General features: G+C 36.4%; 12 protein-coding genes, 6 non-coding genes and 1 pseudogene across 26 annotated transcripts; 6 read left to right on the forward strand and 13 right to left on the reverse strand.

The window, feature by feature from the left end:
* Positions 1-8,512: 8,512 nt before the first annotated feature.
* TRNAV-CAC (transfer RNA valine (anticodon CAC)) lies at positions 8,513-8,586 on the reverse strand. Its single transcript has one exon. It is a non-coding gene; the product is annotated as a tRNA-Val (tRNA).
* Positions 8,587-9,548: 962 nt separating this feature from the next.
* On the reverse strand, positions 9,549-12,482 carry LOC101263775 (BEL1-like homeodomain protein 9). Of its 3 annotated transcripts, XM_010314061.4 has the most exons (6): positions 12,339-12,481; positions 12,027-12,083; positions 11,491-11,834; positions 10,114-10,412; positions 9,970-10,030; positions 9,549-9,900 (listed from the first exon to the last, which is right to left on the reverse strand). In XM_010314061.4, the coding sequence occupies exons 1-6, from the start codon at positions 12,367-12,369 to the stop codon at positions 9,655-9,657; spliced, it is 1,038 nt and encodes a 345-aa protein (XP_010312363.1). In that variant the 5' UTR covers positions 12,370-12,481; the 3' UTR covers positions 9,549-9,654. The 3 variants fall into 3 exon arrangements, with proteins under 3 accessions (XP_010312363.1, XP_010312362.1, XP_004249839.1); XM_010314060.4 differs by having other exon boundaries at positions 11,491-12,083; positions 12,339-12,482; XM_004249791.5 differs by lacking the exon at positions 12,339-12,481 and having other exon boundaries at positions 11,491-12,226.
* An 8,921-nt stretch (positions 12,483-21,403) lies between these two features.
* On the reverse strand, positions 21,404-23,531 carry LOC101268530 (aldehyde oxidase GLOX). Its single transcript, XM_004249596.5, has one exon. The coding sequence runs from the start codon at positions 23,241-23,243 to the stop codon at positions 21,537-21,539; it is 1,707 nt and encodes a 568-aa protein (XP_004249644.2). The 5' UTR covers positions 23,244-23,531; the 3' UTR covers positions 21,404-21,536.
* Positions 23,532-26,319: 2,788 nt separating this feature from the next.
* Positions 26,320-26,390, forward strand: TRNAG-GCC (transfer RNA glycine (anticodon GCC)). The gene has a single exon. It is a non-coding gene; the product is annotated as a tRNA-Gly (tRNA).
* A 3,173-nt stretch (positions 26,391-29,563) lies between these two features.
* Positions 29,564-29,635, reverse strand: TRNAP-AGG (transfer RNA proline (anticodon AGG)). The gene has a single exon. It is a non-coding gene; the product is annotated as a tRNA-Pro (tRNA).
* A 1,551-nt stretch (positions 29,636-31,186) lies between these two features.
* Positions 31,187-31,258, forward strand: TRNAP-AGG (transfer RNA proline (anticodon AGG)). The gene has a single exon. It is a non-coding gene; the product is annotated as a tRNA-Pro (tRNA).
* A 166-nt stretch (positions 31,259-31,424) lies between these two features.
* Positions 31,425-35,180, reverse strand: LOC101250066 (rop guanine nucleotide exchange factor 7). Of its 2 annotated transcripts, none has more exons than XM_004249533.4 (7): positions 34,228-35,180; positions 33,748-33,864; positions 33,491-33,645; positions 33,158-33,232; positions 32,778-33,068; positions 32,325-32,681; positions 31,425-32,199 (listed from the first exon to the last, which is right to left on the reverse strand). In XM_004249533.4, exons 1-7 carry the CDS (start codon positions 34,775-34,777, stop codon positions 31,705-31,707), a joined length of 2,040 nt encoding a protein of 679 aa, XP_004249581.1. In that variant the 5' UTR covers positions 34,778-35,180; the 3' UTR covers positions 31,425-31,704. The 2 variants fall into 2 exon arrangements, with proteins under 2 accessions (XP_004249581.1, XP_010312364.1); XM_010314062.3 differs by having other exon boundaries at positions 32,778-33,086; positions 34,228-35,087.
* Positions 35,181-39,836: 4,656 nt separating this feature from the next.
* LOC101264079 (universal stress protein PHOS32) lies at positions 39,837-41,415 on the reverse strand. The gene is made up of 4 exons (XM_004249792.5): positions 41,166-41,415; positions 40,602-40,714; positions 40,347-40,465; positions 39,837-40,074 (listed from the first exon to the last, which is right to left on the reverse strand). Exons 1-4 carry the CDS (start codon positions 41,341-41,343, stop codon positions 39,984-39,986), a joined length of 501 nt encoding a protein of 166 aa, XP_004249840.1. The 5' UTR covers positions 41,344-41,415; the 3' UTR covers positions 39,837-39,983.
* An 8,745-nt stretch (positions 41,416-50,160) lies between these two features.
* Positions 50,161-53,541, forward strand: LOC101257419 (phosphatidylinositol:ceramide inositolphosphotransferase 1). Of its 3 annotated transcripts, XM_004249557.5 has the most exons (11): positions 50,161-50,437; positions 50,521-50,610; positions 51,255-51,341; positions 51,445-51,513; positions 51,685-51,765; positions 52,028-52,099; positions 52,204-52,264; positions 52,350-52,452; positions 52,749-52,844; positions 52,942-52,988; positions 53,120-53,541. In XM_004249557.5, the coding sequence occupies exons 1-11, from the start codon at positions 50,405-50,407 to the stop codon at positions 53,260-53,262; spliced, it is 882 nt and encodes a 293-aa protein (XP_004249605.1). In that variant the 5' UTR covers positions 50,161-50,404; the 3' UTR covers positions 53,263-53,541. The 3 variants fall into 3 exon arrangements, with proteins under 3 accessions (XP_004249605.1, XP_019071711.1, XP_025883497.1); XM_019216166.3 differs by having other exon boundaries at positions 50,297-50,437; positions 50,521-50,596; positions 51,255-51,513; XM_026027712.2 differs by lacking the exon at positions 50,161-50,437 and having other exon boundaries at positions 50,575-50,714; positions 51,255-51,513.
* A 791-nt stretch (positions 53,542-54,332) lies between these two features.
* Positions 54,333-56,961, reverse strand: LOC101251531 (uncharacterized). The gene is made up of 2 exons (XM_004249625.5): positions 56,230-56,961; positions 54,333-54,901 (listed from the first exon to the last, which is right to left on the reverse strand). The coding sequence occupies exons 1-2, from the start codon at positions 56,601-56,603 to the stop codon at positions 54,664-54,666; spliced, it is 612 nt and encodes a 203-aa protein (XP_004249673.1). The 5' UTR covers positions 56,604-56,961; the 3' UTR covers positions 54,333-54,663.
* A 3,388-nt stretch (positions 56,962-60,349) lies between these two features.
* Positions 60,350-61,407, reverse strand: LOC101253546 (uncharacterized). The gene is made up of 3 exons (XM_004249632.4): positions 61,126-61,407; positions 60,721-61,047; positions 60,350-60,650 (listed from the first exon to the last, which is right to left on the reverse strand). The coding sequence occupies exons 1-3, from the start codon at positions 61,196-61,198 to the stop codon at positions 60,523-60,525; spliced, it is 528 nt and encodes a 175-aa protein (XP_004249680.1). The 5' UTR covers positions 61,199-61,407; the 3' UTR covers positions 60,350-60,522.
* Positions 61,408-65,996: 4,589 nt separating this feature from the next.
* On the forward strand, positions 65,997-67,669 carry LOC101264387 (fructose-1,6-bisphosphatase, chloroplastic-like; annotated as a pseudogene).
* Positions 67,670-68,257: 588 nt separating this feature from the next.
* LOC101264273 (fructose-1,6-bisphosphatase, chloroplastic) lies at positions 68,258-70,092 on the forward strand. The gene is made up of 4 exons (NM_001328673.1): positions 68,258-68,692; positions 68,788-69,012; positions 69,168-69,674; positions 69,812-70,092. Exons 1-4 carry the CDS (start codon positions 68,267-68,269, stop codon positions 69,881-69,883), a joined length of 1,230 nt encoding a protein of 409 aa, NP_001315602.1. The 5' UTR covers positions 68,258-68,266; the 3' UTR covers positions 69,884-70,092.
* Positions 69,847-73,528, reverse strand: LOC101264687 (uncharacterized). Its single transcript, XM_004249793.5, has 7 exons — positions 73,182-73,528; positions 72,882-73,095; positions 71,436-71,639; positions 70,644-71,349; positions 70,437-70,534; positions 70,284-70,343; positions 69,847-70,179 (listed from the first exon to the last, which is right to left on the reverse strand). The coding sequence occupies exons 1-7, from the start codon at positions 73,347-73,349 to the stop codon at positions 70,151-70,153; spliced, it is 1,479 nt and encodes a 492-aa protein (XP_004249841.1). The 5' UTR covers positions 73,350-73,528; the 3' UTR covers positions 69,847-70,150.
* An 843-nt stretch (positions 73,529-74,371) lies between these two features.
* On the reverse strand, positions 74,372-77,285 carry LOC101252240 (tubulin beta-2 chain). Of its 3 annotated transcripts, none has more exons than XM_069289757.1 (4): positions 76,659-77,285; positions 76,316-76,585; positions 75,488-76,209; positions 74,372-74,942 (listed from the first exon to the last, which is right to left on the reverse strand). In XM_069289757.1, exons 1-3 carry the CDS (start codon positions 77,050-77,052, stop codon positions 75,527-75,529), a joined length of 1,347 nt encoding a protein of 448 aa, XP_069145858.1. In that variant the 5' UTR covers positions 77,053-77,285; the 3' UTR covers positions 74,372-74,942; positions 75,488-75,526. The 3 variants fall into 3 exon arrangements, with proteins under 3 accessions (XP_069145858.1, XP_069145859.1, XP_004249588.1); XM_069289758.1 differs by lacking the exon at positions 74,372-74,942 and adding an exon at positions 75,181-75,264; XM_004249540.5 differs by lacking the exon at positions 74,372-74,942 and having other exon boundaries at positions 75,330-76,209.
* A 2,299-nt stretch (positions 77,286-79,584) lies between these two features.
* Positions 79,585-79,675, reverse strand: LOC112940233 (small nucleolar RNA snoR26). The gene has a single exon (XR_003244198.1). It is a non-coding gene; the product is annotated as a small nucleolar RNA snoR26 (small nucleolar RNA).
* A 35-nt stretch (positions 79,676-79,710) lies between these two features.
* On the reverse strand, positions 79,711-79,803 carry LOC112940234 (small nucleolar RNA snoR27). The gene has a single exon (XR_003244199.1). It is a non-coding gene; the product is annotated as a small nucleolar RNA snoR27 (small nucleolar RNA).
* A 4,107-nt stretch (positions 79,804-83,910) lies between these two features.
* Positions 83,911-92,117, reverse strand: LOC101258019 (ataxin-3 homolog). The gene is made up of 3 exons (XM_019215998.3): positions 91,772-92,117; positions 89,268-89,274; positions 83,911-84,645 (listed from the first exon to the last, which is right to left on the reverse strand). The coding sequence occupies exons 1-3, from the start codon at positions 91,933-91,935 to the stop codon at positions 84,064-84,066; spliced, it is 753 nt and encodes a 250-aa protein (XP_019071543.1). The 5' UTR covers positions 91,936-92,117; the 3' UTR covers positions 83,911-84,063.
* A 712-nt stretch (positions 92,118-92,829) lies between these two features.
* On the forward strand, positions 92,830-96,438 carry LOC101258320 (protein LATERAL BRANCHING OXIDOREDUCTASE 1). Of its 2 annotated transcripts, XM_069289738.1 has the most exons (5): positions 92,830-92,979; positions 93,648-93,867; positions 94,725-94,972; positions 95,049-95,376; positions 95,933-96,438. In XM_069289738.1, the coding sequence occupies exons 2-5, from the start codon at positions 93,652-93,654 to the stop codon at positions 96,182-96,184; spliced, it is 1,044 nt and encodes a 347-aa protein (XP_069145839.1). In that variant the 5' UTR covers positions 92,830-92,979; positions 93,648-93,651; the 3' UTR covers positions 96,185-96,438. The 2 variants fall into 2 exon arrangements, with proteins under 2 accessions (XP_069145839.1, XP_010312366.1); XM_010314064.2 differs by lacking the exon at positions 92,830-92,979 and having other exon boundaries at positions 93,209-93,867.
* Positions 96,439-142,916: the final 46,478 nt, after the last annotated feature.

Consider the following 142,916-nt stretch of genomic DNA (forward strand, 5'->3'; position numbering starts at 1 on the left):
ATTCATAGATTTTCCATTTGTTGAATATCAATTCATTCTTCATGGGTGATACTTCAACTGATGTGAATGCTAGTAACTCCTTAAAACGACCAGATTTTAACAGCCCTTTCTATCTGCATCCTTCTGAAAATGCTACTTCTACCTTGGTTCCTATGGTGTTTGATGGGACCAGTTACAGATCATGGAGAAGAGCAGCCCTTAGAGCATTGTCCGTTAAGAATAAAACTGGATTCATCAATGGTAAAATTGTGAAACCAAGCTTTACAGATCCATCATTCATGCAGTGGGAGAGGTGTGATGATATGGTGACATCTTGGGTTCTAAACTCCCTCTCCCCAGAGCTACGAGATAGTCTGCAATATGTGAACAATGCTAAGGAATTGTGGGAGGAATTGGAGGATAGATATGATCAGACTAATGGCTGTAAGCTATATCAGTTGCAGAAGGAGATAAATGATTTGATACAAGGCAGTCTAGACATCACAGGTTATTATACAAAGATGAAGAAATTGTGGGAGGAAATGAGTGCAATTGATGTGAATTCACAATGTAGTTGTGTGTGTACTTGTGGAGGAAAGGTAAAACTGTATAAAGCTGAACAGGACAGAAGACTTATACACTTCTTGATGGGCTTAAATGAGATGTACACTGCTGTGCGAGGGAACATCCTCATGATGGCTACTTTGCCTACAATGGCACAGGTATTTGCTATCCTGTCACAGGAAGAGAGGCAGAGAGAAATGAAGCCTTCAAATCATATGGTTTTGGAGTCCACTTCACTTAATGCATCTATGTTGTCTCAAAGTAATTCAACAAATTCTAGTTCTTATAAAGGAGGCATAGGTAGGGGAAATGGAAGTTACAACAACACTGGCAGTTTTAACAATAACAATGCTGGAAATTTCAACAACACTAATGCCTATAGGGGAAACTCTAATGCTGGTAACAGATCAAATATGTTTTGTGAGTATTGTAAACGAACTGGACATGTCAAAGATAGATGTTACAAACTTCATGGCTATCCAACCAACACAAAAAATTCAAGAGGAAGAGGAAGAGGAAGAGGATCTGCAGCAAATGTACATACCTCTGAGGGTGATAGTTACAAGTGTGAAGAGAGTTTTAAGCAGGGAAAACAAATGCCAGTGAATCTATCAAAGAGTCAATATGAGCAATTGCTCAACTTGCTTGGAAATGAGTCTGAATATTCAAACAATGTGTCAAGTGGAGCTGCAAGTCTAGCAGGTATACTTGCTTGTCATTCTTCTATAAGTAAGATAAGTGATGTGTCATGTAAATGTGAAAGATTAACTGCTGGCTCTTGGATCATTGACTCAGGAGCATCTCACCATATGACCTACACAAAACACAATCTCATAAACCTTAAGCCTCTACCTTATCCCTTCTTAATCACATTACCAAATGGATACAAGGTTAAAGTGACTGAAATTGGTGATGTGTGTTTGAATTCAACATTAACTCTGTATAAAGTATTGTATATACCTAGCTTCAAGTTCAATCTAATATCAGTCTATTGTTTAGCCAACCAACTCAGAGGAATAATCAGTTTTAACAATAGCTCTTGTTTACTACAGGGCCCTTCTCTGAAGAGCCCTCTGGCACTTGGTAAAGCAAAGAGTGGTTTGTATCTTTTTTGTTCAAAGTGTAACATTCCATCTGTAAATGATGATACTGGTTCCCAACAGAAGTTTCAATCTGTTTCCTTTATGAACTACTGCAAAGCACCATCACTACCTAATACAAAACATTCTCATACAATCAATAAAAAGGTTTGTTCCAATGATAAGATTTCTAACTCAGCTGCTCATTTTTCTTTCAATCAAGACAATGAGTTCTTATGGCATGCTAGGCTAGCACATGTACCATTTGTGAAAATGAAGAGCATATCTACCATACCTCTAATGTTTTCCAACAAACAACCTTTCACTTGTACAATTTGTCCAATGGCTAGACAAACTAGAATGCCATTTCCAGAAAGTGTTACTATGACCAGTTCAATATTTGAGTTGCTGCATGTTGATTTGTGGGGACCCTATAACGTACCAACACATGATGGATATCACTATTTCTTGACTATGGTAGATGATTACAGTAGAGCTACTTGGACACAACTTATTAGGTTTAAAAGCAATGCTCTTTGTACTATAAAAGCCTTCATATCCCTAATAGAAAATCAGTTCCACACTAGATTGAAAACTATCAGGTCTGATAATGGATTAGAATTTTCTAGTACTGAGGCAACATGTTTCTTCCAAGAAAAAGGCATAATACACCAGAAATCTTGTCCCTACACACCACAACAAAATGGGGTAGTAGAGAGGAAACACAAGTACCTTCTTAAGACAGCAAGGGCACTGTTATTTCAGTCAAAAATACCTATGAGGTATTGGGGAGAGTGTGTATTAACTGCCACTTATTTGGTTAATAGATTGCCCACTAAACTACTTCAAGGGAAGTCTCCATATGAACTGTTATATCAAAAGAAGCCTTTTTACTCACATCTTAAAAATTTTGGATGTCTTTGTTTTCCAACTACTTTAAAAACTCATAAGGATAAGTTTGAGCCTAGAACTGTACCTCATATTTTTGTTGGATATCCCTTTAACACAAAAGGGTACAAGGTCTTAAACTTGGCTACCAAGAGGATTCATGTGTCTAGAGATGTCTCTTTCTATGAAAATATTCTTCCTTTTGTCATTACTCCTGCTGTTTCTACTTTTGATTTCATATTGCAATGCCTTGTTCATCACTCTGATAAGTTGCCTTGTATGTCTAGTAAAACAAATACCTTTATTGATGATGAGATGTTGAGTCAACACACACTGAATGAAGTCACCTATGATCAAGTTTCCATACCTGAAAATATACCTGTAACAGAATCTACAGCACCTTCTACTGAGCCAAATATACCTGTCACAGCTCCTACTGGACCAAATGTATCTGTTCTTACACCTAGAAGGACAACTAGATCTTGTCATCCTCCAAACTACTTAAAAGACTATAGCTATTCATTACCTAAGCTACACTCCTCTTCACCTATAAATAATGTCACTGATTCTCAACATTCACTCACATCTTTCACAAATCATCCTGATCATATATGCTTCTCTACATTATGTCCTGAAAGTCAGCAGTTGATCCATAATGTTTCACATGATATTGAGCCTACATCTTATGAAGAGGCAAGCTTGAATCCAGCCTGGCAAGCAGCAATGAAACAAGAGTTTGATGCACTACACACTAATAATACTTGGGAACTAGTTAAGTTGCCAAAAGAAAAGAATGTTATTGGATGTAAATGGGTGTATAAGATTAAACATAAGGTAGATGGGAGCATAGAGAGGTTCAAAGCTAGACTGGTGGTAAAAGGATACACTCAACAAGCAGGAATAGACTATAATGAAACCTTCTCACCTGTGGTAAAGATGACTACAGTCAGAACACTAATCTCATTAGCAGTTAAGAAGGGCTGGGACTTGTATCAATTGGATGTAAATAATGCCTTCCTACATGGTGATTTGAATGAAGAAGTATACATGGCTTTACCTCCAGGACTGGTAGTGGACAGCAATGATATGGTATGCAAATTGAAGAAGTCCTTATATGGTCTGAAACAAGCTAGTAAACAGTGGTATGAGAAACTAGCTGATAGTCTTTGCTCAAAGGGTTATACTCATTCAGACAGTGATTACTCACTATTTTACAAGAAAAATGGTCACTCCTTAGTATTTGTGGCTGTATATGTTGATGACATTATCTTGACTGGTACTGATATGAAGGAGATTGAATCTTTGAAACTCTTCTTGCATGAGAAATTTAGAATAAAAGATTTAGGAAGGCTGCATTACTTTCTTGGATTGGAGATACTGTACAGACAGGATGGTGTCCTTGTTTCACAAAGGAAGTTTACTCTTGATCTCTTGAAGGAATTTGAGTCTATAAACTACAAGGCTACTACTTCACCATTAGATCCTACTGAGAAACTAAGACTTACAGAAGGGAAGTTACTACCAGATCCTACTTACTACAGAAAATTAGTAGGCAAGCTTAATTTTCTTGCTAATACAAGAATGGATATAGCATATAGTGTCCAACATCTCAGTCAATTCATGCAGTCTCCTAGAGAACCTCATTTAAAGGCAGCTTACCATGTACTCAGATACCTACAAAGTGATCCTACATTGGGAGTTTTTATCAGTAATAAACCTGATACCATCATCAGTGCATACTGTGACTCAGATTGGGCCTCTTTTCTTGATTCAAGGAAGTCAGTGAGTGGTTATTTGGTCCTCATGGGAGATAGCCCTATCAGTTGGAAGTCCAAGAAACAGCCTACAGTGTCATTATCTTCAGCAGAAGCAGAATACAGGGCCATAAGACAGGTAGTAGGAGAAGTAGTGTGGCTAGAAAGACTACTTGGTGAACTCTCAGTAACAATACCTTTGCCTATACAAGTATTTTGTGATAGCCAAGCAGCAGTACACATTGCCAAGAATCCAGTGTTTCATGAACGAACCAAACACATAGAAGTTGATTGCCATTTTGTCAGGACAAAGCTCCAAGAAGGACTGATTACACTCCAATATGTCTCAACAGAATCCCAGCTGGCTGATGTTTTCACTAAGGCATTGACTGGTGTTAAACATTCTCATCTGATGAACAAGTTGTCTGTGAATGGCTCACTTCCAACTTGAGGGGGGGTGATAAAACTAGCTTGTTTAGTGTGAGTTAGTTATCAATTTGTTAGTTAGTTAGTTAGTCAACTCAACTTTCAAGTAGTTAGTTATAGTTAGTTATAATTCACATGGGTAGTTAGTTATAGATCACATGTTTTGTATTTCTGTTTTTGTTGATTAGTTACTACTCATTGATGTGTATATATACACATCTAATGTACTGCTTTACGTATGCATTCAATACAGAAAATTCCCTCTTCTTCCTTCATGCTATCAGAAGCTCTAACTCCATTAATGGAGGAATGAGATTAGCTTCCAGCTTCCAGCTTGAATTGCTGGCTTCATCATCTTGTATTGATGATTTCATCATACTGTGAAAGTGGATCAAAATGGTGTATTTAGTGTGAATTTGGATTATTTCGTTGGGTGATAGGACCCCACAAAACTTAAGGTATCTATTTTAAAAAAAAGTATAAGTTCAATTAAATCACAAAAATTCATGGCTATTTACAAAGCACTCAACGGAGTAAATTCCTCAGTGTAAATACTTAAAATTTAATCATCTCTACAATAGATGAAAGAAACTGAATTTAAGAAAATGATACTTTATAATTATGGAATTATAAATTTAAAAGGGACAACATTTCATAATTGTAACAGACTAGAAAACATGAAAAATATCATATTTTATGACTGATGAAGAATAAAAAAGAAATTACAGAAGGGACCACATTTCATGATTGTAGAAGAATATAAATGTGAAGAGCTGAAGAGACTAACTGTTGAAGAATAAAGAAGATAAAAGTTAGCATATTTTCATACACAAATAAAATAATTTCTAAATTATTAAGAGATCACAAATCAAGAGTACTCATGTAAATAAATTTGACACCAAATCAAGACAGTAACCAACATAATATATATATATATATATAAACAGATTATTTCGAAGTTTAATCAATACCCAAACACCTAGGCTATATATGAAGCTTGAAGCAAGAAAAGAAATCATTATATCCAAAACCTTAGGCTCGAAAACTTAAATCATACCAAAGTTCTAGACTATGAAACTCCAAACAAGGAAAGAAATTATTTTTGAAAAAATAGACTGTAAAGCTTAAAGCATAAGTTTGAAGAAGAAAAGAAATCGTACCTTTGAAGCGAAAATCTTTGCTAAGTGGGGCGAATTGTAATATTTAGTCCATTAGTATAGATAAGATATATTCAGCCAGGAAATATAACTGAGATATATTTGAGTATATATTTTTAGCCCTTTGGCATTGATTTAAAAATGTGATTCAAGCTTGTCAACTTATTTGCAGAAAATAACGTCAATTCAAATTTATGCTCTTTGATTTCTGAATTATATTAATGATGTAAAGAGTTTTGTGTCTATTATTAATTGATTAGCACACCATTTAATTATCTTATACAAACTTTAATTTGTCACTTATATATGCATCCGATCCACTTTTCTTATACATGCTTTAATTTAGTACTTATTTTATTATATATACATATCTCTGAAAAATATAATTAAAAATGTAATAACTCGTACAAGCAATGTTTTTTCTACACTCTCTTCTTTCTTCTCCTTTTCCATTAAAAAGCACCAAGATCACAAGTTTGTCAATACAGTACATCATTTTAAAAACACAATAAACAAGTCAAAGTGTATCCCAATAATAATAAAGTCTTTTCTAGAAAAAAGACAGTAGCACTAAAACACCATTATATTAGTAGTGCAAGAAGAATATGGAGAGAAAAAACAAGGTGCTTAACTTTAAAGGGAATGTTTACGCTAAGCTAAACGTAAAATAAGAAAAATGAAACAATGCTCCAGTTGGATTTTAGCACTGGTCTCAGGGGTCGTTCCTCTACCTTATATATACCAATAGCAGAAAAACACTCATATTCTCCTCGTGAGTTGCACTGCTAATTATATTCGAATTTTTGCCAGTTTCTCATCTATCATATCTCTCTCTATATATATATAATTATGAAATTAATTTCTCATCTCTCATCTCTCTCTATATAGTTATGAGATTAACAATTGCACGTGCGCCTGCTCTCCTATCCTATATTAAAAGGAAGAGAAAATAAGAAAAGGAACTTAATGTTCCACGAAAAACTTACTACGTATATAAAAACAAATTGAATTCCATCTTTCTTAATTAATTAAAATAGGAACTGACAAATACATATCAAAAAGAAATTTACTATGAGAATTTTAAAAGGATTTATATTGAATGTGTCAAAACTCTATGGTCAGCTATTAAAAGAGCTCGAAACTTAAATTCTAAAAATCAATTTGCTATATGCTAATTTTGTGCCCTGAATTTTAATCTTAGTTTGTTGAAGTTCAATGTTATCGTGGAATTGTATCAACTATGTATTGAAGTTATCTTGTTATAATTGTATATTATATTGAATTCGTATGAAATTTTTTTTGTTAGCTTGCATGTATATATGTTTGTAGTTGTACTATCAAATTTTGTATGAAAGTTTGTCATATCCAAACAGTAACAATCTAACACAAGCAAAATACATTGGATACAATTTTCATACACAAAAATTGTGAACGAGATTCATATACAATAAAACTCTTGGTATGTACGTAGACGACGAAAATCTCCTAGTATATTTAATAAATATAAATATAAAATTGAGAATGGTAAGCCATTAACAGACCTCAAAATCCAGCATCACAAGTGCAAGAAGCACTGCCAGAACCTCCTTTGTCTCTTTTACCATGAGACCACATCTTCTTGTAGCTAAGGCAGCAACAAACTAGTCCTAACAATACCATGAATCCTGTTGCCATTGCTATACTCTCACCCCACTTCTTCGTATCCATTTTTTTTTAAAAATTTCTGTTGGAGATCGATCGATTATGGTTCCGCCTACTCAAAAATAACAAGGGATATCGTTAAACATATCAATAGTATATGTTTTCTACAAAAAGATCTATGTTACACAAAGTAAATTCGTATAGTTGGAGAGGAATATATGGAGAAAACAAATCATCATGTGGTCTAAATAGTAATTTTCAACTTTAAAAGGGTGTCTTTAATTTAGTACCAAGGAAAACACTTTTTTTTTACTATTTATTTTTTTAAATAAAGAAAAAGGTATGCAAGTATGCAGCCCCCTTCTCCTTTATTTTTTCCCCCATACTATGAGAATTTTCAAAGGATTTATATTGAAAAAAATGTGTCAAAATTCCATTGTCGGTCATTAAAGGAGTTCCAAGCTTATTAATATAATATATGCTTGCAAGAAAAGTGCGCGTTTGGTGTCATAGAATTCGATTGCATTACATATAAAATAATTGTACTAATTACTTTATGGAGTTATTACTTTAAAGAGCAAAAAAAATCATCTGATTGAACATTTGAAGGTGATTTTCTGTCTGATTTTATTCTAGAAGGGGTATTTCTATAATGTACTAAACAAACAGTTTTATTAATATATGAAATAAATTTTGAATTTGACAGAAATTATTAATTTTATTCTCTAAGTATTGATAGTCTTTAAAATGCCACTCTACTTAATTAACTAAATTTAGATTCATCGTGATATGTCATATGATGTAGGAAGTGGTCTAGAATTCTTGTATGAGCATGAGATTCTTAATAAAAAAATCGAGACAAGTATTGAAAATACTTTAAAATTTGGCGGAGCATATTCACACATATAGCTAGATCGGGGATGTATTTAGGTTCAATTAATTAAGATGATTAAAGAGTGCTTGAGTTTAGGAACAATAATGATGCAATCCGGTTTACGAATTTAGAATTAAAATAAAACAAAAATGTCTGAGCCCGGGTTCGAACCGGGGACCTCTAGTGTGTGAGACTAGCGTGATAACCGACTACACCACCCAGACTGAAATGCTAGATCATGTCATACGATTTAACTAAACATTCTGTCAAATAAATGAGGAAACAATCTAGTACTCTACGCACAGAAAACAAAAAGTATAACTACAGTCAAAAGATTATATTTGTCACAAACGCTAGAACTAAGAAAAAGAAAAACAAGAGCTTGAATTAAAAATGTAAATTCAGAACAAGAATACAACTTCACTTGATGTGTTTATCTCAAGTCAACCATATGCTTGTTATGTGTTTGAATACAAAATTTATTTATTTAATCAAATACATAATTTTAAACAAAATTATTATATTATGATTTTGATATAAATTAAGAATAAGAAAATTATATAAAGTTATAAACTAAGAAAAAGAAAAGTATATAAAGCTAAAATATATTTTTGGGACACAATCCAACATGACATATTCTCCTAAAAAGGGTGAACATAGCTTATATGATACATAAACATAAACTTTTTGACAACTTCGTGTCTTATACATGCCTACTTGCTTTTACTTGAAAAATTAGGAGCGGAGGGTTATATTATTTTAAAATTTTAGCAAGGAGTGGGGGGTGAGAACGGGGATTGTTGCCCGGGGGCGAGGAGATAGTCATTATTTATTTTTGGTCAAAGTAGAATGTATTATTCATTTTAAATGTCATATGCAATTTTTTGCAAATAACATATAAAGTGTATTACACACGGCTAAGGTATGAATCTAAAACTAATAAATCATAGTTAAGGTACGAAACTCTTCTCCTTTTTTTTTTTTACGTATAAAACTCACGCTTGTAGTATACCCTCTTAATTAATTTGTGAAGGAATAAGTTTCTACTCCTAGCTGTTGCAAGGACTTCAACATCCAAAGTGTTGATGGACCTGTTTAATGACAACTTGCACACCCCTGCACAATCTTGAGCATTTTTTATGGAACGCTCTGCACCTAGTGGACTACTTTTTTTGGATTGAAACAATTGAATAAATACAAAACTATATAGATTAAATATAAAAATGATGTTGCAAAATATACATATATATATATAGAAATTAATTAAATGCATAATAACTCAACCAAAAAAATCATGCAATAATATTATTTGGATCGATACCAAAACGTCGTGCTGCATTTCTTGGGAAAGATAAAGCTTTGTTATTGTTTTGATGATGAAGTCCCAATGTTAATGACACCCCACCTGATGATGATAAATTCATTTCTGGATCATTGTTGTTAATGTGTGAAGAAGATTTGTTAGTTTCAAGCATGTGTATCTCTTCAACCATAGGCTTCCATACCCTAACTCTTGCATTGATGAACCAATTAGAAACCTATGTTCAAAAAGACCTATAATTAAATACATGTATATATGGATCAAAGAGATGAGTCGATTGCCAGACCTGATTCCTTGAAAGACCAGTTTGTTTTGCCAACATTACTTTGTCAGAATCTGTGGGATAACTGCAAAAACATCGAACACTGACAAGTTAAATTTAATTTACACATACATACAGAAATAACGTAACTCTCGAATAAACACTTACGGGTGCAAGAAATGTTCAAACAACCAAGCCCTAAGAACAGTCACAGCGCGCTCCGGTAGCCCTCTTTGTGGTCTCCAAACATATCCTCCTCTTTCCAAATTATTATAGTTGCCTTTCCCAATACCATCACAAGACTTCATTTGGTCACAAATCGCTTTTATTAGGCACCTAAAGTGTTTAGACAATGCTTTTAAAGATAGGTTTGCAAATGGGGATGCATTTCCAACTCCAGCGACTGATTCAAAGGATGACACTACTCCTTGTAGCTGTTCATAATATTCCTTATACCTTCTATGTACCTGAAATCAATCAGCCTTAGATTTATAATATCATAAATATATTACTAAACACAACTTTTCTTTTTATCATACATCAATGCCCCTTCCTTCACTTAAAATTTAATTCTACAAGTTGTTCAATGGGTAAACAACAACACATTTTGATAAGAGGTACTAAAAAAATGCATGAAGCAACATTGTACATAACAAATACGCTATTCTGTACAATTTTTTAACCCATCCAATGCAAGGGTTTCATACAATTTTCCTCCACATGTGTACAAATAATCTCAGTATTACTAATACACTATATTCAACATTATTCGTAGATATCCAAGCAAACGACCGTTAAAAGGCACTCATTCTTCGTGCATATATTCTCTCTATCAATCACCTTTGTTTTTTCTTTTCAAAAAGATGATTTAGTGATCGAACTGAACTTCTATTTATTGACTAAAAAGCATAGGCATCTTGTTTCCTAATAATACAACCAATTTGACTCAAAAGGATTTAAATTTATACTGTATAAATTGAATAGTACTGCATGTTGGCACAAACATTGAACTATAATTCTAAAGCCCTATAGAATGAATTTCTCGTTATATATAGAAAGAAATCAGAAATCTGAAGAAATTAAACAAATTAAAATTTCATGACATGTACATAACAGTGGTGATTGATAGGAGTAAATACAAATACTGTTTACTTTTTGAAAAATAAAGCACAAAATTAGACATGAGTTGAGCTGGAATTGGAAATAAAAAGGGTCAAAATTGATAGGTATAAACAAAGATATGGTGCAGTAATAAGTAATTAATAGTCTTAATCAGAGGTATTGAAGTCAAGTGTTGATATAAACCTCACTTTGTTAAGAAAGACTTAATCCCTAACCTGGGAATCTACATTCAGTCAGGCTATTTCACTTGTAAGGAAAAAAAATGAAACAATTTATTTATTTCTTCAACAGTGGACCAATTTGTAAAATTTGAAATCAAATCTCATAGTTTATTAATGACTATATATATATATATATATATATATATATATATATATAGGTTTAAAACCACACAAATAATTTTAAAAACTAAAAAAGAAATACCTCATCAAGCATTGAAATTAACTTGGAATTGTTCCTCATGTGCTCATGATTCGATACTTCATCCATAGTTCCAAGAGAATGATGATGATCTTGTAATAATTTGTGAGCATAAATCCCAGAAATATCTTGCATCAACTGTTGTGCAGGTTTTAAGAATCTTGATCCCTTGAGAATTGAAGTAAAAGGTCCAATAATAGTACTACCACCACTCTTGGATGACAAAAACTCATTATTATTACAACAATCAACTGTTGTTGTTGTTGTTGTAAATAATGATCTCAGCTCCAGCGGAACAGTAGTATGATGATGATTATTAGATGATAAAGATAAAAATAAACCTTGACCTGGAGTTATATTATTCGAGTCATGATAAGTTACATTCATATCATGATTATGATTAGTGTTGTAGAGGAAAGGGTTATTATTAATTTTTTGAAAAGAGGAAGATATAATTTGTGGATCCATGGTTAAATTATTATCACAAGGATTAAGGAGAAATGATGAATTGCTGTTGTTGTAAAAATAATTAGTATCACCTCTAAGCTTATCTCTTCTGCTTTGTTGTGGGACATGATATGCTTCAAATCCTTCTTCTGCAGCCATTAGGGAAAAGAGATCAAGAAGAACACATTACTCTATTTTATTGAAAGAATTTATTTTGATAGAGAGAGAGAGAGATGTAGGTGGGAGTGTGAGTGATGAAATGAAAGGCTATTGTTATTATGACTATCTAAGCTACCTACCTAATCATATCTTTCACTTCTTAGATGCAAAATATTTACAACAGATGTTTTGAATTTGAATTATCATATGAAAATTTTTACTAATAACTACAAAAATCACTTTACTTGTAGCAGGGTAAAGAGATACACAACACATGTTCTCCCTTTGTAACTCTACAAAGTCACTTTCTTTCCACTTGACCAATAAATGCAAGTCTGGGCTCTCCTCTTCCTTTTAACTACATGGGGATATGAAACCTCTTCCTTTTACAAAATTATTTGTAATTGTAATAAGGTACATTGATTATGGGACCAACTATAATTAATGAAATTGAATGGATCACACCATATAAAATGGGATAGGGAGTATACATAAATATATTCGTATTTTAATTTTTTGTTTCGTCAATGGATTCTCACCAACTAGATTTTGGGTGGTAATGTTGTTTGAGATAATAAGTATCTATGTAATTAGGGATGACAAAATTAAACTCAATTCGTTTCTTGTCTCAACTCATCATGATCCGTACAAATTTAACTCAATCCGTCTAACTATCACCCTTTTAATTATTTGTTTTGTGACTAAAATGACTATTCCAAATTCCAAATCAAGATTTAAATATTATACGTTTGTGAACAATGTGTTTAAAGCACAATTTGTTAGGCCGTCGCACTGTGTTTTGTAATTTCTCATGTTTATTTTTTGGTAGGGTTATATGTTTTGTAAAGCATATGGTGATGTACATTAATTCGACAATTTTAGTGGTTCAAACAGTTAAAAAGGAAATATCTCATAACACTGTGCGTCAACAGAATCCAATAATTGATTCCCTAAATCTTTTTTATTTAGCTATACCCTATTAAACAAGTACGACTTGTAATTTTAACTTTCAACTAGTGTGACTACGACATGGTAACAGAAGAGAAAATTAGATTTTACTCATATCATAAATCATAATTCGAAATTGTTTAATTAATTGAAAAATCATGAGTAAATCTTAGTATAGCACTTTAATAATAGTAGCTGACAAAATTACATTCCACTATTCATGATATAATATATCTTCTAAGTCCATAGGTACTATCACACAGAAATATAAGGAATAATGTCATGCATGCAAATATCCAAGCTGATATTATTATTATTATTTTCATAGGCTGCCCTCTCTCAGCCTCCTACGACAATTTCGTATGGATCGTAATTTTTTCTCTTTTATTTAAAATTGAAACTTTATTTTTTGCCTTCAAAAAAAAAAAAAGCAGCAAACCAAACCCGCTAGTTCAGGTTTGGTTGAAACCCTAGATTTGTCCTTGTTTATGAGTTGTGAGCATCAACTACCAAAATAATTTCAAAATTAAAAAAAAATAACAGACATTGCCAACAAAATTGAAAATGAAGATAATAATAGTTGCAAAAAAAAGAGAAAATAGATGCAGTCCGATTATGAATTTTTTATTATTTTAATTTATTTTAAAATTATTTTTCATATTTGTCGAACACTTTGACTGATTCTTAAAACAATCTAAACGAGATCTCAATCTATATCCAGTTAATTAAAGTGAAGGTGGTGCGTGGGTCTGTTCAAAATACAGTAAAAATTCACAAAAATAAAAGTTGCATGCATATAATTGCGTTTGCGTGTTTATAAGTTAAAATTCTCGTGACTCTTTTCCAAATTTTTCAATCTGACTCACTCACTCCACGACAATTGAGGCCACCTTTTATTTCTAGCAAATTAATTTTTTTTAAAAATTTAGATTTATTTATCTTAATTTAACAATACATGAAACTTAAGATATTAAAAAGAAAAGAAAAACTAATTAAAAAAGTAGATAAACAAATTGAAACAACTGAACTTGTAACTTTTGTTTGAATTGACTAAATGAAGTTTTGACAGTTATAGTTTAATCACTGTTAAATATATTACGCAATAATGTTTTTTTTTGAAACATACCGTGACATTAAATCCAATAACATCAATTCAGTAATGTCAATAAACATTTTAATATTTTTTATCAATACGTATATATTTATTTTCGGTAAAAGCTACTTTATTAAAGTATAACCTTATTATTAGGTACAATTTAGAACAGAATAAAGATGTAAATTTACAAGGAAACTTCCTCCAACGATTTTGCAGGTCTTCGACTTTGGAAGAAAGGATGAGAACAAAGAGGAAAGTGATCGACATGATATATATGTTCACTTGGTTGGCTTTTGATGAGAAATTTAATATCAATACATTTCTATCAAATCGTACAAAAATAATTCTTATCATAGAAAAATAATAATGTATTTCTAACTTATCAAGAATATGGCCGCAAGGATATAAATATAAAAGAATTTCAAGAAAAAGTATTTACACATCAAATTAGTATAATGTCGCTATTATTTCACACGTCAAATGTCATTTATAATCACTTGGATAATTAAGAAAAATTATTGTATGAGTAGATGAATATCATTAAAAGGATTTGGACCAAGTTTAGTTTAAGAGAAATTTAATTAATACATATCAAATTTAAAGAGATTTTCAAGTATTCTATTCACCATTAAATTTAAATTCTAACTTCAATCGATAATAAACAGTAGTTGCTGTAAACTCTCAATTTTTTAATTTAAATATAACAAAAAAATAATTAGGAAAAAGTAACAGCTACATTTTGTAGTATATTTGGGCAAAATAAATGACTTTAATAGATACTAGTAAAATGATGTGATGGTGCTGGGGCCCTAGACATATCAACTCCGACATTGTCTATTAATATTTTAATATCTTTAAAAAAATTTATCCATTCGACTAACTGAATGAAAATACATATCTCATCTTGCAATATAAGTATCATCAAAAAATTTATCAAATTTAAAGGTGTTTTTTCAATATTTTTATTAAAATTTCATATTAATGACGAAGTTAATATTTTCAATAGTAGGATATTGTTATTGAAATTATATGTGTTTGAGTCAAAAGCAACTGCTGAGTACTAACTGAGGTAAGGTAAGGTCAGAGATATTTTTGCTTGTTGTAGAAGAGGAAAACAGTTTTGGCAGTAAATAAACTCTCGCTCGTCTTTGCCCAACGCTTGTGTACGTGTCAGTCCTTTCTACTTTTACCAAAACTAGCATTATCATATATATATGATATATGTAAAACTAAAGGCAATATGATTTCTTTATCAACTTTGGTGTATTTTTTATTTTATTTTTGTGACTTCTTTATATCATTTTTGACTTGTCTAATTGATTTTTTTTTTAATTTTGAAGGTATAAAATTTGAGAAGAAGTTTGGCCAAAATCAACATGTTAAGTGAGGAGAGTCATTCATCGGAATTCCAATGTTATATACTATTTGTTTCTACGGAGTTACAAATGGTTTCTTAATTCTAAATCATTATAGTGGAACAAACCTAAGGAAGATTGAGGTGGATATTAGAGGTGGAGCTAGGTAGGAATTTGTGTTCGTAAATTCTATATTTATAATAGAAAATTAAAAAAGATATATGTATATATAACGGATGGAAATGCCCCCACAATTACAAAGACTAGACAATGTGCCAAAAGTAAAGGCAATTTTTGATGCAGATAGCCAACAACTAGGCTTGATTGAAACATTGAAAGGTTTTGAATTTCCATTTGCAGACAGCACTCATGATGAAAACAAAAACATGTGATTAACTTCATACTACCCCAAGTCAGAGTGTGACACAGCCTTAAATGATAAAATTATAAACATATTTTGTCCTACTTCAATGATAATTCTACATGTTGTGGGCTTTGAGTAGAAAGAGTTGTTAAAAGGTAAAATTTTAGGAATGACTAAGGGCTCTATCATTCTAGTTTTGTTATTTGCGCTCCATAGCTATATTTTTGTTTGCTATGGAGCCTTACAATTCACAGGCTAATTCTTCTGTGTTTATAGATTCTTAGCTCAAGTGTACCATAACCCATCCTGTGAAGCTGTATTGTCCTCCAGTTGGGCTGAACTAAATAGTAAATGGGCTAAGTAGTCGTTTAAGGCCCAAAAGATGTGGGCAATTTTTTTAAAAAGTATTGCTAGGTTATACATACATAATAGGAAAAATAACTTAAATACACAACTATAATTTTTATATTCTTTAATTTTCCCTTATTTTTTTTTAAATATTACATAATTCCCTTTTTTTTTATTTTAGTGTAATTTTTTAGATACATTACACTCTCTCTCCTATAATACACATTTACCAATTTTAATGCCTATTTTTTCTCCATTAAAACACTCAACCTCTTAAATTAGTTTTTGAATTTTAAATTTTATCCATTTAAACACTCAACCTTTTAATCAGCTTTTTGATTTTGAATTATTAAACTTAATTAATTTCAAATAAAAGACCAAATTTTCAAATTTTGAATTTCAAAATACAAAAAATCAGGAAGCAGGATAACTTCCATATCTTTCTACCGTTTTGTTCTTACTTCCATATCTTTTGCTTACACACCAAAAACATAAGAACCAGTGCCTCTTGCCTTAGAAGAAGTTAAGGTGATAAAAACAAGTAGACAATCTTCATCTCATCCCAATACATTCTCCCAGTTACCACTTCCCCTTCCTCTTCCTCTAGCATCAACTTTGCATAAGGCCAAACAGGACTCAAAGAGTTAAAGTTTGTTAGGCCTACATTGTCTCGGGTTAGTATTTTGGTACTTAAAACTGTTGTTGAAATTAGTAAAAATTTTAAGGAATCTAGTGTGCTTGCCGATACATTTGAATAAGTGTGTATAGTGTTTTAGATGGTGAATTGATACATGAATTTGTTGTGTATAATAATATTTTATATGTATCATGAAATTTTAAAAATTGTTATAATGTATCATTCAATAAGTTTAGTAAATGCGTCATCAACTGTGTTTGATGATACATATAGAATCAGTGTGTACAGTGTTCAGTCAATTCACTGATACATGTAGTAGATATGTATCACATGTTTTGCATATAATATGAATTTCTGAAAACTGATATCATGTATCAGTAAGGTATTAGTTGTTTAGTTGATGTACTGATACATGTTTTGAAAATTGTTATAATGTATCATTCACTAAATTTAATAAATGCGTCATCAACTGTACTTGATGATACATATAGAATCAGTGTGTATATTGTTTAGTCAATGTTTCTGATACATGTATTAGATACGAAATTGAATCTCCAACAACGATTCCGTCGATTTTGTAACTTTCATTCTGCAATTCGTTCACCCAAATTCCGGAATGTCTCATCAAAATCGAAGTATTTATCTTGAAAAATCCACTGTAACAACAATAAAATTACTGTAGTTCGAAATTTAACAGATTGTTCAAAAAAATTATTTTCAAAATAGATGATATAATCTTTGTTTTTCAAAATTTGAAATTAATATCCAATTAAGTGCTGATTTTATGTTGATTAATGATATGTTACCGTAAATTTAGCTATTTTATTAACAACATTAACTGTACCGTTTTTTTCCCTTTTTTTTCTGAACAGTTTAAAATTACCATGTATCATTTACCATGTATCACTAGAGTCTAAAGTATCACGGCTCAACAAATTTAAGGGATTTTTTGTAAATACTAAATTTGTCGGGACAGAATGAAATTATTGAATTACACTATGGGATTCCTTAAATTTTTACATAATAATAGCTTAGTGATGTAGTTTTTTCTATTTTATTTCATGTAGAAAAATGATATACTGCCTTTTTTGCATTTTACTTGATCCATTAATATATATTTATTTTAGTGGATTGATTCAGTAAACTGCTTCATTATTCATCTTTTGATCATCTAAATAAAGTATCCAACGTAGTTATTTAATGATAAAAATAATATTGAAAGAGTAATAAATTTATTTTAATTTGTTAAAGTAGACAAACAAAAAATAGTGTAAGGATTTAATAAAATGAAAGAATGTTTTTCCTGTGAAATGTACCAACAACTTGTGTTTGCTTAGTTATTTAATTAAGATTCTTTTTTTTTTGGTTTAAGTAATTAAGATTCTATATTCCAACAGAAGTCGTCGTCATCATCATCATATATATATATATTATCTTAAAAGTGATTTTTGCATCACAGTCTTTTTTATTAAATAATCTCCAATTATTTTCTTTCACTTAGAACCTACACTAAATAATGTTCATCCCTTTTAACCAAACGAAATTGAGATTATTTTTGCCTTTGTTTGTTGGAAGGGGGAACTTTCCATTATTAAATCTTCCTAATGCCTAATAAACTTTTCACTTTTGGGAGTTGATATTCATTGTTAATCATTTAGGAGAGAAACATTACACATTATTGAAATTACAAAACAAAAAATAGATATTATAAAATATTAATTTGCAATATGAATTCAATTATATACGGATCTATTTTTTCTTTTTAATTTTCGATTCGATATCCGATTAAAAAAGAAATTGAAATTATTATTATTTAGGATTTCATTAATCGATACTCCTAAATCCTAAATCTATCACTACTTCCACAACCATGTTTTGACTCTGATTAATTTATTTATTCCCATAAGTATATGTTATAAAATACACGGAGGTCAAAATATTAATAACTTCAATTTTATTATTTTTTTTGATAAGTAAAAAAAGGGAAGATCGTTGTATAAAGTGCATGAAAAAGATGCTTTCCAATTGAAATTTTAATAGCATTATTTTTTTCAAAAAAGTAGGTATCAAAAGATGCTAGATAAGAGATAAATATATGCAAAAGGATTGTTTGACGATGGACACTCTCATGTGCCTAAACAGAAAACAGTAAAGTCTAAAGTTTGCTACTGGGACATGACAAAATAATGTAAAAAGGTTTTATTTGATTATCTATTCCATCCTAACCAACATATTATTTTGTCTAATTAATGTTTATATATAGTTGGTTTAATGGATCTTTTCTTTTTCACATGATGTCCAAATGCTCATATGAAAATTCTTTTATTCTAAATTTGAGTTTTGTAAAATTTCATTTGAAAAGAAATGAAAATATCTCAAATATACATAGTATATTTTTACTAATAACAGGTCTCTTTCGTTTGTTTATTTTATCTAATTAAATGCATGCTTTAGGCTTGGACGAATTAAAAATCTTTGCATCGTAAGTTAATTTTTTTTTTCTCTTTGAATTTCATTATATTTTTTATGCTTTCATATCAGAAATTTAAGTTTGATACTTCAAAGATACATCACATCCACATTACCACACCAACGAGAGAGTGAGTTTGACCATATGACCTCCAAATTAATGAAATATTTATTCATATATTTACATTAGAGATAGAATAATACTGCTTGTTTGTATGCAGGCATATCTATTGAAATTTTTACACACAAAATTAAACAATTTTACATACACAATTTTTCTGCAATATATATATATATATATAGCATGCTAATTGTTTTAGTTTCAACAGTCGAGTGGGCGTTTATTTCATTTTTTTTTTGTTTTAAATGGCCTACTTTATTTAATAAATACCATTATATAATGTGTAATCAATGTATATATACATTATACAGTAGTTATGTTATGAGTAAACAAAAAATTAAATATTTATACCATTATCATTGCAAGCGACTGAAATTTTCTTAACCGACTTGCTATAAATTTAAAGATCACATTTCTATTATCCTTAGGCGTTAGACAAGTAATAGGAAAAATATTTGATGTAGTGATTAGATTGTATATTATTAGTTAAAGGTTTCAGATTTGAGCCTGAGTATGTATCCTAAAAATGCAATATATAATTCTAATTTAATTAGAATTTAACTGTGAACTTTAAAAATGGAGTAAAAAAACAAAACCAAAAATATGAAATATTCATAATTTTTAAGAGGAGTATTTAATTATTCTAAGTACACTGATGAAATAGAATGGAAATAATCACGTAATTCATAGGAATGGTCTTTAAAATGAATGAATTTAAACTTTTTGAACTTGTTTTATGAATGATATTTGATTTTAAAGATTGGTCCATAAAATATAGGAACCAAACATTTAAGACCATTCATTAAAAAGATTTAGGCTAATTTTCTATAGGCCAAGCACATATTACTCTAATTCAATCTTATTTCATTTTGACATATGAATTCCATTTTTATATATCATTTAAACACAAATAAAGTCATTTACATGAAATATGAAATTGACTTAAAGAATTAAAATATAATAAAATTGAATTGAAATGCCAAATTAAAATTTAAAGACAAAGAGATTGAATTTATATTTAGCTTTTTCCATAAACAATTATTGAAACTTCAACTAGCCGTTGTAGCAAATGAATTACAATTCAAAAATACAATTTTCAAGCATATGTGAATTGGCTTATTTTAAATATGCTTAAGCTTAAATTACTTCTAAACAACTCTATAATATTAAATAAGTAAAAAAAAACTTATAAACACACAATTATAAGCTAAAATAACAAAATATAAGTCAAAATCTATAAAGTAGAAAACCAATCCAAACAGGGTATCAATTACATTCCTTTCATTTTTCTTTCTTACAATAATCATTTTGAGAACCGTGTTGTTTCTAAAGGTGCACTCGTTTTCAAATTTTTAAAAAAAATATTCATATGCATCCGATATCCATTTTGTTTCACGATTAAATCAAATTTATATAGAAAAAATCTATTTTTAAAATTAAATCAAATTACATTTAAGATTTAAACTAAAAAAATTTAATTAAAAAAGAAAATATACTTATCATCTCTCTATATGATATCTATGTTAGCTAATCTATAATATTAATAAAAGTTCACCATAAAAGTATTATAAATCATGTTATGTTTATATGCTCGAAGGAAAATATGAAATGATTTTCAGTAGATCTCTTTATATTATTGTCACTTTTCTCGGTGTTGTTTTTATTTATTTCATAAAACAACAAAAACAGAGCCATTTTTATTTTATTAGAACTTTTAAATTCAATAAAGCTTTTACTAGTAATAAAAGGAAAAAAATAACACCAACGAACTAGTATTTCTTCATCAATAATTAAAAGTTTCGAGATCGAATCTTTTGAATATAAAGTTATCTTTGTTAATAAATATTTTACCCCAATATAGAACTTTTGAGATTCACCTAATATAAAAATTTTTGATACAAATTTAAATTTAATCAGACTCTGAAAATCAAACACCGAATTAAAAACCAAATCCAAAAAAGAACATAAATGATAAAACTATAAAGTACTTGGGCTTTATATTATATTTCCAATTTATTTGAAAGGATAAAATAAAATAATAAACCCTTGTAGTCTCATTCAGACTTTAAAGAGTTTAGAATATAAACTAAATAAATAAAAAAGTTTCAAACAACTATCTGGACCCATCGTGCTACACCTGGCACTCCTTGGTTTACAGCAAATACCATGTAATATCCCGGCGGCGCCACCTTCCCGTCCGGCGGTGCTGTACATCCGATCCTATATTTACCGGCATCATCGGGAATAGCGCTCGTTACTTTCAATTTCACAAGCCTTTGCCCCTGTGAAAACGAATGTGTTGAAAATGGAGCACTCGCTATATTCACCTCAATAATGCCAACCACCGGCAGCTCCACCGTCACTGCCACCCCAAAATCCTCACCGTATTTGAGCTTTTCCGGCAATTCTACCAGAACTGGTCGGAGGTTTGCTCTGTCTGCTGATAAATACTCCGGAGAAAATGCTTCGATCCTTAATTCCGTCGGGAATTCCACCCCGAACTTGTAAAAAAAATGTGGGTTGCTTCCGGCGAGCAAGATCCGACCGTCCGGAAGCAAATTGGCTGTGGAGTGATACATTCTTGGAATTGTACCGGGATTCAAAGTCATGAATCGGAGTCCTAAAGGTTCATCTGGTCTGTATAAAACTGGGTTCAAACAAGGATTTGACGCCATTTCAAAGCCTTGTGTTCCTGCTTGAGCTCCATTAATGATAAGAATTTCTCCGGTTGGTAACATCACCATATCACCCATGATTCTCGCAAAGGGCATATCTTCCATTTCCCAAACTGGGTTTTCTCCGGTGGCTTCAATTCTACCGCAACTCCCATGTGCAGGAGTATCTGTGCTCCTCTGTAAATAAGCCCCAAATTGAGCTCCACCACAAATAACAATGGTGGCAGAGGAATAATCCTGTGTTAGGGCCAACATAGCTGATGATCCTGCTGATGGGTAGTTTCTTGGACCACCGTCGAGTATTGGGTAATCTTTAACTATATTATTTGCCGTAAAATCATACATGACGGCTTTATTGTTGGCGAAAATGAAGAGATGTCCATTTGGTAGCAAATGAACATAAGGATAAAGATTATCATGTTGTCTATCTTCAGCTTGAGTTAAGAAAGGGAATTCAACCGCTCCGGTTTCTCTCGGTGGAAAAAACTCAACACTACTAGCAGCACGGCCGCCGACAATTATGATTTCTCCGGTGGGTAATATCTGATTCGTGGAATACCATCTCCCTTGAGAAAGCTGAACATTTTGAAGTTCTTCCCAATCACAAACCGAGCTAGAAGATTCACAAGGAGTGAATTTTCTGAATTTGCGGAACCCATCAAGATCACCTCCGGTATGGAGAAGAGTACCGTCCGGGAGAAATTGGCCGGAAGAACACCAAGTGTCTGTGAGGATCCTAAGAGGCCGAACTGAATTCGTTTCCAAATCAAGAAGAAGAGAGTGAGCATAACAGTCTTTTTTCAAAATGGGGTCATTGGGGTCGTTACGGCAATGGTGGGGAGGGAGTCTTCTTCGGGAAGGACCAATATCGGTGCGGTCAAGGAGTACAACAGTGTTGTAATGGGTGACGGCGGTGTGCATCGAAGCAATTCCGGCGTCAGGGACCAGGAGTTCCCACGTGCCGGGGAGGTCAGCAAGTGAGGGAATGGTGAAGAATTGGATAAGGAAGATGAAGATGAAGATGAAGTTAGAAGTCGTCATTAGACTGAGTGAGTTGGAGTTGAAAGTGTTCGTGTCAAATTCGATGTCTAAATAACAGAGTGTGAGGATTTTATGAGTTGCTAAACAACAGAGCATATGTCATAAAGTATATATTACTTTATTTAGCTAGCGTTTGATAAGAGAAAAATTTAATTTAAAAATATAATACATAATATGATAATTTAAATATAAGATAAAATATAATACATAACATAATAATTAATTGATCACAATAATAATTTAGTAATCCGATAGGTCATTTTCAGATCTAGCACTATTCGAAAAATATTATGATATGATTCTGAAAATTGTTATGACTGTGATTGTGATTATTGATCTCTCTTTTCAAGTATTTGTTGTTGTTTACTTTGCATGTAAATCACAAACATTCGGATCACTAATAGTTTCTCAATACACCAATTTAAGATATCGTAGAGGCTCCAACTCCAACTATAGAAGTGGTAGTAGATGAAAATCCAGATTCAACAACTATTAGCTAGACATAAAAATATTAAGGACAAAAATGCTCATTTTTATCTCTGTAAGGCATTATAGAACATTTATGGGACTAACATAGTGATTTTGAAAAGTGAGTGTTTATATGATTGTATGTCATTTTTATTTGAATTTGCCCCCCCCCCCCCTTTCCCCCGCCCAATTTATGTATTAATATTTTTTGTAATTTATATTATTTAAAAATTTAAGATAAAATATAATTTTATATCACATTAGAAATTATATAAGGTAATTATTTGGAAAAAAATAAAAAATTTATATTATGAAATAAGAAAATTAGAATGAAATAGAAATAATAAAATAATATTAAAGAGAGAAACAAAAATTCTTTTTAAAAAGTAAAATAGAGAATTGAGTTGGAGTTGATTATGTGAAAAATAAAAAAAAAATATATTTAAAGAATAAAATAGAAGATTGAATTGGAGATACCCTTAGAGATTAATTACTACCCATGTTGGAGAAGAAAATTATATGGGAAATACTTTTTTAATGTATTCATACCTAATACCTTATTAATATTTACAGGTAAAATACATAAGCAGATTTCTAAACTTATTTAGTTTTTTTCTCTAGGTATCTCAACTATACTATTTTTCTATTGAATCATTGAACTATTCATAATTTATTCCTTTTAAACACTGTTGACTGATGTAGAAATAGATTTTGTAAAAGGTATTAATGGAGGATACATATGTTGTTTCAGAATTCATTAGTCTAATTGATACTGTGCGAGAATATTTTGTTTTACTTCAAGTCATTTGAACACATTAGAAAATAAATGAGACTAACACACAATTTGTCTTCATTCCTTCAATCAAAATCATTATAATACAAAACACAATTAAAGACATTTACAATAGAAAAGTCGATCAAAATCAGTGTTTAAAGGAACAAACTATGAGTGGTTAAAGATTCAATAGCAAAATGACATAGTTAAGGTACCGGAAGGGAAAAACCCAACAAGTTAAAAATTTGTTTATGAGTTCGGTCATATTTAAATAAAAATATATGAGGAGCATTATATGGTAACTTGATTTCTAAATGAGTTATACAAGTTTGTTTAGGATTCTTACTTGATTCATCAAATAAATTTTAGAAAATATTCTTTCGAGTTTTATTTCTCGCTATTTTTCAGGTCCCTTCTCCAGCAAGAACATTGAAGCAATTGACATACACCATTGAAGGACAATTATCAATGGTAACTTTTTCTTCATTAAAAATTTATTCATAACTTATTCGAATCATAAGCTGATATTTAATAGAAATAGATCAAACAGCTAGAGCTAAATAATATTTGTTAGTTCGTACATTCAATTTTGTCGGACCTGTTAATTAGATCACAGATAAAATAATATAAGATAAAAGCCCAACAATAGCTAAATCAAGAAATTGAGATAGGTTTTGGTCTCAAATGAATCAAATTTAATACTATTTCAAAAACTAGGAAATATACTCGACATCAAGTCCCTCATCCCACCATTGATTGTGACTCAATAATTATCTTTACTTTTAATGTCTATAGAAAAGGAGGCACTTTCTTAAGAGCTAATATAATATATGTGTAATATAATTGATATTCTATCAACATTCTTTGGCATCTAATGACCATGTATTGAGGTCACATAGGTGTGGCAAATAAAGCTGAAAAAGTTCTATGATTTTTACTTTAATGTTCAATATGTCACAGATAGGGTTGTGGGGAGAAAGGGGATTTTTTTCTTTATGCAATTGTAAGAACACTATATAAGAGAGCATGGAATGTAGCATGTTGTTATGCAATGCAATGTTTGGCCAAAAAGAAAGGATATCAAGTAAAAGCAATGGACTCTATTTAATGGAGTAAATATGTCAATGTACCATATCAACATTAGTTGTAGTGATATTCATTCACCCTTAATTAAAAATTTCAAATTTGAACCCTGACGATGGAATAAATTTTTTTGGATTATCATATCTAAATATAGACCATGCAATATGTGATTCAAATTTAATTGGATCTCTATGCAGACTCCAAACATTAAAGAGGAAAAAGAAAGAAGATGTGAATTTATCTTAATGCTTTTATTGTGTAATGACTTCCATGTGAAGAAAATGATACCTTTCCTTTTTAACCATTTTTAACTTTAGCTTTCATGACTATTAATTGCTAAATTTGTACTTCCTTTTGATATTTGATATTTCTATTTATTATAAATATCTCATGTCCCATTTGAAGCCAGTGTTCATCATGGCAATTAGCTAGAGCTATCACTTAGCATATTCTTGGAGGTAGAGTAGGACCACATTTAATTTGAGTTTATACAGATCAACTATTAATTTTATCCAAATCAATGTTTGTTAACTTGGATTTTACAGAAAATGTGTTTCATCTTTAAATAGAACATAGTAAATGATTCGTCAATCATGTTTTGGTTGCAGTTCAACTCGACAAGGAATAATATCATTATATCTTAATCAGTTGACAGTTCCATTCAACGATAATTATTGAGTAACATCAACCTGCTACCTATGACAAGGCTCACGAGTAGTAGACTGAGTCAGATATATGATCGAACACGACACTTTGTTTAGTGAACTTAGTTATGAATTAAAGTCATGCCTTTATCATCAATTATCGTATGAAATTTAAATAAAAATAAATGGGATTTATCACCAAGCACCAGTGGTCTAGTGGTAGAATAGTACCCTGCCACGGTACAGACCCGGGTTCGATTCCCGGCTGGTGCAATTTTTACTTTTTACAGAATGTTTTTTGATTGCTTTCCTAGTTTTGATCATTATAATATATGATATTTATTTAGCTTCGATAATCTTAAGTGAAATAAACTTTTAATTGTTTACTTACCATATATTATGTTAAATTCGTATTTTTATTTTATATTTGAAGGTAATATTTTTTTAAAAAGTATCATAAATCTAAATATAAAATGCTCTAAATGTAACATTAGGTGTACATATGATATTGAAAACTTTCGTTCAATAGCGTGATGTTTTACAATTCAGTATACAGATAATCATGATTCGTCCAACGTCAACTTATATATACTACTCATATAATAAGAATTAGGACTTCGACTTTTTCATAAAAAGAAGGTGTCAATTATATCAAACTAATAGGACTTCGACTTTTTCATAAAAAGAAGGTGTCAATTATATCAAACTAACACTTTTAAATGTTGATGAAGTATCAAGTTTGCTCACTTTTATATTTGAAACATGTTTAAACTGTAAATTTAGCCTACCATTGACTTGAGTGTTTGGTTTGATTCAAATTATTTATTATTAATTGCATATATATAGGTTGCTGATTCCGAATTGATTCTATCATGTCAATGAATGCCTAGATCTAGATGGTTATTCTTAAGTGATTACTATATTGTACTAGTTAGAAAATTTGTGTGCCTAACTAATTACATGATGCCTAGTTCCTATTATTTGATAGATAATAGGAAAAAATGTGATTTCAATGTCTACTTGATTAATGACGGATATTTGTGCCTCACTGCCTCATCGAACTAGGTGATCTGATCTTTGGATCAATCACAACCTTCTAAACTCGGTGGATAATGAGTCCACCTCTCTACCTTTAAATACCAGGCTTCACTTTGCGTGGTGTGAGGCTTGCCTGAACCTGCGACCTAAGGCACAAGTCCTCCACCTTTTGCCACTCGAGCTAGGCCTTGGGTATATTACATTTATAACTGACCTATTAGGTTTTTTAAGATGGTATGGACAATTATCTGCTCTTTAATTAGTGTATTGGAAATTTGTTTCTCTGTAAACATGAATGGTTCCACTAGATTGTTATAGGGTGCTTAATTCTCAAAAAACTACCTTGTCCTTGTTGATTGTTTTTTTCTTTTACCTAATGATCTTTGTCTAGTGATGGATCCCATAATATGTTTGCGTTTTGGAGAACTAGGTTTCGAGGTCAAATCCTATATATATGTACTAAGTATAGATAAAAATTGCAATGCACAGAAGATCAAAATGAAATGTCTTAGCCTTTTATATTTTTGGTGTAAAAGAATATGATGGGGAGGTAGTAACTGTAGTTGATTTTAAGAGTTCTCTGTATATATTTGGTTGTTTGGCTGAATCTAAAGTCCCGGTTTGTATGTCCATGCTACATGTACTAGTAAATATTTAGATTGCTTCATATGATACAAGTCATCAGAAGTAGTGGTTTCATTCATTTTAATTGACGTAAAACTGTTAGTTAAAAAATGAATAAAAAAGGGTTAGCAGCTTTTGCTTGGCAATGTTAAAAATAATATTTCATCCGTTTAAAAAAGAATGACCAAGTTTGATTTGGAACGAAATTTAAGAAAAGAACAAAAACTTTTTGATCTTGTGGTTCTAAATTAAAGTTGTCAAATGTATCAAAGTGCCCTTTAATCTTATGACCTTAAATATGTCACGTGGAAAGTTAAAGTTTTAAAGTTTTGCCAAAAAAAATAAGAGTCATTCTTTTCGAAACATACTAAAAGGAAATGAGGTCATTCTTTTTTAAACGAATGGAGTATAACTCAAGTCTATTGCTTTCTAAAACAAATGCCACTTGAAGTTTTAGATTCCTGTGACACATAATTTTCAGTATCAAACGAGAGACTCATCTAATTTTCCAGCACCAAAGTAAATGTTCAGCCAAAATAAATCCAATGAATTTAACATATCAAATAAATAATTGATAAATACGATTGGGTCTAAACACATTTTGTTCTTTATAAATTATACTCAATAAGTAATGCATGATCGAATAATTGGAGTTTAGCTACTTAAAATTTTAGAATTCAGTTTCCCATTGATAAGTGTCCATTTTCCAATAGAATAAAAATTCTTTTTCAAAATGTTACCACTGTAAGTCAAATTTCATAACTGTCATAATTCTAGGAGATATATAGTTTAAATAACTTTGATTAAGTCAATATATGTAATGTCAATATTCTATAGGTTCGTGATGTGGAGCTAGGTGGTGTTTATGGTTCGGACGAAGTCAATTATCTTATATTTATACTAAAAAATTATATATATAAAAATAATAAATTTTCAAACTTTTAATCCTGGCTTTGACTCTACTTAAAGAAATTAAGATCTCTTCACCACTTATAAAATGAATAAAATATTAATCTTTTCACGTCTCTTAACTGTACACTTATAAAATAAATAAAATATTAATCTTTTCTTAACTGTAAAAATGAAGATTTTCGTAAAAAGATCATTAAACTAAAATAAAGTGACAAGTGGCCTTTCATAACAAACAAACACTTAAAAATTATTCATGAAACACAAAGGGAACTTTCCTTCCACTTTATGGCTATAAATAATACAAAGGCTTTGTTTAATAGCAAATGCATTGTCTCAAGACTTCAAAAAAGCATCTTTAAGTCATCAATGGCTAAAAAGATTCTTCTTTGTTAACCTGTAAATTTTTAATTCGCCCCGCTCCATCCCTCATAGCAACAATTTTCATTTTCAATCAATTCCGTATAATTTTTTTAATATCTTTTTTTTTTAGTTATGTTTGATACTAAAAATAAAATTCATCCTTTCATTAAGTTGTATTAATTTTATAGGATAGTGACTTAAAATTTTATTTTTTTAGGTCAACCGGGAAACATACAAGAAATGGTATTATTTTTTATTGAACCATTTTCATTTATCATCTTGAATATTTTATTAGCTTTAATGAAATTATCTCAAACAAATGATGCTCTATCACTCAATAACATGTAAAATATTAAAAATTAAGTTTGAACTCACATAAAATCACATATACCCCCAAACCGCCCCACGTTAATTTTAAAAAATTCACTTCAACCCGTCTCATTACCATCCCTAATTGTCACAAGAACGGACCAGGAAAAAAAAAAGATGTTTATATAAATTAAAATTTCAAAGGGGCATTCCGAGAATTGAACTCGGGACCTCTCGCACCCTAAGCGAGAATCATACCACTAGACCAAATGCCCTGTTTGGTGCCTTGCTTTTAGGCTTACAAATCAATTAACATATACAGTGTAACTGTATAAAGTGAAGTTTAAAAAGGATAGAGTGTATGCAAAACTTTATTCCTACCTCACAAGTTGTTTTCGATAGATGCTCAACTCAAGAAAAAAAATGTTAATCAAAATACAGTTAAACAATACAAAAACTAATTTAAAAAATTATTTCAAATGAAATCCAACCGGACTCGTTATAGAAGTAGTGACTATAAAAGTTGAATATCAATATGTTATATTATTGAGATTAATCGGGTAAATTAGGCAGGTCAAGACCCAACCTGTTCTTTAGCTCATTTGAGCCCAAAGTAAATTTGGGTGGGTCAAGACCCAACCTGATTTCTATTCAACCCATTATAATATTTTCAATTTCGACCCAACCCGCCCATTTAACACCCATGTGCACTCATATAAGTAAGTTATGTTGATCGAATGGGACCAAAGTTTCTAATTCTATGCTGAAAAGTGATTCTTGCAAAAAGCAAAAGATGTGAATATTGAGAGCTAGGTCACAAAAAATTGATGAATTCATAGATCTAGTATCTCTCCTATGATCCATTGTGAACTATTTTATCTTATTTATTATTCTATTCTATTTCTGAAGAAAAAAAATAACAATCTGAATATTAACCTTTAAAAATTGATGTATTATATATTTATAAATTTTGCTATTAAGTATTTTCTAAATAATACATATAGAATTTAAACATATTGTAGCTTATAAAACAGTATTCCAATAATCCAATGGCCTGTTTTCGATCTTATATCAAACAAACAAAAGGGCATTAAGTGTGTTTGTTATGTTCTTTACAAAACTAGTCATAAATGAATTTTACTACTTTTTTATGCATGATTTCAAAAAGAATAAAAGGTAGAGACAGGAATAAAGAGAAATAGCAAAAATCTATAATACACATCTTTCCTAGGACACTAAGTTAAAGAATTCGAAAAAGTGATTTAAAGAAAAAGTCAATTTTGTCATCATCAACTTTGGAATTTTGTGAAATTTTCATTAATAATATAAGCAATTGAAAACTTTTAGCAGAAAATGAGCATAATTTCAAAATAAACATTTTTTTATTGAAAAGAGTCAAAGACCTATTCTAAAAAGTATCTCAAGAAAAGGCACCAACTCTAAACGCGAATACTATATAGTTATATCGTTATAAGTATATTTAATAATACTTTGATTTCACTATGAATTTTGTAAGTTTTCAAATTAAAGAGCAATGTCATTGGAAAACTCAACAATGTATGTCACAAGTCACATTATATTATTATATGCAATATGTTAGGCATAGTGTGGATTTCATTTGAAATAATTTTTTGGATTAGTTTTTGTATTGTTTAACTGTACTTCGATTAATTTTTTTTTTTTAATTTGAGCATCTATCGGAAATAACTTGTGAGATAGGGATAAAGTTTTGCATACACTCTATCCTTTTCAAACTTCGCTCTATACAATTACACCGTATATGTTGTGTTATTTAATTTTTAAGTGTAAAAGCAAGGCACCAAACCGGGCATTTGGTCTAGTGGTATGATTCTCGCTTAGGGTGCGAGAGGTCCCGAGTTCAATTCTCGGAATGCCCCGTACCAAATTAAATTTGTGCTAAATTTATTTTTTTCTTCCCAACTCTCGTATCATTCTACTTAGTTGTCACCACTCAAAATAGGAAAAATTATGTCATTTATGCATTAATTTTGTAAAATGACATATATTAACGAACTTCTATTTTTAGTAAATAACTCATGCAAATAGGAAGTACAATCTTTAGTACTTGTATTATTACTTGGAAAAAACACAAAACTGACTGATAATTATACATGGTACAGGAAAATACCATAAAACATTCTTCTGTACAATCCAATGTAACATTACCACCAGACTTGGATCAGACATGGCTAAAGGAACAGAGGATATCAAGTTTATGACCATAAAAGGTACTTGATAATGGAGTGGTATATGCTAAAACACCTATTTCACACTCAAATACATCAAAAGGGAGCTTCTTGAGAAGCAAAATATACAGGAGTTCTTATTCTTTTGCAGCTGAGTCATGTGTCAACGGGCTGATAACTTCTCTTGAACATTCTGAAGACCGTGAGGATGCAGTTGCTGAAACATCTTGAGATGTGCTTGAACATGAATCTGATCGTTTGAAATCGTCCTTTCCATTTGAATCGATGCTCAAATAATCAGTTAAGACCTTTTTCACACCAAAGCCTCGAGTAGAAAGCTTGCTGCCTTCAAACATTTTTGATCTATCTCCCTTTGCAGGACTAATATGTTGGGAAGGGGAGAAGCTTGGTGTAGTAAAAGCTGTTTTATATGGGGTGCCGTTGACAGGTACTGAGAGAGGCGTCCCCATGCTCTTATGTGCAATGATACCGACTTTGGAGATTGGCACAAATTGATCTGAGTGTTTATTCAAATCATCTGCATAAAGAAGGTCATCAACGCGTGCAATAATATTGAATGCCAGGCTTTCAAGCACTCTCGAGTAGCTCTCCAAAATAGATTTGCCAACATCCTGAGGAACAAGAAGAAATATAGTTCATTAGGGTACTAAATCAATAAATCATGATTGGCCAAGAGAGGAAAAGTTCTTTCCTTTAAGAAGGAATGAAAACTCGTTAGTGGGATTTCATATCGAACCTTGTTATATTGAATTTTGCTCATGTCTAAGGTTGTCTGTGGGAGACCAGGGAACCTTTGCTTTAAGCAAAGCAAAAGGCTTTCAGCTCTATCAGCAAGTAACTCCCTCTTATCGCCATCAACCATCAAATCCTTAACCATTTCCCATGAGGATTTTGAATTGGACCTGTGCGTACTACCAAAAGGTTTTGAGTGAGCTCTTCTGCGCCACACATAAATTGAAGACTCCACTCGGTTTGCTATCTCGAATGCTTGATGCTCAGAAGACATATCAAGACAGTCAAGCAAACATTCAGGTGAAAATTGGTCCGAAGTGATATAACGGTGGATGAGATCACCTAAGCTAGCTTTTCCGTTCTGCAAGATAAAAAATAGAACACCTGCAAAATGAGTAACCTCCAGGTCTATTTTAGTATAAAAACACGAGTTAGTTTCTCCAGGAAAGCTCTGTACCTTAGGAAGGCCTTCATAATATGATTCAGGCACCTCCATTTCAGCTAAGCTGTTGCTGTTAATCGCCATTGCAGCTTTCAGGATTTGGTTTGTGCAATCACGTTTGTGCTGCAACTGCCTTCTTGCATTTTCACTGAGACCACCAGGGGGAGTTCTAGGAACCGGTAGCCACCATTTCTCTTCTTGACGAGGGAGAGGATTTCTGAATGAGGACGACCCATCGGATTCTGGAGCTAAGATTCCTTGGTCAACATACCAGAATTCTGTGCTTCGGAAACTGTCTAATATATCCTGTGAAAGAGGCAAACACTTGACACTATAGCTCTTAGCATTGAACAATAAAGGCTGAATGCCCAAAGAGCAAGGAAAGACTATCTTACAAGGAGCATATTGTCCAGTTTACGGAGAGCTGGAAGATTTACGTAAAGGTCTGACCGTGGCCTAGAAGTCATAACCTAAAACAGAAGAGTGAATAAGTTAACACACATGTTCATTCAATTTGTTTTTCCTATCGTAGCTCATTAAACTGATTGTTCCAAATCATAGGGAAAAATGCAGGAATTTTTCCATGTTTTAAGCATATGATAAATGTTTGATATAAAACATGAGTACAGCTCTCAGGATGCAAACACCAATCCAAGTTACAGACATTTTCTATAGTGGTAGATAGATAACTTGAATCACCGGAACAATGCCAAAGAAACCGCATTTACCTCAAGTTTGCTGCCATCTGGAAATGTCTGCCAAGAGGGTATGAGTTCTACAATATGATCACTAACACAGAGAAGCCATTCCATTTCTCTCCGCCACATTAACTTTTTCTCTGGAGCTAAAGGTTCTAATCTCCAAATTTGCCCAAAAAGAGTAGCTAATGGAAAAAAAGAGAAGGGAAAATGAAGGAAAAGAATGTATACTTCGTAAACTGAAAACTCGCTACAAACTGAATCCAATACTCAACAAACTAACTTACCACATAAATTAGTGATAGCATTAGAAATTGCAAGTGCTGTGCAAACCCCATTTCCACAACCAGACATGTCTTCTCCCAGCAGCAATTTTGAGAATCTCTCCTTCATCATTTCAATCTCTACAGAATCCCCACAAGTCCAATCACAATACAGAATCTTAATGACCAGACTTGATACAACAAAATAGCGTAATCACACAATGTGAGGTTTAGGATAGAATGTACCCCTACATCACGGAAGTAGAGAGGCAATTTCCGATAGGCTCAAGGAGAAAACAATCCAAAGATGATATGATAACAAAAGTGAACAGTAATCACAAGAAGTTAATAAGTATAAAAAACTAAAATATAATAATCACACTCAGAGCAGACAACACACTATGAGAGCAATACTATGACAAATAGTATGGAAGGATAAGCGAGACAGCACTCAACTATCTAAGACATATAAATATGCACAAGAATATTTATAAAAAATCTTACCAGACAAACAAGACCCTTGTTTCTCCAACTTCCTTTTATCTACAAAAGGCTTCTCTACTTCTTCAGAAACATCAGAATTTGCACAATGCTGCACCTCATCATCCTGAATATGCCAAACAATTGAAGATGGAGAACAAGAATCCTCAGACCCGCTATTTTCTTCATTCACATTTTCCTCTGACGCTAAAAGAACAGAACTTGAACTACTGCCTATTCCAATTTTCTCATCCAAAGACTCCCCATAACCCTCCATTACCCTTTCTGCCCCATCACTCTTATCAGACAAAACCTCCATTTTATCATCAAGAGAAGAAGCAGAATAAACAGAGTTAGTCATCACAATGCCATCAAAATCAAACCTTTTACTTCCAAACCTCTTTGACACTTTAGCTTTTTGATACAAATTCTTGATGGATTTTGAAACCTTAAACTTCAATACAGAAAAATGGTTCTCTTTCTTGGAACTTACACAAGGGTCTAGTTGAATAAAATGCTTGAGCTGTGGCTGAAATTCTCTCCTTTTGTCCTTGTGTGACTCAAGTCTATCCATAAGTTTTCAACTCCAACCATATCTGCTTCTCAAATGGGGGTAAAAACAGACAACAAATCAAGAAATGGGGTCAATTTTTTTTCTTCAAAAATATTATAAAAAAAAAAAGAGAATCTTGATTAGAAGAGTGAAGGTGGGCAATGATTAAATGCAAAAATACAAGCGTTGTGAAGTAAAGGAAGGTGAGCTAATGAGAACAATGATGGCAATGAGGCCATAAAAGCAGACAAAGAAACAACACAAGAAGTATTTTGGTGGGCTATGGGCATTTGCTTAAATGAAGAGCCTTTACTGTCATTGTCAATGTCAAATATAGTGACATTTGCTTTTGTTGGGCTTTGCTTAAACAAGGGCTCTTAAAACATAATTATTGTTTATGAGTATAATATTTCAATTTTGTTTCGAAAATATAATAGTTTGGTGCATATGATATAGTCACGGGAGTCGTGTAAGGGATGGATCAACCCACATGGATGGTTTGGTAGGCCTATAGATACTTCCGATTGAATTTGAAAATTTTGATTCGCATATTTTTAATAATAAGTATTAACGATTTTGATTTATTTTTGTTCTAAATTATACAACTTTTTACAATTAATAAGAATTGAGGTCATTGTACCTATCATATCATATATTAAGTTCTACTTACTTATGGCATGACGTGAGAGTGAGATGTAAAGAAGAATACATGTATTCCATTTAGAAGAAAATTCTTACATTCGACTTAAGAGTATAAATTAATGGATAGAAAGGTTGGGTACTAGTCTATTGGAACATTTGGAAATTGTACTTATTAGTATGGACACATATAGTATAGGTAGACCGAATATACTGTATAGAAAAATGAAATTTTTAAATACTCGAAATTCGATATTTAGTAAAATTCATAAATTATGAAAATAAAATTCACAATCTAGATATTAAAAAAATTTGAATTTTGATTTAGCTTAAGTTGTGTCCACCCCGCTTATTCATATGTATATTAGTTATGTAAATTTTAAAATTACAAATCAAATATTGTATTAATTTTATACGTAAATTATTTTACCTCACAGTTCATTATCAAACAAAATATTATTTATACAAAAGTTTTGCATTCATAAGCCGTCTCCGAGCCAATTACAAAATAACCACACCAAGTTTTGAAAATTTTGTAGCTATAATATCACTACCTAAGCTTTTAGATTTTTCTAGTTTGGTGATATTTATTGAGATCTTCTCTTAGTTGGATAATGTTTGAATTACCTTGGCAAAATTACAACTAAAAAATAGGAATAAAGCAACTAAATTATGTAATTAAATAACAAATCAAAGTCAAATCTATGTAATGATAAATTAACTATTTTCTTTTAAATCAATTCATATAGTAAATTCTTTTTAGTTTGTATTAAAAAAAATAATACAACTTTTTTGTTTAGTAATAATTTAATTTTAAAATATTCATTATATTCTTAATAAGATGATTTATATTAACACCATATTTATTACTTACTTTAGATCAACAATTTACAATTCTCTTTTTTAGTTAAATTTAATGATAAATCAAACAACATTTCATAAATTTTAATAAAGAAAATATAAATATATGATTATAGATTAGGCATGTCACTATCAATTTGTTGTTGTGATGGCCTTTGCTTGAACAAGGGCTCTTACATAATTATTGCTTATTTCAGTGGCCTAATACAATATTCAACTTTCAAAGTTCATTTTGAATTTTTAAGATGACTTGGGTCAAGGGAGTCGTGTAAAAAAAGATTACTCAATTAATTGAAGTTCACTATGGTTATCTTATAAAATAATTAAATAAATTTTGAATGATGCATAAAATTAACTTTCTCTATGTATAGGGAGAGTTAATATTGAATATCGTAATTTTATCACTACAGTATTAGACTATGCTATCATGTTGAGAATTTATTTTCCTATTTGAAGTATCAAATGTTATTTTTGTCTACTTTCATTTTACACACTTAAATTTTAATTATAGAAAAAAAACTATTTCGATCTTTGTCAACAATCGATACAAATAGAAGAGACGATGCTTTTGAGAAGACAGCACTTCTGTTATAATTGTTGCAAAGAAATAAATGAATTGCTTATTTTTCAAATGATGAAAGCTAAAATATACAAAAGAATTACGTATGGGAGAGTGCCTAGGGTGACAAATACTACTAATTTGGAGTTTAGGGATACAAGTCATTAATTCTTGCTCTATTAATTTGTATTCGCGCCGGATTAACATAACAAAACGATAAAATACTTATTATTGAAATGTTCTTAATTTTTTCGACTTCAAACCCATCAAATCACTGATTAAACGATGAAGAAATTACAACTATTTTAAGCGAGTATCAATTGAGATTCAAATTCTTCACTACAAAATTATAATATTGATAGATAATTCCTTTTGAAATTACAATTTCAACTTCGAGTATAATACTCTTTACTAACAAACAAATGATGGATATAATTTTATAGCTAAATAATAAAAAATTATGATATGTAATTTGATTTAGCAATGAATTAGCTAGATAGAGATCACTAAAAAAATTTATGGTTAATTTCATATTTTCTATTACTTTAGTAGTAAGGTATATACAAAGATGAGAACAAAACTGAAATGCAGCCAAATCCAAGGCCACCAGCCAGCACTAAGGTTAAGTGATAAAAAAGGATGTTAATTTTTATTTTTTTTTGGGTCATATGAGAACCCTTCCTTCACAAATTAAAAGGGTCCCATTTAATACTTCCAAACAATGAAACAAATAAATATCTGTCTTCCTTTCGAAGTGTCATCAAAGATTAGTATTTTTTTCATTCGCTTTTATTTATTTATATTTTATAAATATTTTTTTGTTATATCTTATCATTTTTAACATATAAATAAAGACATTTTTCTTTTCATGTTTTATTCTTAAAATTAATTACTTATTTCTTAAATTATTTTATTAGGTCTGATACCAAATATCAATTAATAGAAGTAAACAAAAGAAGTAACTAGTTTCTTCTTTTTATTATTATAGCATTGTATTTTAAAAAGATACTTCTAACCTATCCATATTTATTATTAATTTTTTCAACAAATATATAATAAATTAAAATAACACTTATTTTGAGTCGAAGCAATATAAATACCAAGTGGAGACGTCCACAAAGCAGAAACTTGTAGTTGCAGGAATGTCAAGTTTGGTCAGTGGTCCCGCTCCGTATCTCCAAGCTCCCCCAATCCTAGGGCACCTTTTTTTTTTTATTTTTTTTATATTCATATCTTTTTATATAATAAAATAAAATAATAATAATTATTAAAGATGCTTTTGTTAATCGACTGTGTGTAACAATTTGACATGTTTAATTTACATTTTGACCCATCAAAATAAAATTACCTATCAATCTTTTTTTCAAATTATTTCCTCGTACTTGCAGTAGAAAACAATGGATATATAATTAATTTACTCATTAATAAGCTGTATAACTGGATTTTAGGTAACTTAATTGTGTACAAAATAAAGGATAAGTACATAAGCACGATCTTATAGTGTGACTGAATACTCCATGAATGAACAAGTTAAATGTAAAATTATTTGAAAAAAACTTATAATTTCTAGTAACGGGTGCAGACTCATCTCTAGAATTAAAGACACGTGTGTGTATATATATAGAGAGAGAATATGAATTAGTTCATATGGCAATTTAGTTATTGATATTACACAATATATAAAATTATGATCTGAAATTGAAATTTTATGCGTTTTTTAATATGATTGCATTTATAAAGATGAAAGTTGTAATAATTCAATTGGTTGATTATCACCTAACTTAAAATTTAAAACACTGAGAACATGTGTTCTTTTTTATATATTTCAATTGTATATCTCTTTCTTTTTTTATGATAGACATGGCAAGCTAAGAGAAGTATTGAGGAAAATGATATAGGTGACATTCACACAGGAATAAACATTGCCATAAATGGGCCATTGTTGAAAATGATATTATTATTATAGTATATTTTGGGAGCTGAATATTTAATCTGCTATTTATTTCTTTGGGATACTATTAATCATAGTATCTCCCCATGCATCTAACACTTTAAAACACCACCAACGATAAGGTTTTCACTTTATTTTTTTTTAGCTTTCCTTGGAAGGTATAAAGTTGTCCATTTCATTTAATAAGGTCTAGATCATAATTTCGGTTGTTCAATTTAAAATAAGAAAAAATGTGAGAAGATTATTCGATGCACTAAGTTTTTCTCACACATATATATATATATAAAAAGAGAGTTTCGTTTAATATACGCGGTATCTATTTTTTGATCACGTGGCTAGCGCTTTTACTGCAAACTAAATTGTATTGGGCCACTTCTATAATAAGGCTGGACATTGAAATATTGAGCTTTTATGTCCTTTGAGCCCAGAATGGGTTAAACCCTGACAAAAAGGTGGTGTTAGTTTTAAGAGAAACTTTTTAATTACACAGATATTTTTACTAATTCTTTTTATAATTTAAAATAATTATATTTTAAGTCATAATTTCATACCAGATAAACCTAAACATATTTTATGCTATCAGATACATTGAAATAGGGAGAGAGGCGAGCAAGAATAGGAGAGAGGTCAGTCATATTCACGTGAGTCACAATGGATATATATATATATATATATATATATATATATATATTTAGATACTAGATACATAGGAGAGTGGAGAGTGAGATAGAAGGGATGCAGACAAGATTTGTCTTTGTATCCAAGATACATACGAATTCATTTATGTGTATGAAGAATAATTTACATCTAATTTTTACTTCATTTATCCCCAGATACATGTAATTGGGTGTATCTGGACGCACCAGAATCTAGTAATGATTCATAATATTATAAATTAATATGTATCTAAGTAATTAATTCCTAAACCAGTGAGATTTCGATAAGCTAGGATTGTTGGGACACTACAATAGATTTTGCAAGTAATTCACACACAACATAGGATTAATTACTAAGAAGTTCATTTTACCTGCCCTACATTTCAATATCAGTAAACCTATAATAACTTGCTATAACCAGTTAGCAATTATATTATTCCGATTATGTAAAAGTTCTTTATATTATATTGTATGTGGGTGTATAGATGTTAAATCTCGAATAGTAAAAGATGTGTAAAAAACATTCTTATTGAATGAACATGCTGGAGGAATTAGTCGTGATCAATGCTTGTGGAAATCAGGATCCTTAACTATAGTCACAGGACAAGCTGCATTGTTCAATACATAATTTGTTACACTTCCCAACATTATCCTGTTTCAAAAAATAAAAATATCCAAAAGTTAATGAAGTACTTATATGGAATATAAATATAAAAAACAACATGCATAGGGAATAACATATTTTTTTTTATCACCAAGTAGCTTGAAACTAACATTTTTGTTTTAATTTCAGGCGAAAATTCATGTAGTCAATCAGTTGATCTGCTATGAATTTCTAATTTTTTGGTAATTTATTGCTAAATAGAATTAGTAATAGATTTTACTATTTTACTATAGAAATTACTTAATAATGATAGAAAGTACCTTTGGATAGCACTTAGGCCTCTGCTACCCATGACCAAAGAATCCAACCTGAGATCTTCAATAGAGTCACATACTTTCTCTCTTGCATCTCCCCAATACACTTTTGCCACAATGTTTATCTGTACGACAAATCGAATTAGCATGAGATTCTTATTATTTAGATACGAGATTTTATCTGTCATTAATTTCTTCTGTATATGATTAGAGTTATAAGAAAAAATAGACAACTAATTAATAGATGCAAAATAATAGTACCTGTTTCTGCTTAGTAGCTGCATCAAGTAAATCAACAACTTGGACATCAGTCTTTTTGATATCATAATACTTCATCACTTCTGGATCTCTAAACTCCACCCATGGAATTAGAGCTAACAAAATAAATTAAAATCGCATCATAAAGTGAAAAAACAAAAATAAAAATAATTTAATATCAATTGACAATATAATTTTTTTTTACTTCATCACATCACCTATATGATACAAACAAAAAGTAATCTAAATATAACTACAAGCACATAATTAAACTAGTTATCTAAAATATTATAACTAGTGGCGAAGTCATAAATTCAGATAAGGTGAAAAATATTAGGGTATCACACCTATCCCTAGGATATCTACTTATGAGGAAAGATTATTTTTAATATTCAAATTCAAATTCTAAGATTTCATATGAAATAAAAGAAAAAATATTTTTACTTTATTTGTGCAACACATTATTAATTTTAGGCAAGGGAATTCAATTGATGAACTTAACCCTTGACCCTCTTTAGCGTATATATAACAGATTAAATTATATTGATAATAAAGGAAGGTACTTACGTGAACCAGTTTTTGCCCAGAGCTGGTCACGGGACTCACTGAGTGTGTGAGTTTTGATGTGAATTAAATAAACTGTGTCACTTTTTTCAGCCAAATTTTCAACTGTCCATTTCAATGCTTCCTTGCTACTCCTTGAAAAATCCACTGCCACACCAATTGTTTTTTCCTTATTCCCCATTTCTTTTTTTCTTGTCAAAACTAAAAAAATAATTCAAGGAAATGGTCTTTTTTTTTTGTATATATTTTCTTTTCTCTAATTTTGATTTGAAGTAGGGGTGTTACGTGAATAATGGAAGATTAAAAGTATAGAAATTTGATCCATTATTTTCGTTTTTTGGTCTTCACTTTTATTTTCATGATTTGTGGGTGAAATGGGAAAAAAAGAAGAAGAATGGAAAACGTCAACACAAATATTTGCATCGAGTGTATATATATATTGTATACTTTATACAACTAAATCTCACTAGTTTAAGATCAAATGATACATACATTCTAATTTGCGATATGACAATTTTCACAAATAGCAAACATAAAATTCATATTTGTATGCTATAGCAAAGTTTGCATAATTGCACTCCATAGCAAATCTCATCTCGCTCACCATTTTCATGATCAAACGATCCCTGAAGCATGAATACCCCCATCTCGACGATTTTCGTGTGCTATAGAAAACCATTTTTTGAGTGATCCAGATTGCGACATCAAAAATGCCAAAAAAATTTGTGGACGTTCGTCAAGACCTTGAATATCCATACGGTTTCCCTCACGGCCATTTTGACCCATTTTAAAGGTTAAACGAGCCCCGAAGCGCGCATACCTCCCATTTCGACGATTTTTGTGTGTTATAGCAAACCATTTTTGGGGTGATCCGGATTGCGACGTCAAAAATGCCAAAAAATTTTGCGGACGTCCTTCAAGACCTTGGCTATCCATCCGGTTGTCCCTCACGGCCATTTCAACCCATTTTAAAGGTTAAACGAGCCCCGAAGCGCGCATACCCTCCATTTCGACAATTTTCATGTGCTATAGCAAACCATTTTTCGGGTGATCCGAATTTCGACGTCAAAAATGCCAAAAGTTTTTGTGGACATCCGTCAAGTCCTTGGCTATGCATCTGGTTGACCCTCATGACCATTCCGACCCATATTCAAGGTCAAAAAAGCCCCGAAGCACGCATACCCCCCATTTCGATAATTTTCGTGTGCCATAGCAAACCATTTTTCAGGTGATCTGAATTACGACATCAAAAATGATTTGTGGACATCCGTCAAGACCTTGGCTATGCATTCGGTTGTCCCTCACGGCTATTCCCACCTATTCTAAGGTCAAACGAGCCCCGAAGCGCGCATACTTCCCATTTCGACGATTTTCGTGTGCTATATCAAACCATTTTTTGGATGATCCGAATTGCGATGTCAAAAATGTCAAAAAAAATTGTGGATGTCCGTCAAGACCTTGGCTATGCATCTGGTTGGCCCTCATCGGCATTCCGACCCATTTTCAAGGTCAAATGAGCCCCGAAGCGCATACCTATCATTTTGCGATTTTCGTGTGCTATAGCAAACCATTTTTTGGGTGATCCGGATTTCAACGTCAAAAATGCCAATTTTTTTTGTGGACGTCCGTCAAGACCTTGGCTCTGCATCCGGTTGGCCCTTACGGCCATTCCGACCCATTTTCAAGGTCAAACGAGCCCCGAAGCGTAAATAAGAAGAAGAAATTAGAGAGAAGAGAAGAGTTATTATTAATGAAGAGGAGCCTCTATTTATAGGGAAAATCTAACTTGGTCCCTAAATAAGACTTTTAACCATATCATAAAAGGACTTCACATGATAGACATTCACTATAATATAAATACTTTATAACAGTACACTTTTATTTTAATTAATTATTATGCTTGTAATTTATTTTACGTATTCACTATATTAAAAGTGTATTTAAAGATCTTTTTCTTCATATTTTGTTTTAAATATTAATTACTTAATCATTAAATTTATATCCAAAAAATTAAACATATTTTAAAGCCCGTGCAAAATTTAGATTGAATAATTAATAATAAATGTATGAAGTATTTGATCCGAGTGTATTATATTATTTATTCTTATACAAGCCTAGGGGCCGAAGATACCTGGTTCAACGAGTATTTAATTTGTTAGAATATTATATATACTAATATAAATAGGATAAAAATAATTAATATTTACTGAATTACCTTATTAATGTAATAAAACCTTCTAGAATAATAATATTTGGCAGAATGTTTAGATTTAGGGAATATCTTTACTTTGGTAACTTGTTCCACACTTAACCAGACACTAAATTAACGTCATTCTATTCTTGCACTATAGACTATATCTGATCATGTACTTCTTGATGTTTATATGTACAACGGCCTGGAAGATCCCGATATTTGTTATGATTTGTAATTTTGATTCTCGTACTCTATGAGGTTTTCATTTCGATATATATATGTTCAAAATGTTTTATTTTGAACTTCATGAATTAGGCAAAATGAAAAAAAATATAAAAGTTGTTGTCGAGTAATAAATACTCTTATATATGTAGTCATTTGTTAGTGAATGTTTTACTTTTAATTTGAAATTTTCTAACGCGAAATCAAATTTAATTAAACCCAATATAATAACATCAGAAAAATACATTAATATTTTCAGTATTTTGCATGATTAATTGTCTTGCTCTATGTATGAAGTTTGGAGTGAAACCACAAACCCACGAACCTAATAGTTGGATCCATAAGGAGATAGAAGAAAGTCATTCATTCCGGTCATTGAGTCCAGATTGAGGATTGATTGATTTAAATCAAAGACTTGATTATATATAGGAGAAATGTGTTCTCCTAATACTGCTTTGTGAAAACCTAGAATAGAAGAAAGTCTCTTTAGGATGGCTCTATCCTAGCTAGACCGAATTCCAACTACTTATTATAGAAGACTCAGGCATACTTCCCTATATACTTTTCCTAAGTGACATTAGAATACTTTTTCAACTAATTCGAAAGGAGCAATAAATGATAAGTTCACCTCTCACGCTGGAAAATTGGAGAGTTGAAACTTTCCTGCTCTTAATTAGACCCGTTGTAGGGCCAATAAGATCAGGAAGAAGGTGATTGAATTCTTCCTGTTATCCGAATTGACTCTAATCATGATGTTGACTCTCTTACGATATCTCCCATTGTCGCAATAGAAATCGAGTATGGTGGTGATTTCGCTACAGTTGTTTATAGTTGGAAATTTCAACTCGAAAGCCCTAGTTCTACTGACTTTGTACTAGATTAAATTGAAGTCAAAGAAATTCAAAATATGTGAACTTTCATCGCCTTGAGACAATATATCCAAAGAGCCTACCCTATAATAGATTCAGCTAAAATGCTTGAAAGATTTTTTTCTCAATCATGAATTCAAACTTATTACTACTTGAAATGCGCTGGCAAGAGTAATCGAAAAAGGTTGGAGAATATAGATCAGTCCAAGTCCTATATAAATAAAATATCACAACCTTGCACTTTCTTTTATTTTTACACAAGCATACTAAAATATCGACTCCATTAACCTTGCACTTCCTCCTTATTTTAGTCTTATATAAATAAAAAGTGATGTATACCCTCTTGACACGAAATATAAATATATCTATATTAGAATATTCGAACTGTTCTAACGTGTGATTTCTTGACCGCTCCCTTCTTAGGAATAGTGACAATAAGCACTTCCTTCTCCATTGTTGATATCACTTTATCAACCCCAGCATCCTCAGGCAAATTAAAAACAGTTGAAAACTTGCCAACTTTTTTCTGAAAATGATGCCAATTGTCATATTCTTTTTCTACTATTTTTTTCTCCCCACTAATCTTTAAGATTCTATCATCTTCTACTTGTACCTTCACTTCTTCTTTCTTATATCCATGCAAATTATTGGCTCTAAAAACATATGCCTCTGGGGTTACATTACACTCAAATTGAGCTAAAAATGGAGTAACATGTGGAAATGATAGTGATGGTGCTATGAGAGATCGAGGGGTTTCGAGATAAAATTTATGAGAGGGATCATAAGGATCCTTCTGACCTCGACTTGTTTGGAATTGATGTGTGAATTTTGTTGTTGCTAGTTGATTAAAAAGATTGTGTAGATCTTGATTTCTTGTTGGTGGTGGATAATTATAAAGATCTTTCTCATTACCTCGATTTGGTTTATATTGATGCATTATTGTTGTTGTTGGATCGTAAGAATCAGAACGATTATGATTCTTTTGGGATTGAGGTGTAATTGTTGTTGTTGGCGGAGAATTTTGTACGCACCGTGAATGGTTTTTGCGACCGTTAAATAGAGGTACTAAAGACATTTTTCTTTTGTAGTACACTTAATTTGATTTAGAATAAGATAAATATTTTAGAGAGAAAATCAAATGTGATGCAATGAGTTGCTTGCTTATTTAGAGTGTTGAGGAGTGGGGTATGTATTTATAGGGAGGAGTTTTGAGAAATGGAATCTTCTTTGACGTGTATTTGAGAAGATATAATAAAAGGATGGAATATATAGAAACTACGTATTGACCATGTGTAAAACATTTGTTTTCTTTCTTAGGTGATACTTTTTGAATTTTAGGATTTAAAAGAAGTTTTGAATCGTCAAATGATTTATGATATTTGTAATACCTTTTAGGTAATTTATAAATGTATAAGTTTTATTTTAAAAATTTATATATCTCATGTCTAAATTTATTGTCAAAATTTAACTGTTTGAATTTTGATAATTGAACTATGCCATAAAAATTGGGACCAGACAATACTTAATTAGCTAAAAAATAACATATCAAATTATCATGTTTTTCTTTTCAAACTTTAACTATCTATTGTTCTTTTTACATACCGTAACTGTTGCTCCCTTTGTATTAAAACAAACCTCAGTGCTGAGTTTATCAAATATTTGTTCTTAAAATCATCAACGGGGTGGGTAGGTTAACTAAGCATCAAAATATGAGTGTTAATACAAAGGAAGTGATAGTTGAGATATGAAACTTATAAAAAAAAGTAATAATACTTTAAATAGGTAAACAAAACAATGAATAATTAAAAGATAAAACTTATATAAATAAATAAATAAATTAGAATTTAAATATTTTTCTTTTACCATTAACTCAAAAATAAACTACGTTGATAATGTAAGTGTAATAATTGTGCATGTCATAACCATATAAAAATTAAAATAAATAACAAGGGAAAAATGAAAGAGAACAAATGCTTTGGATTAATGTGACATGTAGCTATCAAATCATTTTAAAATATTCGCATAATTGGAGGTTTCTCCCTGTTGTTAATTTATATGCATGAACCACCTTTTATTCTTAGATACAAATTAATGGAATGTGAAAAAGAAAACTTACCTCTATTATAACTTTGCCTTTTGTAGATTCCGCGTTACCACGTAACATCACAAATCACTTCTCCTTCTTCATCCAATTGAAAATGAAATCTTCATGTTGAATATATATACATTAGTGGCGGAGTTAGGTGGGTTTATAGGTTCAGATAAATTCATTAGCTTTTTTCGTAGATTTAAATTTTTTATATATATATTAACATGTGAAATCACAAACAAATCAATTTGAAATCCTCAAACTCCTAATTTTAGCTCGACCTCTGATATACATACATATATATGTATTGTTTCACTTTGATTGTGTACAAACTTAAAAAAGAGCAAAAAAAAGTTATGGTTTAAAATAAAATAATTTATTTTACTACAAACATCTTTGGTATGCATGTTATATTGTTGACTATGAACTTTTATTTTACTTAATCATATGATTAATTAACATGTATTTTACTTTAATAAATCATATTTCATTATAATAAAAATAATTTTTGGTGATAATAAATATAAATAATAATAAAGAGTGTTAAAATATTATTGGTATTAGTTTATTGTCATTAAATTTAATATTATTCTAGGTTTCAGAGAACTTTAAAAAAGATATCAATTACCTCTAAATAAATATATTAATAGCAATTAAGCTATTGTCGTTTTAATTAATTGATATTAAAGTCATTTTAATTTCTTTACTGTTTCTCTTTGATAAGTTATTTTGATGTAGTATAAATTTTTGACGAATAAATAAACGACTAAACGAGTGTAGTGTAAATATTTAAAAATGTCATTATTTTATACTACTGGTAATTAAATATGTATTTGAATATGAATCGAGTAATATAGAAAAAGAAGTCAAAAAATAGGACCATATTAGTAATTAAGTACTCCTTTCGTTTTAATTTTTGTGTTGTCGACTCCTTCTACTAACATGCCATTTTTAATAAAAATAGATGTTTTTAAATAGGAAAAATTACAAGGATAAGCAAACTTATACTATTTAATTACTCATCATAGCTATAGTTTGTTATAATACCATTCGCAACTAACATTATACATTAATTACGCTAGCTGACTTCGATTTGTATAATTAGTCATGTTTGTATATGTATAATTCACCAGGATATACAAATAAATATGTATAATATACAATATTTTAGCCTATATACATATACAATTAACCTCTCTCCCACTCTCTGCCCTCTCTCCTCCCTCTCTCAATCTCGCTCGCCTCTCTCCTACCTCTCCCAATCTCGCTTTCCATTTATACAAATGTATATGTATAATATACAGTTATATACAATTATCTACATATACAATTCACTTCTCTCTCACTCTCTTCCATATCTCGGTCACCTCTATCGATCTTGCTCGCCTCTCTCCTCTGTCTCCCAGTCTCTCTCGCCTCTCTCCTCCCTCTCCCAATCTATCTTGCCATTTATACAATTACATATGTTTAATATACAATTATCTAACCAATATACATATACAATTCACCTTTCTCCCACTCTTCTCCCCCTCTCTCTCGCCTCTCTCCTCTCTCCCAGTCTGCTCGCCTCTCTCCTCGAAATAACATGTAGCTACAAATTGGAATTATCAAACTATAGCTATAGAGAGTAATTAATTATTTTTAAGTGGTTATATGTGAAAGTTTTCCTTTTAAATATTTGCTCTTATAAAATCAATACATAAATAGCACTATTTTTTCTATTTTACCCTTTGAGAGTTACTCCTCCGTCCACTTTCAATTGCCAAGGTTTTTTTTAGAGTCAAAGTATAAGAATTTGACTAACGTTTTATTTTAAATTTTTTCATCATATCTTGATATGCAAAAAACTGCAATTTCTAATACTTTTCATATAGTTTTTGGATATCTAAACTTTTTGAATAAAATATCGAACTAATATAATTTAATTTAACTTTATAAATTAGTCAAATTTAATTTTGAAAAGCAGAACGTGACGTTTAAAAATGCATGAATGGAGAAGTATTAACCTTAAAAACACGAATTTGACCAAAAAGAATATATGATTAATAGATATTCAATCATTAATTTAATTATGATAACATATAAGTAAGAACGAGGAATATATATTTAAATTGAGTAAAGTAGAAAAAAGAAAAGTGGGAATGCTGGCAAGCAAGGAACAAAGTAAGCATCATGCACGTCCATGTCAATGGGCTCAACTCCTAGAACCAACACGCTCGTAGGTCTTTTGTTTTCCCCAGCTGCTGCCTTTAGTTTTGACCATCTCAATGCATGTGATCTCGATATCAAGTGGGAAATCGTATTCTGCCCAGCTCCCCATACCTAGTTATGCCGCTAACACCAGGGTGCACGACACAAACCTTTTGACCAAAGGGTTTGCATTGCAACTAAGTTTCCATGTCTGAAAGAGTTTTAATAGCGGGCACTAGTACAGAGGCCTTACTATCCTTCTCCCTAATCTTTGCTGCTCGTAGTTCTCCTCTTTAATAGCAGTCTTTAGATCCTGTGCCAAGCTTTCCTCATTTGGTCACTCTCACTCATGGTCTTAGTGAATGTCCTAAAAGGTGTTGTACATAATTATAGCTTAGGAGAGAGGAAATCTGAAGTTGAATTGGAAAAAAGGAAAGAAAATTGAACAGATGCAATGAGGTACAAAACATGCAACACAATTTTCAAGGCCCACACTGGCCATTAAAAATGATAGAAACGTGCATTTGAAATAACTAGAGAGGGGTAGTAAACAATACGAAGAACAGATGCTCAAATACTTGTTTAGCGGACTTATTGCATTTTCAATAGAATAGGTTGCTTGCTTACACGAAAACCTCTAAATGTTATACGGAAAACAGAAGCTACACTTTTTCTTCTCATATTGTCATCGCTCAACCACATATGAATCTCCAGAAAGGTCAAGAAATACAAACAATCATTGCAACATTAAGGAACAACAAGACATTTCCAAAAAATACTGATTCCCTGTGATAAGGAAGTCATTTGACTTAAGTAATTGGGCTTACTTATTTAACTTTTTAATTGTTAAGTGTCCATTTGTGCACATTTTGGAGGGCGTAAATGTCAGTTGAAGGGCATATTCATGTTATTATGCCTTAAACATTTTTTTTCCCCTTCAGCGTTGAGTGTGCACAAGTAGGTATTTAAACTTATATAAAATTGAACAAGTAGACACATGAGTCTTACACGACATAATACATGTAAGACTCAGATGGCTATATAGGATGCCACGTAGAATGTGTGTGTGTCTATTTATTCAATTTTATACAAATTTAAATATTTATTTGTGCACATCCAAAACTGAAGGATATAAATATAAATAAGATCAAGTAAAAATAACATATTTATATATTACGTCTACATATTATACCAAGGCAAAATATATGCTCAAAGGCACAAGTGCATTAGCACATGTAACGTCCGAAGGGAAAAAAAAATTAAGTTCAAAATACAAGTTAAAATTACGTCTCTAAACATAAAGTCAGTGGCACAAGTTATGCCATTTGTGAACACTTAAAAGTTTAATATACGAATAAGATATACAAAAAAAATAAATTAATGTGGTTGATGAAATAATCACAATATATGAATAACTCAAGGTCTTAAACTAGCATTTTTCTCTTTTAAAAGTTGTCCGTCCCTCTTCTCTTTCAACTGCCGCTCCGCGTCCAACTCGCGTTTATTTAGAGTAATATAATCAAAAGTGATTTTCTCCATGTACAAGTATATATATATATGGAGGAGAAAACTCCACTTTCAATCTGTTTGAAAATAGTGAGACAAGCTCAATTAAAGCTTAAGATAAATTCAATTTTACAATAACGACGAGTGTAATCGCAGTTAACGGGTCACAACGATGTCGTTTTACATTGGTCGAGAGGCTTCAAAGGTTTGTTTTTTATTTATTCACTTTATGCAAGTTTACAACTCCTTTTTTACTTTCTTGCTCTTGATTTTTTGTGGTGTTGTTAGATATGGAAGAGGATTTGTACGGAGAGTGGAATAGAAATCAATCTTCTTTCAGAGAAATGGAAGTATATTCTTGGAGGTTTGATATTTCAGGTTCAACCTTTTATTTTCTGAGTTTGGGGCGTGGAATGAATATTCGATGATTCATGTATCTGAGATAGAGGCAGTTTGGTAGTGTAGCTTTTGTTGTGTGTAAGGTTTGTGACACGGAAAAGAATTACTCACTCTATTTCAATTCATGTGACGTATTTTGACTTGACACAGAAAAATTTGTGGCATAATATTTCTGCGAGTATAGAAGCTGAGAGACTATTTTGTGTAGTTGCTTTTAGTTGATGATGTTAAGAGTCCTTGATCATAGTCTGTGACTTGATTAAATTTTGAAACTTATGTGCAAAATTATGGCTTTTTTTCTTTAAAGAAATATACAAGTTCAGGTTTAAACTTAATAATTTTTTAAAAAATCTGAATATTTGTCTAGTCGACAGTTTCTTTATTTGGTACTTTCTGTTTTCTTTATTGTGTCTTGGGGCAGGGAGGAGAAGTGGAAGTTTGAGCAATCGAATTTTGCATTTTCTTTCAACTCTTGTTGAATGATGCAATTTATTTGTGTTCTTTTTACATAATTTGCTGTTGTTGTCATTGTCATATTTGATACATCATTTCCCTTTAGTTGTTTTCACGATCATAGTGCTTATTAGATCTACCAAGTTGTAAAATGTCTCACCTATTGTCAGTACATACATGGATTCGCTGCTCGAGGGGTTCACTACATACATCGGCCTGGACGTACTCTTCAGGATGTCGGCTTCTTTCTTCTTCCGGTTGGTTTTATTGGTTGTTGGTTCTCTTTATCTCCCCTCTCTAGGGAGATGCTCACTCATATTCTTCTTTTTTCTTTCTTGTTCTTTTAAACGAAAACTCCAGGAGCTTGGGCAAGATAAAGGTTATATAAGTGAAACTGTATTCACCACCCTCTTTCTGTCTTTTGTCTTGGTGAGTTGATTTTGGTAATTTTCAGTCACCAACTAATGTTGATTCCTGCTGTGGAATATTTCCATAACTTCCAACTGATTTTGGAGCTTTTAGTCTATTGGAATTTTCAGTTTATTTGACATTTAGGTTTTGATATTATATTATCTTGTTATAACTCATGTTATTCCGCAGTGGACATTCCATCCTTTCATTTTCAAGATCAAAAAGATCTATACAGTTCTGATATGGTGCAGGGTCTTGGCTTTCTTAGCTGTAAGTGACCAGTTCTCTTGAGGGTCGTTCTTGTGTTGTTTCATATGTGAAAGTCCCAATTAGTTTCTACTTATCAAAGAAAAAAAGAAGAGAAGTCTCGATGGAATCTCATCATTTCTACATTCAGTTTAAATGTTGGCAAAGATAACTTTATTCTCTTCCTGAATGCTTCATTATTTCTCCGTAGGGCTACACAACATTTAGAGAGAAGTCATAATATCCAATATGATCTGCTAAGTTGTTGAATGACTGTTTACTACAGGCTTGTCAGTTCCTTCGGATCATCACATTCTACTCTACACAACTTCCTGGTCCAAATTATCACTGTCGTGAGGTAAAGACTTGTCTCATTCGGTTGATAATTGATGTGCCAGTTTGCACTTCTCTGTTGCCTATGTGCTGTGTGTTACGTGAACTGTCTATCTTCTGATATTGCAGGGATCAAAGCTTGCCACATTGCCTCCTCCAAATAGTGTTTTAGAAGTTCTATTGATTAATTGTGAGATATATTTTGCCTTCTCTCACTGTATTTAGTGAGTTGTTCTCGTTACAATGCAACTTATGTTGTGTCTATAAATGTGCAGTTCCTAGGGGCATGCTTTACGGTTGTGGTGATCTGATATTTTCATCTCATATGATATTCTCTCTAATCTTTGTGCGGACATATCATAAATACGGGGCAAGAAGGTAGTATATGCAGTTGTATACTCTAAATATTAAGTTTTGGTGAAACAGTCTGATATTCAGCTAAGAGTTCTGTTTCCTGTGAATCCGGACACTCTATAATTTCTTCATTTCCTTCACTCCATTTTTATGTTTTTGTGTTTTCAATAACTTGCTGAACTAGCTAGGGACTGAGGCATACATGTTGTGGTTTGGTTTTCTGTAATTTAAAATGGATACCCTAAAAATGAAGAAGGCTTGAGTTAAGTGTTTTTACGACAGCCACAAGTTGTTAGTGATTGCTGAATTTGATTCTGCAGATATATAAAACTGTGTGCTTGGTTAGCTGTTATTGCTCAGAGCTTCTTGATTGTTGCATCTCGCAAACATTACACAGTGGACGTTGTTGTGGCATGGTGAGTGGAATTCTCAGCTTGACAAATCTGCGTTATAATTTTTGTTTGCTAATAATAGTTGTCTGACTTGATTGAGCCCCCTATAACTTTGTTACAGGTACACTGTTAATCTAGTAGTGTTCTTTGTTGACAAACAGTTGGCAGGTTTAACATCCTAATCCTCACATTGAATGAATTTAATCTTGACTACTTCCTCCTTCTGCCCCTTTCTTGTTTCTTTTTGCTTAGAAGGGAAGGATAAATATTTTGCTGAACCACTGAGTACTTTCTTCCAGAACTGCCTGACCGTACTAGTGCAGTGTTGATTCTACCACTGAGCAAAGATAGCAAGGCTAAGGAAGAGAATCACAAATTTCTGAATGCAAATTCTGGAGATCCTGCAGAATGGGTATGGAGAAGCGTTCCGAATTGTGTATAGATGTGCATAACCCAAATTTATGAAAAGATCATTGAAGATGGGAGCACAGTTCATCTTGGAGCAATGATGAATGGTGTAAAGACAATATATGGAATGCAACTAACCGAAGACTTCCGTTCAATATCATTACAAGGTTGGTTTGACAAATGTTCTCCAGGTTCACTAGTTTTGGTTTATAACGTAGAATACCAAATTGAATGTCAATGTTGTTCATGTATCCATGTTACCTTTGGTTTAAAATTATCGAATGTATGATGGATTCCATCTTCAGCTGATAAATTATCTTTTTAATTTTGTACTCCCAAAGTTCTTGTGTTGCATCCCTCCTTCAGCCGAGGGTGTATCAAAAGTAACCTCTCTACCTCCACAAGGTAGGGGTAAGGTTTCATACGCATTACCCCTCCAAACCCCCCTACATTGGATAATATTGTTGTTTTGTACTCCCGAATTTCTGGCTTTTAATTTTTCATACTTTGAGTCTAGCCATTGATTAGTTGGAGTGACAACACTAGTAAATCCTTCACATATGTCAAGTCTTAGAGAAATTTTTATTTTCACAAGTTGGTGGATAAAGTTACTGGTACTTGTACTGGTAGAATGTAGTAGATGTTAGGTAAGTTAGTCACTCGCGCATGCTGACCTGAATGGTACTGTCATATGCGAAAAATGGATGAAAATGAAGTGCTCTCTCTGACTTGAGATTTAGCACAGATGACTAATGACCAGCAAAAGTGACTGGGACAGATCCTTAATCTTACAGTTAATGTAAAGAGCATGTAATGTTCCTTCATGCAACAGTGGCATGGGGTCAGTAGATCCAATATGGATGGCCTATTACCTCTTTGCTGAAAGGCTTTACTTGAAAACATGGAGACTGCAACTAACAGCACATGAAACTTCTAGCAGTGTTTGGTTGTTGCAATGCTTGAATTCTTGACACGTGATAGCCCATGTCTGCCTTGCATCGTTCATTCCAATGTGAAACTACATTTTGGGATCGTTTGTTTCACTTACTAGTTATATGGGGATTATAATGTGGGTATTGTTTACACAGTGAATAATAATGTGGATTTGTAAGAAGACATGTTCCATATATTTATCAACAAAAACTTTTTGACAATTTACAACTCCAAATATCGTATCATGTAATCTGATTTCTAACTTATCAACCTCCACATTAGGTAAAACATTTACACAAAATCCTTGAAAATGGAGACTTATCTTTCAAATGTTGGATATTTCTCCGGTTTTCTTGGTGGAGAAGACATCTCAACTTCTATAGCCAATCCCAGTTATGATAAGTCTCGAGGTGCCCTGCAGAGCTAGTCGGAAAAGAATGTGTAAATATTTCTTTTTAACATCTGAGAGCTTTTACACATGGTACATGAACTCTTCACTGTACTATGAGGGGATATTAAAGTGGAAGAGCCAAGAGATGACAAAGGCAAATACCATACAGGCTAAAAGGAAATTCAAGAATCGATGACCATTCAAACAAGTTCGCCTCTCTGAAGAGGAAGATACTTGTGAAGGGACTACATATGTAGCTAAATCATTTATTTCAGTAGTTTGTTGTGCTGATTCAATGTCAGTTGGCCCAACAACATTGCGTGCAATTGAATTGCAGATTTCACAATTCCTGGAAAAATAACTTCAAATGATTATATGGCTAAAAAGAACCAAAGAAGATTACAAAAAAAAAACAGTGCAAAAAAGCTCATAACCATCCACAATATAGAGGTGTATTGAGCTGCAAAAAAGTCATTACAATTTAACATTTTTGTAGGAAGACGACTATCTCCCTTGTCAAACAATCATCATAAGAGCTGGAGTTGAGAAACTAGGATGTCGAAGAAAGAAGATGATACATCACCTCAACTATCAATTGTAATCATACTGAACAGCAATCACTGGCCAGAATGTATTATAAAAAACGTAACGAATTAGCAATTATAGTAATAATGAAGAAGTTATGGCAGAAGATGTTAGGTTAGAGAAAAGGAATACCTCCATTTATGGAAGGAGGAAGATCCAAAGTAAGAGATGTGGTCTTAACATTTGCTAGTAATTCTTTGGATCCATTGATGACCATGAATGTTTTAGGACTTGGGGAATAAGTAGAGCATGTGAAGACAGACGCGGAAAATGATAATGAAGACTTCCTTCCTCAAGAACAATCTCCAGTTTGATAAAAAAAATGTATGTTTTAGGACTTGGGGGATAAGTAGCATGTGAAGACAGACGCGAAAAATGAAAATGAAGACTTCCTTCCTAAAGAACAATCTCCAGTTTGATAAAAAAAAATGTATGTGTTAAATTTCAGTAAGGAAATAGAAACTAAAGAGCAAAAGCTTATAAAAGACCATAGTAAGAAGAATCAACAATGTACTTACAAATCTGAATTATACCTGTCCTTGCTTTACTCTTTTTGCTTTTCATTTTATTCCATCTAGCTTCTATAATTAACTTTTGTCTCTTTTTCCATTAAATATATCATGAATCTATTTCCCAACAAGAACAAGACATAACAGAAAGGGAAAAAAAACATTATTCTTACAGAACATTCACTGATTATCGAAAGCACTCACTTGACCCTTCCAACGTTACAGATCATTTACTGACATCAAAAGCACACACTTCCAACACAAGAATCATCAAACCATATCATTGCAAAGATTAATAAAGTGAAAGAATCTTGGACATAACATAAGCCCAAAAACATCATGTTGAGATGTCAATCATCACATCTAATATGCAGAACATTTCTTCCTACTTAACCAAAGGTCTCAGGGAGGACTTCCTGACATGAATCCAGATTTAATCGAGCTCCATTATATGTTTACGAGATGGGGATGAATTTTTTTTAAAAAAATCATCTTAAAAGGTCACATTGATTATATAGGCATCGTAAGTTCAATATTCACCAAATCAACAACAACAAAAATTCAAGATTTGGTTTTTACTTACTTATTTCCCTTGATTTTGAACCATGTTTCAGCACAATGCTTATGTGCAGCAGCCAAATCATCTTTACATGAACATCCCAATTCAATAGCAACCCCATACTCATTTCCACAGCTCACCAAACCCAAGTGACAAATCCTACAATCTCTTTCAGTTTCCCCTAAATACCCCTTGCTTTCATCATTTCCAATTTCTATACCAATTGAATCAGCAGACTCACTGCCACGTGGACAGCTATAATCATCTCCATCAGCAGTGGAACAAAACTGAGAATAACAAGAACCCTTGTCGGCATCGGAAAAACTGACACTAACGGAGCTCCGGAGACTGTTACCGGAGCAGTCTAACTCCACCTGGGGTACCTCTAATCTTTCCATTTCAATGACCCAGAAACAGAAAATTCATTAATCCATTTGAAAAAGCTTAAGTCTTGGAACTTGAAAGATTTGATTTTTATGATACACTGCATGAGTTGAAGCTACTGCATCTATAGATATGAAGAATTTAACGAAGTGGGGTGATGAATTTGGTGATTTATTAACTCAAAACATCTTAAATTCAGTATAAAAAAAACAAAACAGAGAGAAGAATAGAGAGAGTTTAGTAAAAAGTGCAAAGAGAGAGGGAAACGAAGAAATAACGCAAAAAGCGAAAGGGTCATGGTTCTGTTCTAATAGCAGTGAGACAGGGGCCCTAACCCCAGAGAGGATAGTGAGATATGATGTGTGATTATACAGTAGTTGGTGGAGTTTAAAATACATATATATTTGATTGGGAACAAGTTATTTTTTCTGAAATCAACAATAAGTTTTTTTATTTTTATTTAAAAAAAAATACTGAAATCTGAAACTTGGTCACATGAGTCGATATTCTGAAACTGACAAAGTAAGTCTTACCAAAATATGACTTTTTGAGTTCACATTCTTACTGAAACGTGAGTATTCAATGGACATAACCACAGTATTATAGGTATGGGCTAGTTTCGTAAAATTATCAAATAACTTATTTCATATGAAAAATGGAATAGCAATTTCTGAAATAACTTATTTCATTTTCCTCAATTCTTTTTCCTTCTTGTTTCCCTATTCTATATACAATGAAAAACTGTTTTAACATTAACTAGTGCATCTAAATCAAGAAATGTATTCATAGTTAAAAAGTTTCAATTTATTTTAAGATAGTATTTGTAGGTCAAAATAACAATGTTGCCTCCCTATTTCAGTAAGGAATAAATAGCATTGGCTTGTTACCAATTGTTCTCGTGACAATTCTTAGGTTTGGATTGAATGAAGTTTAGCTAGCGAAGAAAAAGTACTTCATTTAATTTTTATAAAAAATAGCGTGTAAGGATTTATTGAGAATTATTTTTGTAGTTTTGAAAATAGAGATAAAGTTTGTGGATATTTTATTTTATTTTTCAGATTTTACTTATGGAAACGCATTGAGTAGCTGTTATGTTCAAGTCAATTTTCGCATATTTTGACTATTTCATGAGATATTTGTTATCTTTCATCAACAATAGATATCAAATAATTAGTTTGGTCCATCAAATTTAGGACAAATGAAAAGAAATCACTATGTATTTTTGTCCATGATGAAATTTAAACAAAGATCTTATGATTTTTAACTCAATTTCCGACTATTAAGTCATACCCAAGGGTGTGAAGGTATGACCTAGTGGTCAAAATATTTTTTTATTTTTTCCATGTTTGGTGGATCAAAATGTTTTATAAAATATTTTTTTCGAAAAAATATACCGTAAAAATTGAGAAAAATAGCTTTTAGTTTAAAAAATTAATTTCATAAATGATATTTCAAGTTCATTGTCTCCTCTTCTTGGTGCACCCAACACATACAACGCCCACTTCATTCCACACCGTCACCCCACTCCCAACCCATCTTATAATATTTTGCAACATTGTACAAATATTATCGAGATAATATATTTTTAATTACATACCAGACACTAAAAAATAAGCAAGTAAATTCATTCTCATATATATTTTTTTTAAATTATTTTTCGAAAACATTTTCCTTACCGACCGCAAGATATTACTTTCATTTCAGCAGAAAATATTTTTGGTGCTTGAAAAAACACACAGAAAATATAGAATTTAAAATAAAATTAATGATGTGTTTTGTGGTTTTCCATTTTTATACCATTTACACACGGAATGGTTGTTGTGATAAGATTAAATTCAAGCAGGCAAATTAAATAATGTACTTTTTTTCTTGTTATTTTTCTTTTCCTCTTTTTTTTTTAAAAAAAACTATATCTATTATTGGAGTTGGAGGTGAGTGATGACAATCATAATTTATCGCCAACCATCGACCTTTCATGTTTTATTCTTTAATTATATTTTTTTTTGAAAAATACAAGATTTTTTTTTAAAGAAGAAATCATTTTGGCCAGAATTTAGTCATAATGAGATTTTTTCTATATAATTTTACTTTTTAAAAAATATTTTTATCCATTTATCTTTAATATCTTTTACTAAAAAAATAGAAAAAAATAAATTTATTTTAAAATAAAAAAGATATTATAATTTTTAAAATTTTCTGGCCAAATTTTATGGTCATTTCTCTTTTTTTTTTATTCCTTGATAATACTCACTTCTTTAAAAAAGAATGATCTAATTTGACTTGGAACGGTGTTTAAAAAAAGAAATAAGACTTGTGGTTCTAAATTAAAGTTATGTCAAATGTACCAAATTGCTTTTTAAACTTGTGGTCCTAATATATACAAATGATTTTTTTCAAAGTTAACGGATACATGTGCATTATCATCCACCTATATGAGTATGATATATTAATGATGTTAAATTGAAAAAAATATGTGATTATATGCGCTTAAAAGCGATTAAATATAATATTTTTACATTTAAGTGCTTGTGGAGACGAGTGGGTGTTTGACTCACCGTACGATGTCTTATCAAAATAAATTGAATTGAATAGTAACTATGCGTGCAACCTACGACGTAAATATTGTAATGATGTGCTTGGACAATTTCAGATCTTTGAATTGTTTAATGTTAAGTGACTCGATATCTTAAATGTAAAATATTTGAAATTAGTCTCTTCATTGTTTCATACATATGACTTGTATGGTAACTTTATGTTATAATGATAATTATGTTGATGGTGTTTGGCTGCTACTTGTTGATGTCTCTTGATTGAGTTGATATGCCAATTAGTGTTGTTGTGACCCAAAAGGAAAGGTTGGGCTAACATGAGAATGTGATGGTTGCCCCAAAAGAAAGGGTTGGGCCAATATTGCAAAATGTTACTACTTTACTATTGACACAAGATATTTAAATGTTCACAACCTAGTGACCTAGAAAAAGATGACGGGGTCATGTATATATAGTTCAGATTTAATGATTTATGTGATGAATGAAAAGTGTGCAATCTATATTTGATTACTTGTGAGTGCATGGTCACATGTTCGAAGGCTGCTTAATTATATTAGTGGCTTAATTAAGCCAAATTTCAATAGAAACGTTAAATTTTGTTTTATTTTTAAATGTAGTTTATTATTGCTAATCAATTTGTCAAACTAGTAATAACTCTGTCTTTTTATTTGAGAAGTTCAAAATTTCGTTGAATCATACTTAACTTTTTTTTAAAGAAAATACTTATAAGTTATAACCTATCATTGATTAGAAAAATAAGGCATAAAGACAACTGCTTTTTTTTCTTAAGCTTGTATAGCCGCCCTGGACGTGTTTAAAGAAAGATCATGTTGTGTTAATTAAAAATGCTTCATATATATATATATATATATATATATATATATACACACACAATTATTTAATAGATATGCATATACATGCAATTCGACAAATATACATATACAATTCGTCTCTCTGTCCTCTCCCAGTCGCCTCTTTCCACCCTCTCCCAATCTCGGTCGACACTCATCTCTCTATAACATAGAGCTAGGAATCATAATTAGCAAACTGTAGTTATGAAGCGTAATTAAGTTATTTTTGAGTTGCTACATGTGAAAGTTTCTCATTTTGAAATACCCCCAAGGGAAAATTTCATTTTGCAGGATTCGATTGTCCCAAAATTTTTGATAGTAAACATGAAACAACTAGGAAAAAAGTATAAAAAGAGAGAATTGATGCAATCCCAATAGAATAATATTCATTCGGATTTTGCTGTAGATTACAAATTCAAGGGAATTAATTAGTAATTCCCCTCACATCCTTCTTTTTCACCAATTAAAAACACAACATTGACAATATAATTGGAAAAAAAGAAAAGAAAAGTGTGTGCAGTATGTTGTAGTTTTCAAATTAAGAAAGAAAGAGGGGATGGAGCTGGAGCATCTTCGATTGGACCTCCATTGCTCGATAACTCAATTATGGCACGATGTGGATTCGTCCTCTGTTTGTTGCATAAATCAGGCAAATACACACCTGAAGAATGGCGAAATTGATTTAAATCAAAATAACTAGTCAATGTTTAAAATAAAACGTTGTTACGTACCTTCACCAGCAGCTAAGTTGAAGTAAAGGTCTATTATGTTGGGACAATGATGGTAACAATCAAGGGAACAAAGTTTTGAGGTAAATTGTGAATCAAGCAGAGCATCAGAAGAGATTCCAACAGTGTTTCTATCGACGCCACAAGCATCGACACATTCCTCTGTCTCAATGTGTTCCCTCATGTTTGCAACAACCACCTCAGATGTCTTGCATTGGTACTCCACTTTCCCATCCTTACCTGATGAATTTTCCAACAAACACCGTTTGCCTGATGTCGAAATCGCAAATCCACAAACATTTGTTGCCAAATCCTCACAGATAAAACTCCCTGAACAAAAACATTCTGTAGATTCAAACTAATAAAAAAAAAACACACACAAGACCTTTTTTATTATGAAATACCTACCTAGAGTAGTGCCTTGGAGAAAAACCATGCTAACAAAGAAAAGAATGAAACATGATCTCATAATACAAGTCATTTCTATTCTTTTCCCTTTCTTATAGGATATGATAAATTTTCCTTGATGATCAACTCAAGGAAAATAATGCTTCTTCTTGAGATGAAGGGGTTACTTGAATATATATATATATATATATAGGAAAATATTAGGAGGAAAATGCGCTATCTAATTTTTGTTAGTTTATTTTTTTAATATATTTTCTTTTTGTGGATACGATTGATCATTTCATTTTTTCGAGAATTCTCAACTTGTAAGTAATAATGTATATTCCTTACTAAATTTTGACCAATTCTATGAAATTGGTATGCACGAAGAGTTCTTAGGTACAAGTTAGTGGAGCCCACGCGTTTATATATACTTTGTAGAGAAAATCCACGAAATTATACTTAAGTTTACCGGTCAATAATACTAACCAAAAAAACTAATCAACGCTAAGGGATTTAAAATCCAAAGAAACAGACACATGAAAGTAGCTGAAGGAGGTTCGACATCTACTATATATACCTAAAAATTATTTTAATCATATAAAAATAATATTCTGTCAAAGGGAGTTGTCCGCCACTGACTAAGAATAACAATAATGCTGAATATTTATTTTTTAGTTTTACATTCGTTTTAGACATTTAAAATACATAACCTAATTTTAATTTTTCTTTAATGTTTAATCATGTAATTAATATATATTAGACCTATTTTAGCATGATCTAATATTTTTAAATTATGATCAATTTTCATTATGACTTATTAATTTACAATATATTTATTTTTTACTATTTCATTATTACTTTTTATTGAATATTTTAGTGTCATCACTCATTTCGTATTTTGTGTTATTTTTTTAAGAAATACCTTAGATAGTTTTATTTTGATTGGACTAAAGAAAAATATTTGAAACACAAGTTAATTATATGTTTGTATGAATACTTTATCCGAAAAAATCTAGAAACCCGAAAAATTATGAGATTTATTAGTTTGATTTGATTTAAAAATTTAAAAATTCGACAGAAATAAATTAATTTAATATTTAAAAAATCCAAATTAAAAACCTCAAGAAAAAAAAAACGTTAAAGACTGAAATCAAAATTAAAATTTAAACATATAGTGTACGTACATGTTATAGAATAGTTCAAAGGGATCTCTTGCTTGAATTGAAGAACAAAGGATATACTCCTTTCCCCAAGAAAAAGCCTGTTGTGTCCAGAGGGGTCTTATAGAAGGGTCAACAATATGCTTACGAATGGAAACCAAAATAAGCCACAAAATTATAAAAGTAACTAAAACAAGCCACTATTTTAGTAAGTAACTAAAATAAGCTTAGTGGAAGAAAAAGTTCCATTATATTTAATTTTCTAAACGTTTTTTGTTACTGCCATAACGTTTACTTTTTAATATATAACGGAACTTTTTCTTCCACTTTATAAAGTGGAACTTTTTATTCCACTTTATAAAGTGGAAGAAAATCTTCCATTTTATAAAAAATTTCTTCCGCTTTATAAAAAGTTACCTTTTCATCTTCATCGTCTCTTCCTTTCCTTTTCATGGCTTCCAAAAAAAATTCACTTTGAAGATGGTCCCAATCCGACAATTTGAAGCGGCCCCATACTAAACAAATTGAAATTTTGGAGTAGCACAACCTGACAACATACAACTCATATTCGTTGCTTTAGGTGCAAAAATAAGTAAGATTGCAGCCTTATACTTGTAGGAAAATTTTATCTTTTTTAAAATGTGCTTTTGGTTTGATTTACTTTCAACCTTAGACTTAATTTAGTTTTGATTAGGAAGACATCTAAATTCATTGATAGAAAACTTAAGGTTTACATGTCCTATAAAAGTTTCAATAGTTACAATACGTCAAAATCATATGAAATTAAAATAAAATAAATTAAGAGGCAGAATATCGTAAAAATATAAGACAAAATAAATGAATCTATGTCATAAAGTACACAAAAATTCATCTTTCTGTCTAGCTTTAAGTTGAAACATTTTCTGATTTTTTTTTTTTGGAAAAATATCAACAAATCTTCCATAATTTTCCCATATGGTGGATGTTATTGTTTGACAATTTTTGCACCAATTAGGAAGGTGAGCAGTAATTAGGAAGGTCATGATCATCGATATTCACGAGATCAATGGGCTCATCTTGTGTAGTATTTTCCCTATATATGTAAAAAAAATATATAAATATTTGGCTCATGCAATTAACTTACTCAAATAAAAAAACAAGTGTTAGACATATCGATAATCATCTGCATCAAAAGTAGGCGAGACATGAAAATTTGAGGATGTTCCAACATTTTTCGTCATTTCAGAGTGTGAGGATTGACCAAAATAATTATTTAGTCCATAACTTGGAGCAATATCTCTATCTTGCTGAGGTAAACCGCTACAAAATATATAATAATAAGAATAATAAATAATATAAATTAATAAATAATTGACAAAATCAACAAACAATAATTGAAATATAATAATTGAGCATTACTGATCACTATCATTGATAGTTTTGTTTAAATCAAAATCATATCGATCGATAAGAGTATTTTGATGATGAGTCATTTTAGAAAAATCAGTAGATTGAGTTATCGAAAATCCATCAATGTTATTGCCGTTTTCTAATTAGGGATGAACATCGACTGATAAAGGAGAACGTTGTTGACTAATCTTAGGCTCCTTCCTAACATAGATTTCAAGTATTGTTAACTTGATTTGATCTATATAGTCACTTGGAACCCTTAAAAAGTCGGTCAACGATTCGTCATTATAGATAATTCACTCTCCAAAATTTACTTGTTCTTGTGATAAAAATGAAGTAGGGTATTTTTCGGCTATAATCAAATTATAATCGTACTGTTTATACCCATTCTTTATAAATTGATGAAATAAATTTATGATATCGATAATTTATTGGATATTTAGCATTGTATTTGGGAGGACAATTATAATAGATGGAACTTTCGTCATGTATAATTTCGTCATCTCAATAAATTGAAACTTTAACTTTATGTGTAGAAGATATTTTTTTTAGATTGAAATGAACAAATATAGAAGACTTTATGTTGTAGGTGCTATCAACTATGTTATAAACGTCCTTAAATAGATTTTTCAGAATAAAATAATAAAAACACATAATGAAATATTTTTTTTCGTTTTAATGACATATCAAATCAATATAATTTATATGACAACATTGAAAAGCTTCTTCAAGACGTGAAAAATATTCTTCTTATAAAGTGTAATAAAAAGTTCTCCTTTATAAAGTGGAATAAAAAGTTCCACTTTATAAAATGGAATAAAAAGTTCCACTTTATAAAGTGAAAGAAAAAACTCCACTTTATAAAGTGTAAGAAAAAGTTCCGTTATATATTAAAAATAAACGTTATGAAACTAACGGAAACGTTTAAATTATTGGATATAGTGGAACTTTTTCTTCCACTAAGCTTTTTTTAGTTACTAACTAAAATAGTGGCTTATTTTGGTTACTTTTATATTTTTGTGGCTTATTTTGGTTCCCAACTCTACAAATGGACACAAGTTACCCCTATTTTCTATTTCTAAATTTTAAGGGAAATTAGGGGTAAGTTTATTAGTTTAAGTGGTATAAGTGAAAGTCTATTGACCTGTGTGGCATATTACGTAACATTCAAGTGGCGTTTAATATATTATGTTAATGAGAAAGATATTTTTATCTTATAGTTTGACGGAAAGGATATATTTGAGCCGAAATATAATTTAAGAGTATATTTGAGCTAGTTCAAAAAGTATCTTTTACACTTTTTTGTATATATTTATACAACTAATAGAATAAATTTATTTCAAAATTATCTAATTATCTCAAATCAAACATACAATAAATTAATACTCTCTCCGTCTCATTTTATGTGGCAATATTTGATGGGACACGAATTTTAAGAAATATAATGAAGACTTTAAAATGTTTACCTAATTATCTTTCAAAAAAAAGTAACTCACTTTTCTCTTTCCTCATAAATGTGTTAAAGTACCATCTTTAAAATTAAATGATATTAACAAGGCTAATTTTTTTTTATATATTTAAATACTTATCATATAATAAAATATATGTAACATTCTTCTTAGAACTGATCAAAAAGAAAATGACGTACCAATGGTGGGTAAATTTGAAAAGCTTAATAACCACGAATAGAAGGGGAAGTTCCAAAAAGATGGATAAGAAGGACCCTCCCTAATACATTTTGTTAGAAAGAAAAAATATATATTTAGACATGCGTTACTTTAAATAACAATTTCTTATAACCACAAAAATATGGTGTCATGAATAAGATCATAACTTCTTGTCCAGTCATATAACATTAAAAAGAAATAATATTTGTACAACAATTGAAATTAAGATTAGACAAGAGTTTTTCGATAGAAAATTATAGTTGCAACTTTGAGGTAGATCACAAGTCACTAAGTGATGATGATTCAAAAATGGAAGTAGTAGCAACAACTTGCTTCTCCCGCTTTTTCTTTTTCCAACACAAAAGGATATGCACAAGAAACAGCATAGTAAAAAGAAAATGTAAAGACAAGGGAGCTAATGTGAAGTGCATGGTTTAGGAAAAAAGTAGTGCTGCAGAAGAGGCTAAGAGACAGAGTAGTAGTGTGTATATGCTGCAGACCTTAACTAGCTGGCTGTTGAAACAAGAACAAGATGGAGTTATTGATGCTATTGTTCTTTCGAGAATTTCGACGGCTTGTAAGCTGATTGCTTCTCTGGTTCAAAGAGCAGGCATTTCCAAACTTACTGGAGAGGAACAAAAGAAGCTTGATATTGTCTCTAACGAGGTTCGTTAGTTTAACCGTTTGGATTCTTACTGAATTGCAGAGCCTAGCTCCTACTTGAAGGTTCTTGAATTTTTGAACCCGACATCTTTAGTTAGTTAAGAGTAAAGAGATACCAATTATCTCACCAAACTTGGGAGGTAGCTCATTCTTGTAGTACACCTACTAGGACTTTCACTAATTCCAAATCAATAAGATCTGTTCTACTAGTGTGATCTTTATTTGTTTGCAGTAAGATGTTAAACATAGGAAGATTCAAGATAAACATTTATTACTCTAGTATGGCATGTTGAGCTAGATAGATGGTCATGGCTTGGCCAGGTATTCTCTAATTGTATGAGGGCAAGTGGTCGGACAGGGATCATAGCATCGGAGGAAGAGCATGTACCAGTGGCAGTAGAGGAGAGTTACTATGGAAACTATATCGTGGTGTTTGATCCTCTTGATGGATCATCAAATATTGATGCTGCTGTATCTACTGGCTCTATCTTTGGTATATACACTCCAAATGACGATTGTCTCCTTGATCTTGAAGATTCTACCACGGTATGTACCTATGTATCCTCTCTTATCGAGAGTCAGGAGAAGTAGGATCTTTTATTGTCATACTTGTTATATATGCTAGATAATTGCTATAATCATTTTTGTCTATCTAGTTATGAATTCTATCAGATTGATTGACTTTCTGGAGCCTAATTTTTCGCCTGAATAGTTAACCATATCGAATACACATGTCCAAACTTGCAGCTTGACAATGTGGAGCAGAGGTGCATAGCGAATGTGTGCCAACCAGGGAACAATCTTCTAGCAGCAGGGTACTGCATGTACTCGAGCTCAGTGATCTTCGTGCTCACGTTGGGAAATGGTGTTTATTCTTTCACCTTGGATCCAATGTTTGGAGAGTTCATTCTGACTCAAAAAAACATCCAAGTAGCTAACGCTGGAAAGATCTACGCGTTCAATGAAGGAAACTACCAGCTATGGGACGACAGATTGAAGAAGTACATCGATCATTTGAAGGACCCCGGTCCTATTGGTAAGCCTTACTCAGCCAGGTACATTGGCAGTTTGGTTGGTGATTTTCATAGGACTCTTCTATATGGTACCCGAGAGACAAGAAGAGCAGGAATGGGAAGTTGAGGCTTTTGTATGAGTGTGCCCCGATGAGCTTTATTGTGAAACAAGCCGGTGGCAAAGGATCGGATGGCCAACAAAGAATTCTTGATATTCAACCAGTTGAGGTGAGAACAAACTGACTGCTACATCTTCTGTCAACAAGCAAAGTAGGTTAGTTAATTTGTTTTCTTCCGTTTCTTTCATTGCAGATACATCAACGCGTTCCATTGTACATTGGAAGCATAGAAGAAGTTGAAATATTGGAAAAGTACTTTTCTTAATACAGATGTGAACTGAAGGGGTTATTCATTAGTTTTTTAACTACTTTAGTTTTGTAAGCAAACAAAACACATGAAGAGCTGTATATTTGTATATTACTTGAAAGAAATTCTTCTCACAAGTCTAAGCGCAAAGACTTGGATGATTATATAGTCTTGACAAGCTTTGCAGTGATTCAACTCACTATACAATTGGAATGGTGCTTATATGCCTTATATTCTTAAAATTTTACCACATATTCTTAAAATTTTACAAGCATCGAGTAGCCTCGAGGTCGAGGCTCAATGGACTGAACTGGAATAGTGTTGGCGAGGACTCCAATTGAGACAGAAGCAGAAATAGAATAGGTTGAGATAGTTTACAGCTGTTGTTTTTTGTTCGTTTCTTATTTCCTTTTTACTAGCTTAGTTTTTGAAAAGCCCAAAAAGGTGTCGTCTTCGTGTGACATATAGGTCATGGTTTCAAAACATGAAAATCAATCACTTATACTTAGATCCGGATAAGCTGCGTAAATCACCCCTAGGGGTCGCGTAAACACGAGACTGAACTACCCTTTTATGTATCCGAAGTGTGAGAGACTCCTTTAGCATTGAAATAATGGCTCTTTTTGTCTTTCACACTACAATAATCAATAGAGCAAAAATATGACTTTTATTAACTTGTAGTTTTCCCAAGTTTCTCTTTTTAATTAAGTCCAAAGGTTGCATCTTTTCTGTTAGGTTTGTAGGGACACCCCATTTTGATCCCTTGAATTTTCAGCCACATATGATCTTTTGATCTTCAAGCCCTTTAGATATTGTTGTGAAAAAATTATGTTCACACAATTGTCAAAAGGAAAAAAGATAAGCAGGCAACCCCAGTAGTCAATTCAGAGATGGGGAGAAAATGGCTGAAGCTCTTCTTGGAACCAAATGCTCAAGTTCTTCTTCCATTTCTCATCTCTCTCCTAATTTCCATCTCTTCCCCACCAATATCAAGAGATCACAACATCTCATCCATGGAAATTTCAGTCCTAATTCAAGAATCCGCCGCGAAGCAGCGAGCTTGGAAGGAGCAAAAACAGCTCCAGCACAGATCAAGAAACCGAAAAACAGATATGAAATGGTAAACTTGACAACATGGTTGTTGCAGCAAGAACAAGCAGGCAACATAGATGCAGAATTAGCCATAGTTCTTTCGAGCATATCACTAGCCTGCAAGCAAATCGCATCGCTTTTACAAAGGTCTAGTATTGTAAACATTACTGGAACTCAAGGCACTGTTAATATCCAAGGTGAAGATCAGAAGAAACTTGATGTTATATCTAACGAGGTTTGTTGCTTTTTTTTTTTTTTACCTTCTAACACTTAGACTATTGTGAAGTTTAGTGCACTGATCAGTAAAAATGTAATCTTTGAGTGTTGTAGTTGTTCTGTAATTGTCTAAGATCAAGTGGGAGGACAGGGATAATAGCATCAGAGGAAGAAGACGTACCCGTGGCAGTTGAAGAAACTTATTCTGGAAATTATATTGTAGTGTTTGACCCCATTGATGGATCTGCTAACATTGATATTGCCTTAACCACTGGATCAATTTTTGGAATTTATGGTCCAGATCAGCAATGCCTTGTAGACATGGATGATGATTCCACGGTAATCTCGCATTTCTAACATGAAACTTAAGTACAAGTTGTGGTCAGCTATATGAATCATCATTGTTCATGTCACTCCATTTTTTGTACTCATTTCAGTACAATGTTGCATAAAATTTTAAATTGAAAAGCAGTATATTTCTTTTGGATTTTCAGATTGATCAAGCCAGGGAGAAGTGTATAGTCAGTGTTTGTCAGCCAGGGAGCAATTTAGTAGCAGCAGGATATTGTCTTTATTCAAGTTCAGTGGTCTACACACTCTCGGTAGGAAACGGAGTATATGCATTTACTTTAGACCCTGCATATGGAGAATTTGTTTTGACACATGAAGATATCAAAATACCCAAGGCTGGAAGGATCTATTCTTTTAATGAGGGAAACTATGATCTCTGGGATGAGAAATTGCAGAGTTATCTTGACCACTTAAAGCAACCAGGTCCTAATGGCAAGCCATACTCAGGCCGTTACATAGGTTGTCTCGTGGGTGAAATCCACAGAATGTTGTTGTATGGAGGGATATATGGAAATCCTAAGAACAAGAACAGCAAAAATGGGAACTTGAGGCTATTGTACGAGTGTGCGCCCATGAGCTATATCATAGAACAAGCTGGTGGCAAAGCAACAGATGGCAACCAAAGGATACTGGAAATCATGCCTGAGCAGGTAAATTTTAAAATTTACACTCAAGGAAAACGTAAATTAAGATCCTTTAACAGTATTTATAGTTGAAGATTGAATTTAAAGTGTAGGTGGTGTGATATAATGATTAAAAAAACCTTAATTACTTTTATTTGATGCAGATACATCAGCGAACACCTATTTTTATTGGAAGCCCAGAAGAAATTGAGAAGCTGGAAAAGTACCTTGACTGAGAACTATCTCATTTGATGTATCATCTGATGCGATACAAGTCATGTACCATAAGCATTTTACTTTATCAAACGACATAATGTACCTAAGAGGCTTTCTATCTTACTCAAATCCATCTTAGATTTACAAATGAATGAATAGTCGAAATTTAGAACTTAAAAAGGTAATTTCTATTGGATTTCATAAATAAGGTCAGCTGTGATGAATTCTAGCATGTCAGCCTCCATATCCATCTGTTGAAGAAATTAGTCATTTCTTGCTCACAAGTTCTAATGTCTCGAGCTTCTGTTACTCTTAACTGCAAAGATGTAAAATGATACAGAATCGATTAGTCTTATGGCATCTATTAGCTCTTTGTACAAAACAAAAAGTAAAGCTGAAGGTGAAGCAACTACCACTTACCAGGACTTAAAAGTTGGACACATTTGGTAACCGATTTCATAGTTTTCACAGTATCTGAACCTGAAGAATCAATGATAAAATTGAAATGTATTCACATCACTTTCACATGAAAGAAGTTTACATTCAATTGTTCAGTCAAGAATTCTCTTTTACCTTGTAAACTTGTATCCTTCTCTGAAAAGACTTGCGATGAAAGCTGTGATGTTATTTGGTTTCCGTCAATGTTGACATTTCCAGATTCATATGGTGACCTGAGCATTAAACATTAGATGGAAACTCAGATTCTGTAGCTAAGTTGGCATTATATGAAGGATGCAACAAGAAATCTTTCTTCGTGGACAGAAAAACAAGAAATTATACCCTGAAAAGGAATCTGGAAAAAAGTCCAGTTTGTCCTGGCAAGAATGATCAACCCCTTGTACATCAATGTCGAAATGATGCAGCAGCTCAGCAAGATTGAAATTCTCTCCCAGAAGACCAAAGTTAGATAAATCCAAGTCAAAAGTATCTCCTTCCTTCTCAGAATCAGATGTTAAAATCCTGTCAGGAACTTGTGGTACCTCTGAACTACTTGGAATGTCTGAGGCATCAAAATCTAACCTACCTTTTACTTGATCTCTCTTCACAGACCTATTCAAGTTTGCATTAACTGGTGAGGAAGTCGAAACACGGTGATTTCTTTCTATGGAATAGTATGCTATTTGTTTGGTGGGGGTCACTTGAATTGTCTCTGCAGAGATTATCATGTGGTTAGTCGACATTAGATGAGAGGGAGCAGCTTCTTTGATGGAAGTTGCTGTTGAATAAATTCCAAGCGGAGATATAGATTTGTCAGTTTGGGATGAAGATTGTATTGGAGGTGTCTTAGGGTCAGAATAATTAGTTAGAGGGGATTGAATGGGGTGCTCAGACAAACACTTCGCATTGTTAGATCCTTGGACTGATGAATTTTTGTTAGATCCTTGGACTGGTGACCTCTTAGGTTCATCAATGGGATCTGATGGCTGAACCGCAGAGCTCTTCAAATTATTGTTATGCTTATCATCTTGTGGCATTGAACTAGCCCCTGCAAGGAAAACGGTACCAACTACTCAGTGATCACCATAATATTAAGACATGAGATACACAAAGTCTAACACCAATAAAATTTACCTTTAAGTGACAACTGATTTGTGGGTGACCGTGTACGATATTTCTTGGCAGCTATGGAAGCATCTGAAACAACATCCTTGGACCCTTTCCTTTTTGAAGTTGTCGGGACGGAACTTGGAGTAGAAAATTTCATGGTATCAGCAGCAGCTTTGGAAGGCATTGATGCTGACATAAGAGCTGGACTAGTGTATGCAGAACAATAACCTGATAAATTTGTAACGATTTAATGTCACTACCAGATAATTTGTCCAAAATGATTGGTCTAAGAATAGATTATCGCCTGATTCTTGCATTTAAGGAATGGTATAGGCATTCAAAAACATGGAATAGTATATCTTTCAGGGAATAAACAATAGATCATTATCGTATCATGGTAATGACACAAACTCAATCCTGTCTGGTTAATGATGATGCTACATCCCTATATTTTTCCTTGGAAGTCCTGCAACTCTATCTGTGAATATATGTCCACTATGCCACAATGTAATATAAGCGCCATCGACTGAGAGCCAAATTTAATAAGACATCAAGTAAATGTTTTACAGCTTATTGCAATTGCCATTTGGCAATCACATCAGTGTACATAAAAAGTAAGTTTTGAGTGGTTAGGTAGGTTGTTTGTGTTGAAATTAAATGTTAGTTGATTGAAAGAGTCAAAAGAAGAAGAAAATCCAACTTAAGTTCATCAGCCAAAACCAGAAAACTACTGGTACAAGCTAAATGCAAAGCCAATAGGAAACATCATGATGTGTGCACCTACAACATCGTCCTTCAAGTTAATACAGAGACTGTAAAGGTCTTAAGGATTTGCAAGTACAAGGATTTCTCCATATCTTGTAGCTCCATCGATGTCAAAATTGGAAATTTGAGACTCAAGGTTATATATCTTAAGGTCTTAAGGATTTATATATATAAAGTTGGGAATCTGGGACCTAAGTGTATTTTTGTTGAAAAACAACCTTAAACAAATGCCGAAGTATGAAGAGAAATAATAGTTCTTCCTGTCTGAGACCTTGCAGCTCAACTAATGAGTACTCAACGACCCAGAAAAAATTAGAATATGTTTTGTTGGATACAATCATTATAGGCAAAATCTTGGAGCTACTGGCTCTCACAACTACTGAGCAAACCCCATGAACAAGTTTTCCGTAGTCTTAGGCTTATTCGTGTAGTTTCTTTTTCTTTTTTTTTTGATATCTATAACCATATAATAATGCTGCTAATGTTTTTCCTCTTTTGTATGTTCCAATATTGGTTTTCATATCAGTTGTCATGTTTTCTTCATTTCATAAGAGTGTCTCTATCTCCATAAGATTTGCTTATGCTTTACCTCCCTAGACTTCACTTTATGGCCTATGGATATGTTGTAAAGATCCCATATAACAAACACATAGACAAGTATATATAGGATAACTAGCAATAAAAAAAGAAGACCAGAAATGAAACCTGGTGAAGACTGTTGGAGCAAAGGTCCTGAAGAAGCAGGAACTAGGGCAGAGGGCAGCAGATTTGCACTTGCATTATAACCATTCATAACTTGTTGCATCCCCCTTAACAAATTCTGAACCTGCAATTTCTCTTGCTCTAAAAAAACTTTTTGCTCTTTCAAACATATGTACTCATCCAACATTGCTCCTAAACTCAATAAACTCCTCGGCGCCTGTCACAAAACAATTTATTCAAGTAATACATTAAAACATTAGAGATTCTAAAATGAATCCATATGTATGTGCGCGAATTTATTACCTCCTTGACAGGCAAGTTGGATAGGATATGAGAAGCTTCAGAGCAGAAAGTGGAGCGGGTTTCGGAGAAATCGTTATCGGAGAGGTAACGATCAACGATGAAAGCAACTTGGATAGGAGTTACTTTTCCTTTGCCTATATTTTCAGCTTTGGTTTTCACTTTCTTCATCTCTCAGAGATTTTTTTTTTTTGAGGGGGGAATTGCAGTGTGTTGTGAATAAGGAGGTAAAGAGCAGGAGAATGTGATGAGGGACTTTATAACAAGCGCGGGACTATTTCAAAAGTTAAGAATACTTTAAAAAAATGAAAAGGCGGTAAAACAACATAAGATTTTTATATATTTAGAAATTATTACATATCAAAAATAAATATTTTACTTTATTTGTCTATCTTTAGCAAATTAAGAATTCTTTGTACAATTAAAGTTACAGTAATCAAATTCAAATTTATAAATATGATTAATAACATTAACTTGGTAAATTATACGTGTAATTTAAGTTTTCTTAACGTGAGGAAATATAAAACATATATATTTTCTAATCTTTTTTACTTGACTTCCTTGTTAAAACTAGGTTGTTGAAAACCTCATTAAAGAGTAATTTTGATTGAAAAAAATTAATTACTTTAAATTAATAAAATGAAAAAATCATTTATTTTGAACCATAAAAAAATTGCAGCAAGGTGTAAACCCTCTTCAATTCACCTTTGACTAGCTCCAGTTTTGGCCATATTTTATAAAATAAAGAAAAATTGTTCATGACATTTGATTTGTCTTTTTCTTTAAAGAAAATCAAATTCTAAATGCTAGCCCGAATTACTTTTTGGATAAAATTTCATTTTCATTGACAATTTTAATTTTTTTCGAACATTTTACGTGTTCAAACACAACTTTTAATTTTGAAATCTATTTTTCCAAAACAACTTCATAAACTCAAAATATACTATCAAAAACTAGCTCATACACTACTTTATTTAAGTGTTTGACAATTATTTTCATGGGAAAATCCGATAGTAAAATAACAATGCATTAGATATCCTGATTAGGTAGAACTGAATGGTTAGATTGTACACATCCATTGGATTAGGTCCCTGACAGAATAATAGTGCGAAAAATGAATAACTCAAAGTAAATTAGGTACTAGGATTTTACAAAGAAACCTCCTTGCTCAAAGGGAGATGAAAATCACGACCTGTACTCGCGGGATTCAACCCAAACTCCATTTCACTCAAAACGAAAAAAGCTTCATATTACAAACTTTTGCAACATATGAATTAAACTCTTAATCCCTTTCACTTTACTGTAGCAACTCTACTGCAAAGGAAGCTAAACTATAACTCTATTGTCCACTAAACCAACTAACCCTAGTTGATCTAGACTTCAAGAACCCAACAAGGCTAACTCTAGCCACCAACTCAGATCTCGAAAATAAGAGCATAAACAAGCAGCAACTTTGTTGCACCAATACATCAACTAATTCTTATTGACACTCCTAGGCAACTCTACCCAAGAGAACATCAAAACAATGATGTAAAGAGGCTAGACTAAAACATACATGATTCGACTAACTAACTCTAATTAATACGACTCAAACTAAAGACTCCTTTATAACTTAGGAGTAGATTTACGAACCCTTTGGATGGAGCCATTAGCTGAGTCTGTTGTTATGAGAAGACATGCGCCAGCCACAGTAGAGTTAGCAGTTGTGACAGCTTGTCTTTTTCATGTACAGAGTCTTTCTCCAATCATGTCCCTTGTTAGAACCTGAAGTTTAAAACTTAAAATCAGCATCTAAGCATTAACAAAGTATATCATCCTTCAGTGTCAAAAATCGAAACATGGCTTCTCCATGTCACTGAACAAAATAGGTCCTACAGTGTCTAAGAATCCCTTTTTTAATTACAGATATGCTAATAAATTTGTCCACATCTCTCCTTTGGTTATGAGATATGTATTTAGCATAATCATAATAAACAAGGCTTGCAAATGTAGAACCCAGTAATTGGCTAAATGAACTTTTGAGGTAAGAATTCCAAAGCAATTTCATGGAGCTGGCTCGGTCAGTCAAAACTAAACCAACTTTGACCTGCATATCAAAGTATTAAACAGCAACAACTCATGAAGAAACACATATAAATAAACAAGAAGAGATGAAATAGAACAAAATAATACTAGTAGTAAAAGGCAATACAGAGAGCCTACTCTAAATAGCAATAGAAACTTAATAGTCACAAAACACCAGAATAATTAAGTAACAACAACAAAAAATATTACAGGATAGCACTCGCTATCAAGACACATTACATTACATTGCAATTGCCGAAAGAACATCAACAGGAAGTTGGGGTTTAATTCTCATTGACATCCTCTTCATCTTCCTCCTCGTAATATTCTCCCTCATCATCAGCAGTGGCGTCCTGGTACTGCTGATATTCAGATACCAGATCATTCATGTTACTCTCTGCCTCAGTGAACTCCATCTCGTCCATTCCTTCCCCAGTGTACCAATGCAAGAAAGCTTTTCTCCTAAACATAGCAGTGAACTGCTCGCTCACACGCCTAAACATCTCTTGAATAGATGTTGAGTTCCCAATGAAGGTAGATGCCATTTTAAGCCCGGTTGGTGGGATATCACAAACAGTTGACTTGACATTGTTTGGAATCCATTCAACAAAGTAGGAAGAGTTCTTGTTTTGCACATTGAGCATCTGTTCATCCACTTCTTTCGTGCTCATCTTACCCCTGAACATAGCAGAGGCAGTCAAGTATCTTCCATGACGTGGGTCAGCTGCGCACATCATGTTCTTGGCATCCCACATTTGCTGTGTAAGCTCTGGCACTGTCAAAGCCCTGTATTGCTGAGAACCACGTGAAGTCAGTGGTGCAAAACCAACCATGAAGAAATGGAGCCTAGGGAATGGAATCAGATTCACAGCTAACTTCCTAAGATCAGAGTTCAACTGTCCAGGGAAACGCAAGCAACAGGTGACACCAGACATTGTAGCTGATATCAGATGATTTAGATCTCCAACTGTTCCATGAGATTAAAAACAGATGATTCCATGTGAACCCGAAAAGAACTGACAACAACTAACTATACAAAAATCAAACAGATGAGAGCGCAAACAATGACTTACAGCTTGGGGTGGTAAGCTTTAGGGTTCTGAAGCAGATATCGTATAGAGCCTCGTTGTCGAGAACCATGCACTCATCAGCATTTTCAACCAATTGATGCACAGACAAGGTAGCATTATAAGGCTCAACAACAGTATCAGAAACCTTAGGTGAAGGGAAAACGGAGAAGGTAAGCATCATTCTGTCTGGGTATTCTTCTCTGATCTTTGAGATCAAAAGCGTACCCATACCAGATCCCGTTCCTCCACCCAATGAATGGCACACTTGAAATCCTGAAAATTAAACACAGAAAACGTCAAAAAAAAATGCACAGATGTACAAAAACAAAAATGCCTAAACACAAACCTTGAAGGCAGTCACAGTTCTCAGCTTCCTTACGAACAACATCGAGAACGGCATCAATCAATTCAGCACCTTCGGTGTAATGTCCCTTGGCCCAATTGTTACCAGCACCAGATTGTCCAAAAACAAAGTTATCAGGACGGAAGATCTGTCCATAAGGACCAGATCTAATACTGTCCATGGTACCAGGCTCCAGATCCATAAGAACAGCCCTAGGAACAAACCTTCCACAGGTAGCCTCATTGTAATAGACATTAATTCTCTCAAGCTGGAGATCAGAATCACCGCTGTAACGTCCGGTAGAATCAATGCCGTGTTCCGCACAAACAACTTCCCAAAACTTGGCACCAATTTGGTTACCGCATTGTCCACCTTGAATATGAAGGATTTCACGCATTTTCAAACTCAAATCTCAACAAAATATGCAGAAATTAAAATGAGTAAATCTGGAATACAAATGAAATGAGAAGAAAAAATACAGTAAAGCGTTTTAGGGTTTGTAATATAGTGAATTTAAGGCTCAGATGAACAAATTTTGAAATTTGAAAATTAAGGAGACCAGCTGGACCAGGACTTCACACTGACGTTGATTTTTTTTTTTTTCTCTTGGAGCTTGTCCATTTTCGATTTAAAATATGTTCAATTATTAAGAAGATATTATTATTAATGTTTCAATTTAATTAATAAGAAATATTTATATGACTTTTACAATAATTTATAATAATGTAACTTTACAAATGCTTATGAAATTGAAGGAGTAATAATTATAATATGAAAAGAATTATACAAGTGTAATATAGGAATAAGATTCTCACTTTAGATTTTGACGTGTTGTATATTCAATTTTATAATTTTATTACTAATAAAATAAGGAAAAATAAACTTTTCAACAAATGATGATTTTTATGTGAGATAAGTATTAATATTCAATGAAGAAAAAAGGATTATCATTAATCATTATTATTTAAGAAAAATCATTATACCAATAATAAAATTATGATTTAAAGCAAAAAAAAAAAATTAAAACGCCAGAGCGTATACATTTTTATGTTCAGGGACTTATGTCTCGAATTTTAGGACTTACATCTTATGAATTTACATTTTCAATTTACGCTTCAGAACATTTTTTATGTCTCGCCGTGAGTAGCATATTGAGAATTTAAATTTAAAATTTACCATAAGAAATTTATTAGAAAATTGAATTGCTTTTACATACTACTATCAATATTTTAATAAATTTTAACATTATTCTTTTATATATCATGTCAAAATTATGAGTTCAAATAGAATGTAACCACAAAACTATATCCAAACCCATACAGAATTATTAACCAAAAAAAATAACGATAGCAAAGATTCTTGATTGGACTTGGTCACACGTTACAAAGGCAGTTGCAATTAAAACTCTAATTCGATATCTCTAAAATAAAAATACTTTTTACTCATTACTGTCTTTGTTGATAGCATTCCTATGTTATCATGTTATGTCTAAATAAAATCAACCTTTGATGGGATTTTAGTAAAACAAATTTATATAACTTCATGTGTTTGATATATAAATAAAAAATATAATTACATAATATTTTTATATAATTTAAATTAGGGATAATTGTATGTAATAACAAATTAATAACCTAAAATAAATAGAATAGCTATTGTTTGATTTAATTGTGTTTTATAACAAACGTTTGCCCGAGTTTGTCAGTCTTCTCTCTCCGAAAACTCCCGCTCGCCACTCTTCCATTCTCGCTCGCCATCTCCCATTCTCGCTCACCACTCTCCCTCTGCGTCACTCTCCCTTTATACAACAAAAGTGTATAAATTGTGTTTTGTTTTTATAAAGCGAGAGAAAATTGTATCTACATATACAAAAATATATATCTCCGTGCTATACACTTAAGTATACAATTTACAAATATTTTACTTCGATTCAATTGTATACAAATACAAATTTTATACAAATATTGTAGAAAAAAAAGCCAGCGAATTATAATTATATAATTGCAGTGAAATACAATTTTCTCTCGCTTTATACAATAGAAGTGTATAGATTGTGCTTATCTTTTTATATAAACTAAGCCAACAAATTATACAATTTAGGCCAGCGAATCATACAATTGTATATGTATAACGAGACCAGCAAATTATACAATTTAAATCAGTGAATTATACAATTATATATATAACAAATTATACAGTTATATATTTGCTATGAAGTCCAATTATGTAAACTTTACTATAATAGATAGATATGAATTTTTTATTTGATATATATGAAAATTGCCTGTTAAACTACCCTTACTTCTTCTATAAGATAGAATCAATTACATTTTTTCCATTAACTATTAATATGGCTATTGGAATGTGAACAATTCATAATATTAGCTATACATTTTTTTCCATTTCAGCTATTAGTATGACTTTTTAAATGTGAACAATTCACAATATTAGCTATTCCTATAGCTTGTGTATATTTTTTTCTAACTTAATATTATGTGCATAATAGGCAAAATAATAAAATTGATTTCTTTATCACAGGGTAAAATAAAAAATGACTAATATGTTTTTTTATAATTTGTATACTTTACATATCTCAAGGGACAACTTTCCATCTTTTCTAAGATAAAATAATAATCCAAAACGTGCTTTCAATAAAATTTCAATAAGAAATTTGGGTAAAAATATCATTCATATCTTGAACTTATAAAGAATTGACTCTCGAAGGTTATATGAAAAGTGAAGTAATTAAACTTTAGGAAATTTCAAAATTTTAAAAAGACATTAAATTTCAAAATTTGAAAAAATAATTCATTTTTTAAAATTTAACTAACATCTGGTAATGTTAATGTTAATCTTAATTAATGTAAGAAGTGGAAATCTTATAATTTGGGTTGTTGCAAAAAGAACCAATTTAATGATATGATCAGAAAAGCATCTCAGATTATATTTCCCCATGATTTTCTTCATTTAGCAATCAAAGTGCAAGGATAACGAATTGGATTATTCATCATTGATGCATTTCTGGGTAGCAAAGAAATTATACATATTAAAAAAGACTGGATCTCAGTTAGAAAAATCTTCTTCAATCCCATTACTGGAAATTCTAGAAAGATAACGCAGTAATAATACTAATCATCATAGATCCAAAACTAAATGGAAAATCCAAAGTACCGGATTTTGTTAATGCAACAACTAGAATTAGAGTTTTAAAAGGGGATCTCAGCTTTAGAGAAGTAATCTACATTTCCAATGTGGAATCAGAACTCGGATAAATTGTTTATCACATCCTCGATCCCATAACTAAAAAACGCAACGGAAATGAAGAATAAGTATGAACAGTGATAGATTGGATCTCAGAAAAGTGAAATACCAAAAGAATTTATATATCCTCATGTTGAATATTTCAGTATTTTATGTTTCCTCACAGATCCATTGCAAAATAGAAGAAAAAACACATAGAAGAAAGAAATAAGGAACCGATTGAGCAGAGAGTTTATCATTTGAAGAAGACGCTGAGAAACCCTAGCGCCGATGACGAGAAGATTGGCTGGGTAAAACGCAATATTTATATAGACTTTGATGAGAAGCAGTAGAAGCGACGACGGCGTTTAAGGGAAATTTTGGTAAATATTTTACAAACCCTAGCTGCATAGTTAAATTGCAGGACAAGTCCTCCTTCAATCTTTTCCGGCCATATTCAACCTTGGACTTCTTAGAATTATTTCCGTCTAACTTTGGATTAGGCTTTTATATAAATGTTAAATATTTTTGAAAAGTTTGATGTGTTTGGTCATAGTTCTAAAAATATATTAATTTTGTCTAATTCATCGATGACTCTTTAAATTTGACACAAAATTTCACTTAGACATCTTAATTGAGCGATGTTCATTTTAAAACCCTCATATAAGATCTCGCTGTGTCATTTTGACACTTTGCGCTCACATGACAGTGAGTGTAATTAGGGGTGGGCATAAAAACCGGAAAATCGAAACACCGAACCGAACCGAAATTTTTCAGAATTTTGGTTTCGGTATTTCGGTTTTCGGTTCAGTATTCGGTTTAATTTTTTGTATTTTCGATATTTTGATTCGGTTTTCGGTACGTGTTACTTTGGAATTCGGTATTTCGGTTTAAACCGAAATATTATATTATAATTTATAAATTATATTATATTTAATAATTATTAATATTAAATAATTTTTTTTAAAAAAATAAGAAACCCTAAGTTGAAATATCAAAGCCCATTAAGTTGAAATATCAAAGCCCATTAAGTTGAAAAATCAAACAAAAAATTGAAAAAATTGTTAAGTTTAAAATTTTAAAAAGCCCACTAAACAGGCCCATTAAAAAACCGAACCGAATTAATAAAAACCAAACCGAATTAACAAAAACCGAACCGAAATATTTCGGTTCGGTATTCGGTACGCAATTAACAAAAATCGAAAACCGAAAAAACCGAAAAAAAAACCGAACCGAACCGAAATACCGAATGTCCGCTCCTAAGTGTAATACACTCAAAGTCAGCGCGTGAGGAGCTTTCTTTCAGGCCAAAAAAATTATTTTTAAAACATTGTTCATCTTCTCCCCTCAATCTTTGTGATTATCTCATCTACCAGACACCATCAAACCACGCTAATGCAACATCGCCATGGATCATATTAAAATCAAAATAATTTTTAATTTTTCAGATCTAAAAATTGCCACAACTATTATCTTCTGCTCATTTTGTTTCTTTATATCCAACAATTAAATTTCAGCGCCATAAAATAATTACTCTATTTCGTGTTCACGTATTTGAATCCTCTGCACATACGAGAAAGTAAAAAAAAAAATTCTTCCATTGTTTTTTTAGAAGTAAAAAGGAGGGGGTGAAGAAGACAAGGGTGAGTTTCTTGAGAATTAGATTTGTTGAATTTCCTTTTAAAAAATATTTATTATTTGAGTTGTAAATGCCACGTGTCATCAAGTGAGTGGTTATTTTTCTTTTTACTTAAAAATCATTAGTTTAGAATTATTTTGATATATGACATGTGATTAAGTGAAACTTTGTGCCAAATTTAAGAGACCACCGATGGGTTAGGCCTTTAGCTAATTATCAAAAGCGTGTCAAAATGATACAATAGACCCTCAATTGAGGTGTTCAAAATGAACAAAGTCTACTTAAGATGTTTAAGTGAAAATCGATGTCAACTTTAGGAACAACCTAAAATAAAATATCCTTTATCCTTTTAATGGTTGATGAGTGATAAATACAAAGTTAACTATAAAGAAGTCATTTATTTAAGAGAAAATGGCCAAAAGCCCCCCTTCCCCCCAAATCTATAGCCGAATTCCCAACTATCCCTACAGCACCAAACAAAACCAATATCCAGGAATCAAGCAAAAGAAAACAACAGACTGGACCAGAACAAGTGAGTGAACAAGCAAAATCATCATCACAAAGAATAAAACACAAGCTGCAGCCACCAACTTCAGAAAAACCAAACTAAAGGTGATTATCACTCTTAATTCATTGTTCAACCACTGTTTCTCCAACATACTAACCAGACATTTTCTTTGAAAACAACTTCTATAGTTAATCCAAGCTTTTCGGCGGCTACTTTTAACCTCGGTACAGGAAAGGTAAGGCAATTTCATTTGTTTATGCTATAATCTCAAATCCACATATTTGATGTAATGTTACTGCCTCACAGGAAATACAAAGCTTGCTCACTTTTGTAGATCTCATGAAGTCAATTAATTGCCCCACCACTTTGTACAGTTTCTGCTTTACCACAAAGACTAGTCAATTCTTTTTGCCAGAACTCCATTCAGAATCCATCTTTGACAGCCAAACACGCAGTTGAACCACTTGTTGCCAATCTGTGTTATGAAAATAAAAAATTACAGGTTGTAATAAATCAGTCAGAAACACGAAGTAACTGAGATTTTTAGAACCAGTAAATAAGATGAACAGAAATTTATTTGTAAAAAATAAATGAAATCTGTAAAACTTACCAGAATCTGGGATACTCTTTTTTTGACAATTTAGGAAGAAAATCAAGTCCACTGAATTCACAGTGTCCCCTTAAGGAAATTATTCCTCTCTAGTATCCGAGGTTTAATTTGGAATATAACCTCCCAGGGTAAAATGATCTTAATCAGAAGAGTATAGATACCAAAAACTCTATTGACAGCGAATCAATCCACAGCAGGAAAGTACACGAAGAAATATGTGTTTTTTAAGAACAAGGAAGATCAGAAAAATTCGTTGGGAAATTTCTGAAAACTGAATGGTATTTATAGGCAAGAAGAATATATTCTGAAAGGTTGCAACCCTTTCAGAATTGACACGACCATTAATGAAAGGTTGCAAACTTTTAAATGGTATTGACTGCTCCTGAAAGTTGCAACCTTTCAAAACAGTCATGGCGGGAATTTTATAAATATAACGGAATTTAAAACGGGTCACGCGCGCGGATTCGAGTCGGGTCGAGTTAACTAAAAAGTTGAAAACATTTCGGTTAACTTCTGTTATCAACTAATTAATTGAAAATAATTTTTGGCCATTAAATTAATTAAATAAATAATTAAAATAAATTTGTCCAAAAAATTATCTCTTGATCGATCATTTGCCAAAGTCGAAGCCGAAGCCGAAGCGAGCGACGACGACGACGGCGCGAGGGGGTCCCTCTTTCCAACCCTTTTAACAATTAATAGGAGTGTTTATTATTTAAACTCTCCTATTTTCATTTCCATTACCGATGAGCGACTATTGCCTTTTTAAATAAAGCATTAGAGAACTTCTCAAGTTCCCAACCTTTCAAGTTCTAAGCTTTTCAAATTCCTCTCCTTCCCTCTATTTCCCATCAATTCTTGTTACATACCCAACACCACTAACATCCATTTTCCCTCTTTTGATTAGCAAGCTTACTGTATAACCTTGTACAAAAGTAATGTAATATATTTTAAACATGACCACGTCTTTTTTATTTTCACGCCAATAAAAAATTCGTCCGTACAACGTCAATACAAATTCGCCCAGGCATTAAACCCCTAGTTATTATTTAAATAAGAGACGATCACATGGCATAAAACAATATTTACATCCAAAAAATGTACAAGCAGCAAATAAGAAAACAAGAACAAAAAAGTGAAATAAGAACTGTCTCAATGAAATGACTACAAAGTACAAATTCTATGAAGATCAAGTTTTTTTCATTTTTCTTTTCAAATTATATAAAAATCTTGCTCTTAGCCAACAAACAACGTCCATGTGTATCGTTTTTAATTTATTTTTTGAAATAAGAAACAACATCACTGTTTATGCAGCAGAATTATGAACTAGTATCCAGTATCGGATGCAATTATGAGGAAAAAAAACAGTTCATAAGTTTTCCCGGCTTAAAACACTGAAAATGTTCCCTTGTCATGCATTAGCTGCACTATTGTCCTTATTTTCATTTTCCAAGGTATCAGGTTTGGTGCTGACTGCGGGGGCAGCATCCAGCAAGCTGGCAGCAATTGCAACTTTCAAATCCTCATCTTCTTCATCTAAAAGCATACCTTGTTCCTCGTATTGGCGGTAGGGAACAGATTGCCACTGAGTTTGACCACTTCTGCTACCTGTTCTCTGTGCAGCATTGCAGGACTTGGTAATCCTCTCCGCATCTTCTGGTAACAGCCACTGTCCATATCCACTAGAAGCTTCAGAGGAAGAGATCGGACATTCCTTGGGAAATTTTCCGCTCACCAGGAAAATGCTCCAGCCAAAGCCTTTTAAGGAGTCAAGATACGCTGAAAGGTAAAATTTGGAGAGGTGATCAGGAGCCGGCTTGAGACTTTCAAAGTTGTACCACTCCCCATTTACTTTCCTGATACAGAACCAATGGTTCTGCAAGTGACAGATAAATGCATTTCTCAGTTCTGGGTCAATCTGAGCCAGCTCAGCAACTGGGCTATCCAGTGGAATGATTTGAAGATCCCATACCTCCAGTACCTTTTGCAAAACCTGTAACGAAAATTCAAGCCAGAATTAGCTTCTAGAGCCAAAGCGAAAAGGTGATTTAAAGGAAATCATTGGAAAAATAGCATCATAGTGACAGGATTATGCAAATCGAATGGTCATAATATCTCTCTCCACTTAGTGTAAACTAGTTATTTCACATGCTATTTGTCTCTCACACTCAAACACATTAAACAAAACCTTGTGCCAGATAAAATGAGCACTAACTCAGGCTAAAGCTACATACTACGGGACAAACTAGAGTTCTGCATCTCCACCATTCCACCATGATTTTATCTTCTGGTATTCAACTTTTCTCTCGGATTCACTAGCTAGTACATTTGATTTTGACCTAAAAATCATTACTACCAGACGTAAAATAGGCTTGCTGCAGAGGCAGATCCACCTTAAATCAAGGGGGGTCAGCTGACACGGCTTCGTTAAAATTTTTTAGTATTTATATCTGTATGTAGATCAGAAAAACTAAAACAGAAGTATAAATATTAAAAATTACACTCCTTGAACAAACAAGTGTCATGGCTCATGTGGTTTACGTCGCAAATGAAGCACAACACACCTGAGTTTGAATCTCAGTAGGTGCATTTTTTGCTTTAATTTTTGAGCCTCCTTTTTCAAGGAAAAAGAGAAAAGTTTAAGAAGGATTTAAACCTCCAACCTCCTATTTCTACTCAAATTAGGCTAAAACAAACCAGTTGAACTAGAATACTACATATATAACCTATTATAAAATTTTTATTACTTATTCAAATCAGAATTGGATACAATAATAAGTTATAAAGTAAAACCTAAGCCAAACTGAATTGATTCATTTTCTAACTTTTATATGGAAAAAAGATATTGAGATTGGCTGAGTTATACCCTGATGATTATGCTAAATACTCTATAGTCGACCTTCGCTTTCAGCTTGAAAATTATATTGTTGATGTTAGAGATCATGATAAAAGGTTCTTCAGTCTTAAGGAACTTCGTAATGTTTCCAAGATACTCGTAGAGACGAAGAAGCACAAAACTTATCCTCTTGTGTTTCAACTAGTTAAATTTGCTTTATGTGTCGGTGACTACTGCTACAGTTGAAAGAGCTTTCTCGACGATATAGAGGAAGAATATTTAGTACTATCCCCAATGAGGCTATTATGAATACATTTGAAAATATCAAAACTCGTCGAGGAGAGTTGTAGTAGTTTACTTAATTTATGTTTTTAGTACATTTTAAATCATTTTTATTAATTTTATCAATTATTTATTATTTATTTATTTTTAAATATCGACACCACTTACAAAAAATCCTGCATACACCACTGGCTTGCTGGGCACTTATAATATCACAAAAAAGAGGGGCTTGCTATACTTGAGTATTTGACTGATTGAATTAATGAATTTTAACTCTATCAAATATTTAAAATATTTGATATGGGTTTATATAGGATGTGCCTTCATTCACATGATTACTCTTTATATTAGGAGGAAAGGATGTGATATTCTATAATGATACTAATATCAGAAAGCACTTACCTGTAGTCACAAAGCTATTTCCTATTTTTCCTATTTTTTACTTTTTTATTACAGTAATGCCTAGGCCAGTTCGCGTGCATCTCAATTGACCTATTTCAGCAGGTACCAACTAGCTTTTAAGAGTAAAGACATCAAGTACCAACTAGCTCTTACGAACAAAAACATGAAGCTACTTTTAATCAAAACTCTTCCACAACTTACCCAAAGTTATAACTAAAAGAAGAAACCAAAGTCATTTCCAAAACAACAGGAACCAGAGAAAAAGTTTACCAACAGTTCTGTGAACAAAATGTCACAGAAATATAGTGATTTTCGTCTATATTATGTTCTCTCCTCATTTTTTCTCAAAGTATCACTTTATTTTCTCTCTTTTTTTTTTTCTGACAATACTAGTGTCAAGCCAACTTTGCATCCCGAGTATGGAATAAGTCCATCCCCACAAACTATGGGAGATGACTAGAATTCACCTAGTTTCACCTCTATTTAGATTTGAACTTCGCTAGGTTGTACTCCACCTCTTCTACCACTAAGCAACATCCAGGGCCTTTTCTCACTTCCTTTTTTTTTTTGAAAAAAATAAAGTTCTTTTTGGGTCACATTTAGAGTGTGCCATATTTTTGTGTACTGTGGTGATTAATCACTAGATTAAATGAATGAATGAAAGACCAGTTCATTTTTAAAGTTGCTCCCACGTCAAAACAGCCCTAAAATTATGAAACCATATTAACTTCTTCGATGTTACATTCAGGAGAATTTCATTATACTGACATTAATTGCTGTCAATGATCTAGCGTGATTTTACAACATGCCTAATGTAAATGCCACAACTGGAGTCTTGGAGGGTAGTATACACAAAAACCTTGCCCTACCTTAATCTAGTACGATTCTAGTAACCTAAAATTGAAAAACCCATCTTTAATTTACAATGGTAGAATTTATTATGCTTGGAAGAAAACAAAAAAGCCACACGAAAACTAGACCTTGTTACCTGAAGAGAATATAAAACCACAACAAATCTTGCAAGCATAACAGGTCTTATAGACTTAGGGGTCGTTTGGTGTGAAAGGTAAATAATAGTGATGGGATAAAATTTTTGTGTCTTGTTTGGTTACCATGTTTGGGATAACTTATCCCACTATTTATACCACAGTGATAGTATAAGTTATCCAATATATATGGTGGGATAAGTTATCCCAGGATAATTAATCCCAGGATAACTTGTTCCCAACCAAACGACCCCTTAAAACTTAAGCTCGGACAAAAGTAACATATGGAGCCTTATCCTCTTCATAAAGACTCAATTCCTATGCCACTAAATGTTATAGAAATAGTTGACACAATAATTTATTGTTTCTTTATCGTGCTGGAATTTCGATATTCATTTCATTCATAGAATCATCATTTTAAACTTGGATTTTGTGTTCTTTATATACAAGATTTCACATATAGAAGGTTGGATTTTGAGTTTCTTCATAATAAATATGCCAAACTGACAAGATGTTTCCTAACTTTATAGGTAAGCAGCCTATACATTATGTCAAATACAATTTCTACAGTCATACAAGTTCAGTTATGGCTACAAAGTGTTCAGATATTAGAATGCACAACATGAATTCATCCTACAAACTTCACCCAAAAATACAATGCCAATTTAGACCAGCATCACACAAAGGTTCCTTAATGGCATGTAATAAAACCAGGTACAATCGTGCTACAGAAAAAGGTTTTCAACGTTCCTATTACGTACTGTAGGTAATCATGATGATTCTTTATGTAGGAAAGAGATGACTTCTGATTAGGAGACTAACAGCACACCATATTTTCCGGAGATTAACATCACAGAGCATTTACTGCAGTCATATCAAGGTATTTTAATCAAAATTCTTTCACAACTAAAATATCTTAATTCGACTTAGAGTTTCCAAAAAATTAACCAAAGAAGAAACCAGTGTAATCTGCACAAAGAAAAGGATTAGAGGAAGGACCCATCAAGGGATTTGTTTAAAAGAATGAGTACATAGTAATCACCATCTAAGTTATGTTCACCTCTTTCTTTTTCTTCTCCTTCCTTTTCAAGCTAATTCTCTTTTTATTTTCATTTGGTTTGGGGTGGCTATATTTAGATGATGCCATATATGTCACATAATATGGTGATTATTTGCTAGATATAAGAACTAGAATAGCTCCTATTTAAAAGTTGAACCTATCAGTGCACAAATTCAGATTTAAACAATGCCGCTCCTTTTTTACAGAATAATCACACTGAATCATTTACTTGTTTATGTGTTATGTAGTTCTACCAAGGAAGAATTTGATTACCTTGCAGGATATTACAACTAACAACCTAGTATGAACACCTTTTCCGGTGACTTCTTCATAGGAATTACCTTCTGTTGTAGTTTGTTATCGTTATTTTCTTTATTCCTTTCTTTATCTCTCATGGGGAAAATAGGATTTTCTTTATATAAGTTTAGATCAAGTGCAAAAATCTCGTTCGAATGGACTAAACTAGAAGGTGGTGCTTAACTGCTTTTGGTATAGAGGGGACCCCAATACTACTGCCTTAAGAATTGATAGAATCTATATATTTGGAGAGCGGGATAACATCTTTTGCAATATCAGAGTGACAACTGTTCATATCGTTGATATATTTCAATGTGGAGATTCGGAGCAACAAAATCATATTTCAAGTTTGGCAATTGGTGGCTGAATACAGATGGCTTTGTTAACATAGTTAAAAGTTAGGGGACAACATTTTATTTTTTAGGAAAATCTGACTACACCCCCTGTTTCAATTTATTTGACCTACTTACCTTTTTACTTGATTTAAAAAGGAATGACCCTTTCCCTTTTCAGCAACACTTTAATTCAAGCTTTGTACCAGACATGTTTAAGACTCCAAGATTAAAAAGCATTTTGGTACATTTGACATATCTTTAATTTAAGATCACAATATTCAAAAGTCCTCTTTATTATCTTGAACTCCCTGCCAAGTCAATATAGGCCTACCTAGCAATTTGAAATAGGGGGAGTATAATTTAGTTTGTAAAATGTAAACCTTGAAAGGTAAATTGGGGAGTGGAGTGAAATCCAACTGGCACCCTGAAAGTACAGAAGTCAAACTTTCTCAAACAATCGGCAATGTTGGACAAGGTACTGAAAGACAGAATCTTACGGAGGAAATGGTGGAGAAGGCATCATTGATCATGAAGCATTAAGAAATGCTAAAGAATGAAGAAGTGGCATTGAGGCAAAGATGCAGGGCCATTTGGTTAAAGAAAGGAAAGAGGAACACAAATTTGTTCCATCAAATGCTAATGCCCACAAAAGATGTAACAACATTTACCAATTAATGATCCAGGATATCATAACCATAAAAAATCAAGTACGGATTTTTTTTTAAAAAAAACTCTACACTAAAAGATTGTAGGCCTGCAAGAAACTTAGAGAATTTTCCAACGACTGAGGAATAAAAGGAGTTGTTTTAAAGCAGATTTGATGCAAGTCCTGGGATGTTTAAATATGTGCATTATGGATTAGGCACCAGGCGCAATCTACTTCACAATGGGACTCTTCATCAAATGCTGGGAGGTGCTTAAACATGACATCATGGGGTAAATCACAAATTCCATTCTAATGCTTTCTTTGAAGGAGTTCCAATGCAACCTACGTTGCTTTGATTCACAGGAAGGAAGGTGCAAAGAAGTTAAAGGACTTCAAACCTATAAGTCTCATAGGCAACATTTACAAGATTATTGCAAAAGTTCTGACTGATAAGACTGAAAAGGGTAATGGAAAAATTGGTGGATTCCACTAGATGACAATCATAAAAGGAAGGCAAGTAATGGACGCCATACTTATAGATAGAAGCAATGCACTCAAGACAGAAGTGGAAGAACTCTGGTATTCTTTGAGAGCTAGATAATGAGAAAGCATATGACCATATGAACTTGAATTTCTTACTAAGCATTTTACAACAACTGGGCTTTGGAGTAAATGGATAAAATTTTGAGTTTCTACTGTCAGATTCTCAATCATCATTAATGGCTCCCCAGAAGGAGTTTTTCCAGCTTAGAGAAGTTTGAGGCAGGATGACCCCTTGTCATTTTTTTGTTACACAGTTGACATGGAAGGGTTAAACAACATGATCATAACTACCAGTCCTAATGGGTGATTTAAGGGCTTTGATGTAGCCATGAATAGTCATTACAGTCAAGAGATTACACATCTCCAATATGCTGATGACACCTTAACATTTCGTGATGTTGTGGTAGAACAATTGAAAATTTTGAGAACTATCTTAATTCTTTTGGAAGGGATTTCATGTTCTAATATACACAAGTATAGGGATCTATTTGATTCATAAATACACAAGGAATGGGTATGAATAATGTCCTAATTCTTAACAGCAACAAATACTCCAGGTAAGAAAAATTAAGAATGAACGAGCACATGTTTCTTCTCATAAATGACCATCTAAATCTTCGAAATGTTGTGGGAGCTATTAATTCCCAATTTATAATCCTTGATATGCTATCAGTTTATCACTCTGAGTTAGACAAGTAAAACATGTCTGAATCATGAGCAATTCGAGGAGAGAATTGTAATCTATTAGAACTTCAGAGGATTTTCTATTCAACAATAGAGCAAGCAAACTAGTAGAGTTGCATCTACCAAAGATTGACTACTCAAGCTCAACTAAGGTTCTACCAAATCAAATTCACCTAATTACATGATTGTACATTATACACCATCACTTACACTAGGCCAAACATATTTAGCATACACATGGCAGGACTAACTAAGCCATCAAGTGCTTTTCTATGAAGGTAGTGCCCGAGCCAGCTAGGTAAACCACGTCTATTCACAGGCTATTGCTACCTTTCACGGTCACAGGTTCCAGTTAGATCGAAAAATCACTTAATGTTTTTCATCTCTGTTGGGATTTGAACCTGATATCTCATATAGTCAAACCTATCTATAAGACTAGGCCAAATTATTATTCTACCAATCTAATACAGTCAAACCTCTCTATAAGAGTATCATTTGTTCCGATATGATTTGATTATTATAGCAAAATATTGTTATAGTAAACATATGACACAACATAACATGAGAAATCAGTTCCACAGTAAACATGGTTCTTATAGTGAAAAATTGTTATAGAGGATGGTTGTGACAGACAGATCTGGATGTATGTGGCTGTCATAGTCACGCTGAAATCAGCTAGGACAGTTCAAACCCTTCATGAAGTAGGATTATGAGTTTTAACACAAGAATTCAGAATGATTTGAGCTGTTCAAGCTACTAGTTTCTTGTGAAAGATAAATATTCATGAAAAGAAAAAAAATAATACAATAAAAGCTTGAAACTACAGAAAACCTCTCGCAATTTCCTTATCGTTGTTAGTTTTATATTAACATTAGAAGCTAACTAATCCTTACTCATTGAGTTAGGCCATTCAGCGAAACAAAACATCAACATTCAAAATAAGCAACTTATGTATCAATTTTCCTAACAAAATACAATCTCCACTTCCACATGCTCAACAAAAAGTAAAAACATTGACTACTCATTAAGCTTTCATTCATAAAATTACCCCATCATCTGCCGCTCCGTATGATCGAGATCGGAAGCTACCGCAACCAAATCGAACTCTGAGAAGAAAGGCCCCTGTAAAACGGTGTTTACACAATGTACAACGCAAAGCTTAGATTCTTGTACCTCGTGGTACAACATCCCTCCATTGCTAACTTCTTCCATTCTTCCTCTTTACTGTTTTTTAGCCTTATCGGGAAACCTTTGGTTAGGGTTTCAATCAACAAACTGCTATTTTCGTTTTAAAATATCTGTGAAAATAAATTTAGGAAATTGGAAATGTGAAGTTAAGTTTATTTGGAAGGTAACTGCTGACACTTTTAGAAGTACAAAAACAGTTTTTGGTCACTCCCTTTTTTAATTAACACGTCTACTCATATTCTGGCGAGCCTACGACTATCATCAATAAGTTGCGTTAAAACTAATTAAGTATGCTTATTTGTTGTGAATTTATTAATTCGGATACTTCAACCTATTTCATTGCAAACAATCGAATGCAGTACTAAGATGGTTCAAAGTTTCAAATTCAAGTTTGAGAAAATTTTGTTAGGAGAGTTACATTTGAATGAATACAATAATAGGTGATTCAAACGTAATAGACACTTTAATATAGTCTCATATATCTATAAAAGTTTGACAATATAATTCACAAAATGTTTATCATGACAATGTACAATAGTATTTTGGTTTTTTGAGTTTGTGTTTTTTCTAAAGTGAAGATCGGCATAAAGGTTTCATTTATTAGATGTATGAGTTTTCAATTTGAATTATCACTAATTATTTATCAAAATACATTTTAATTATCAATTATTTTAGGCATAATATATATATTAAATCTTAAACTTGGTTTCAAATTTTAACTTTAACCTTCAACTTTCATAATGTATAAGCATGCAATATAACTATTCAACTTTAAATAAATAAACACATGAGTCCCACATGACAAAATATACGCGTAAGACACCACGTAGGACAAAAAATGACATGTATAATGACACATAGAACATGTGTGTCTATTTGTTCAACTTTATACAAGTTTAAGTTGTGCAAACCTCTTTCAAATTTGGTGGGCTTCATCCATTTGGTGTTTCCTTTCTTTTCGCAGTCTGGGACAAGAACTATGGCTTTCAACTATACATGAGTGATCCAAGCGGCAATTATAGTGGTTGGAAAGCTGCAGCAATTGGGGCCAACAATCAACCAGCACAGGCAATTGAGAATGTTTCAGCTATCTGATTACGAGATAGGCTGTTCACTGTCTTGTCCATGAGTTCATGCCTAGATTTTCTCTGTCTTTATTCACCTCCTTAGATTGCAAAGTCCGCAGCCTTGTGCTAATGGGAAATTGGAATTTACAATTAGGTTTTTTTTATAAGTAATATGTGTGGTGCAGTCTCCTATATACTTGTTATGTTTCATAATGATATTTTGACTCAGTGCTGGATATAATCGAAAACATGAAGCAGTAGAGCCCATCACCTTCAGTTTTCGAAGAGAGACCTCAAATTTGGAGATGTAAAAAATGCATTGATCTGGGGCTTTTAGTTAGTCCATACCTTAACACAGATTGATACCAATTTGTATCAATTTAGGGGTTATTAGGACCCGTCAAACTTAAAGTATATAGTAATTAGAAAGATGACAGAGAAAGTTTTGACTGGGTTCTTATAAAAATAAGCAAATCAAAAAAATAGAGCAATATTCCATTAAAAAAATTCTGATTTTAAGACCAATTGGCTGTATTCTCATTTCTCCAGCTATTACTATATGTCCAAGTCCAACCGCCCTCTCTCCTTGATGTGATTTTTCTTGGGAATTGTATCAAACAACAAGATCTGCAAGTAGCTTAAATTTGCTTCTAAATTTGCTTCTAACAGATCCATGGCTGAAAATCAAAAAACAGTTTTCAAGTCAGTACAAGAACTAGCAAATGAAAATCAAGTTCCAGAAAAGTATATTCATACACAAGGGTCAATCAATAGCTCTTGTCCCATGCTGAATGTGCCAGTAGTTGACCTTAGACTTCTCACATCCACTGCCAGAAAACAAGAGCTCAACAAACTTCAATCAGGCCTCAAGTTTTGTGGCTGCATCCAGGTTTGATTTTTTTTAACTTGGCTTGTGATTGACAGAAAGATTTGGGGGTGGTATGGTCCAGGGGCGAGGTTTGGGGAAACATCCTTTAAAAAAGTCATATTCCTCATTTTTAACGGAATTGATTTCCTAGAGAAATTTGACCAGATAGGAAAATTGGAAATATACACCCTACATGTAAGAACGAGGGCTCATGTAGATTTTCGGCCCCATAACTTCCAATATAGACTATAGTTATGTACTCATAATGAAATCTATAATATAACCACCAAAGGATGTGGTCCATGGTGGAGCTCCTCCTCCCTTGACTAGAGGTCTGGGTTAGAGCTCTGAATATGGAAAAATACTTGGTAGGAGACACTTCCCCATGAATAGAGTCTTAGGCAGCGCGAATCTGAATTAGCCGGACTACAAAATGGAAAGCGGATAGAAAATAAAAAAAATATATTAAAATACATAATATTAGATATGAACCGATAATTTCAGGTATCACAAATTGAATCCCCGCCACAGCTAAGAGTAGTTAGAAAAAGGGTATTACGAGGGGATGATAGTTAAGTAGTAGTAAAAGAAACAGATATGAACACAAATCTTTATGCTCTCTGCCCTCCTAGTTGTAGTGGGTGATCTAGGATATTTGAACTCAGGCCGAGCAACACTAATACAATCTTAAGCACCCACTAAGAGCCATTAGACCAATCAAACCATTTGTTCATTGGATGCTCTAGATTAATTTTATACAAATTTTTCTTGATTTCCACATAGATATATGCTTAAGCACCCGGAGGATTCTATGTGGGTCTGCCCCTGCCTGGTTGCAATATCCGTTTAACACATGAATCATTATATTGGAAATTCAGGTCATAAATCACGGACTAGCAGATTCATTTCTTGACAAAGTGCATGAAATTAGCAAACAGTTCTTTGCTCTTCCAGCTGAAGAGAAGCTTAAATATGCCAGAACAGTTGATGACATTTATGGATACGGAAACGATTCAGTTCTTTCAGATAAGCAAAAGCTTGATTGGACTGACAGATTGTATCTAAATGTGTTTCCTGAAGCTATAAGAAACCTCAAATTGTGGCCCCAAAAACCTGAATGTTTCAGGTACATCTTCTCTGCTTTTACTCCGAAATGAACAAGTTAAGATGCACCGGGCTAACAAATTACTACTTGGTGGCAGGGAAGTTTTTGAAGAATATATTAATAATATGAAGTTGTTGAGTGAGTCCCTCCTTAAGGCCATGGCAGTGTCGTTGAACTTGGAGGAGAACTGCTTTCTGGATCAGTGTGGAGAAGGCAGAGAGATGATTGCAAGATTCAACTTCTATCCTCCGTGTCCAACACCTGAGGTTGTACTTGGAATCAAACCACATGCTGATGCATCGGCCATTACCATCCTTTTGCAAGACAAAGAAGTTGAGGGGCTTCAGGTTCTCAAAGATGATCAATGGTTTAGAGTACCTATTGTACCATATGGTCTCCTCGTTAATGTTGGAGATCAAGTAGAGGTAAGAAAGAATATACTAAATCATGCCAAAGCTTTAAATGTGTTGGATTTATTTAAGTGATTCAAAATTTAACGCGTCTTTTGGTTAGACGCGATTCTTCTACGAAAAAAATGCATTCAACCTTTTTAGGGAACATCTGAAAAGATGTATCCAGTAGTTATAAGGGCTCATCTCTTCAGTGAATGGTATGATTGCAGCATTATTTGGCTCTTGATGATTTCAATTCCTTCAAACGTCCTTTGTCCTTCATGAGTATCCTAGAGCTCTATATAAGTGTACATTAGATGATTTGCTGAGTGGTTCATTGTATTTTAGAAGTAGAACATTACTGTACTATTTGCATTCAGGTAGCAAGGGAAATCTATTCTGAAATCAACCTTCCATAACGTGCATCAGAATGATTTTTCTTATTCAAAATTCTCTTCTTTTATCATTAAAATTGTTACAAAATGAACTGGTCGTTGATTAATTATTCTTCCTTAGCGTTGCCATCTCTAATATTTTCCAACAAAATGTTGTACAACATGTAGAGTTCTTAGGATTGTTGTTCTTGCAGATAATGAGCAATGGTATCTTTAAGAGCCCCGTGCACAGGGTGGTAACGAATGCAGACCAAGAAAGAAACACCCTTGCTGTTTTCATTATGCCAGATGTAACTGATGGAATTGGACCAGTGGAGAAGCTTATCAATGAGGAAATGCCAAGAGCATACAAAGACGTTAAGAATTATGTTGAACTCTTCTTCCAAAGCTATCAGCATGGGAAAAGACCAATTGAAACAGCAATGATATGCCAAGAACAAGATTAGTTGTCAACAAAAAGCTCCCTTTCTTGTTATTCCATCAAACCCGCTACAGTATGCTTGTCTCTATTTTTATTTTTACTAGTCGTTGTTGCCTGTGCCGTACACGATCTCAACACTAAGATCTCAACATGCAAGATCTTGAATAGGAGAAAGACAACAGTTTGATCTAGAACCTATAGTAATTCATTTACAAAATATACATATTTACAATATTTACCAAGCAGGATGAATGAAAGTTGTTTTGCGACTGAATAAAATACTTCTCAAACTACAATGAGGGAGAAATAATGACTGCTAAGACTAACATACCTGAACGATGCATTGCTCCCTTAACATGTTCATTCAGTCTTTATCACTCATCAGTCATGACCATCTTTTTCAACATTACCTTACCTTTAGGCCATAACTGATATCATAAAGATCCATTTATCATTTTAATTTTAACTCCTTTTAGATTTTAATAGTTCTCATGCAGATTTCAGTTTAGAAAGAATATGATAGAAAAAGTTGCCTCTTGAAGATGATATCTGTGCAAGGAACTTTTGAGCATCAATATCAATAGCTGCTATAGTAGCAAGACCTTTCAAGATTATAACTGTCTTTTCCTATGTTTGGGTGTCAGAACGAACTTAACTACGACAATGCCATTGAAATTTACCACCTGAATGTATTAAAAGCTGAAGACTGTTCATGTTGATTTAAATGAACTTTCTTGCGAATTCATAACGCATGATGAGAGCATCAATCAGTTTTACCCCAGATAACTTGTTTTTTCCACTCAGTGACAACAAAAAAGCTTAGTCAGATTTATGTTTCCAGTCTTTGTTAATGGTTCAAATAGAACAAAAGTAAAGATTACAGCATTGAAACAACCTACAAATCATTATCAGTAACATATGAAACATATACATGAGAGGGTAACAAATGGCATGTAGCTAGGGATCAAACAAGCAGTCTTATTTGAGGTAAGACAAAGTATATCAGCGGTTAAAATTAGTTTCGTGGTTGATTTCTGTCACTCTATTGAATTTGTACAAGAGGGTTAAAAAGATAAGTGAATTAAGGCCGATCAAGTCTATTACATTTAGGCTGAAATGCCAAGGCCCTGGAACTATACAAGAAGAAGATCTCTTCCAAACAAAAGCAAAGGGAGAATAGATGGAAGATGCTCAAAATAGGAAAAAACAGAACTTCTAGGGATTTATTCTGAAATAAATCTGATGCCTTGTATTTTATTTTTTTTGATTATCTTCTATTCTCCGCAAAACCTCCTTTTATCGGCCCAAAAATCGAACCATCACCTCAATGTGAAACGATGACATGCTTGGATAAGGGCAACTTTCACATATAGCAAACAAAAAAATCATATTTGTATAATATAGCAAAATTTGCATAATTGCGCTCCATAGCAAACATAAAAACTGTATAATTCGCTATACATATAAAAGTGTATAATTCGCTGGCCTAAATTGTATAATTCGCTGGCCTATTTCGCTGCAATTGTATAATTAGCTTTGCATACAGTTGAATCGAATTAAAATGTATGTATATTGCATAATTATAAGTGTATAGCAAGAAGATATATGTTTTTCTCGCTTTATACAAAAACAGAAACACAATATATACACTTCTGTTGTATAAAGCTAGAAAAAATTGTATTTCACTGCAATTGTATAATTCACAATTGTATAATTCTTTGGCCTTTTTTTCTGCAATATTTGAAGTAAAATGTTTGTAAATTATATAATTAAGTGTATAACATGAAGATATACATTTTTGCATGTGTATATACAATTTTCTCTTGCTTTATACAAAACAGAAACAGAAATTATACACTTCTGTGTATAAAGAGAGAGAGGCGAGAATGGGAGAGTGGCGAGCGAGACTTCTGGGAGAGAGACGCCTGGAAAATTTTTGTCAATGTTTGCTATGGAGCACAATTAAATCAAACCCTAGCTATTCAATTTAATTTAGGTTATTAGTTTGCTATTTTATACAATTTTCCCTGGATACTGAAAAGACTATCTCGTAGCACATGCATGCCTAAGCTTTGATGTCTCACTTGAAACGAAAGCTATTATTGATATTTATAGGCATAACACATAAATATGCTCTTAATTTATATTTATGCCCTCTAACTTTGAGTGTGCACAAGTAAACACTTAATTGTATAAAATTGAACAAATAACCACATAGGACTCATGTCTTTTTTAACTTTATACAAGTTTAAGTGTCTATTTGTATATATCTAAAGCAGCAAAAAAATATTGTTTTTATGTGATTTTTAAGGTGACATGGAATGTCTTAGTTTCGAGGGGTAAAAGTAGCCAATACACTAAAACAGTATGAGTATTTTTGACCCAAAATCAAACGAAGAATATATTTGATCCATTTCCAATTATTCAAAGATATTTTTATCTCTTTTCCAGAAAAATATTAGATTTCCGAAAACTTCATCTAATACACCTTAAATCAGCATTCTAGTGGGTCACTAGAGAAAATGAAGGAGGTGGCGGCGACAGGTCAATGAAGAAGAAGGGAAAAAGAGAAAGAAAAGAAGAAACCTCGTAGCTATTGCAATAATTACTACATAATTTTCATCCAAATTTGGTGAAATAACTCCTCCTTGGGAAGAGTGGTAGGGATGGGGACAAAGAGTTTGGTTTATACCTATTTCAATCATGTGTAAGATAATCTAATTACATATTTCACTAACTAAAGATAATTTTATGATGTACTTATATTTTTATACTAATAATATATATAACTTATTATCATACGAAAATAATATTTCTTACGTTGTTGTATATCAAATAATAACTATTGTCTCCATTGGTTTACTAAAAATAGTTACATTAAAATACTTTGATTTTTGACAATAAGAGAGTTGATTACTTTTAATTATTTGTTTACTTCTTATGCTAATAAGCATGAGAGGAGATTAATAAAAGGGAAAAGAAGAGTAAAGTAACAAAATTGGGATTAGAAAATAAGAATAATTTGTTTTAAGTTATTATTTTTTCAAGTGTGCAAAATATAAATGTGACAAACAAAAGAAAAAGGAGGAACTAATATGTTTCTTTTATTTTTCTTTTTTCTTCTTATTATTATGATAATAGCTATAATATTCTCAAAATTTTACCAAAGAAAAGTTTGTGATTCAAATATCTCTTTTGTTTTTTTTAAAAAATCTTGTTATTAATTCTAGAAGCAAAAAAAAAAAGAACAAAAAGTTGATTCCTTACTTTAGGTATTTTTTCTTTTCTTTCAATTTCCCTTTTTATTTTGTTTATTTTCATTTCCCTTTCTTTTCCTTTAATATAATATGCCGAAAATAGAGGGTTCTTTTAAATTATTATTTGAACAAAGCTACTGCACTTGCCCAAGTATCATAAAAAGTCAGTAATAATCTTTTAAAACCAAGGAGTCATGATGGCGTATCTAGAGGGAGGGGTTTGGTAGGCTCACGTGAATTCATACTTTCCTCTCTACATTACATATATTAACGTTATATTTTATGAAAAATATAGAGGTATGAATCCAAGTAAAATTAGCATATTATAATATGATGATGATTGAATGCAACTCTCTAAGCAAAGATATAATTTAAAGGGGTACTTGTGAAAATTTAAACTTCAAAAGAACATAAAACGCGCATCCGATGCACGATCGAGTCGATTTTTTTCCAACCTGATTATTTTTTCGATATCTACACAAAAGAACACCACACACTGCCATAGGACTTATAGTTTTACGTTTATCGATTTTTGACCATATATAGGACAAAATTATAAAGAAAAAACAAAAGTCAAATCGGTCAAAGGGATCAGGTCTACCAAGTAGATGTCGAAACAATAAGCAAGTTCAAAATAAGAATCACCTCCAAAATATGCTCGAGGAAAAATTTACGGCCATTTGAAGTTTCACGAAATGTGACTTCAAAAAGGTACTTGTGAAAATTTGACCTTGAATATGGGTCGTATTGGACGTGAGGGACAACCGGCTGCATAACCAAGGTCATAAAGGGCATCCACAAAGAATTTTAAAATTTTTGACGTCGGAAACCGGATCAACCAAAAATGGGTTTGTTATTGCACATGGAAATCATAGAAATGGGGGGTACGCGCGCTTCGGGGCTTGTTTGACCTTCAAAATGGGTCGGAATGGCCATGAGGTCCAACCGGCTGCATAGACAAGGTCTTGACGGACGTCCACAAAAAAGTTTGGCATTTTTGACGTCAAATTCAGATAAAACAAAAAATGGTTTACTATAGCACACGAAAATCATCGAAATGGGGGCATGCGCGCTTTGGGGCTCGTTTGACCTCTAAAATGGGTCGAAATGCCCGTGAGGTCTAACCTGATGCATAGACGATTTCTTGACGCATGTCCACAAAAAATTATGGAATTTTTGACGTAGGAATCTGGATCACCCTAAAAATGGTTTGGTATAGCACACGAAAATTATCTCAATAGGGGGGTATGCGCACTTCGGGGCTCGTTTGACCTTGAAAATGGGTTGTACTTGCCAATAGGTTCAACCAGATTCATAGCCAAGGACTAAACGGACGTCCACAAATGTTTTTGGCATTTTTGACATCGAAATTTTGATAACCAAAAAATTTGTTTGCTATAGCACACAAAAATTTTGAAATGGGGGGGGGGGGGTATGCTCACTTTGGGGCTCATTTGACCTTGAAAATGGGTTGTGCTGGCCATGAGGACCAACAGGCGCCATAGCCAAGGTCTTGACAGACTTCCACAAAATTTTTTGGCATTTTTGACGTCGAAATCCGGATCACCCAAAAAATGGTTTGCTATAGCACACGAAAAATTCGAAATGGGGGGTATGCTTGCTTCGGGGCTCATTTGACCTTGAAAATGGGTCGTATAGTTCCTGAGGGCCAACCGGCTGCATAACCAAGGTCTTGGCGGACGTCTAAATTTTTTTTTGGAATTTTTGACGTCGGAATCCGGATAACCTAAAAAATGGTATGCTATAGCACACAAAAATTGCCTAAATGGGGGGTATGCGCGCTTCGGGGCTCGTTTGACCTTCAAAATGGGTCGGACTGGCCGTGAGGGAAAACCGGATGCATACACAAGGTATTGACGGACGTCCACCAAAACATTTGGCATTTTTGACGTCGGAATCCGGATCACCCAAAAAATGGTTTGCTATAGCATACGAAAATCGTCGAAATGAAAGGTATGCTCGCTTCGGGGCTTGTTTGATCTTCAAAATGGGTCGGACGGGCCGTGAGGGACAATTGGATGCATAGACAAGGTCTTTACGGACGTCCACAAAAAAATTTGGCATTTTTGACGTTGGAATCCGGATCACTCAAAAAATGGTTTGCTATAGCACACGAAAATCATCGAAATAAGGGGTATGCTCGCTTCGGGGCTCGTTTGACCTTCAAAATGGGTCGGAAGGGACGTGAGGGCTAACCGGATGCATAAATAAGGTATTGATGAACGTCCACAAAAAAATTTGGCATTTTTGATGTCGGAATCCGGATCACCTAAAAAATGGTTTGCTATAAGACACGAAAATCGTCGAAATGAGGGGTATGCTTACTTTGGGGCTCGTTTGACCTTCAAAATGGGTCAAACGGGCCGTGAAGACCAACCGGATGCATAGACAAGGTCTTGACAGATGTCCACTAAAAAATTTGGCATTTTTGACGTTCGAATCCAGATCACCCAAAAAAAGGTTTCCTATAGCACACAAAAAATCGTCGAAATGAGGGGTATGCTCGCTTCGGGGCTCATTTGACCTTCAAAATGGTTGGAACGGGCCCTGAAAGCCAACTGGATGCATAGACAAGGTCTTGACGGACGTCAACAAAAAAAATTGGCATTTTTGACGTTGGAATCCGGATCACCCAAAAAATAGTTTGCTATAGCACACGAAAATCGTCGAAATAAAGGGTATGCTCGCTTCGGAGCTCGTATGACCTTCAAAATGGGTCAAACTAGCCGCGAGGGACAACCGGATGAATAGACAAGGTCTTGAAGGACTTCCACAAAAAAATTTGGCATTTTTGACGTCGAATATGGATCACCCAAAAAATGGTTTGCTATAGCACACGAGAATCGTCGATATGAGGGGTATGCTCGCTTTAGGGCTTGTTTGACCTTTTAAATGGGTAGGACGAGCCGTGAGGGACAACCGGATGCATAGACAAGGTCCTGACGGACGTCCAATGAAAATTTGGCATTTTTGACGTCGGAATCCGTATCACCCAAAAAATGGTTTGCTATAGCACACGAAAATCGTCGAAATGAGGGGTGTGCTAGCTTCGGGGCTCTTGTGACCTTCCAAATGGGTCGGACAAGCCGTGATGGCCAAACGTATGCATAGACAAGGTCTTGACGGAACTCCATGAAAAAATTTGGCATTTTTGACGTCGGAATCCGGATCACCCAAAAAATGGTTTGCTATAGCACACGAAAATCGTCGAAATGAGGGGTATGCTCGCTTCAGGGCTTGTTTGACCTTCCAAATGGGTCGTACAAGCCGTGATGGCCAACCGTATGCATAGACAATGTCTTGACAGACGTCCACAAAAAAATTTGGCATGTTTGACGTCGGAATCCGGATCACCAGAAAAAATGGTGTGCTATAGCACGCGAAAATCGTCGAAATGAGGAGTATGCTCGCTTCGGGGCTCGTTTGACCTTCCAAATGGGTCGGACAAACCGTGATGGCCAACCGTATGGATAGACAAGGTTTTGACGGACGTCCACGAAAAAAGTTGGCATTTTTGACGTCGGAATCCGGATAAGCCAAAAAATGGTGTGCTATAGCACCAAAAATTGTCGAAATGAGGGGTATGCTCGCTTCGGGGCTTGTTTGACCTTCCAAATGGGTCGCACAAGCCGTGATGGCCAACCGTATGCATAGACAAGGTCTTGACGGACTTCCAAAAAAAAATTGGCATTTTTTACGTCGGAATCGGGATCACCCAAAAAATGGTGTGCTATAGCACACGAAAATCGTTGAAATAAGGGGTATGCTCGCTTCGGGGCTCGGTTGACCTTCCAAATGGGTCGAACAAGCCGTGATGGTGAACCTTATGCATAGAAAAGGTCTTGACGAACGTCCACGATAACATTTGGCATTTTTGACGTCGGAATCCAGATCACCCAAAAAATGGTGTGCTATAGCACACGAAAATCGTCGAAATGAGGGGTATGCTCGCTACGGGGCTCGTTTGACATTCCAAATGGGTCGGACAAGCCGTGATGGCCAACCGTATGCATAGAAAAGGTCTTGACGGACGTCCACGAAAAAATTTGACATTTTTGACGTTGAAATCCAGATCACCCAAAAAATGGTATGCTATAGCACACGAAAATCGTCGAAATGAGGGGTATGCTCGCTTCGGGGCTCGTTTGACCTTCCAAATGGGTCAGACTAGCCGTGATTGCAAACCGTATGCATAGACAAGGTCTTGAAGGACGTCCAGGAAAAATTTTGGCATTTTTGACGTCGAAATCCGGATCACCCAAAAAATGGTGTGCTATAGCACAGGAAAATCGTTGAAATAAGGAATATGCTTGCTTCAGGGCTCGTTTGACCTTCCAAATAGGTCGGACAAGCGGTGATGGCCAACCGTATGCATAGACAAGGTCTTGACGGACGTCCACGAAAACATTTGGCATTTTTGACATCGGAATACGGATCACCCAAAAAATGGTGTGCTATTGCACACGAAAATCGTCGAAATGAGGGGTATGCTCGCTTCGGGGCTTGTTTGACCTACTAAATGGGTCGGACTGGCCCTGATGGCCAACCGTATGCATAGACAAGGTCTTGAGGGACATCCACGAAAAAATTTGACATTTTTGACGTCGGAATCCGGATTACCCAAAAAATGGTGTACTATAGCACACGAACATCGTTGAAATAAGGGGTATGCTCGCTTCCGAGCTCGTTTGACCTTCTAAATGGGTCAGACAAGCCGTGATATCCAACAGTATGCATAGAAAAGGTCTTGACGGACGTCTATAAAAAAATTTGGCATTTTTGACGTCGGAATCCGGATCACCCAAAAAATGGCGTGCTATAGCACACGAAAATCGTCGAAATGAGGGGTATGCTCGCTTCGGGGCTCGTTTGATCTTCCAAATGGGTCGGACAAGCCATGATGGCCAACCGTATGCATAGACAAGGTCTTGACGGACGTCCACGAAAAAAGTTGGCATTTTTGACGTCGGAATCCGGATCACCCAAAAAAGGGTGTGCTGTAGCACACGAAAATCGTCGAAATGAGTGGTTTGCTCGCTTCGGGGCTTGTTTGACCTTCCAAATGGGTCGGACAAGCCGTTATGGACAACCGTATGCATAGACAAGGTCTTGACGGACGTCCACGAAAAATTTTGGCATTTTTGACGTTGGAATCCGGATCACCCAAAAAATGGTGTGCTATAGCACACGAAAATCGTCGAAATGAGGGGTATGCTCGCTTCGGGGCTCGTTTGACCTTTCAAATGGGTCGGACAAGCCGTGATGGCCAACAGTATGCATAGACAAGGTCTTGACGGATGTCCACGAAAAAATTTGGCATTTTTGACGTCGGAGTCCGGATCACCCAAAAAATGGTGTGCTATAGTACACGAAAATCGTCGAAATAAGGGGTAAGCTCACCTCGTGGCTTGTTTGACCTTCCAAATGGGTCGTACAAGCCGTGATGGACAACTGTATGCATAGACAATGTCTTGACAGATGTCCACGAAAAAATTTGGCATTTTTGACGTCGGAGTCCGGATCACCCAAAAAATGGTGTGCTATAGCACACGAAAATTGTTGAAATAAGGGGTAAGCTCGCTTCGGGGCTCGTTTGACCTTCCAAATGGGTCGTACAAGCCGTGATGGCCAACCGTATGCATAGACAATGTCTTGACAGACGTCCACGAAAAAATTTGGCATTTTTGACGTCGGAATCCGGATCACCCAAAAAATGGTGTACTATAGCACACGAAAATCATCGAAATGAGGGGTATGCTCGCTTCGGGGCTCTTGTGACCTTCCAAATGGGTCGGAAGAGCCGTGATGGCCAACCGTATGCATAGAAAAGGTCTTGAGGGACCTCCATGAAAAAATTTGGCATTTTTGACGTCGCAATCCGGATCACCCAAAAAATGGTTTGCTATAGCACACGAAATCGTCGAAATGAGGGGTATGCTCGCTTCGGAGATGGTTTGACCTTCCAAATGGGTCGGACAATCCGTGATGGCCAACCGTATGCATAGACAAGGTCTTGACGGACGTCCACAAAAAATTTGGCATTTTTGACGTTGGAATCCGGATCACCCATAAAATGGTGTGCTATAGCACACGAAAATCGTCGAAAGGAGGGGTGTGCTAGCTTCGGGGCTCTTGTGACCTTCCAAATGGGTCGGACAAGCCGTGATGGCAAACCGTATGCATAGACAAGGTCTTGACGGACCTCCATGAAAAAATTTGGCATTTTTGACATCGGAATCCGGATCACCCAAAAAATGGTGTACTATAGCACACGAAAATCGTCGAAATGAAAGGTATGCTCGCTTCGGGGCTCTTGTGACCTTCCAAATGGGTCGGACAAGCCGTGATGGCCAACCGTATGCATAGAAAAGGTCTTGACGGACGTCCACGAAAAAATTTGACATTTTTGACGTTGAAATCCAGATCACCCAAAAAATGGTGTGCTATTATAGCACACGAAAATCATCGAAATGAGGGGTATGCTCTCTTCGGGGCTCGTTTGACCTTCCAAATGGGTCAGACTAGTCGTGATTGCAAACCGTATGCATAGACAAGGTCTTGACGGACGTCCAGGAAAATTTTTGGCATTTTTGACGTCTGAATCCGGATCACCCAAAAAATGGTGTGCTATAGCACAGGAAATTCGTTGAAATAAGGAATATGCTTGCTTCGGGGCTCGTTTGACCTTCCAAATGGGTCGGACAAGCGGTGATGGCCAACCGTATGCATATACAAGGTCTTGACGGACATCCACGAAAACATTTGGCATTTTTGACATCGGAATACGGATCACCCAAAAAATGGTGTGCTATAGCACACGAAAATCGTCGAAATGAGGGGTATGCTCGCTTCGGGGCTTGTTTGACCTTCCAAATGGGTTGGACTGGCCGTGATGGCCAACCGTATGCATAGAAAAGGTCTTGACGGACGTCCACGAAAACATTTGGCATTTTTGACGTCAGAATCCGGATCACCCAAAAAATGGTGTGCTATAGCACACGAAAATCGTCGAAAGGAGAGGTATGCTCACTTCGGGGCTCGTTTTACCGTCCAAATGGGTTGGACAAGCCGTGATGGACAATCGTATGCATAAACAAGGTCTTGACAGACGTCCATGAAAAAATTTGGCATTTTTGACATCGGCATCTGGATCACCAAAAAAATGGTGTGCTATAGCACACGAAAATTGTCGAAATGAGGGGTATGCTCGCTTCGGGGCTCGTGTGACCTTCCAAATGGGTTGGACAAGCCGTTATGGCCAACCGTATGCATAGAAAAGGTCTTGACGGACATCCACGAAAAAATTTGGCATTTTTGAAGTCGGAATCCGGATCACCCAAAAAATGGTGTGCTATAGCACATGAAAATCATCGAAATGAGGCGTATGCTCGCTTCGGGGCTTGTTTGACCCTCCAAATGGGTCGGACAAGCCGTGATGGCCAACCGTATGCATAGACAAGGTCTTGAAGGACGTCCACGAAAAAATTTGGCATTTTTGACGTCAGAATCCGGATCACCCAAAAAATGGTGTGCTATAGCACACGAAAATCGTCGAAATGAGGCGTATGCTCGCTTCAGGGCTCGTTTGACCCTCCAAATGGGTCGGACAAGCCGTGATGGACAACCGTATGCATAGACAAGGTCTTGAGGAACGTCCACAAAAACATTTGGCATTTTTGACGTCAGAATACGGATCACCCAAAAATGGTGTGCTACAGCAAACGAAAATCGTCGAAATGAGTCGTATGCTCGCTTCGGGGCTATTTTGACCCTCCAAATGAGTCGAACAAGCCGTGATGGCCAACCATATACATAGACAAGGTCTTGAAGGATGTCCACGAAAAAATTTAGCATTTTTGACGTCGGAATCCGTATCACCCAAAAAATGGTGTGCTATAGCACACGAAAATCGTCGAAATGAGATGTATGCTCGCTTCGGGGCTTGTTTGACCCTCCAAATGGGCCGGACAAGCCGTGATGGCCAACCGTATTCATAGACAAGGTCTTGACGGACGTCCATGAAAAAATTTGGCATTATTGACGGCAGAATCCGGATCACCCAAAAGATGGTGTGCTATAGCACACGAAAACCGTCGATATGAGGCGTATGCTCGCTTTGGGGCTCGTTTGACCCTCCAAATGGGTCGTACAAGCCGTGATGGCCGACCGTATGCATAGACAAGGTCTTGACGGACGTCCACCAAAAAAATTGGCATTTTTGATGTCAGAATCCGGATCACCCAAAAAATGGTGTGCTATAGCACACGAAAATCGTTGAAATTAGGCGTATGCTCGCTTCGGGGTTGTGTGACCCTCCAAATGGGCCGGACAAGCCGTGATGACCAACCGTATGCATAGACAAGGTATTGACAGACGTCCATGAAAACATTTGGCATTTTTGACATCGGAATTCGGATCACCCAAAAAATGGTTTGCTATAGCACACGAAAATCGTCGAAATGAGAGGTATGCTCGCTTTGGGGCTCGTTTGACCTTCCAAATGGGTCGGACAACCCGTGAATTCCAACCGTATGCGTAGACAAGGACTTGACGGATGTCCATGAAAAAATTTGACATTTTTGACGTCGGAATCCGGATGACCCAAAAAAATGGTGTGCTATAGCACACGAAAATCGTCGAAATGAGGGGTATGCTCGCTTCGGGGCTCGTTTGACCTTCCAAATGGGTTGGACAAGCCGTGATGGCCAACCGTATGCATAGACAAGGTCTTGACGGACGTCCACGAAAAAATTTGGCATTTTTGACGTCGGAATCCGAATCACCCAAAAAATGGTGTGCTATAGCACACGAGAATCATCGAAATGAGGTGTATGCTCGCTTCGGAGCTCGTTTGACCCTCCAAATGGGTCGGACAAGCCGTGATTGTCAAGCGTATGCATAGACAAGGTCTTGACGGACGTCCACGAAAACATTTAGCATTTTTGACGTCAGAATCCGGATCACCCAAAAAATGATGTGCTATAGCAGACGAAAATCGTCGAAATGAAGCGTATGCTCGCTTTGGGGCTCGTTTGACCCTCCAAATGGGGCCGTGATGGCCAAACGTATGCATAGACAATGTCTTGAAGGACGTCTACGAAAAAAGTTGGCCTTTTTGATGTCGGAATCCAGATCACTCAAAAAATGGTGTGCTATAGCACACGAAAATTGTCGTAATGAGGCGTATGCTCGCTTCGAGGCTCGTTTGACCCTCCAAATGGGTCGGACAAACCGTGATGTCCAATCGTATGCATAGACAAGGTCTTGACGGACGTCCAAAAAAAATTTGGCATTTTTGACGTCAGAATTCGGATCACCCAAAAAATGGTGTGCTATAACCATGAAAATCGTCGAAGTGAGGCGTATGCTCGCATCGGAGCTCATTTGACCCTCCAAATGGGTCGGACAAGCTGTGATGGCCAACCGTATGCATAGACAAGGTCTTGACGGACGTCCACGAAAAAATTTGGCATTTTTGAGGTCGGAAACCGGATAACCCAAAAAATGGTGTGCTATAGCACACAAAAATCGTCGAAATGAGGCGTATGCTCGGTTCGGGGCTCGTTTGACCCTCCAAATGGGTCGGACAAGCCGTGATGGCCAACCGTATGCATAGACAAGGTATTGACAGACGTCCATGAAAAAATTTGGCATTTTTGACGGCGGAATCCGGATCACCCAAAAAATGGTGTGCTATAGCACACGAAAATCGTCGAAATGACGCATATGCTCGCTTCGGGGCTCGTTTGACCCTCCAAATGGGTCGGACAATCCGTGATGGCCAACCGTATGCATAGACAAGGTCTTGATGGACGTCCGTGAAGAAATTTGGCATTTTTGACGGCGGAATCCGGATCACCCAAAAAATGGTGTGCTATAGCACACGAAAATCGTCGAAATGAGGCGTATGCTCGCTTCGGGGCTCGTTTGACCCTCCAAATGGGTCGGACAAGCCGTGATGGCTAACCGTATGCATAGACAAGGTCTTGATGGACGTCCACAAAAACATTTAGCATTTTTGACATCGGAATCCAGATCACCCAAAAAATGGTGTGCTATAGCACACGAAAATCGTCGAAATGAGGTGTATGCTCGCTTCGGGGCTTGTTTGACCCTTCAAATGGGTCGAACAAGCTGTGATGGCCAACCGTATGCATAGACAAGGTCTTGATGGACGTCCACGAAAAAATTTGGCATTTTTGACGTCGGAATCCTGATCACCCAAAAAATGGTGTGCAATAGCACACGAAAATCGTCGAAATGAGGCGTATGCTCGCTTCGGGGCTAGTTTGACCTTCCAAATGGGTCGGAAAAGCTGTGATGGCTAACCGTATGCATAGACAAGGTCTTGATGGACGTCCACGAAAAAATTTGGCATTTTTGACGTCGGAATCCGTATCACCCAAAAAATGGTGTGCTATAGCACACGAAAATCGTCGAAATGAGGTGTATGCTTGCTTCGGGGCTCGTTTGACCCTTCAAATGGGTCGGACAAGCTGTGATTGCCAACCGTATGCATAGACAAGGTCTTGATGGACGTCCACGAAAAAATTTGGCATTTTTGACGTCGGAATCCTGATCACCCAAAAAATGGTGTGCAATAGCACACGAAAATCGTCGAAATGAGGCGTATGCTCGCTTCGGGGCTAGTTTGACCTTCCAAATGGGTCGGAAAAGCTGTGATGGCCAACCGTATGCATAGACAACGTCTTGACGGAAGTCCACGAACAAATTTGACATTTTTGACGTCGGAATCCCGATCACCCAAAAAATGGTGTGCAATAACACCAAAAATCGTCGAAATGAGGCGTATGCTCGCTTCAGGGCTCGTTTGACCTTCCAAATAGGTCGGAAAAGCCGTGATGGCCAACTGTATGCATAGTCAACGTCTTGATGTACGTCCACGAATAAATTTGGAATTTTTGACGTCGAAATCCCGATCACCCAAAAAATGGTATGCAATAGCACACGAAAATCGTCGAAATGAGACGTATGCTCGCTTCGGGGGTTGTTTGACCTTCCAAATGGGTCGGAAAAGCTGTGATAGCCAACCATATGCATAGACAACGTCTTGACGGACGTCCACGAATAAATTTGGCATTTTTGACGTCAGAATCCCGATCACCCAAAAAATGGTGTGCAATAGCACACGAAAATCGTCGAAATGAGGCGTATGCTCGCTTCGGGGCTCGTTTGACCCTCCAAATGGGTCTGACAAGCCGTGATGGCCAACCGTATTCATTAACAAGGTCTTGACGGACGTCCACGAAAAAATTTGGCATTTTTGACGTCTGAATCCGGATCACCCAAAATATGTTGTGCTATAGCACACGAAAATCGTCGAAATGAGTTGTATGCTCGCTTCGGGGCTCGTCTAACCCTCCAAATGTGTCGGACAAGCTATGATGGCCAACCGCATGCATAGGATAGGTCTTGACGGATGTCCATGAAAAAATTTGGCATTTTTGACGTCTGAATCCGAATCACCCAAAAAATGGTGTGCTATAGCACACGAAAATCATCGAAATGAGGCGTATGCTCGCTTCGGGGCTTGTTTGTCCCTCCAAATGGGTCGGACAAGCCTTGATGGACAACCGTATGCAAATACAAGCTCTTGACGGACGTCCATGAAATTTTTTTTCATTTTTGACGTCGGAATCCGGATCACCCAAAAAATGGTGTGCTATAGCACACAAAAATCGTCGAAATGAGGCGTATGCTCGCTTCGGGGCTCGTTTGACCCTCCAAATGGGTCAGACAAGCCTTGATGGCCAACCGTATGCATAGATATGGTCTTGACGGGCGTCCACGAAAATATTTGGCATTTTTGACGTCGGAATCCGGATCACCCAAAAAATGGTGTGCTATAGCACACGAAAATCATTGAAATGAGGCGTATGCTCGCTTCGGGGCTCGTTTGACGCTCCAAATGGGTCGGACAAGCCGTGATGGCCAACCGTATGCATAGACAAGGTCTTGACGGACGTCCACGAAAAAATTTGGCATTTTTGACGTCGGAATTTAGATCACCAAAAAAATGGTGTGCTATAGCACAGGAAAATCGTCGAAATGAGGCGTATGCTCACTTCGGGGCTCGTTTGACCCTCCAAATGGGTCGTACAAGCCGTGATGGCAAACTGTATTCATTGACAAGGTCTTGACGGACGTCCACGAAAATATTTAGCATTTTTGACGTCGGAATCCGGATCACCCAAAATATGGTGTGCTATAGCACATGAAAACCGTCGAAATGAGGCGTATGCTTTCTTCGGGGCTCGTTTGACCCAACAAATGGGTTGGACAAGCCGTGATGTCCAATCGTATGCATAGACAAGGTGTTGACATACGTCCACGAAAAAATTTGGCATTTTTTGATGTCGGAATTTGGATCACCCAAAAAATGGTGTGCTATAACCACGAAAATCTTCGAAATGAGGTGTATACTCGCTTCGGGGCTCGTTTGACCCTTCAAATGGGTCGGACAAGCCGTGATGGCCAACCGTATACATAGACAAGGTCTTGACGGACATCCACAAAAAAATTTGGCATTTTTGACGTCAGAATCCGGATCACCCAAAAAATGGTGTGCTATAGCACACGAAAATCATCGAAATGAGGCGTATGCTCGCTTCAGGGCTCGTTTGACCCTCCAAATGGGTCGGACAAGCCGTGATGGCCAACCGTATGCATAGACAAGGTCTTAACAGACGTCCACAAAAACATTTGGCATTTTTGACGTCAGAATACGGATCACCCAAAAGTAGTGTGCTACAGCAAACGAAAATCATCGAAATGAGGCGTATGCTCGCTTCGGGGCTCTTTTGACCCTCCAAATGAGTCGGACAAGCCGTGATGGCCAACCGTATACATATACAAGGTCTTGAAGGACGTCCACGAAAAAATTTAGCATTTTTGACATCGGAATCCGGATCACCCAAAAAATGGTGTGCTATAGCACACGAAAATCGTCGAAATGAGGCGTATGCACGCTTCGGGGCTTGTTTGACCCTCCAAATGGGACGGACAAGCCGTGATGGCCAACCGTATGCATATACAAGGTCTTGACGGACGTCCACGAAAAAATTTGGCATTTTTGACGGCTGAATCCGGATCACCCAAAAGATGGTGTGCTATAGCACACGAAAACCGTTGAAATGAGGCGTATGCTCGCTTTGGGGCTCGTTTGACCCTCCAAATGGGTCGTACAAGCCGTGATGGCCAACCGTATGCATAGACAAGGTCTTGACAGACGTTCACGAAAAAATTTTGCATTTTTGACGTCGGAATCCGGATCACCCAAAATATGGTGTGCTATAGCACCCGAAAATCGTCGAAATGAGTTATATGCTCGCTTCGGGGCTCGTTTGACCCTCCAAATGGGTCGTACAAGCCGTGATGGCCATCCGTATGCATAGACAAGGTCTTGACAGATGTCCATGAAAAAATTTGGCATTTTTGACGTCGGAATCCGAATCACCCAAAAAATGGTGTGCTATAGCACACGAAAATCATCGAAATGAGGCGTATGCTCGCTTTGGGGCTCGTTTGTCCCTACAAATGGGTCGGACAAGCCTTAATGTCCAAGCGAATGCAAAGACAAGGTCTTGAAAGACGTCCACGAAAAAATTTTGCATTTTTGACGCCGGAATCCGGATCACCCAAAAAATGGTGTGCTATAGCACACAAAAATTGTCGAAATGAGGCGTATGCTCGCTTCGGGGCTCGTTTGACCCTCCAAATGGGTCAGACAAGCCGTGATGGCCAACCGTATGCATAGATAAGGTCTTGACGGACGTCCACGAAAAAATTTGGCATATTTGACGTCGGAATCCGGATCACCCAAAAAATGGTGTGCCATAGCACACGAAAATCATCGAAATGAGGCGTATGCTCGCTTCAGGGCTCGTTTGACGCTCCAAATGGGTCGGACAAGCCGTGATGGCCAACCGTATGCATAGACAAGGTCTTGACGGACGTCCACAAAAAAATTTGGCATTTTTGACGTCGGAATTTAGATCACCAAAAAAATGGTGTGCTATAGCACACGAAAATCGTCGAAATGAGGCGTATTCTTTCTTCGGGGCTCGTTTGACCCTCCAAATGGGTCAGACAAGCCGTGATGGCCAACCGTATGCATAGACAAGGTCTTGACGGACGTCCACGAAAACATTTGGCATTTTTATCGTCGGAATCCGGATCACCCAAAAAAAGGTGTGCTATAGCACACGAAATTGTCAAAATGAGGCGTACGGTCGCTTCGGGGCTCAATTGACCCTCCAAATGGGTCGGACAAGCCGTGATGGCCAACCGTATGCATAGAAAAGGTCTTGACGGACGTCCACGAAAAAATTTGGCATTTTTGACGTCGGAATCCGGATCACTCAAAAAATGGTGTGCTATAGCACAGGAAAATCGTCGAAATGAGGCGTATGCTCACTTCGGGGCTCATTTGACCCTCCAAATGGGTCGTACAAGCCGTGCTGGCAAACTGTATTCATTGACAAGGTCTTGACGGACGTCCACGAAAATATTTTGCATTTTTGACGTCGGAATCCGGATCACACAAAATATGGTGTGCTATAGCACATAAAAATCGTCGAAATGAGGCGTATGCTCGCTTCGGGGCTCTTTTGACCCTCCAAATGAGTCGAACAAGCCGTGATGGCCAACCGTATCCATAGACAAGGTCTTGACGGACGACCATGAAAAAATTTGGCATTATTGACGGCAGAATCCGGATCACCCAAAAGATGGTGTGCTATAGCACACGAAAACCGTCGAAATGAGGCGTATGCTCGCTTTGGGGCTCGTTTGACCCTCCAAATGGGTCGTACAAGCCGTGATGGATAACTGTATGCATAGACAAGGTCTTTACGGACGTCCACGAAAAAATTTGGCCTTTTTGACGTCAGAATCCGGATCGCCCAAAAAATGGTGTGCTATAGCACACAAAAATCGTCGAAATTAGGCGTATGCTCGCTTCGGGGTTTGTTTGACCCTCCAAATGGGCCGGAAAAGCCGTGATGGCAACCCGTATGCATAGACAAGGTCTTGACGGACGTCCACGAAAAAATTTGGCATTTTTGACGTCGGAATCCGGATCACCCAAAAAATGGTGTGCTATAGCACACGAGAATCGTCGAAATGAGGTGTATGCTCGCTTTGGGGCTCGCTTGACCCTCCAAATGGGTCGGACAAGCCGTGATTGTCAAGCGTATGCATAGACAAGGTCTTGACGGACGTCCACGAAAACATTTAGCATTTTTGACGTCAGAATCCGGATCACCCAAAAAATGGTGTGCTATAGAACACGAAAATCGTCGAAATGAAGCGTATGCTCGCTTCGGGGCTCGTTTGACCCTTCAAATGGGGCCGTGATGGCCAAACGTATGCATAGACAATGTCTTGAAGGACGTCCATGAAAAAATTTGGCATTTTTGACGTCAGAATTCGGATCACCCAAAAAATGGTGTGCTATAACCACGAAAATCGTCGAAATGAGGCGTATGCTCGCATCGGGGCACGTTTGACCCTCTTAATGGGTCGGACAAGCCGTGATGGCCAACTGTATGCATAGACAAGGTCTTGACGGACGTCCACGAAAAAATTTGGCATTTTTGACGTCGGAATCTGGATCACCCAAAAAATGGTGTGCTATAGCACACGAAAATCATCGAAATGAGGTGTATGCTCGCTTCGGGGCTCTTTTGTCCCTCCAAATGGGTCGGACAAGCCTTAATGGCCAAGCGTATGCAAAGACAAAGTCTTGACAGACGTCCACGAAAAAATTTGGCATTTTTGACGATGGAATTCGGATCACCCAAAAAATAGTGTGCTATAGCACACAAAAATTGTCGAAATGAGGCGTATGCTCGCTTCGGGGCTCGTTTGACCCTCCAAATGGGTCGGACAAGCCGTGATTGTCAAGCGCATGCATAGACAAGGTCTTGACGGACGTCCACGAAAACATTTAGCATTTTTGACGTTATAATCAGGATCACCCAAAAAATGGTGTGCTATAGAACACGAAAATGGTCGAAATGAAGCGTATGCTCGCTTCGGGGCTCATTTGACCCTTCAAATGGGGCCGTGATGGCCAAACGTATGCATAGACAATGTCTTGAAGGACGTCCATGAAAAAATTTGGCATTTTTGACGTCAGAATTTGGATCACCCAAAAAATGGTGTGCTATAACCACGAAAATTGTCGAAATGAGGCGTATGCTCGCATCGGGGCTCGTTTGACCCTCTTAATGGGTCGGACAAGCCGTGATGGCCAACTGTATGCATAGACAAGGTCTTGACGGACGTCCACGAAAAAATTTGGCATTTTTGACGGCATAATCCGGATCACCCAAAAAATGGTGTGCTATAGCACACGAAAATCATCGAAATGAGGCGTATGCTCGGTTTGGGGCTCGTTTGACCTTCCAAATGGGTCGGAAAAGCTGTGATGGCAAACCGTATGCATAGACAACGTCTTGACGGACGTCCACGAACAAATTTGGCATTTTTAACGCCGGAATCCCGATCACCCAAAAAATGGTGTGCAATAGCACACGAAAATCGTCAAAATGAGGCGTATGCTCGCTTTGGGGCTCGTTTGACCTTCCAAATGGGTCGGAAAAGCTGTGATGGCCAACCGTATGCATAGACAACGTCTTGACGGACGTCCACGAACAAATTTGGCATTTTTTACGCCGGAATCCCGATCACCCAAAAAATGGTGTGCAATAGCACACGAAAATCGTCAAAATGAGGCGTATGCTCGCTTTGGGGCTCGTTTGACCTTCCAAATGGGTAAGAAAAGCCGTGATGGCCAACCGTATGCATAGACAACGTCTTGACGGACGTCTACGAACAAATTTGGCATTTTTGACGTCGGAATCCCGATCACCCAAAAAATGGTGTGCAATAGCACACGAAAATCGTCGAAATGAGGCGTATGCTTGCTTCGGGGCTCGTTTGACCTTCCAAATGGGTTGGAAAAGCCGTGATGGCCAACCGTATGCATAGACAACGTCTTGACGGACGTCCACGAACAAATTTGGCATTTTTGACGTAGGAATCCCGATCACCCAAAAAATGGTGTGCAATAGCACACGAAAATCATCGAAATGAGGCGTATGCTCGCTTCGGGGCTCGTTTGACCTTCCAAATGGGTCGGAAAAGCCGTGATGGCCAACCGTATGCATAGACAACGTCTTGACGGACGTCCATGAACAAATTTGACATTTTTGACGTCGAAATTCCGATCACCCAATAAATGGTGTGCAATAGCACACGAAAATCGTCGAAATGAGGCGTATGCTCGCTTCGGGGCTCGTTTGACCTTCCAAATGGGTCGGAAAAGCTGTGATGGCCAACCGTATGCATAGACAACGTCTTGACGGACGTCCACGAACAAATTTGGCATTTTTGACGTCGGAATCCCGATCACCCAAAAAATGGTGTGCAATAGCACACGAAAATCGTCGAAATGAGGCGTATGCTCGCTTCGGGGCTCCTTTGACCTTCCAAATGGGTCGGAAAAGCAGTGATGGCCAACCGTATGCATAGACAACGTCTTGACGGACGTCCATGAACAAATTTGGCATTTTTGACGTCGGAATCCCGATCACCCAAAAAATGGTGTGCATTAGCACACGAAAATCATCGAAATGAGGCGTATGCTCGCTTCGGGGCTCGTTTGACCTTCCAAATCGGTCGAAAAAGCCGTGATGGCAAACCTTATGCATAGACAACGTCTTGACGGACGTCCACGAACATATTTGGCATTTTTGACGTCTGAATCCCGATCACCCAAAAAATGGTGTGCAATAGCACACGAAAATCGTCGAAATGAGGCGTATGCTCGCTTCGGGGCTCCTTTGACCTTCCAAATGGGTCGGAAAAGCAGTGATGGCCAACCGTATGCATAGACAACGTCTTGACGGACGTCCACGAACAAATTTGGAATTTTTGACGTAGGAATCTCGATCACCCAAAAAATGGTGTGCAATAGCACAAGAAAATCGTCGAAATGAGGCGTATGCTCGCTTCGGGGCTCGTTTGACCTTCCAAATGGGTCGGAAAAGCCGTGATGGCCAACCGTATGCATAGACAACGTCTTGACGGACGTCCACGAACAAATTTGGCATTTTTGACGTCGGAATCCTGATCACCAAAAAATGGTGTGCTATAGCACACGAAAATCGTCGAAATGAGGCGTACGCTCGCTTCAGGGCTCGTTTGACCTTCTAAATGGGTCGGAAAAGCCGTGATGGCCAACCGTATGCATAGACAACGTCTTGACGGACGTCCACGAACAAATTTGGCATTTTTGACATCGGAATCCCGATCACCCAATAAATGGTGTGCAATAGCACACGAAAATCGTCGAAATGAGGCGTATGCTCGCTTCGGGGCTCCTTTGACCTTCCAAATGGGTCGGAAAATCCGTGATGGACAACCGTATGCATAGACAACGTCTTGACGGACGTCCACGAACAAATTTGGCATTTTGACGTCGGAATCCCGATCACCCAAAAAATGGTGTGCAATAGCACACGAAAATCGTCGAAATGAGGCGTATGCTCGCTTCGGGGCTCGTTTGACCTTCCAAATGGGTCGGAAAAGCCGTGATGGCCAACCATATGCATAGAAAACGTCTTGACGGACGTCCACGGACAAATTTGGCATTTTTGACGTCGGAATCCCGATCACCCAAAAAATGGTGTGCAACAGCACACGAAAATCGTCGAAATGAGGCGTATGCTCGCTTCGGGGCTCGTTTGACCTTCCAAATGGGTCGGAAAAGCCGTGATGGCCAACCGTATGCTTAGATAACGTCTTGACGGACGTCCACGAAAAAATTTGGCATTAGTGACGTCGGAATCCCGATCACCCAAAAAATGGTGTGCAATAGCACACGAAAATCGTCGAAATGAGGCGTATGCTCGCTTCGGGGCTCGTTTGACCTTCCAAATCGGTCGGAAAAGCCGTGATGGCAAACCGTATGCATAGACAACATTTTGACGGACGTCCACGAATAAATTTGGCATTTTTGACGTAGGATTCCCGATCACCCAAAAATGGTGTGCAATAGCACACGAAAATCGTCGAAATGAGGCGTATGCTCGCTTCGGGGCTCGTTTGACCTTCCAAATGGGTCGGAAAAGCCGTGATGGCCAACCGTATACATAGACAACGTCTTGAAGGACGTCCACGAACAAATTTGGCATTTTTGACGTCAGAATCCCGATCACCCAAAAAATGGTGTGCAATAGCACATGAAAATCGTCGAAATGAGGCGTACGCTCGCTTCGGGGCTCGTTTGACCTTCCAAATGGGTCGGAAAAGCCGTGATGGCCAACCGTATGCATAGACAACGTCTTGACGGACGTCCACGAACAAATTTGGCATTTTTGACGTCGGAATCCCGATCACCCAAAAAATGGTGTGCAATAGCACTCAAAAATCGTCGAAATGAGGCGTATGCTCGCTTCGGGGCTCGTTTGACCTTCCAAATGGGTCGGAAAAGCCGTGATAGCAAACCGTATGCATAGAAAACATCTTGACGGACGTCCACGAAAAAATTTGGCATTTTTGACGTCGGAATCCCAATCACCCAAAAAATGGTGTGCAATAGCGCACGAAAATCGTCGAAATGAGGCGTATGCTCGCTTCGGGGCTCGTTTGACCTTCCAAATGGGTCGGAAAAGCCATGATGGCCAACCGTATGCATAGACAACGTCTTGACGGACGTCCACGAATAAATTTGGCATTTTTGACGTCGAAATCCCGATCACCCAAAAAATGGTGTGCAATAGCACACGAAAATCGTCGAAATGAGGCGTATGCTCGCTTTGGGGCTCGTTTGACCTTCCAAATGTGTCGGAAAAGTCGTGATGGCCAACCGTATGCATAGACAACGTCTTGACGGACGTCCACGAACAAATTTGGTATTTTTGACGTCGGAATCCCGATCACCCAAAAAATGGTATGCAATAGCACACGAAAATCGTCGAAATGAGGCGTATGCTCGCTTCGGGGCTCGTTTGACCTTCCAAATGGGTTGGAAAAGCCGTGATGGCCAACCGTATGCATAGAAAAGTCTTGACGGACGTCCACGAACAAATTTGGCATTTTTGACGTCGGAATCCCGATTACCCAAAAAATTGTGTGCAATAGCACACGAAAATCATCGATATGAGACGTATGCTCGCTTCGGGGCTCGTTTGACCTTCCAAATAGGTCGGAAAAGCCGTGATGTCCAACCGTATGCATAGACAACGTATTGACGGACGTCCACGAACAAATTTGGCATTTTTGACGTCGGAATCCCGATCACCCAAAAAATGGTGTGTAATAGCACACGAAAATCGTCGAAATGAGGCATATGCTCGCTTCGGGGCTCGTTTGACCTTCCAAATAGGTCGGAAAAGCCTTGATGGCCAACCGTATGCATAGACAACGTCTTGACGGACGTCCACGAACAAATTTGGCATTTTTGACGTCGGAATCCCAATTACCCAAAAAATTGTGTGCAATAGCACACGAAAATCGTCGAAATGAGACGTATGGTCGCTTCGGGGCTCGTTTGACCTTCCAAATAGGTCAGAAAAGCCGTGATGGCCAACCGTATGCATAGACAACGTCTTGACGGACGTCCACGAACAAATTTGGTTTGACGTCGGAATCCCAATTACCCAAAAAATTGTGTGCAATAGCACACGAAAATCGTCGAAATAAGACGTATGCTCGCTTCGGGGCTCGATTGACCTTCCAAATAGGTCGGAAAAGCCGTGATGGCAAACCGTATGCATAGACAACTTCTTGACGGACGTCCACAAACAAATTTGGCATTTTTGATGTCGGAATCCCGATCACCCAAAAAATGGTGTGCAATAGCACACGAAAATCGTCGAAATGAGGCGTATGCTCGCTTTGGGGCTCGTTTGACCTTCCAAATGGGTCGGAAAAGCCGTGATGGACAACCGTATGCATAGGCAATGTCTTGACGGACGTCCACGAACAAATTTGGAATTTTTGACGTCGGAATCCCGATCACCCAAAAAATGGTGTGCAATAGCACACAAAAATCGTCGAAATGAGGCTTATGCTCGCTTCGGGGCTCGTTTGACCTTCCAAATGGGTCGGAAAAGCCGTGATGGCCAACCGTATGCATAGAAAATGTCTTGACGGACGTCCACGAACAAATTTTGCATTTTTGACGTTGGAATCCCGATCACCCAAAAAATAATGTGCAATAGCACACGAAAATCGTCGAAATGAGGCGTATGCTCGCTTCGGGGCTCGTTTGACCTTCCAAATGGGTCGGAAAAGCCGTGATGGCCAACCGTATGCATAGACAACGTCTTGACGGACGTCCACGAACAAATTTGGCATTTTTGACGTCGGAATCCCGATCACCCAAAAAATAGTGTGTAATAGCACACGAAAATTATTTAAATGAGGCGTATGCTCGCTTCGGGGCTCGTTTGACCTTCCAAATGGGTCGGAAAAGCCGCGACGGCCAACCGTATGCATAGAAAACGTCTTGACAGACGTCCACGAACAAATTTGGCATTTTTGACGTAGGAATCCCGATCTCCCAAAAAATGGTGTGCAATAGCACACGAAAATCCTCAAAATGAGGCGTATGCTCGCTTCGGGGGTCGTTTGACATTCCAAATGGGTCGGAAAAGCCGTGATGGCCAACCGTATGCATAGACAACATCTTGACGGACGTCCAAGAACAAATTTGGCATTTTTGACGTCGGAATCTCGATCACCCAAAAAATGGTGTGTAATAGCACACGAAAATTGTTTAAATGAGGCGTATGCTCACTTCGGGGCTCGTTTGACCATCCAAATGGGTCGGAAAAGCCGTGATGGCCAACCGTATGCATAGACAACGTCTTGACGGATGTCCACAAAAAAATTTGGGATTTTTGACGTCGGAATCCCGATCATCCAAAAAATGGTGTGTAATAGCACACGAAAATCGTTTAAATGAGGCGTATGCTCGCTACGGGGCTCATTTGACCTTCCAAATGGGTCGGAAAAGCCGTGATGGCCAACCGTATGCATAGACAACGTCTTGACAAACGTCCACGAACAAATTTGGCATTTTTGAAGTCGGAATCCCGATCACCCAAAAAATGGTGTGCAATAGCACACGAAAATCATCGAAATGAGGCATATGCTCGCTTCGGGGCTCGTTTGACCTTCCAAATAGGTCGGAAAAGCCATGATGGCCAACCGTATGCATAGACAACGTCTTGACGGACGTCCACGAACAAATTTGGCATTTTTGACGTCGAAATCCCGATCACCCAAAAAATGGTGTGCAATAGCACACGAAAATCGTCGAAATGAGGCGTATGCTCGCTTCGGGGCTCGTTTGACCTTCCAAATGTGTCGGAAAAGTCGTGATGGCAACCGTATGCATAGACAACGTCTTGACGGACGTCCACGAACAAATTTGGTATTTTTGACGTCGGAATCCCGATCACCCAAAAAATGGTGTGCAATAGTACACGAAAATCGTCGAAATGAGGCGTATGCTAGCTTCGGGGCTCGTTTGACCTTCCAAATGGGTTGGAAAAGCCGTGATGGCCAACCGTATGCATAGAAAAGTCTTGACGGACGTCCACGAACAAATTTAGCATTTTTGACGTCGGAATCCCGATCACCCAAAAAATGGTGTGTAATAGCACTCAAAAATCATCGAAATGAGGCATATGCTCGCTTCGGGGCTCGTTTGACCTTCCAAATGGGTCGGAAAAGCCGAGATGGCCAACCATATGCATAGACAACGTCTTGACGGACGTCCACGAACAAATTTTGCATTTTTGACGTCGGAATCCCGATCACCCAAAAAATGGTGTGCAATAGCACACGAAAATCGTCAAAATGAGGCGTATGCTCGCTTCGGGGCTCGTTTGACATTCAAAATGGGTCGGAAAAGCCGTGATGGCCAACCGTATGCATAGACAACGTCTTGACGGACGTCCACGAACAAATTTGGAATTTTTGAAGTCGGAATCCCGATCACCCAAAAAATGGTGTGTAATAGCGCACGAAAATCGTCGAAATGAGGCATATGCTCGCTTCGGGGCTCGTTTGACCTTCCAAATGGGTCGGAAAAGCCGTGATGGCCAACCGTATGCATAGACAACGTCTTGACGGACGTTCACGAACAAATTTGGCATTTTTGACGTCAGAATCCCGATCACCCAAAAAATGGTGTGCAATAGCACACGAAAATCATCAAAATGAGGTGTATGATCGCTTCGGGGCTCGTTTGACCTTCCAAATGGGTCAGAAAAGCCGTGATGGCCAACCGTTTGCATAGACAACGTCTTGATGGACGTCCACGAACAAATTTAGCATTTTTGACGTCGGAATCCCGATCACCCAAAAAATTGTGTGTAATAGCACACGAAAATTGTTTAAATGAGGCGTATGCTCGCTTCAGGGCTCGTTTGACCTTCCAAATGGGTCGGAAAAGCCGTGATGGCCAACCGTATGCATAGAAAACGTCTTGACGGACGTCCACGAACAAATTTGGCATTTTTGACGTCGGAATCCCGATCATCCAAAAATGGTGTGTAATAGCACACGAAAATTGTTTAAATGAGGCGTATGCTCGCTTCGGGGCTCGTTTGACCTTCCAAATGGTTCGGAAAAGCCGTGATGGCCAACCGTATGCATAGACAACGTCTTGATGGATGTCCACGAACAAATTTGGGATTTTTGACGTCGGAATCCCGATCACCCAAAAAATGGTGTGTAATAGCACACGAAAATCGTTTAAAATGAGGCGTATGCTCGCTTCGGGGCTCGTTTGACCTTCCTAATGGGTCAGAAAAGCCATGATGGTTAACCGTATGCATAGACAACGTCTTGACGGACGTCCACGAACAAATTTGGCATTTTTGACGTCGGAATCCTGATCACCCAAAAAATGGTGTGTAATAGCACACGAAAATTGTTTAAATGAGGCGTATGCTCGCTTCGGGGCTCGTTTGACCTTCCAAATGGGTCGGAAAAGCCATGATGGTTAACCGTATGCATAGGCAACGTCTTGACGGACGTCCACGAACAAATTTTGCATTTTTGACGTCGGAATCCCGATCACCCAAAAAATGGTGTGTAATAGCACACGAAAATCGTCGAAATGAGGCGAATGCTCGCTTCGGGGCTCGTTTGACCCTCCAAATGGGCCGAACAATCCGTGATGGCCAACCGTATGCATAGACAAGGTCTTGAAGGACGTCCACGAAAAAATTTGGCATTTTTGACGTCGGAATCCGGATCACCCAAAAAATGGTGTGCTATAGCACACGAAAATCGTCGAAATGAGGCGTATGCTCGCTTCGGGGCTCGTTTGACCTTCCAAATGAGTCGGAAAAGCCGTGATGGCCAATCGTATGCATAGACAACGTCTTAACGAACGTCCACGAACAAATTGGCATTTTTGACGTCGGAATCCCGATCACCCAAAAAATGGTGTGTAATAGCAGACGAAGATTGTTTAAATGAGGCGTATGCTCGCTTCGGGGCTCGTTTGACCTTCCAAATGGGTCGGAAAAGCCATGATGGCCAACCGTATGCATAGACAACGTCTTGACGGACGTCCACGAACAAATTTGCCATTTTTGACGTCGGAATCCCGATCACCCAAAAAATGGTGTGTACTAGCACACGAAAATTGTTTAAATGAGGCGAATGCTCGTTTCGGTGCTCGTTTGACCTTCCAAATGGGTCGGAAAAGCCATGATGGCCAATCGTATACATAGACAACGTCTTGACGGACGTCCACGAACAAATTTGGCAATTTTGACGTCGGAATCCCGATCACCCAAAAAATGGTGTGTAATAGCACACGAAAATTGTTTAAATGAGGCGTATGCTCGCTTCGGGGCTCGTTTGACCTTCTAAATGGGTCGGAAAAGCCGTGATGGACAACCGTATGCATAGACAACATCTTGACGGATGTCCACAATCAAATTCGGCATTTTTGACGTCGGAATCCCGTACACCCAAAAAAGGTGTGTAATAGCACACGAAAATTGTTTAAATGAGGCGTATGCTCGCTTCGGGGCTCGTTTGACCTTCCAAATGGGTTGGAAAATCCGAGATGGCCAACCGTATGCATAGACAACGTCTTGACGGACGTCCACGAAAAAATTTTGCATTTTTGACGTCGGAATCCTGATCACCCAAAAAATGGTGTGCAATAGCACACGAAAATCGTCAAAATGAGGCGTATGCTTGCTTCGGGGCTCGTTTGACCTTCCAAATGGGTCAGAAAAGCCGTTATGGCCAACCGTATGCATAGACAACGTCTTGACGGACGTCCACGAACAAATTTGGCATTTTTGACGTCAGAATCCCGATCACCCAAACAATGGTGTGCAATAGCACACGAAAATCATCAAAATGAGGTGTATGATCGCTTCGGGGCTCGTTTGACCTTCCAAATGGGTCGAAAAAGCCGTGATGGCCAACCGTATGCATAGACAACGTCTTGACGGACGTCCACGAACAAATTTGGCATTTTTGACGTCGGAATCTCGATCACCCAAAAAATGGTGTGTAATAGCACACGAAAATTGTTTAAATGAGGCGTATGCTCGCTTCAGGGCTCGTTTGACCTTCCAAATGGGTCGGAAAAGCCGTGATGGCCAACCGTATGCATAGACAACGTCTTGACAGACGTCCACGAACAAATTTTGCATTTTTGACATCGGAATCCCGATCACCCAAAAAATGGTGTGTAATAGCACACGAAAATCATCAAAATGAGGCGTATGCTCGCTTCGGGGCTCGTTTGACCTTCCAAATGGGTCGGAAAAGCCGTGATGGCCAACCGTATGCATAGACAACGTCTTGACAGACGTATAAGAACAAATTTGGCATTTTTGACGTCGGAATCCCGATCACCCAAAAATGGTGTGTAATAGCACACAAAAATTGTTTAAATGAGGCGTATGCTCGCTTCGGGGCTCGTTTGACCTTCCAAATGGGTCGGAAAAGCCATGATGGTTAACCGTATGCATAGAAAACGTCTTGATGGACGTCCACGAACAAATTTGGCATTTTTGACGTCGGAATCCCGATCACCCAAAAAATGGTGTGTATTAGCGCACGAAAATTGTTTAAATGAGGCGTATGCTCACTTCGGGGCTCGTTTGACCTTCCAAATGGGTCGGAAAAGCCATGATGGTTAACCGTATGCATAGACAACGTCTTGACGGACGTCCACGAACAAATTTGGCATTTTTGACGTCGGAATCCCGATCACCCAAAAAATGGTGTGCAATAGCACACGAAAATCATCAAAATGAGGTGTATGATCGCTTCGGGGCTCGTTTGACCTTCCAAATGGGTCGGAAAAGCCGTGATGGCCAACCGTATGCATAGACAACGTCTTGACGGACGTCCACGAACAAATTTGGCATTTTTGACGTCGAATCCCGATCACCCAAAAAATGGTGTGTAATAGCACTCGAAAATTGTTTAAATGAGGCGTATGCTCGCTTCGGGGCTCGTTTGACCTTCCAAATGGGTCGGAAAAGCCGTGTTGGCCAACCGTATGCATAGACAACTTCTTGACGGACGTCCACGATCAAATTTTGCATTTTTGACGTCGGAATCCCGATCACCCAAAAAATGGTGTGCAATAGCACACGAAAATCGTCAAAATGAGGCGTATGCTTGCTTCGGGGCTCGTTTGACCTTCCAAATGGGTTGAAAAAGCCGTGATGGCCAACCGTATGCATAGACAACGTCTTGACAGACGTCCATGAACAAATTTGGCATTTTTGACGTCGGAATCCCGATCACCCAAAAAATGGTGTGTACTAGCACACGAAAATTGTTTAAATGAGGCGTATGCTCGCTTCGGGGCTTGTTTGACCTTCCAAATGGGTCGGAAAAGCCGTGACGGCCAACCGTATACATAGACAACGTCTTGACGGACGTCCACGAACAAATATGTCATTTTTTATTTCGGAATCCCGATCACCCAAAAAATGGTGTGTAATAGCACACGAAAATTGTTTAAATGAGGCGTATGCTCGCTTCGCGGCTCGTTTGACCTTCCAAATGGGTCGGAAAATCCGTGATGGCCAACCGTATGCATAGACAACGTCTTGACGGACGTGCACGAACAAATTTGGCATTTTTGACGTCGAATCCCAATCACCCAAAAAATGGTGTGTAATAGCACTCGAAAATTGTTTAAATGAGGCGTATGCTCGCTTCGGGGCTCGTTTGACCTTCCAAATGGGTCGGAAAAGCCGTGTTGGCCAACCGTATGCATAGACAACTTCTTGACGGACGTCCACGATCAAATTTTGCATTTTTGACGTCGGAATCTCGATCACCCAAAAAATGGTGTGCATTAGCACACGAAAATCGTCAAAATGAGGCGTATGCTTGCTTCGGGGCTCGTTTGACCTTCCAAATGGGTCGGAAAAGCCATGATGGCCAACCGTATGCATAGACAACGTCTTGACGGACGTCCACGAACAAATTTGGCATTTTTGACGTCGGAATCTCAATCACCCAAAAAATGGTGTGTAATAGCACACGAATATTGTTTAAATGAGGCGTATGCTCGCTTCGAGGCTCGTTTGACCTTCCAAATGGGTCGGAAAAGCCGTGATGGCCAACCGTATGCATAGACAACGTCTTGACGGATGTCCACGAACAAATTTGGCATTTTTGACGTCGGAATCCCGATCACCCAAAAAATGGTGTGTAATAGCACACGAAAATCATCAAAATGAGGCGTATGCTCGCTTCGGGGCTCGTTTGACCTTCCAAATGGGTCTGAAAAGCCGTGATGGCCAACTGTATGCATAGACAACGTCTTGACGGACGTCGAAGAACAAATTTGGCATTTTTGACGTCGTAATCCCGATCACCCAAAAAATGGTGTGTAATAGCACAATAAAATTTTAAATGAGGCGTATGCTCGCTTCGGGGCTTGTTTGAACTTCCAATTGGGTCGGAAAAGCCATGTTGGCCAACCGTATGCATAGACAACGTCTTGACGGACGTCCACGAACAAATTTGGCATTTTTGACGTCGGAATCCCGATCACCCAAAAAATGGTGTGTAATAGCGCAAGAAAATTGTTTAAATGAGGCGTATGCTCACTTCGGGGCTCGTTTGACCTTCCAAATGGGTCGGAAAAGCCGTGATGGCCAACCGTATGCATATAAAACGTCTTGACGGACGTCCACGAACAAATTTGGCATTTTTAACGTCAGAATCCCGATCACCCAAAAAATGGTGTGCAATAGCACACGAAAATCATCAAAATGAGGTGTATGCTCGCTTCGGGGCTCGTTTGACCTTTCAAATGGGTCGGAAAATCCGTGATGGCCAACCGTTTGCATAGACAACGTCTTGATGGACGTCCACGAACAAATTTGGCATTTTTGACGTCAGAATCCCGATCATCCAAAAATGGTGTGTAATAGCACACGAAAATTGTTTAAATGAGGCGTATGCTCGCTCCGGGGCTCATTTGACCTTCCAAATGGTTCGGAAAAGCCGTGATGGCCAACCGTATGCATAGACAATGTCTTGACGGACGTCCACGAACAAATTTGGCATTTTTGACGTCGGAATCCCGATCACCCAAAAAATGGTGTGTAACAGCGCACGAAAATTGTTTAAATGAGGCGTATGCTCGCTTCGGGGCTCGTTTGACCTTCCAAATTGTTCGAAAAAGCCGTGATGGCCAACCGTATGCATAGACAACGTCTTGACGGACGTCCACGAACAAATTTGGCATTTTTGACGTCGGAATCCCGATCACCCAAAAAATGGTGTGTACTAGCACACGAATTTTTTTTAAATGAGGCGTATGCTCGCTTCGGGGCTCGTTTGACCTTCCAAATGGGTCGGAAAAGCCGTGATGGCCAACCGTATGCATAGACAACGTCTTGACAGACGTCCACAATCAAATTTGGCATTTTTGACGTCGGAATCCTGAACACCCAAAAAAGGTGTGTAATAGCACACGAAAATTGTTTAAATGAGGCGTATGCTCGCTTCGGGGCTCGTTTGACCTTCAAAATGGGTCGGAAAAGCCGTGATGGCAAAACGTATGCATAGACAACGTCTTGACGGACGTCCACGAACAATTTTGGCATTTTTGACGTCGGAATCCCGATCACCCAAAAAATGGTGTGTAATAGCAGACGAAGATTGTTTAAATGAGGCGTATGCTCGCTTCGGGGCTCGTTTGACCTTCCAAATGGGTCGGAAAAGCCATGATGGCCAACCGTATGCATAGACAACGTCTTGACAGACGTCCACGAACAAATTTGCCATTTTTGACGTCGGAATCCCGATCACCCAAAAAATGGTGTGTAATAGCACACGAAAATTGTTTAAATGAGGTGTATGCTCGCTTCGGGGCTTGTTTGACCTTCCAAATGGGTCGAAAAAGCCGTGATGGCCAACCGTATGCATAGAAAACGTCTTGACGGATGTCCAAGAATAAATTTGGTATTTTTGACATCGGAATCCCGATCATCCAAAAAATGGTGTGTAATAGCACACGAAAATCATCAAAATGAGGCGTATGCTCGCTTCGGGGCTCGTTTTACCTTCCAAATGGGTCGGAAAAGCCTTGATGGCCAACCGTATGCATAGACAACGTCTTGACGGACGTCCACAAACATATTTGGCATTTTTGACGTCGGAATCTCAATCACCCAAAAAATGGTGTGTAATAGCACACGAAAATTGTTTAAATGAGGCGTATGCTCGCTTCGGGGCTCGTTTGACCTTCCAAATGGGTCGGAAAAGCCGTGATGGCCAACCGTATGCATAGACAACGTCTTGACGGACGTCCACGAACATATTTTGCATTTTTGACGTCAGAATCCCGATCACCCAAAAAATGGTGTGCAATAGCACACGAAAATCATCAAAATGAGGTGTATGCTCGCTTCGGGGCTCGTTTGACCTTCCAAATGGGTCGGAAAAGCCGTGATGGCCAACCGTTTGCATTAACAACGTCTTGATGGACGTCCACGAACAAATTTGGCATTTTTGACGTAGGAATCCCGATCACCCAAAAAATGGTGTGTAATAGCACACGCAAATTGTTTAAATGAGGCGTATGCTCGCTTCGGGGCTCGTTTGACCTTCCAAACGGGTCGAAAAAGCCGTGATGGCCAACCGTATGCATAGACAACGTCTTGACGGACGTCCACAAATAAATTTGGCATTTTTGACGTCAGAATCCCGATCACCCAAAAAATGGTGTAATAGCACACGAAAATTGTTTAAATGAGGCGTATGCTCGCTTCGGGGCTCGTTTGACCTTCCAAATGGGTCGGAAAAGCCGTGATGGCCAACCGTATGCATAGACAACGTCTTGACAAATGTCCACGAACAAATTTGGCATTTTTGACGTCGGATTCCCGATCACCAAAAAATTGGTGTGCAATAGCACACGAAAATCGTCAAAATGAGGCGTATGCTCGCTTCGGGGCTCGTTTGACCTTCCAAATGGGTCGGAAAAGCCGTGATGGCCAACCGTATGCATAGACAACGTCTTGACGGACGTCCACGAACAAATTTGGCATTTTTGACGTAGGAATCCCGATCACCCAAAAAATGGTGTGTAATAGCACACGCAAATTGTTTAAATGAGGCGTATGCTCGCTTCGGGGCTCGTTTGACCTTCCAAATGGGTCAGAAAAGCCGTGATGGCCAACCGTATGCATAGACAACGTCTTGACGGACGTCCACGAACAAATTTGGCATTTTTGACGTCAGAATCCCGATCACCCAAAAAGTGGTGTGCAATAGCACACGAAAATCATCAAAATGAGGTGTATGCTCGCTTCGGGGCTCGTTTGACCTTCCAAATGGGTCGTAAAAGCCGTGATGGCCAACCGTATGCATAGACAACGTCTTGACGGACGTCCACGAACAAATTTGACATTTTTGACGCCGGAATCCCGATTACCCAAAATTGGTGTGCAATAGCACACGAAAATCGTCAAAATGAGGCGTATGCTCGCTTCGGGGCTCGTTTGACCTTCCAAATGAGTCAGAAAAGTCGTGATGGCCAACCGTATGCATAGACAACGTCTTGATGGACGTCCACAAACAAATTTGGCATTTTTGACATCGGAATCCCGATCACCCAAAAAATGGTGTGCAATAGCACACGAAAATCGTCAAAATGAGGCGTATGCTCGCTTCGGGGCTCGTTTGACCTTCCAAATGGGTCGGAAAAGCTGTGATGGCCAACCGTATGCATAGACAACGTCTTTACGGACGTCCACGAACAAATTTGGCATTTTTGACGTCGGAATCCCGATCACCCAAAAAATAGTGTGCAATAGCACAAGAAAAATCGTCAAAATGAGGCGTATGCTCGCTTCGGGGCTTGTTTGACCTTCCAAATGGGTCGGAAAAGCCGTGATGGCAAACCGTATGCATAGACAACGTCTTGACGGATGTCCACGAACAAATTTGGCATTTTTGACGTTGGAATCCTGATCACCCAAAAAATGGTGTGTAATAGGACACGAAAATTGTTTAAATGAGGCGTATGCTCGCTTCGGGGCTCGTTTGACCTTCCAAATGGGTCGGAAAAGCCGTGATGTCCAACCGTATGCATAGACAACGTCTTGACGGACGTCCATGAACAAATTTGGCATTTTTGACGTCGGAATCCCGATCACCCAAAAAATGGTGTGTAATAGCACACGAAAATTGTTTAAATGAGGTGTATGCTCACTTCAGCGCTCGTTTGACCTTCCAAATGGGTCGGAAAAGCCGTGATGGCCAACCATATGCATAGACAACGTCTTGACGGACGCCCACGAACAAAATTGGAATTTTTGACATCGGAATCGTGATCACCCAAAAATGGTGTGTAGTAGCACACGAAAATTGTTTAAATGAGGCGTATGGTCGCTTCGGGGCTCGTTTGACCTTCCAAATGGGTCGGAAAAGCCGTGATGTCCAACCGTATGCATAGACAACGTCTTGACGGACGTCCATGAACAAATTTGGCATTTTTGACGTCGGAATCCCGATCACCCAAAAATGGTGTGTAGTAGCACACGAAAATTGTTTAAATGAGGCGTATGCTCGCTTCGGGGCTCGTTTTACCTTCCAAATGGGTCGGAAAATCCGTGATGGCCAACCGTATGCATAGACAACGTCTTGACGGACGTCCACGAACAAATTTGGCATTTTTGACGTCGGAATCTCGATCACCCAAAAAATGGTGTGCAATAGCACACGAAAATCGTTAAAATGAGGCGTATGCTCGCTTCGGGGCTCGTTTGACCTTCCAAATGGGTCAAAAAAGCCGTGATGGCCAACCGTATGCATAGACAACGTCTTGACGGACGTCCACGAACAAATTTGGCATTTTTGACGTTGGAATCCTGATCACCCAAAAAATGGTGTGCAATAGCACACGAAAATCGTCAAAATGAGGCGTATGCTTGCTTCGGGGCTCGTTTGACCTTCCAAATGGGTCGAAAAAGCCGTGATGGCCAACCATATGCATAGACAACGTCTTGACGGATGTCCATGAAAAAATTTGGGATTTTGGACGTCGGAATCTCGATCACCCAAAAAATGGTGTGCAATAGCACACGAAAATCGTCAAAATGAGGCGTATGCTCGCTTCGGGGCTCGTTTAACCTTCCAAATGGGTCAGAAAAGCCGTGATGGCCAACCGTATGCATAGACAACGTCTTGACGGACGTCCACGAACAAATTTGGCATTTTTTACATCAGAATCCTGATCACCCAAAAAATTGTGTGTAATAGCACACGGAAATTGATTAAATGAGGTGATGCTCGCTTCGGGGCTCGTTTGACCTTCCAAATGGGTCGGAAAAGCCGTGATGGCCAACCGTATGCATAGACAACGTCTTGACGGACGTCCACGAACAAATTTGGCATTTTTGACGTCGGAATCCCGATCACCCAAAAAATGGTGTGCAATAGCACACGAAAATCGTCAAAATAAGGCGTATGCTCGCTTCGGGGCTCATTTGACCTTCCAAATGGGTTGGAAAAGCCGTGATGGCCAACCATATGCATAGACAACGTCTTGACGGATGTCCACATACAAATTTGGCATTTTTGACGTCGGAATCCCGACCACCCAAAAAATGGTGTGCAATAGCACACGAAAATCGTCAAAATGAGGTGTATGCTCGCTTCGGGGCTGGTTTGACCTTCCAAATAGGTCGGAAAAGCCGTGATGGCCAACCGTATGCATAGATAACGTCTTGACGGACGTCCACGAATAAATTTAGCATTTTTGACGTCGGAATCCCGATCACCCAAAAAATGGTGTGCAATAGCACACGAAAATCGTCAAAATGAGGCGTATGCTCGCTTCGGGGCTCGTTTGACCTTCCAAATGGGTCGAAAAAGCCGTGATGGCCAACCATATGCATAGACAACGTCTTGACGGACGTCCATGAACAAATTTGGCATTTTTGACGTCGGAATCCCGATCACCCAAAAAATGGTGTGCAATAGCACACGAAAATCGTCAAAATGAGGTGTATGCTCGCTTCGGGGCTCGTTTGACCTTCCAAATGGGTCGTAAAAGCCGTGATGGCCAACCGTATGCATAGACAACGTCTTGACGGACGTCCACGAACAAATTTGACATTTTTGACGCCGGAATCCCGATTACCCAAAATTGGTGTGCAATAGCACACGAAAATCGTCAAAATGAGGCGTATGCTCGCTTCGGGGCTCGTTTGACCTTCCAAATGAGTCAGAAAAGTCGTGATGGCCAACCGTATGCATAGACAACGTCTTGATGGACGTCCACGAACAAATTTGGCATTTTTGACATCGGAATCCCGATCACCCAAAAAATGGTGTGCAATAGCACACGAAAATCGTCAAAATGAGGCGTATGCTCGCTTCGGGGCTCGTTTGACCTTCCAAATGGGTCGGAAAAGCTGTGATGGCCAACCGTATGCATAGACAACGTCTTTACGGACGTCCACGAACAAATTTGGCATTTTTGACGCCGGAATCCCGATCACCCAAAAAATGGTGTGCAATAGCACACGAAAATCGTCAAAATGAGGCGTATGCTCGCTTCGGGGCTCGGTTGACCTTCCAAATGGGTCGGAAAAGCCGTGATGGCCAACCGTATGCATAGACAAGGTCTTGACTGACGTCAACGAAAAAATTTGGCATTTTTGACGTCGGAATCCCGATCACCCAAAAAATGGTGTGTAATAGAACACGAAAATTGTATAAATGAGGTGTATGCTCGCTTCGGGGCTCGTTTGACCTTCCAAATTGGTCGGAAAAGCCGTGATGGCCAACCGTATGAATTGACAACGTCTTGACGGATGTCCACAAATAAATTTGGCATTTTTGACGTCGGAATCCCGATCACCCAAAAAATGGTGTGTAATAGCACATGAAAATCGTCAAAATGAGGCGTATGCTCACTTCGGGGCTCGTTTGACCTTCCAAATGGGTCGGAAAAGCCGTGATGGACAACCGTATGCATAGACAACGTCTTGATGGACGTCCACGTACAAATTTGGCATTTTTGACGTCGGAATCCCGACCACCCAAAAAATGGTGTGCAATAGCACACGAAAATCGTCAAAAGGAGGTGTATGCTCGCTTCGGGGCTCGTTTGACCTTCCAAATGGGTCGGAAAAGCCGTGATGGCCAACCGTATGCATAGATAACGTCTTGACAGACGTCCACGAACAAATTTAGCATTTTTGACGTCGGAATCTCGATCACCCAAAAAATGGTGTGCAATAGCACACGAAAATCGTCAAAATGAGGCGTATACTCGCTTCGGGGCTCGTTTGACCTTCCAAATGGGTCGGAAAAGCCGTGATGGCCAACCGTATGCATAGACAACGTCTTGACAAACGTCCACGAACAAATTTGGCATTTTTTACGTCGGAATCCCGATCACCAAAAAAATGGTGTGCAATAGCACACAAAAATCGTCAAAATGAGGCGTATGCTCGCTTCGGGGCTCGTTTGACCTATCAAATGGGTCGGAAAAGCCGTGATGGCCAACCGTATGCATAGATAACATCTTGACGGACGTCCATGAACAAATTTAGCATTTTTGACGTCGGAATCCCGATCACCCGAAAAATGGTGTGCAATAGCACACGAAAATCGTCAAAATGAGGCGTATGCTCGCTTCGGGGCTCGTTTGACCTTCTAAATGGGTTGGAAAAGCCGTGATGGCCAACCGTATGCATAGACAACGTCTTGACGGACGTCAACGAATAAATTTGGCATTTTTGACGTTAGAATCCCGATCACCCAAAAAATGGTGTGCAATAGCACACGAAAATCATCAAAATGAGGTGTATGCTCGCTTCGGGGCTCATTTGACCTTCCAAATGGGTCGGAAAAGCCGTGATGGCCAACCGTTTGCATTGACAACGTCTTGACGGACGTCCACAAACAAATTTGGCATTTTTGACGTCGGAATCCCGATCACCCAAAAAATGGTGTGTAATAGCACATGAAAATTGTTTAAATGAGGCGTATGCTCACTTCGGGGCTCGTTTGACCTTCCAAATGGGTCGGAAAAGCCGTGATGGCCAACCGTATGCATAGACAACGTCTTGACGGACGTCCACGAACAAATTTTGCATTTTTGACGTCGGAATCCCGATCACCCAAAAAATGGTGTGTAATAGCACACGAAAATTATTTAAATGAGGCGTATGCTCGCTTCGGGGCTCGTTTGACCTTCCAAATGGGTCGGAAAAGCCGTGATGGCCAACCGTATGCATAGAAAACGTCCTGACGGACGTCCACGTAAACATTTGGGATTTTTGACGTCGGAATCCCGATCACCCAAAAAATGGTGTGCAATAGCACACGAAAATCGTTAAAATGGGCGTATGCTCGCTTCGGGGCTCGTTTGACCTTCTAAATGGGTCGGAAAAGCCGTGATGGCCAACCCTGTGCATAGACAACGTCTTGACGGACGTCCACGAACAAATTTGGCATTTTTGACGTCGGAATCCTGATCACCTAAAAAATGGTGTGTAATAGCACACGAAAATTGTTTAAATGAGGCGTATGCTCGCTTCGAGGCTCGTTTGACCTTCCAAATGGGTCGGAAAAGCCGTGATGGCCAACCGTATGCATAGACAACGTCTTGACAAACGTCCACGAACAAATTAGGCATTTTTGACATCGGAATCCCGATCACCCAAAAAATGGTGTGCAATAGCACATGAAAATCGTCAAAATGAGGCGTATGCTCGCTTCGGGGCTCGTTTGACCTTCCAAATGGGTCGGAAAAGCCGTGATGGCCAACCGTATGCATAGATAACGTCTTGACGGACGTCCACGAAAAAATTTAGCATTTTTGACGTCGGAATCCCAATCACCCAAAAAATGGTGTGCAATAGCACACAAAAATCGTCAAAATGAGGCGTATGCTCGCTTCGGGGCTCGTTTAACATTCCAAATGGGTCGAAAAAGCCGTGATGGCCAACCGTATGCATAGACAACGTCTTGACGGACGTCCACGAACAAATTTGGCATTTTTGACGTCGGAATCCCGATCACCCAAAAAATGGTGTGCAATAGCACACGAAAATTGTTTAAATGAGGCGTATGCTCGCTTCGGGGCTCGTTTGACCTTCCAAATGGGTTGGAAAAGCCGTGATGGCCAATCGTATGCATATACAACGTCTTGACGGACGTCCACGAACAAATTTGGCATTTTTGACGTCGGAATCTCGATCACCCAAAAAATGGTGTGCAATAGCACACGAAAATTGTCAAAATCAGGCGTATGCTCGCTTCGGGGCTCGTTTGACCTTCCAAATGGGTCGGAAAAGCCGTAATGGCCAACCGTATGCATAGACAACGTCTTGACGGACGTCCACGAACAAATTTGGCATTATTGACGTCGGAATCCCGATCACCCAAAAATGGTGTGCAATACCACACGAAAATCGTCAAAATGAGGCGTATGCTCGCTTCGGGGCTCGTTTGACCTTCCAAATGGGTCGAAAAAGCTGTGATGGCCAATCGTATGCATAGACAACGTTTTGACGGACGTGCACGAATAAATTTGGCATTTTTGACGTCGGAATCTCGATCACCCAAAAAATGGTGTGTAATAGCACACGAAAATTGTTTAAATGAGGCGTATGCTCGCTTCGGGGCTCGTTTGACCTTCCAAATGGGTTGGAAAAGCCGTGATGGCCAATCGTATGCATAGACAACGTCTTGACGGATGTCCACGAATAAATTTGGCATTTTTGACGTCGGAATCCTGATCACCCAAAAAATGGTGTGTAATAGCACACAGAAATTGTTTAAATGAGGCGTATGCTCGCTTCGGGGCTCGTTTGACTTTCCAAATGGGTCGGAAAAGCCGTGATGGCCAACCGTATGCATAGACAACGTCTTGACGGACGTCCACAAACAAATTTGGCATTTTTGACGTCGGAATGCCGATCACCCAAAAAGTGTTGTGTAATAGCACACAAAAATTGTTTAAATGAGGCGTATGCTCGCTTCGGGGCTCGTTTGACCTTCCAAATGGGTCGGAAAAGCCGTGATGGCCAATCGTATGCATAGATAACGTCTTGACGGACGTCAACGAACAAATTTGGCATTTTTGACGTCGGAATCCCGATCACCCAAAAAATGGTGTGTAATAGCACACGAAAATTGTTTATATGAGGCGTATGCTCACTTCGGGGCTCGTTTGACCTTCCAAATGGGTCGGAAAAGCCATGATGGCCAACCGTATGCATAGATAACGTCTTGATGGACGTCCACGAACAAATTTGGCATTTTTGACGTCGGAATCCTGATCACCCAAAAAATGGTGTGTAATAGCACACGAAAATTGTTTATATGAGGCGTATGCTCACTCCGAGGCTAGTTTGACCTTCCAAATGGGTCGGAAAAGCCGTGATGGCCAACCGTATGCATAGACAACGTCTTGACGGACGTCCACGAAAAAATTTGGGATTTTTGACGTCGGAATCTCGATCACCCAAAAAATGGTGTGCAATAGCACACGAAAATCGTCAAAATAAGGCGTATGCTCGCTTCGGGGCTCGTTTGACCTTCCAAATGGGTCGGAAAAGCCGTGATGGCCAACCGTATGCATAGACAACGTCTTGACAGACGTCCATGAACAAATTTGGCATTTTTGACGTCAGAATCCCGATCACCCAAAAAATGGTGTGTAATAGTACACGAAAATTGTTTAAATGAGGCGTATGCTCGCTTCGGGGCTCGTTTGACCTTCCAAATGGGTCGGAAAAGCCGTGATGGCCAACCGTATGCATATAAAACGTCTTGACGAACGTCCACAATCAAATTTGGCATTTTTGACGTCGGAATCCCGATCACCCAAAAAAGGTGTGTAATAGCACACGAAAATTGTTTAAATGAGGCGTATGCTCACTTCGGGGCTCGTTTGACCTTCCAAATGGGTCGAAAAAGCCGTGATGGCCAACCGTATGCATAGACAACGTCTTGACGGACGTCCACGAACAAATTTGGCATTTTTGACGCCGGAATCCCGATCACCCAAAAAATGGTGTGCAATAGCACACGAAAATCGTCAAAATGAGGCGTATGCTCGCTTTGGGGCTCGTTTGACCTTCCAAATGGGTCGGAAAAGCTGTGATGGCCAACCGTATGCATAGACAACGTCTTGACGGACGTCCACAAAATAAATTTGGCATTTTTGACGTCGGAATCCTGATCACCCAAAAAATGGTGTGCAATAGCACACGAAAATCGTCAAAATAAGGCGTATGCTCGCTTCGGGGCTCGTTTGACCTTCCAAATGGGTCGGAAAAGCCGTGATGGCCAACCGTATGCATAGACAACGTTTTGACGGACGTCCACGAATAAATTTGGCATTTTTGACGCCGGAATCTCGTTCACCCAAAAAATGGTGTGTAATAGCACACGAAAATTGTTTAAATGAGGCGTATGCTCGCTTCAGGGCTCGTTTGACCTTCCAAATGGGTTGGAAAAGCCTTGATGGCCAACCGTATGCATAGACAACGTCTTGACGGACGTCCGCGAACAAATTTGGCATTTTTGACGTCGGAATCCCGATCACCCAAAAAATGGTGTGTAATAGCACATGAAAATTGTTTAAATGAGGCGTATGCTCGCTTCGGGGCTCGTTTGACCTTCCAAATGGGTCGGAAAAGCCGTGATGGCCAACCGTGTGCATAGACAACGTCTTGACGGACGTCCACGAACAAATTCGGCATTTTTGACGTCGGAATCCTGATCACCTAAAAAATGGTGTGTAATAGCACACGGAAATTGTTTAAATGAGGCGTATGCTCGCTTCGGGGCTCGTTTGACCTTCCAAATGGGTCGGAAAAGCCGTGATGGCCAACCGTGTGCATAGACAACGTCTTGACGGACGTCCACGAACAAATTTGGCATTTTTGACGTCGGATTCCTGATCACCTAAAAAATGGTGTGTAATAGCACACGGAAATTGTTTAAACGAGGCGTATGCTCGCTTCGGGGCTCGTTTGACTTTCCAAATGGGTCGGAAAAGCCGTGATGGCCAACCGTATTCATAGACAACGTCTTGACGGACGTCCACGAACAAATTTGGCATTTTTGAGGTCGGAATCCCGATCACCCAAAATATGGTGTGTAATAGCACACGAAAATTGTTTAAATGAGGCGTATGCTCGCTTCGGGGCTCGTTTAACCTTCCAAATGGGTCGGAAAAGCCGTGATTGCCAATCGTATGCATAGACAACGTCTTGACGGACGTCCACGAACAAATTTGGCATTTTTGATGTCGGAATCGCGATCACCCAAAAAATGGTGTGCAATAGAACACGAAAATCGTCAAAATGAGGCGTATGCTCGCTTCGGGGCTCGTTTGACCTTCCAAATGGGTCGGAAAAACCGTGATGGCCAACCGTATGCATAGACATTGTCTTGACGGACATCCACGAACAAATTTTGCATTTTTGACGTCGGAATCCCGATCACCCAAAAAATAGTGTGTAATAGCACACGAAAATTGTTTAAATGAGGCGTATGCTCACTTCGGGGCTCGTTTGACCTTCCAAATGGGTCGAAAAAGCCGTGATGGCCAACCGTATGCATAGAAACGTCTTGATGGACGTCCACGAACAAATTTGGCATTTTTGACGTCGGAATCCCGATCACCCAAAAAATGGTGTGCAATAGCACACGAAAATCGTCAAAATAAGGCGTATGCTCGCTTTGGGGCTCGTTTGACCTTCCAAATGGGTCGGAAAAGCCGTGATGGCCAACCGTATGCATAGACAACGTCTTGACGGACGTCCACAAATAAATTTGGCATTTTTGACGTCGGAATCCCGATCACCCAAAAAATGGTGTGTAATAGCACACGAAAATTGTTTAAATGAGGCGTATGCTCGCTTCGGGGCTCGTTTGACCTTCCAAATGGGTCGGAAAATCCGTGATGGCCAACCGTATGCATAGACAACGTCTTGACGGACGTCCACAAACAAATTTGGCATTTTTGACGTCGGAATGCCGATCACCCAAAAAGTGTTGTGTAATAGCACACAAAAATTGTTTAAATGAGGCGTATGCTCGCTTCGGGGCTCGTTTGACCTTCCAAATGGGTTGGAAAAGCCGTGATGGCCAATCGTATGCATAGATAACGTCTTGACGGACGTCAACGAACAAATTTGGCATTTTTGACGTCGGAATCCCGATCACCCAAAAAATGGTGTGTAATAGCACACGAAAATTGTTTATATGAGGCGTATGCTCACTTCGGGGCTCGTTTGACCTTCCAAATGGGTCGGAAAAGCCATGATGGCCAACCGTATGCATAGATAACGTCTTGATGGACGTCCACGAACAAATTTGGCATTTTTGACGTCGGAATCCTTATCACCCAAAAAATGGTGTGTAATAGCACACGAAAATTGTTTATATGAGGCGTATGCTCGCTTCGGGGCTCGTTTGACCTTCCAAATGGGTTGGAAAAGCCGTGATGGCCAATCGTATGCATAGATAACGTCTTGACGGACGTCAACGAACAAATTTGGGATTTTTGACGTCGGAATCCCGATCACCCAAAAAATGGTGTGTAATAGCACACGAAAATTGTTTAAATGAGGCGTATGCTCACTTCGGGGCTCGTTTGACCTTCCAAATGGGTCGAAAAAGCCGTGATGGCCAACCGTATGCATAGACAACGTCTTGACGGACGTCCACGAACAAATTTGGCATTTTTGACGCCGGAATCTCGATCACCCAAAAAATGGTGTGCAATAGCACACGAAAATCGTCAAAATGAGGCGTATGCTCGCTTCGGGGCTCGTTTGACCTTCCAAATGGGTCGGAAAAGCTGTGATGGCCAACCGTATGCATAGACAACGTCTTGACGGACGTCCACAAAATAAATTTGGCATTTTTGACGTCGGAATCCTGATCACCCAAAAAATGGTGTGCAATAGCACACGAAAATCGTCAAAATAAGGCGTATGCTCGCTTCGGGGCTCGTTTGACCTTCCAAATGGGTCGGAAAAGCCGTGATGGCCAACCGTATTCATAGACAACATCTTGACGGACGTCCACGAACAAATTTGGCATTTTTAACGTCGGAATCCCGATCACCCAAAAAATGGTGTGTAATAGCACACGAAAATTGTTTAAATGAGGCGTATGCTCGCTTCGGGGCTCGTTTGACCTTCCAAATGGGTCGGAAAAGCCGTGATGGACAACCGTATGCATAGACAACGTCTTCACGGACGTCCACGAACAAATTTGGCATTTTTGACGTCGGAATCCCGATCACCCAAAAAATGGTGTGCAATAGTACACGAAAATCATCAAAATGAGGCGTATGCTCGCTTCGGGGCTCGTTTGACCTTCCAAATGGGTCGGAAAAGCCGTGATGGCCAACCGTATGCATAAAAAACGTCATGACGGACGTCCACGAACAAATTTAGCATTTTTGACGTCGGAATCCTGATCACCCAAAAAATGGTGTGTAATAGCACACGAAAATTGTTTAAATGAGGCGTATGCTCGCTTCGGGGCTCGTTTGACCTTCCAAATGGGTTGGAAAAGACGTGATAGACAACCGTATGCATAGATAACGTCTTGACAGACGTCCACGAACAAATTTGGCATTTTTGAGGTCGGAATCCCGATCACCCAAAATATGGTGTGTAATAGCACACGAAAATTGTTTAAATGAGGCGTATGCTCGCTTCGGGGCTCGTTTGACCTTCCAAATGGGTCGGAAAAGCTGTGATGGCCAACCGTATTCATAGATAACGTCTTGACGGATGTCCACGAACAAATTTAGCATTTTTGACGGTTGAATCCCGATCACCCAAAAAATGGTGTGCAATAGCACACGAAAATCGTCAAAATGAGGCGTATGCTCGCTTCGGGGCTCGTTTGACATTCCAAATGGGTCGAAAAAGCCGTGATGGCCAACCGTATGCATAGACAACGTCTTGACGGATGTCCACGAACAAATTTGGCATTTTTGACGTCGGAATCCCGATCACCCACAAAATGGTGTGCAATAGCACACGAAAATTGTTTAAATGAGGCGTATGCTCGCTTCGGGGCTCGTTTGACCTTCCAAATGGGTTGGAAAAGCCCTGATGGCCAATCATATGCATAGACAACGTCTTGAAGGACGTCCACGAACAAATTTGGCATTTTTGACGTCGGAATCTCGATCACCCAAAAAATGGTGTGCAATAGCACACGAAAATTGTCAAAATGAGGCGTATGATCGCTTCGGGGCTCGTTTGACCTTCCAAATGGGTCGGAAAAGCCGTGATGGCCAACCGTATGCATAGACAACATCTTGACGGACGTCCACGAACAAATTTGACATTATTGACGTCGGAATCCCGATCACCCAAAAAATGGTGTGCAATAGCACACGAAAATCGTCAAAATGAGGCGTATGCTCGCTTCGGGGCTCGTTTGACCTTCCAAATGGGTCGGAAAAGCCGTGATGGCCAACCTTATGCATAGACAACGTTTTGACGGACGTCCACGAACAAATTTGGCATTTTTGACGTCGGAATCCCGATCACCCAAAAAATGGTGTGTAATAGCACACGAAAACTGTTTAAATGAGGCGTATGCTCGCTTCAGGGCTCGTTTGACCTTCCAAATGGATCGGAAAAGCCGTGATGGCCAACCGTATGCATATACAACGTCTTGACGGACGTCCACGAACAAATTTGGCATTTTTGACGTCGGAATCCCGATCACCCAAAAAATGGTGTGTAATAGCACACGAAAATTATTTAAATGAGGCGTATGCTCACTTCGGGGCTTGTTTGACCTTCCAAATGGGTCGGAAAAGCCGTGATGGCCAACCGTATGCATAGAAAACGTCTTGACGGACGTCCACGAACAAATTTGGCATTTTTGACATCGGAATCCCGATCACCC

This window comes from Solanum lycopersicum, chromosome 10 (assembly GCF_036512215.1).
Source record: "Solanum lycopersicum chromosome 10, SLM_r2.1".
Lineage (NCBI taxonomy): Eukaryota > Viridiplantae > Streptophyta > Magnoliopsida > Solanales > Solanaceae > Solanum > Solanum lycopersicum.

Excerpts from the sequence above, each read along its gene's own strand:
- LOC101264687 (XM_004249793.5), bottom strand. The coding sequence starts at position 73,349 with ATGAAGAAAGTGAAAACCAAAGCTGAAAATATAGGCAAAGGAAAAGTA. Across the intron at positions 70,344-70,436 it reads GAAGGATACAAGTTTACAAG|GTTCAGATACTGTGAAAACT; the intron begins GTAAAAGAGAAT and ends TTGATTCTTCAG. Across the intron at positions 70,180-70,283 it reads TGTCCAACTTTTAAGTCCTG|TTAAGAGTAACAGAAGCTCG; the intron begins GTAAGTGGTAGT and ends ACATCTTTGCAG.
- LOC101251531 (XM_004249625.5), bottom strand. The coding sequence starts at position 56,603 with ATGGAAAGATTAGAGGTACCCCAGGTGGAGTTAGACTGCTCCGGTAAC. Across the intron at positions 54,902-56,229 it reads TTCAAAATCAAGGGAAATAA|GAATTGTGAAATCTGCAATT; the intron begins GTAAGTAAAAAC and ends TTATTTTTCCAG.
- LOC101263775 (XM_010314060.4), bottom strand. The coding sequence starts at position 12,369 with ATGTGTTGTGTATCTCTTTACCCTGCTACAA. Across the intron at positions 10,413-11,490 it reads TAATTTCAATGCTTGATGAG|GTACATAGAAGGTATAAGGA; the intron begins GTATTTCTTTTT and ends GATTGATTTCAG. Across the intron at positions 10,031-10,113 it reads TTTGAACATTTCTTGCACCC|TTATCCCACAGATTCTGACA; the intron begins GTAAGTGTTTAT and ends ATGTTTTTGCAG.
- LOC101268530 (XM_004249596.5), bottom strand. The coding sequence starts at position 23,243 with ATGCTCTGTTGTTTAGCAACTCATAAAATCCTCACACTCTGTTATTTA.
- LOC101258320 (XM_069289738.1), top strand. The coding sequence starts at position 93,652 with ATGGCTGAAAATCAAAAAACAGTTTTCAAGTCAGTACAAGAACTAGCA. Across the intron at positions 94,973-95,048 it reads CAAAAACCTGAATGTTTCAG|GGAAGTTTTTGAAGAATATA; the intron begins GTACATCTTCTC and ends ACTTGGTGGCAG. Across the intron at positions 95,377-95,932 it reads ATGTTGGAGATCAAGTAGAG|ATAATGAGCAATGGTATCTT; the intron begins GTAAGAAAGAAT and ends TTGTTCTTGCAG.
- LOC101252240 (XM_069289757.1), bottom strand. The coding sequence starts at position 77,052 with ATGCGTGAAATCCTTCATATTCAAGGTGGACAATGCGGTAACCAAATT. Across the intron at positions 76,586-76,658 it reads GAACTGTGACTGCCTTCAAG|GATTTCAAGTGTGCCATTCA; the intron begins GTTTGTGTTTAG and ends TTTAATTTTCAG. Across the intron at positions 76,210-76,315 it reads AAAGCTTACCACCCCAAGCT|TTGGAGATCTAAATCATCTG; the intron begins GTAAGTCATTGT and ends CTCATGGAACAG.
- LOC101253546 (XM_004249632.4), bottom strand. The coding sequence starts at position 61,198 with ATGACTTGTATTATGAGATCATGTTTCATTCTTTTCTTTGTTAGCATG. Across the intron at positions 61,048-61,125 it reads TCTCCAAGGCACTACTCTAG|GGAGTTTTATCTGTGAGGAT; the intron begins GTAGGTATTTCA and ends GTTTTTGTTCAG. Across the intron at positions 60,651-60,720 it reads CAACTTAGCTGCTGGTGAAG|GTGTGTATTTGCCTGATTTA; the intron begins GTACGTAACAAC and ends GCCATTCTTCAG.
- LOC101257419 (XM_019216166.3), top strand. The coding sequence starts at position 50,523 with ATGGAAGAGGATTTGTACGGAGAGTGGAATAGAAATCAATCTTCTTTC. Across the intron at positions 51,514-51,684 it reads TCTTTCTGTCTTTTGTCTTG|TGGACATTCCATCCTTTCAT; the intron begins GTGAGTTGATTT and ends GTTATTCCGCAG. Across the intron at positions 52,453-52,748 it reads CATAAATACGGGGCAAGAAG|ATATATAAAACTGTGTGCTT; the intron begins GTAGTATATGCA and ends TTGATTCTGCAG.
- LOC101264079 (XM_004249792.5), bottom strand. The coding sequence starts at position 41,343 with ATGGGGAATAAGGAAAAAACAATTGGTGTGGCAGTGGATTTTTCAAGG. Across the intron at positions 40,466-40,601 it reads CAGCTACTAAGCAGAAACAG|ATAAACATTGTGGCAAAAGT; the intron begins GTACTATTATTT and ends TTTGTCGTACAG. Across the intron at positions 40,075-40,346 it reads GGCCTAAGTGCTATCCAAAG|GATAATGTTGGGAAGTGTAA; the intron begins GTACTTTCTATC and ends TTTTTGAAACAG.
- LOC101258019 (XM_019215998.3), bottom strand. The coding sequence starts at position 91,935 with ATGGAAGAAGTTAGCAATGGAGGGATGTTGTACCACGAGGTACAAGAA.
- LOC101264273 (NM_001328673.1), top strand. The coding sequence starts at position 68,267 with ATGGCTGAAGCTCTTCTTGGAACCAAATGCTCAAGTTCTTCTTCCATT. Across the intron at positions 68,693-68,787 it reads TTGATGTTATATCTAACGAG|TTGTTCTGTAATTGTCTAAG; the intron begins GTTTGTTGCTTT and ends TGAGTGTTGTAG. Across the intron at positions 69,013-69,167 it reads ACATGGATGATGATTCCACG|ATTGATCAAGCCAGGGAGAA; the intron begins GTAATCTCGCAT and ends TTGGATTTTCAG.
- LOC101250066 (XM_010314062.3), bottom strand. The coding sequence starts at position 34,777 with ATGGATAGACTTGAGTCACACAAGGACAAAAGGAGAGAATTTCAGCCA. Across the intron at positions 33,646-33,747 it reads TGCTATCACTAATTTATGTG|CTACTCTTTTTGGGCAAATT; the intron begins GTAAGTTAGTTT and ends TTTTTCCATTAG. Across the intron at positions 32,682-32,777 it reads ATTATGAAGGCCTTCCTAAG|AACGGAAAAGCTAGCTTAGG; the intron begins GTACAGAGCTTT and ends TTTATCTTGCAG.